This window comes from Sinohyriopsis cumingii, chromosome 6 (assembly GCF_028554795.1).
Source record: "Sinohyriopsis cumingii isolate HCF-2022 chromosome 6, ASM2855479v2, whole genome shotgun sequence".
NCBI lineage: Eukaryota > Metazoa > Mollusca > Bivalvia > Unionida > Unionidae > Sinohyriopsis > Sinohyriopsis cumingii.
In genome coordinates, this window is record NC_142966.1 from 67,768,384 (window position 1) to 67,872,409 (window position 104,026).

General features: G+C 37.5%; 2 protein-coding genes across 2 annotated transcripts; one reads left to right on the top strand and one right to left on the bottom strand.

Moving 5' to 3' along the window:
* Positions 1–5,740: 5,740 nt before the first annotated feature.
* On the top strand, positions 5,741–16,557 carry LOC149797123 (uncharacterized). The gene is made up of 5 exons (XM_089960716.1): positions 5,741–5,960; positions 10,315–10,889; positions 11,470–11,839; positions 14,704–15,122; positions 15,628–16,557. Exons 1-5 carry the CDS (start codon positions 5,747–5,749, stop codon positions 16,555–16,557), a joined length of 2,508 nt encoding a protein of 835 aa, XP_089816842.1. The 5' UTR covers positions 5,741–5,746.
* Positions 16,558–33,000: 16,443 nt separating this feature from the next.
* Positions 33,001–71,757, bottom strand: LOC149797124 (vitelline membrane outer layer protein 1-like). Its single transcript, XM_089961797.1, has 3 exons — positions 71,519–71,757; positions 44,453–44,662; positions 33,001–33,310 (listed from the first exon to the last, which is right to left on the bottom strand). Exons 1-3 carry the CDS (start codon positions 71,696–71,698, stop codon positions 33,062–33,064), a joined length of 639 nt encoding a protein of 212 aa, XP_089817923.1. The 5' UTR covers positions 71,699–71,757; the 3' UTR covers positions 33,001–33,061.
* Positions 71,758–104,026: the final 32,269 nt, after the last annotated feature.

Genomic DNA, 104,026 nt, shown 5'->3' on the forward strand with positions numbered 1-104,026 from the left:
TATTTAAAAGAAGCAAAGAAACAGGAGAAGAAAAGAAGAAGGGAAGAAAATGAGGAAAAAACGGTGAAGAAATTAAAAAAACAGAGAGACTAAACAAGGAGAAAGAAGAAGTCAATGAACTTTTAATTAAAGTGTTCTGTGGTGAATTGTGAATTGGATTGTAAAAAATGGAGAAAAGAATACATGAATGATATAAGGTAAGTGTCTTTGAGTTTTGATTTTAAAATAAGAAGCTACACTCACGCACTCATACACAGACACGTACTATAAGGGTAAAATGGGTGGGGTTCATTTTTGAGTTATTGGCAAATTGAAATTGTATTTCTTTTCGGGAAATGTGGGTGGCCCTGAAAAGGGCCTTTTTATTTTGGTGTAGGGGTGAGTTTAACCAATCAACTTTAACTGCCTTAAGCCTTTGCCACGGCCAAGGCCTACTTCTGATGATTGGGTTGAAATCACTAAGGGTGGTACGACAGGCTTAGTCACAGGGTTGGCGTGTTTAGCTCGGGAAGGTCGTATTCTCTTCGGTCGTGATAAAGAAGTTTGATACATTTGTTTCAGACTTCTTAACTCCGCTAAAATATCCAACAGTACCGTAGCCGTTTGATTTTCACCCTCTTGTTTCTTTGCTGCTACTTCTTCTTGCTGTTGTTGCTGTTGAATTTTTCTTACCTCTTCGTGTTGCTGTTGCTGTTGCTGTTGCTGTAGGAGAAAAGCTTGTTCCGCTTCCTTTTGTCGTTGCATAAATTTCTCCAATTCTTCTTTCTGTCTCTGTCTAAAATTCTCCACTTGCGGTAATGAAGAAGGTAACGAAGGTTCCGGAACAAATTCTTGCGAGGTAAGAAAATCCACAAAATCCCAATGTACCTCTTCTGAAAGTAAGTCCGGGTTCCCTTGGGCGGTCTCCCCTGCTGGTGCACCCCAATGGATCGTTTTCTGAGTTTCCGTCATGTTGAATCACTGTCGCATAGATTGACTGCACACAAGCGCTAACGAATCTATATAGACCACGTGACGTCACAGAGTGCTCTCTTCGGATTGGATGCGAGCTGACTGAATTTTGTAACGCGTGTTCGGATTGGTGAATGAATTCAATCCGTTTCAATCCTTCCTGTACCTATAAATAAGCGCAGTTCACTGCATTGATTCACCTATTCTCGTCGCTTCAAGATGTGGACCACAGTTGAGTCATCCACCCTTGTGTCTTCCATGATGTTTAGGACGGACATGCTCATGTATGTCAGGTCCAAGTGGACTGTTGTTGATAGGACAGATACTAGTCAATGGATGAGGAGAGTTTACATAGAAAGACAAGGATGTCTCAAGAGGGTACTTGTGTATGGACCGACAGTTAGAAGGAGTTTAAGAAGAAGAAGAAGAAGATGTGACAGATGCCATCTATGTTAATATTAATATTAACATAAACCCAAAGGCCCTTTTCAGGGCCAGCCATATTTCTCGAAAAGACATAGCCTTTCCATTGCCTACCCCTTTTTAAAAAAAAATTTAAAAAAAAAAAATCCCATATTCAATTCCCCTTGTCCCTAAACAAGCCCAAACTCTATTCCCCATGTTAAATTCCCCTTGTACGTAGAGTGACCCACGATTTTTCGCCATGTTAAATTTCCCTTGTACGTAAAGTAACCCACGATTTATTCCCATGTTAATTCCCATTGTACGTAATCTGACCCACGATTTTTCGCCATGTTAAATTCCCATTGTACGTAGAGTGTCCCAGGGTGGTTTATAATGCTAATTCCCATTGTACGTAGGGTATCCCAATTTACTACTCTAAGTGTGTTTGTGTGCGTGCTTGTGTGCGTGCATGCTTGTGTGTGTAAATTAGCAGCAGTTTTTTATTGTTATATTGAAGCAAACGCTTCACCTCAGTGATGGTCAACTGATGTAATAGCATGGATCGAGACAGTATTCACATAATATTGAACATCTAAACAGGTGTAAATCTAATTCGTGATACTCACCCAAGCTGGTACAGTGACATTGATCCCATACGGCATTTTCATCATTAGTTATATGCCGATTGATTTTTAATCGAATAAAATGGTTTTGCTGAGGTATTTCTGATTTTGAAAATGCAAAACCTAGTCTATTTAATCATAAAGATACATACATACATACATACATACATACAAGCATGCATGCATGCATGCAGGCATACATACATACATACATACATACATACATACATACATACATACATGCATGCATGCATACATACGTACATTCGTACATACATAAATACATGCATGCATACGTACATACATACATACATACATACATACATACATACATGCATGCATGCATGCATACATACATGCATGCATGGATACATACATACATACATACAAACATACATACATATATTACATACATACATACATACGTACATGCATGCATACATATATACGCATATTCGTACATATATACATACATGCATACGTACATACATACATACATACGTACGTACGTACACACATACATACATACATAAATACATACATACATACATACGCACATACATACATACGTACATTCGTACGTACGTACATACACACACACGCATACGTACATACATACATACATACATACATACATACATACATATCTGCAATCTGCTTAGCAAATTGGAAATGCAAGCTGTCTGCCATTTGGAAATCGTCAGCTTTGAAATTTGCATCATATCTAATGATATATAAGTGAAGTGAAGTCTGTCGGTACGCTTCAATTTCCCAGCTGAGAATGATGTACATTACTCCACATTTTTCGAAATCTGTGATGTTTTTGTGTTTCTGTGTAATATGCATCATCTGATAATATGTGAAACTATCTGTACTTTTGATTTATTATGAATTAATTTTAATGGCTTTTTAAGTTTTTCTTTCAGAGCCTCAAAGCCTTTTACTCCAATTGCATCGTCACAAAGTAACGTGGTGTTGTTGCTATGATATCAAACAAGTAACAAAACCAAATACAACTCGTGCTTTAATCTAAAATCTAACTTTATGAAAATAAAGCTAGGATGATGTAACGCTCCTTTTAGTCTTATTTTTCATATATTTCTTGTGGATCTTCTCTGTCATTGCCAAATGCAAAATCTTTTTTGTGTGATTTTCATAATGGTAAGATTCCAAGACGTTGAACAAAAAGGACCGTAATTCAGATTCACTAAACTATTTAGGCACCAAACTGAAGCTTTAAGCCTTTAACTGAGAGTATCACAGAGAATTCCTAATTTTCTTCACCTGAGTTCCTCTCCAAGTATCATGCTTAGCCCCAGCGCCAGCCCAAGGCCTTTTGGCGCTATAGACTACATATGACTCTGGTGCTACCCCATTCCCTTCCGAAAAAAATACACCACCATCAAATTCGGTTCCCCTTATAACCTGGCTTTCTAGGCGACCGCCTAGTTCACTAATATTCTCGGGCCGGCCATGTTTGGATCCGTGTTTTCGAATCTTTATAAGCAAAAATATTAAAAACTAACTAAATAAATAACAAACAAAATCGGAGCTAAGTTCCAAACCAATAATCGAATGTGTTCTTAACGGTGCACGCGTGTCATATAAATTTGGCAGTCTATTAAAGGAACCCAAAATAAGAAAATCATGAATGTTCTGTGATTATAACTTTATTCTACTTAATATTTGTGAGTTTGAGTTTGTGGCTGATTTGTATGCATAAAATGTTTCAAGAACATGGGGCTGACTTTGGGTGTTTTGAGCCCTTGTCCAATTTTAATGCTTAATACGTTTAGAGAGTACGGAACCTGATTTAACGTTTTGAACCTGATCTTGTTTTTCATACCCATCAAGTTACAAAATACGAGGCGTGAATCCTGATTTCAGGGGGTGAGGGGGAACTCGAGAGTTTTACTCAATAAGTTTGGAGAACACTGGACCAGTACATTGAATCCTTCTCATAATTAACGGCAAATGTCACGAAATGTACTCAGAATATATGCTGAAGAAAGGGGTTACAGTGTCTATCCGTTCCAAGCATATATAGAAACAAATATACATGTATGTAGACTTTATTATGGCCGCCGTGTGGTGTTCCTTGAAAGCATTTAATACTATTTTTGACATGAAATTAAAACAAGTCGTGTTACTGATTTCTAATTTTTTATGACAGAGATCCCATTTTGAAAGGAGGTGTGGGCATGTTTCCACATCGGCTCACAGTGATTCTGCTACACTCGATGAAAACCGCTATTTATCGGTATCTGACTGGTTGTTTGGACTTGGAAGCTCTCAACTGCAACCCAACTGTTGATTAAGTACCGTTTTGTGCCTGTCTGGCTATATAGATGTGAGCTCTCTTCAAAGCAAAGCTTTGCTCACTTTTGGTGTTTTGGTCAATTAAACGAGTAGATATCCTTTATCATTTAAACTTAAACAATCGCATCTCATAAATAATTAATGCTTTCTTTCCTGTTTAGCTCAACCGGCCTTTAGGCTTGGTGTCAAATTTTGTCGGAGAGAGTTTTGAAGGGGTTCGTTTTCTGTTTATCTTATATGACTATTTACATTTGACTAATTATATATAACTAATTTTATTTACAGATTTGAAGAAATCTATAGTAGGTCACTTATTTAGTATTTGTGTGCAAACTAGATGCATAGCATTTATTTCGATATTATGCAAATTTATCCATGTTAATGAGAGATATACAGTTGTGTTCCACGAGGGCATAGTGTGGCTTTCTTTAAATAACTAAATCTTCATATCTTCCAAAAACAATTGCGATATATTGTATATTGTACTGAACATAGCAAGACAGCGACGGAGACAAGATCGATTGAGGCGCAATCGAGTGAGTGAGGCACGGTGTTTGTTCTCTGACAAATGGCGTTATCTGCGTCATGTGACACTTTTACCATTATGCGATATTATACAATAGACTATTTGATTATTCGTTTAAGTATTACCTCCTCGAAACATTTAATTTTCTTTCTATTTTCACAAATGCATGTTAAAAGCAAACTATAAAATTAAAACTTAGAACGAACTGTCAAATTAAAAATGAGAACAAACTCTGTATTAATCATAACTTCTTGTAATATCTGCCCGTAGTTTTCGTAGCATCATCAGCAGCAGTAGCAATGTAGTTTAGTCAATGTCGGCGCGAGGGTTCGATGCATTCTGTGGCAATGTTCTTCAATGGCGCCCCTACTTTGCCACAAAGAACAGTTGATATGTCAGTTACCAAATTTCCTACCCGCTTCCTAAATATAATTATTGTCAAGAACTGCACCCGTTACAGCAAGGTGAGGTGAAATACTATGAAATTTCAGCATAAATAAGTTCGTTCAGCACCCCCTCCGCTTCGTCTGGCACCCAGGGGCAACTGACCCATCGACCCCCCTCGCGTCGTTATTTTTCTTGCTGTTGTTTAGTTTGTTGTATTCTCAGTAGCAGTAGTAATAGTAGCATTTGCCTTCGTTATTATTGCTGAAGTTAAGGTTGGTTGTGGTACTGGTGTTTGTTAAAGAAGAGGACAATGATAAAGATGACAATAACGGAGAGAAGATAAATAAACTAAAGTTTCTTCTTCTTTTCCAGTATAGAATTGGAAAACCCTCTACTATAAAAATGTTATCCTGCACATGTTATCCACAACGTTTTATATTCTCCGGTCTAATTTAGGTAATAAAATAAATGACGTCATTTTGTTACGTAATCAAATACAACTTCCTTTAGCCGGGCCATGTTTGGTTGATGTAAAATGGCGGCTTCGGAAAACGCTTTCCTCGATCTTGCAGAGGAAAAATATGAAATAGAAAATTCTAATGTGTGGATCCAAAAGGATAGTAGATACGCCTGGCTGGTCTGCTTTTTTTGTTTCACGTCCCAAGTTTTCATTCTCGGAGTTTTGCATGCATTCGGTGTTTTCTTCGTGGAAGTTTTACAAAGCTTTGGATCTTCAAAGGCTGAGGCAGGTAAGCGAGTTGATGGTGAAAGTATTTCGATATTTAAAGGAGTATACTGGATACGGTGCAAGTGGGAATTCTAGTACACAGGTAGGGCTACTTTTTCAATAGAAATAACGGTAAGTTGTGGACTAATCTTTGAAAATATGTATCGAATTATGGCTAATCAAATATGGAGAACATGTTAAAATATTTTAAACTTTCACAGGATGAGGATTGTTATATTTATGACCAGCAGATTGCAAGATATTCTGCTTCCAGTATTCAATTTTGAATCGGTAAATTAAGATGGTAAGTTAGGACAAAAATATGAGATCGCGAAATGCCCTTGGCGTGTTGCCTTGATGTGAATAGTCTTTCCAATCTAGTTACTCAGTAGTATCTGGCTTGCAGATTAAGAACTTTTCGACTTGACTTTGTACTTGAGGCTGATAATGAACCAATCAAACATTATAAATGTAACGTTTCTTGAAACTGGATGAAGCGCAACCCTCAAACCTCGGCGCAAACTTATAAATTGTATGTTCTAAAGGTCTGCTTTCATATTATCATGGTTCGATATCGAGTTGTTAAATTGGACTCTAATGTATGTCAATTACACTACGATGTTTTCATTCCTTAGCATTTATTACCGCAGTGAAGGGTTGTATGGATGTGGACATCGATTCAGACATCAATAAGATGCTATAGTGTTTGCACACCCTTCCGTTTGTATCCCTTACCGATTTTAGAAATGAAAAGCAACATGGATATAAAAAGGCAGACAACTTAGTCATTTCATTAATTGATATTTTATTTTTTAACATGAAGGTCGCCAAGGTTTCTTAACACTGTCGACCTATTTGCGTTTCAAAACAAACGGAAGCTTTCGATATAAACAAGCAGACTGACCGTTCACTGATCTTTTCTGGTTTCTAGTAAAAACTGGATTGTCTGCGTCTAATATTTGCAAGATCTAGTTTTAATATTTCTATATAAAAAAAAAATCAACAAAACAAGAAAGATTTATTGTCTGCGTGTGGCAAAGGAGACGTTGCTGCAACATTTACGGAATTATCGAGATTACCAAAGACGGTGAACTACATCACAACTGTTGCAAGAAAATATAGACTCGCACATGCAAACATGGCGGCCTGTTACTAAACAAATACACCCATAAGATTCGAAAGGATAACAAGTTGACAGTGTTTGGAACCTACTGTAGACATTCATGTTAGAACTTATAAATCAGTGAATGAAATTACTAAGTGTTGTGCATATTTTATATCCCTGATGCCTTTCACTTATTTGTATAGGTAGGCAGGTACATACAAAAGGGAGGGTGTGCTAATTGATAATTTCGAACAGACGTGATCACGGACATTCAACCAATCAAACATTACCACCTGGTGCATTCGAGTAGGTGACTGACTCTTTTTACCCTTTACAAATCTTTGTATTTGGTAGCAAAGAAAATCCTTCTATCCTGATATTTTTGTCTTAAAACTAAATATTTATTACCAATAACATGTTGAAATGTATTCCTCAAGATTTTCCCAAACTGATTTTAAGAAATTATATCATGACGAAATTAGAGTCTTGTAAGCCATGATGAAAAATAAGACCTGGGTAAAACAAATGTTCATCTACTGGATACGGGCGTCAAGTCTGTTGTAGACTGTATGTAAAAATTATAAATGCTATAAAATTATCACAGCAGGTTATATAGCCATTCATCTGTATCCACTATTTCAGTTTTACTAAGTAGTGTGCGGATTTTAATTTACTTTGCGTATTCCTTCGAAGATCATGATTTAAACGCCCCGAGAAATTCATACCACAAAATCAATGATAAAAGTACGTCAACATTTTTAGACTAGGTCAACCACACTATGTGATCCAGTCTAAGCCGTATTGAATGTATCCTACTATTTATATCAGAGTAAAAGTCATGCTCACTGAAATACATTTTTTAAATTATTAAACCCAGCATCCCTTTTTCTTGATCCAAAATAGTATCAGACTGCTATTGTACAAATCCATAAGTTTCGTCTGAAATTTTTGTGATGACAACTAAGATACGTATTACTCAGCAATCAAGAATAAACAGAGCTTGGTCAAGCTGCTTTAGTATGAAATTTTGGAACAACAATTAATACTTTATTTCAGACCAGTAAAGTCGCTGATATAACCACATTGATGCATACGTTAGTACAGTCGAGTTCAGAATTGTGTCGTATAGACAGCACTCTTATATTTTCTTTATTATATCATGCAGCAATTTATTTTGTTTATATTTAAGCAAGATGATCATTATCTATTGAAAACTGATACAAATATAATGCTTAAATATGTCTAAATGAAGGCATCCAAGAACATTTATCCGCTCCTTGTCTTTAATTTAAATTCCAGTTAAAGCACCTTCTTGATAATTATCGCTTTATTATAATAGTAATAATCATAAAAATAATAATAATAATATTTTTTAATTATTATTATTATTATTATTATTATTATTATTATTATTATTGTATCAGTAGTAGTAGAAGTAGTAGTAGTAGTATTACATTGTTTAGGTTGTTCTGGTTTATGTGTGTGACACGTTTGTCTAAATAATGGAAATGAGTGGGAAGCACAAAATTAATTATACCTGCAAGGTCACCCCTTTAATTCGAGATGAGGACAGAATTCAGTGTGTTTGTTCTAGAGGGAACCTGGTGATTGAATCAATGGTTTTATAAGAACAGGGATATCTCACCCTGGTCAAACCTCATATAAAAAACGCCATCAAATCACAGTTTGGAATAAATTTAACAAAAAATAAAACGTAAACAATCTAGAAAATGACAGTTGTAAGGGCTGCAATATGTGACACCAACAGCTATCTTAAATATTCCATTCTTTAGCGACTAGTGTAAAAATCATTACAATCGATTCAATCTGAGCGCAGCATTTTTGTCGTGCTAATGCAAAATGTTTGTTTTTCAGTGTAGCAACAGTGTACTTGTACTGTAGTCTATAATATGTACTTGTATTGTACGCCGTACCTTATTCCTCTGTGAATGACAAATGCTAAACAAAATATCAGTCATCTACCATATTGCTTAAACAGTCTTTTTTTTTTGGGGGGGGGGGTTGTGGATATTTTAGTGGGTTTTTTTTAGTCAAACCCGTACAGTCAAGCAGACAATTTGTTTATTTTCATTCAATGTGTTAACGTGTCACTTGTCGCACATGTGTTAGTCGCGTGCTTAAGAATGGTTATTTTTGTGAAATATAGTATGCTTAGATGTTCGACGACTGTAGTTGGAATTAGTCAATAGTTCAAGATAGGCAGCTGAATGCCACGCCTTTCATACATTCCACGACCGACCGCTAGATGGCAGCTACTAGTGATTTAGAAAGACCCATTCAATGCATGCGTAGACTTAGAAATTTCCAAACTACATAAAAATAAAGTGTTAAAAACTCTAAAATTGATCATTTATTTAAATCCGTGTCACCTTTGCACTAGAAAAGTTTTCAGTATGTTGAATGAGGATAGAAAGTGGCAAGCAGCATATCAGAAGACATCTCTTTTTTTTTTCCCTAGAGACATGTATAGAAGCTAAACTTTAAGTTTGGTTACATTATCATGTAGAAGTGTGTATGTCGCATGCTCGTATTGGATCACCGTGACACACTTTAAAGAATCTATTCATTAATGCTTAAAACTGTATGTCGCATGCTCGAATTGGATCACTGTGACACATTTTAAAGAATCTATTTATCAATGCTTAAAACTGTATGTCGTATGCTCGAATTGGATCACTGTGACACACTTTAAAGAATCTATTCATCAATGCCTAAAACTGTATGTCGCATGCTCGAATTGGATCACTGTGACACACTTTAAAGAATCTATTCATCAATGCTTAAAACTGTATGTCGCATGCTCGAATTGGATCACTGTGACACACTTTAAAGAATCTATTCATCAATGCCTAAAACTGTATGTCGCATGCTCGTATTGGATCACCGTGACACACTTTAAAAAATCTATTCATCAATGCTTAAAACTGTATGTCCATGATCGTATTCAAATACCTCTCTTCTTTATGCAACTACATCTGCAGTGTAGGTGCATTCTAATGTCGATGGGTGGCAATCAATCACTTTAACAGGTTAATGCACAGTTTGCATGATTTATTTATCAATTAGTCATGCAGACTTTTGTCACGTGGTTAGGATTATATTATGAACTCCTGCTTGATAATAACTCCATTTGTTGTCATTACTGTTGTTGTTGCTTTTCTTCTTCTTCTTCTTCTTCTTCTTATTATTATTATTATTATTATTATTATTATACATACGGAACCATATTTTTTATCTCTTCTACTTTCAGCATGGATTGGGTCACTTGCATACGGGCTTTCCATGACCTTCTGCCCAATCACCAGTTTTCTGCTAAACCGGTTCGGTTACCGGTTGGTGATGGCGACTGGCGGATTCATTTGTGCGATTTCAATGCTGATTTCTTCCTTCGTACAAGATCTCCCTACGATGTTCTTTACATTCTCAGTGCTTTACGGGGTTGGTACATCCATGGCCACACAACCAACCATGACCATCGCTCCAGATTACTTCGACAAGTACATGATTGTTGCTGTGTGTGTAACAGTAACGGGAGGCAGCTTTGGGACCCTAATCATATCCCCAGTCTCGCAGGCACTTGTCAATTCTATCGGCTGGCGCAACACCTTTCGATTCTTTGCTGGCACGTGTACATTGACAGCCCTTTTAGATTTTTGGATCAAACCCGTACGTAAACGGGCAAAGCGCCCCGTTGAGAAAATTTTGACATCACCAACACGAAAAATGTTCGAAGATCCAAGTTTATGGAAGAACCGAGTTTTCGTCATTTGGGTGATAGCCATTACATGTGCGATGTTTGGTTTCTACATACCCTACGTGCATTTAGTAAGTGTTCTCTTCAAGCGCAACACTGTATTCCCCTGTAAATAATGCTCAAAATACATTCAATATTTAATTTAGTTTCTATTATCTTTAGGCAGAACCCATATATATGGGCAGTACCGGTTTAAGGTGCTAGAAATATCTACAGTATGTTCAAAAGTCCCCCCCCCCTTCCGTCAATACATACCAGTTACCATTTCACTGCGTTGCGGACTCCCTGGATCGGAGGCGTGTGAATGTGCGGAGGAGGTGGGGTGGTGGTGGAGCAAGTGTATAATTTTCTCCGCCTTTAATCCGGCTTTGTTTATGGAGTAGTGCTCATAGTGTGTCAACGATGCTCGGTACGATCTCTGCCTTTCGTTTAGTCTTTGTGAAGTTCGTTAGTACTAGTACTAGTAAAAGTAGTAGTAGTAGTTAGGGTTACCATATTTGAACTTTCAAAAAAGAAAACAATAGTTTGTCGGTGTACCTGGACGTATCACAGCCCTATTATTATTATTATTATTATTATTATTATTATTATTATTGTTGTTGTTGTTGTTGTTGTTGTTGCTATTAACTTCTTTATTTGATTACTGCACAGGTGTCCTTTGCATTGGATATTGGTATCCCACCAGAGAAGGGTTCCTTTATAATGGTACTGTTTGGAGGATGCACCGCGTGTGGCAGACTTATGTTCGGGAAGATCTTGGAATTGAAGTTTCTAAATCGGCTGCACATGCACCAGTTGTCCATGGTCGTGACTGGAACTGCCATTATGCTGCTGCCACTAGCCAAGTCGTTAACCGGCGTTATCATCTACGTCGTGGTAGTGGGTTTGGTCGACGGCTGCTTCGTGGTCCTACTCTCGATCCTGACAATGACCGTAGTTGGACTTGAAAATGCGGTCCTCGCCTGGGGTTTTTTGACCGGAGTCAGCTCCATTACGTTTACACTAGGACCACCTATAGCAGGTAGTTTACGTTCTTTCTCACTGCAGATTAAAATACGTATGCACTGACCGTTTTACTACCGAGGCTGTATCACTATATACATGGCTACCCAAAGTTATGTTTTATTATTCACCTGCATGGTATATTTTTTAGTGAAAACACGATAGAACGTCTCTCAGAAGACTTTAGTCCATGAGGAATTTCAGGACATACATAATGTTTAGCGTTGAACAATGTTTTCGGAATCACTTGAACGTAATATTCATAGCAACATAAAATTCTACATGTACAAACTTTCTAAAGAAATAGATTTTTGTTCCCTAATAAATTATGTTCTAGAGGAAGAAGAAGAACAACAACAACAAGAATATTGTCCTTTGGATATACGTTTGGTTTGGCCGATTTAAAACTCCAGATAATTTGGTTATGAAAAATCCATATATTGCTGCATGGGTTCAGACACGTGCGACAACTCACTGGATGAACAATAATAGATGGGGAAGACGAAATGGTTCTGAAAAAGATTCAAGAGGAAACGAGTCCACTTTAAAAATAAGATATAAACCTAAATATGTTGAATAAGCGTAGCAGACTCATATCTATAATAAGCATAGCAGGCTGATATCTATAGATAGCAGACTCATATCTATAATAAGCATAGTAGGCTCAGATCTTTAATAAACATAGTAGGCTCATATCTATAATAAGCGTAGCAGACTCATATCTATAATTAGCATAGCAGATTCATATCTATAATAAGCATAGAAGGCTCAGATCAATAATAAGCATAGTAGGCTCATATCTATAATAAGCGTAGCAGACTCATCTATATAATAAGCATAGCAGACTCATATATATAATAAGCATAGCAGACATATATATATATATATATATATATATATATATATATATATATATATATATATATATATAATAAGCATAGCAGACTCATATCTATAATAAGCATAGTAGGTTCATATCTATAATAAGCATAGTAGGCTCATATCTATAATAAGCGTAGCAGACTCATATATATAATAAGTATAGCAGACTCATATCTATTATAAGCATAGTAGGCTCATATCTATAATAAGCATAGCAGACTCATATCTATAATAAGCGTAGCAGACTCATATCTGTAATAAGCATAGTAGGCTCATATCTATAATAAGCATAGTAGGTTCATATCTATAATAAGCAGAGCAGATTCATATCTATAATAAGCATAGCAGACTCATATCTATAATAAGAGTAGCAGACTCATATCTATAATAAGCATAGTAGGCTCATATCTATAATAAGCATAGTAGGCTCATATCTATAATAAGCGTAGCAGACTCATATCTGTAATAAGCATAGCAGACTCATATATATAATAAGCATAGCAGACTCATATATAATTAGCATAGTAGACTCATATATAATTAGCATAGTAGACTCATATATAATAAGCATAGTAGACTCATATCTATACTAAGCATAGTAGACTCATATCTATAATAAGCATAGTAGGTTCATATCTATAATAAGAGTAGCAGACTCATATCTATAATAAGCATAGTAGGCTCATATCTATAATAAGCAGAGCAGATTCATATCTATAATAAGCATAGCAGACTCGTATCTATAATAAGAGTAGCAGACTCATATCTATAACAAGCATAGTAGGCTCATATCTATAATAAGCATAGTAGGCTCATATCTATAATAAGCAGAGCAGATTCATATATATAATAAGCATAGCAGACTCATATATATAATAAGCATAGCAGACTCATATATAATTAGCATAGTAGACTCATATATAATTAGCATAGTAGACTCATATAATAAGCATAGTAGACTCTTATCTATACTAAGCATAGTAGACTCATATCTATAATAAGCATAGCAGACTCATATCTATAATAAACATAGTAGACTAATATACTTGAATGTATACGCATAATAGATTTGCATATTTAATAATCATTGTAGACTGGTATATATGATAAGCATGGTGGACTCGTATATATGTACTTGTAACTTTGATAAGCATGATACACTCTTATACATGATAATCGTAATAGACTTGTATGCATGATAAGCATAGTAGATTCATATCTACAATGAGCATTGCAGACTCGCATGTCTTGTAAACATTGTAGACTCATCTGTAATAAGCAAATTAGTCTCACATGTATGATAAGTATAGTCGAATCGCATCTATAATAAGTATTGTAGACTCGTATGCATATTAAGTATATTAGACTCTTAACTATATTGAGCATAATAGACTTGTACGTATGATAAGCATCGTAGACATATCTGTAATAAAATAGTAGTAGACTGGTATGTATGATAAACATAGTAGACTGGTATCTATCATAAGCATAGTAGATTCATATCTATAATCAAATAGTAGTTGACTGGTAGGTATGATAAACATAGTAGACTGGTATCTATCATGAGCATAATAGATTCATATCTATGATAAGCCTTATTGAACTGTATCTTTAGTAGACATTAATTTCTAAATCAGCTTACTTTATCTTCTAAACTTTAAATATTGATTGAAGATTAATTGTACACTAAGTTTTCACAGCTCATTCTAAATTTCCCTGTATTCTTGACTGTTCAGGTGTTGGCAGAGAACATCAAAAGATAAAATTTAAAGTTGAAGAAAGCCCAAAACCAATAGGAACCATCATCCTTATAGATTCGGCTATATGGTTCTGAGAGTGCCGAAACCGCAGAAGTGCAAAGTTCGTCTCGTTCACGGGAATAAAATTTTCCAGATAAAACTTATCACTCAGTTCTTGAATATCAACACGAATCGTTCAATGCTTTCAAACATATTTCAACACATTACACCCATTACAGAAAAGAAAATTTGTATATTTCAGGGAATATATATGACCTAACCGGAAGCTATGACATTGCCTTCCACTGTGCCGGAATTCCCATTATAATCGGTGCCGTCGTACTGTTTCTGATTCCGTGGGCACAGAGGACTTCAGCTTCTACAAATGCGTTAATTCAAGTTAAGAAAAAAGAAAGAGAAGAGACTAACGAAATTTCAAACCCATTTTCTTCGTATAGAACTGGAGGCACAGATGAAGAAGTGATAGATCACCATGGTGTGCACGTGCGAACTGTGTGTACCTCAACCAACAATGTGGAAAGAGAGGACAGGAGCACGTGCACTTCCCCAATTTCCTTACTCGCAGAGTATCCTTTCGATATTAAAGTCAAATCGACCCAGCCAGATTTCAAAGACGAAGTCCTGTCCAACATGCCCAATGACACTCATGCAACCCAAAAGGTCTCTCTCTCTCTCTCTCTCTCTCTCTCATATATACGAATTGCGTACGGAGTCCAGTTTGATGTAAAATAATCTGCCGGCACTGTAATGAAAATCAGTCTTGTTTCCTTATTAAAGTATCCAATGCAATACAAACTTTGAAGGCAAAATAAAACACATGGGTTCTGTAAATGTTAGTCATTTAAATTGGGTAACGCACGAAGGCAGATCGAAACGTGGTCTTTCTACCTCGCCCTGGCTTGACTAACAATGTAAGGATAAGTTTAAAACTGTAAAGTGTCTACGTTGTCATTCATTGTAATACAACAATATTATTTTTTTGACAATATGGCTGCCTGAGAAATTTGAGGGGAAATATTATTTATCTTGAGTTAAAATGTAGAAGTGGTAAATCTCTGGAGGCTATTTTGGTATGCTTATGACCTCTCAAATTCTCTAAAACGTCTAAATTTCCTATCAGTTTTGACTTGCAAAAAATTATGAGTTGGTATTCTTTACTTTCCAGACCCCTTTCATCAGCCCTCCAAACCAGAATAGTGGGATTTGTACTCGCAAGGGTCTATCGGTGAGTCATACAGAAAGAGTCAGTTTAAAAAATATTCTTCCGACTGCAGAGAACGTCCCAATGCGCATGAATTTCAAGGGATCCAGTCCTTCCTCTTGTAAAAGTTGTCCTCCAGATTATCTCCCACAAACTCAGCTACACCATGAAACTTCTCTCGACTCAAGAGCTGGCTCCCCAAAAGCACTACATAAAACATCAACTCAAGTATTTGATATTTTTGGCACGGAATCTAACTCGGAGTCGAACACTGACTTAAGAGGCGCTCTCCAGCCGAGAATCGATCATTTTGTTGTGAGCCCAGCATCTAAAGAACCTGCCTTAAGAAAAACGGTTCTGAACCAGGCTGAAGTAGTCAAAGAAAGTAATGTAAGTCCGTCTTTAAGCGAAGAAATAGAAATAATTTACGTAGACGGAACTAGGTCAAAGAACCCGGATGAAGTTTTACGTGGTGGAAAATCCTCTAGACAGTACTCACCTGCACGAAGAATATCGCCTTCTCCGCCTAGACTATATTCGCCTGCAGGCAGATTCACGCCGTCTCCGCCCAGACCATACTCACCACCACGAAGGATGTCGCCGTCTCCGACTAATGCAACAGCGAAATGCATGTTTCCTAAACAAACAAATCCAAAAGACAGAACTTTGGGAGAACCAAGCGTAGAAGAAGATGCATTAGGACGGGAATTACAAAAAACAGATATTGCTTATCAACTTGTTGCAAAGGTCACAAAAGGTGACACAAGGACCGGACAAAATACGAAGTCGAAAGAATGCACAAGTCGTAAAGTATCATATTACTCTTCAGATGAGGAGGAATATGAAGCGGATGTGTTTACTCATCTCTTTGACGATGATGTTGATGATGACTGATCAGTTTCTGCATGATGAAATTTGTTTGTTGATTTAATAATTGTGCTCCACACATGTATGTCTAGCAAAATCAAAACCATATATAAACATATGACTGAAATTCCACAAAGATTCGTCTGACCAGCTACGTACATGTTAATTTAATCACATGACATTCTCGTTTTTAACTTAAAAATGTCACGTGATGCAAAATCGATGTCACTGTGACATACTAGAGCACTTAGCAAAACTACATAGCAACGTTACTGACTTGCACAGGATATTTGCAATTATGTGTTCAAGAAAAATTATATTTTCGTGATATTTGATATGAAGTCTATGAAATTTGTTGAATAGTTTATTTGTGTTTTATTTTGTGGCCTCGTTTTAATCGTATTCCTTTAATTGCCAAAAGATGTCTTTGCTATATGATACTCAGATTGCCATCACGCGAAAGTGACATATCATTCCAAAAGCTGGCATGGTGTCTAAAGTCTATTATCCAGTATTCAGAGAATGATCGAGTTGCTATCAACCATTATTAATCAGTGACTGTTTTATTCCGTCTGTACATCTCTTCATTCGCCTCTGTATCCTCCCGTCTGCTTGTATTTTCATATTTCCCCGTTTTCGCTTTAGATAAAAGTTTGAGGGGTCTAACATTGTTAGGGAAACGAGCTACAACTGTTTCTGTGCCATTTCTGTTTATAATTTGGTTTAATTGGTATATGGCATAGTGCACGAAAAAGTCAACTTTTGGGTTAACGTTTTCTGTGAATATTGTATAAAAATGACGCAAAGTATTGTCACACTGCTATCAGGAAATTAAACGTTGCTGTTGCGGGGTTCAAAGCCACTTTTCAACATATGATAGGTTATTTTTGGCGATCAGTACAACTGGTGGATACAGAACCCTGGAAACCCCGGGAAGAGCCACCGACCCACGGGAAGCTACTAGCACGCTTTCTCACATACCCACATTTGCCGAGTCCGAGACTTAAACCCACGTAGACAGTGATCCGTAACGGTGAGCGCTTTGGACCACTCGACCACCCGGGGACCCTAACTGAAATTCATATGAAAAACAATTGCTGACCTTTCATTGATAATTTTCCAGCCCCAGATTTAAACAAAAACATCAAACTTCTGTATCAGCCTCATCAAAAGTCTATAATCGTATAATGGATCACGGTTATTTTACTCAATTAGTTTGATAAATTTCATATGAATAGAATGGATCACGGTTATTTTACTCAGTTAGTTTGATAAATTTCATATGAATAAAATGGATCACGGTTATTTTGCTAAATTAGTTTGATAAATTTCATATGAATAGAATGGATCACGGTTATTTTACTCAGTTAGTTTGAAAAATTTCATATGAATAGAATGGATCACAGATATTTTACTCAATTAGTTTGATAAATTGTATACGAATAGAAAACTCTTTCTAATGAAATTTTCAAAACATTCAATTAAATACCAATGATTGTGCAGCTTATATGACATATACTTGATAGAAATCTGTATATGGCCACCAGCTCTTATGCATCAAAAAATGATTTAAATTGTGAACCTTGACAAGAACCTATCAGTTATGCATGAGTGGAATTAAAAATGCGGACAAGGCATTTCATTATTCAGTTGGTAAGTGCATCTGTTTTTCGAACGTATTAGGTTCTTTAAGCCTAAGAAGATGATTAGAATTCTGTTATATTCGAGAAATTGGCTAAATTTGATGACCTTGTGCTGAGATTTCCCTCGAATGAAGAACATATCTGTTACGTATGCATGTGTGGCGAATTACTATATTGTTATATAATTTACCTCACATTCGCAATCTGTTAGAGGGGCCCCGAGTGGCCGAGTGGTCTAACGCGCTCTCCGTTACGGATCATTGCCATCTCACCTCTGTCTGCGTGGGTTCGAGTCTCGGAGGTTCGAGTCACGGCGTACAGGAAATTCAAGGTACTTCTACAACCATTTAATTACATTTTCAGGTTTAGAGATTATATTGGGCGGTTATTTAAACTTCATATATTTAGGGTTTGTTTTATCATTATTTGTATGAGCCGATCTGGCAAATAAAGATCCGAAGGAAACAAGGATCAAAGTAGCATTTTCTTGACTCGGATTTATAAACTGATGACAACGGCTTCAAATTAAGTTAGAGATCCGATACACAAGTGGGCTATGGTACAAGTCTGTAAGAGATATAGGTTTGTATGGCTCAAGTTTCTTAGTTGATGGGATTGCTCTCGCTCCATCCCTGTAGAAACACTACCGGTCTTGTCGGGGGTGAGGGTGGAACACGTACTGGTTTATGTTTGTGTTCGGATCCCAACGTATGCATTTTACAGTTTGCCGCCGTGGAATCAAGTCCTTACTAATTTGATGTAAAGGAGAAGAACGAATTAATCAATATTATCTTAAAATTAAGAAATACGGTCACGTAAATCTTTAAAGCAGCTTTTACAAGTTCAAAATATTTGTATTAAGTCCGTGGATGGGAGTTCTTCTCTAAAAAATCCACCATTTAGCTCGCAGTGGGCACTGCATGCATGGAAAACGCGGGGAGGAAGTCATGCATTTCATTATGTTAGCCACGCATGGTTCACTCGTACCATGTGGCCAGTCTCACCTTTCCCAATCCCGCCTCTCCAGCATACTTCAGCCCCTCAAAATATTTGTGCGATTGTCTTACAACTACATGTATGTAATACATGCGGACTTGGCTAATATATTATATATTCCTAGACATTGTGTGAACTCGAAACTTAAAACGTTAGACAATGACAGAGGATTAAGGATTTGAAAATCTATCTTTAAACAGTCTTAAGGGTCTCCAGATAGGTATGGGTAGCACACAAGAAATGGGAAGTATTATCTGGGTGAGAACAGCGTGGACACGTGTAATTTAGAACAAAATACCCATAATGTTATTTTTCTGTTTGTAACATGTATAATCAAGGAGCCGCGGTATAGTCGGAAGACTCGATGTGTCTTTGAGAAAGGCACTTAGCTCCTGTTTTCTCGGCATGATATAGCCAATAATATCCTAAAAGTGCCGTTATGTTCCTCCAAGACACACACACACACACACACACACACACACACACAAGACCAAACGTATAATTTATACCTCATAACAAATTGAAAGATCAAAGTTTCTTTTCAATGCGAGTCGAATGATAAGTGTTGGAAATTAAATTTGACGACGCATTGTTATGTTATTTTTGCAACATATTTAGGAAACATTTGAAGGAATCCTTTGGTTTCGGTATCCTTAAGGTATTATCCACGCTGATGTTCTTTATCCCATGAACTCGGATAGTACGCATTGCATTCATCCTCGATATTTCGTACCCGTGTGGTCTCTTTCAACCAGACCTCTAGCGTGGTTCTGTGAGTTCTTCGCCAAACGAGGTTCTGGTCAAAAACTGAGTTTTAAATGTAACGCCAGAACGATGCTTCAGATTTTGTAAACGTAATTTGATTGGCTGATGAGATGAGGTGATCTAATGCATCGTTATGATGATGAGATTGTATCATTTATCGCGTAAATATGGGAAATTAAATGTAGGGATCAAACATGTTTGTTATTTTGTTGTTTTGTTTATTTTACCAACGTACTCCGAATCTCTAGCTGGTCGTCGAAGCCCTAAACCAAGGGGTTAGGGTCTCAACACACACGGGAAATTTGGCGAAGGTTGATACCAGAAAGAAGAAAGAAAACAAACATCGATACATATATTCATTATTCGGACATAAAAATAAATTGTAAAAAAGCTTAGGAATTTGCAAGTACAGTTTAATGTTTCCTTAGTGAAAACATCTGTCCAATACGTTGGCGCTTAATCCTTTACCTAGGCGGCGCGCGCTTCAGGCGAGCTAATGTTAAACGATCACTGTACATTGCGTCTTGCAACTGAGTCAACTTCGAACATCTATTGAGAAATAAACACTTGAGCGAATCATTCGGCATAATATGTCATTTTTTAGGAATAAATAAACTACCATGTTAGGCAGGTATGTACGTGAAGTTACATAGATTCTGAAACGCATTTTGATTGATACGCTAATGAGAACACATACCTTGTACCGTGGCGTAGATGAGGTCAAGATCCATTCTGCGTACATGGTAGCTCCGAGTATATTAGGGCAAGATAGATCTATTTTATTTCTTTACCCATAAAATTAATATCTTATGTGCGACTGGAGAAACTGACAGGATTGCATGTGCGTCTGTACAATATAAATGTTTTACAAGCATACAGCAGAATAAAACAATACAATAGTTTTTCTAGACTTTCCGTTTTATTTGTAAACTGATATATCTGCGCTTCCACACATTTGCGCGTAGTCTGCAAAGGCCACTTTCGTTTTCTGTACCGTTCTGCTGTTATAATATACTCGTGATAAAGTGACCGGTATAAGGTGAAGTTGTTTGTATTAGCAACATACACTGTGGGGAGAATGTTGGTATATCTCTATGCTGCTATCATGTTCACTGACTTAATATTTTTTTACATGTGTTAAGTGTGGAAAATATGCACTATATAAAGCATATAGCTGATAAAATGGCTGATCCTATGAAAGATGGGCTTGAACTAATCCAAAGTAACTTAGCCGTTATTAACATACGAAAATAATTTTTTTCCAGATTAAATACAAGTTTCTGAATGTGCAATTAATGAATTATAAAATATATAAAAAGTAGAAAAGTTATCCTCTCATTTCAAAATTTGTATTTTAAATCCAAGAAGTAAAAATGACCATGCGGAACTAGCAGTCTTTTGAGAGGTGCACATTTGAAGTAAGGCCCAATGAATACTCTAACCCAAATTAACCCCGTAAAGCATACACCATACTATAGGGATTTAAACGTTGTCGAAGATATACAAGATTTGTTTTAAATAGCCAGGACAACCTTTGAGGAAAATCTGGAAAATTATTTGTCTTTAAAAACAAACCCTATGCAATGTGCGAATCTGTAAAACGGAACCTTAGCAATTTAGGTGTTGACTTCATTATCGATCTGAATGACACGTGGCGGTGTGCTGTCAAAATAAGTGAACTTGTCCACTGCCAGGAGAATTTGGCCATTCACTGTGATTGTAGGCTCTAGGTAAGACTTTTCTGGTGCAGGTTCGTGCATCACTTTTGTCTTCTATCTATTGATTGTGAGACAGAAAGTGTTTAAAGTCCATACCCTGGTACATGTCTTAATCAGATCTGGCATTCAAGGAGCAGTCGTCAGCAAAAAGGAGATCGGGAACAGTCACTTTCTGTAAATTCGTCTTTGCCTGTAAGTTGCTCAAAATTAAGATCTTGCCGTCCGTCTGGTATTTTGTGTAGATCACAGTGTCATACTCACGGAAGGCATCATTAAATATAATAGAAAATATTATATTGAAGATGGTAAGGGCCAAATACACAGTCTTGTTTGACTCCACTGTTATATGGGAATGGTTCCTATGATTCGCCGTAGTCTACGGCACAAGCGAGCATGTCATAATGGAATTGCCAAATGATCATGATGAATTTCTCTGTGCAAACAATTTTCGCATGACCTTCCAATGGCCCCACCGCTGATTATGTGAAAGGATTTTTGTCAGATCGATGGATATTATTTATAGGTTGGAGTTATATTCCCGGCATTTCTCCTGGAGTTGATGAGCTGCAATGTCAGTGGCCACTTGTCCTTTCCTGAAACCACATTGACTGTCAAGGAGGAACCCTTCGATGCGCAAGGCAATTCAGCGTAAGTCGTGCGGATATTTTGCCGGCTATGGACAGCAAGGAGATTCTCTGATAGTTGTCACATGATTTGTATTATGCCTTTCCTCTTGAACAAATGGACACTGGATGCATTCTTGTACTCTGTGATTTAGTTCCTTGAATCCACGTTGACTGGAAGAGTTCAGTACGTTTCTGTGCCATCTGCTAGCATCCAGCTTTGTTGGCTTCACTTGGAATAGCGTTTGCTACAGGTGACTTGCCATTTGACAGCAGGTCACTGGATTTCTCAGAGAAATATAATCTAGATCTAAATAAAAGTTTGTCCTTGATTTCATCTGGGATGGTCATGGTGAATGCAAAGGGGTTAATGTTAGTTGCTTGTCTTTTCCCAGACAGAGGAAATCATTTGCATTAGTCTGTCAGTCACGCACTTTGTGAGATCTGTAAGCTAGCTGGTTAGCCGTGACTTGATGGCAAACCTAACAGCACCTTCAGCTTGCTCTTCTTTACTTCGGTCACTGCAGAAGAATGTGCAATCCACTCCAACTTTGGTGAGTTATCCTTCCTCAACTAGGCGAGGTTCACTTAGGGTTACTGTCTGGATGTTGAATCTGGTCAGTTCTCTACTAGTTATACCTGCTCTTCTCTTTAGTCTATCTGTCGATGTTTAATCTTTCATTGTCATTCGTACATACTCATAAAACATACAAAAGATGATCATCCTCCCAAGGCCTGGTCCATATTACCAATGAAAATTTTACCTTTGATTCCTAGCTTCTCCTGTCCAGGTAGCTAAACCCTCCCACAGTCAGTGTATATGAAACTGAAGGAATAAGGTAGGGTCCATGCTACCTATACAAAAATGACCTTTCGCTCACAGTCCCTCATCCCGAAGGGACTGCATTTAAGATCCGAAAAGTTTGCAATATACTCATCTTCTCGTAACACCATTTAAGTACTCTCTCTCTCTCTCTCTCTCTCTCTCTCTCTCTCTCAAAAGGTATAGATGGAACTGGATTTTTAGAACTTTTAGAGTTTTCCTGATTTTTCCATGGCTGATTGAATAACAATAATGAAAATTCCCATTTTAGTGTATATATCCTATGCTTTGGTACTGCATTCATTGTGGTAAACTGTGTGCTCTTGCCTTGAAGTAGCTCTGTCATACATATTTCATATTATAGATACTGAATTCGAACACCACGCTTTCCCGTAAAGAGGAACACAGATTCCATCACACATTTGTTCATGGATGTCAAAGCAAATATACCAGAACAAATGCATTTGGGAGATATAATACTGCAAGCGTTGAATAACTGTGATCTGACTGGTCAAGAGTATTCACTATTTTAAATACAGTCTTTCATTCTTCTGTTAGAATCTACGTGATAAATATGTTATTGTCGTCGTATGAATGCTATCTTGATTTTTTGATCAATTCCATTTGTCAGCATTAGAAAGTCAGCATCATAACGAACCTTAAGTGCCGAGTCAGGATCCGGATTGTCTAATGCATTTTTCAAACTTTTGCCTTTACCCTAATAATGAAGAATAACAGCGTGTTTAGAGCACATAGGTTGTTTCTTGTATGCTCGTACTATGCTTACATATGAACGATATCTGGACAATCCATATTACTCAACAACAACAAATTAACGTTCCAGGCGAACACATTAACGGATATGTCGGGAATGAGTCTTGCAAACTTACCAATGTTTGAAACCTGTACGGGGAACACTATGTAATCAAACTCAAGTTGACCTGTTAAATGTTTGTAGTTTCGAGGCTGACCTGGTCTATATTGTAGCGCGTGGGATGCAGCGCGGATAAGATTGCCCATCTGAAACATCGGCTGTCCCTGAATTGACCTTTGGCAAAAAGCATGTACGGGACTAAATCAAAACTGTTTTTCGCCCACCTGGAATCAGTCCACCCTGAACATGCTCTGGTGTAGTTATCAAACTTTCAAAAGGACGGTAGCACAACTTTTGTCGATTTCATCTTTGATAATTTTAGTGTCCTTTTTCAAGATTACAAGGGCACCGCTGGTAAAGTATCCGCGTGAGACTGTAAATCCTTTGCCGCCCTCCAAGGTGAATATCAGTATGATAAAGTCCGCAATGAGAATAACGCGAATAGCATTTTGGCCGCGTGATGCAAATAGTTATGATTCCGACAACATACTTGAAAGAAGCTTGACAGCGCCACAGCCTTACTTGTATGCGTTTGGAATGACTGATCTGCAATCTTGGAAATAATGAAAGCGCCTGTGCAACGTGAAATCTGGGTCTTAGATCCGTAGACGACCTTTTTTTTTTTCTTTTTCAACAACATGAGCGGAAATAGCATGAACGATTCTGCGGTTGTTTTCCTCATCAACGACCAAGCGTGCGATTTCAACCCTGGTTACCCGAGAAGGAATCTTGATATGCACCTCGGCTGCCGTTACAAGAAGCTAGCTAATGGTCAACCCCATATCATCCGGAGAAGTCCCAATAATGCAAGCAAGACTGCCTTTTGTATACCTTTTGGTAGCCATAATATAATCGCCTTAAGTGTAAGCTGATTCACGATAGGATGTCATTATAGTATTTAATATCGTCTCCTTGTTTATTCGACAACAATATTTTGTAGTATCTGTTTTACATTCCCTGGATTGGAAGCAGCAACTGCTTCGATCCAGTTGTTGTCTTTGATACATTTACCATTCCGTCTATTAAGTCTAGAGTTTATGTGTCTTTGCACTCGAATATCTTGTGTTACGTATATCTGATTTAATTTATATTTATTTTAATTTAATTGTTTGTCAGTTTTAAAATTTTTAATTATATTATAAGCTATTATAATGTAAATGTATTCACTAGAGATGATACTTTCTCAGAAACTTGTTTGACCTTGACTGTTAGTTTATAAACACTATGTGTTGATCTAAATCCTGACCTTGTTTCAGAACTTGTAGCTACCATTGTAAGCAAGTTCTATTTTATTTTAAAATGATTGGTTGTTTCCAAGGTCATGATGGGACTACATGGTAAAGAATTTTTTTTTCTTGGAGTAGAATGATTGGTTGTCGTAAGGGTTATTTTTGGTGTACGTGAAATAAACACGATCACGTGACCTCCTCCCCCCCCCCTTGATTTCGCAATTCCGGTTTTTCCATTACGCGCAGTTGTTAGTTTTAATAGAGGTGCTTTGAGAGAGATTTCTCAGTTTTTTGCGTTTTACACTGATGTCAAATTATTTTGTTATAGCCAGATTTTAAGTTATAATTTTCTTCCGATCAGTTGGACTTCAAAAGGATTAATTCTTTTTATTCTGGAAATATTTTGATGAGTGCTCATAATGAAATTTTGGAAAGACATTGATTACGAATTTAATTTGGATTTCCAACACCGGAGTGCCATTATTTGTATTTCTACAAGGAACTGTAGATAAACACAATACTGATTACAGCATACGCCATCGTCATCCATCTTGGATTTTCCATCAGGATTCTAACTTGAAATTATTAGAACATTTATCACTAGGACTTTGTCAATTTAATTAGTGCATAATTCTTAGATTAGTTTTGAATTTGATTCTTGAAACCGTAAGTTCTTCTCCTTTTTTTATTTTTACAGATTTTTTCCAGCAAAATAAATTATTTGTTGAATTTTTAAAAGCTTGTTGTTTTCACGCTTTCTGTGTTACTGTTTATTCGAGACTAAACATGCAACACTTGTCACAGAAATTCTCCATTTATTCGGCTGCGTATCAATTACTCATATTCTTTGTTACTTCAAATGAATGCATTGTCATGTATATGTGTCATTTGTGTTTCCATATATTGTATATCAGAGGCATTTATCTGATTGATTCGCCCTTCGTGGCATTCATGAGGATCTTCACTGTCCAAATCTGCAACAATTTCATTTCAAGTTTTTAAATCCTCACCTACATTCGATTAACCGATAATCTTAATTTGTAAAGAGGACCCGTGTTCATTGGATACATGAGTTTGGAGTGGTTCCAAATGTACTGACCGGTTGTTTGGAATAAAGTCCGGTTCCATTTGCGTTTCAACATGAAAACAAAATACGACTTTATGATAAAATATAAAATTCGTATAAATGTAATTCCAGCTAAATGCTTTTTATGATGCCGTACCGAAGATGGGTTGACGGATGTCGTTATTTCACTTATCGTTATTTTGCTTTGCTATCAATAGTGGATGTTAAAAGAGCAATAATTTTAATAATTCACTGGAGTGAATTCGGATAAAAACCTTCTTCATTGCATTCCATACACATTTAAAACATTATGTCCATGCAATCTGTCCATTAAATCTGTCCATGAAATTTGTATATGAAATCTATCCATGAAATCTATCCATGAAATTTGTCCATGACATCAGTTCATCAAATATGTCCATGAAATGTGTCCATGAAATATGTCCGTGAAATCTGTATATGAAATTTTGTCCATAAAATATGTCCATTAAGTCTGTCCATGAAATCAGTCCAGGAAATCTGGTCCGCCGTTTTATCGGTTGGTTTAGCGGTAAGAGAGCTCACGTGCCACATAAGACTACTGCATTTAAATGGAAAAGTTGTTACCTTGAGTTAGGTAAATAATTATGTTACTACTGATTATGTACCGCAAATATACACGATAACTGGTAGCAAATAAACAGCTCACATCAACGCGACAGACACCGTAAGAAATCTGCAACTTCATTCTCTTTATTCATATGCTAGTCAATACGTTAGAATATATGCTTTAACGATTTATCCTTTCAAGGACTAAAAACTATACATCACTGTATTAAAGCCGCCATTTTGAGGCAAATACCAAGGTCAAACAAAGAGCTTAAACTAGTCGAAATTTTAGCCTGCTGTCTGGTCACTCCGTACAGTATGATACTTCATAATTGCCAACATTGCAATATTTTATATTTATAGGTTACTGTATTTGTATGGGAAAATATGAACAAGTATTTTTATGAAATACTGCACTACCTTTGGATTGCAGTATTTTCAGAGAAAAAAAAGAGCTCATATTTTCCCATTCAAATGCAGTATCCTTTTTATTATATTCTCATTTTTGTTTAAATTCCTAAGGCTTAATAATAAAATACATTACAAGAAATACTGTATTTGAATTTATGTTTTATTCCAAAATAAATTCACAACCGTAGATTCTTCAATACACAATAACAATATTCACCCGCACATAGCTCCGCCCAGCGACCTTTAACCATCATAGCGTAATGTGCGCTCAGTCACTCATTTAAAACAGAAATCCCATTTTGCTCTATCTAATATTGAAATTTAAAGTCATATTATAAATTACTGCGCCATTGAACAAAATTCTCAGCTGGGCAGGAATGGAGGAACTTAGTTTTTCTGTCAATCATGCTAAATTCTGAGTATCTCCTTCTGGGCGGTTTCGGCACGATGTACATGTGGCTTAACCGGCGTTGGCAACAAGCTGCATAACTGTTTCTGTTCTGCCATTCATAGTTTGGAATCGTAAACTGGAAAAATATAAAAGTCTTTTAATTTAAATTCTCAAGAAGATGCTGGATTAAACAGAGTTTCTTTGTGAACAACAAATGTTTTTCGTTTTGGAGTGCAGTAAATTCACCTTTGGAATGTGATTTCGGTTTCAAAAATGTAGTCTGGATTATAGGCCTACATCGTACAGAAATCAAACCGCAATGTGGATCAGTATTTGGAAACCACGTAATTCTTATTAGCAGAAAAAGCCTGCAAAGTACATTTTGAGGAGATTCAAGATGCAGATAGGCATGTAGAATTATTCTCATTTTTATTACCAGTTAAAGAGAACATGTTTGTATGCCCAGTCACTGGCATGATCTTTCTAGGAAGAACCCCAGCTTTCGACAGGTTGTCTCAGTAGTCTTCCTTACTGAATGATTGGCAATTCTCACCTGGATTTCTCACCTTTCTGCGGCTCTTTTCATCAGAGTTCCCAGTTCATTAACCCCCATTGGTCTGGGATAATACCTGCAATTTTTAATATTGTGTCCGATAAAATATATTTATATTTAAAACAATTCTCCAATGCACACTTTGATTTAAAAAAATCTGTTTTCTTATATTTCTCAACGTTGATTGATGCATTTTATTGTGAAAATTGTTTGGTATGTACAGAGTACACATTTTATTACAGATTTTTCCAATACATTTTGTTTACTTTGATATCATTTTATTGTCATTCATTCTTTATATTATCTGAACAATTTGTACGACTATTTTTTCATTATTTCTATTATTATTTTAAATAAGGACATTAATTGAATCTTTAGAAATGTAATTACCATATTTGGGAAGCTTCTGTTAGTTTCTGCATTGGAACTGGAGTCAAATAAAAGGGGCTGTCGTCCTCCATTATTTCCAAGGGCCTTCGTTTCAAATACTGCATTTAAAGCTGAACAGGGTCTCGCTCCAGTGCTGTTCCGGTGGGAAAAAAAATCCAGGTATTGTGAATTTGTAGTCATCCCTCCCAGTACCGTCAAAAGTTTTGTTATCCCTCTAAGCATACTGAAGATATTGGGTACCGGCGGAATCTTTGAAAACTGATACATCTCCAAACTTTAAATTTCTTTGCTCGTCTCGGCCTCTAAATCCAAACATTTTCATCAAAAAGGTAGAACAAGGAAAATTGTAAAGCAGCGTGCGTGTGAGAGCCCATTTCACCTGCTTGAAAAATAAAATGCTTCTTCGTCATCGTGGCTTATCGGCTCTGATGCTCTTGCTTTTCGTCCAAAACCAGCCTTCATCAATTGCATTTTTTTTGAGAATTTAGTGCTGCGATTGATTTCTGAAATGAGCTGTCTCTAAGAGATACGTGATATCCCTTAGTCTTAAGATGCCTTTCTATGCTGTTGCTTTTAGAATCTAAAGAGCATGGCTCATAGCCAGAACGATTCGCTTTAAAATCGTTATAAACTTCTCGGCTAAATACGTGTTTAAATGGTCCGGAATTATATTTTCAATGCAGCGTGTCTCACGTTTGTTAGCATACAGCCATCGCTTGACATTTCTGAGCTCATGTTGAATCGCCAGCTTCGTTAATAGTTTCTTTTGTGATTATGAATTTATCCACAGTCAACTTTAGCATATCTACATTCAAATAGCTCAAAGAGTTGGTTTACTTCATCCACAGACAAATAAAATAAATCGTAAGTGCTGACGTCCGTGTCCATTGTTTGTTTACAATAGAAAGTAGTTCCTCTCATTTTAGGCACAGGTGTCGTGCACGTGCGTGCAATATGGTATTTAATATCGTAAAATATTGCACGATTCTGACAATGTAAAGTTAACGAAGACAAAAATAAGTATAAAATGAAATGATTTTATTGCTCATATACTTATCTCGTGTTCAAAAGCACAAGTAATGCGTGATCTATATTGGGCGCATATTATCAATACATTTGATATTGTACTTCGTGCATATTTTTATAATATACCTGAATTTGTTCAGTAATTACTAGTGAGGGAATTCCCATACACCTGCGGAATGAATGACCCCGAAATTTACGCACATTTTATGGCGTTAGCTTACATCAATTTTGCAACTAAATGGAATGTCTGTTTGCTTCTTTGCTTTAATGCGCATTTTATAGATAACTAACGAAAAAACGATAAATGAATGACTATCTCAAAAATATACCGCTGGGTTATCTCACAGATGGCTTGACTGCACAGCTTTGATTATATAACTGTTAATATACTTGATGTGAAATCTGTCCTAATTCTCAAATTTGATTATTGTGTACATCATATATTATTCTGAGTTAGAGAATATAGGAATGACCCATTTATCTAAGGAAACGCTATCAAAATTTTACGTACAGAATGCATTCCTATTTATATAAAAAGTGCGCATTTGTAATTTATGTGTAATTCTATGATTGTATGTACGAGTTTGTGATTTATATATGTAATTGTACATCTTGTCCTTGCCATTCTCGTGTCTGTACCACTTCTCTTTGTTAATAATCTTCTAAAAGGAGGAAATAAAGATGAAAGATTGATTGAGTCAAACACCAAAGATCGTATATAATATTAGTGAGCCTGGCACCCTGTGGCTTATGCTATCTAATATCAGTGACTCTAACACAAAATAATGTATCGTATGTTACAGTTGTATGTCTACGACCTAATAACATAGATTTATGGCTCAAATATTATTTTATATTTGTTTTTAAAATATAAAGAATTAAATAGTTACATATATAATATGGACGTTAATGTAAATTTTTACGGGTTAATGCCATAAGATAACACGGAGTTTTAAATAATTTCCAAACATTTAGGAGATCGCGGTTATTCGTATCACTCTCTCTCTCTCTCTCTCTCTCTCTCTCTCTGATGTTTTGTGATGGAATATGAAAGAATTAAATTTTGCATATAGAACATGTGCACATATATACGTTTTCACGTTCTATAACACCGACCAGACAATCCATTTACTACGATATATATATATATATATATATATATATATATATATATATATATATATATATATATATATATATATCCGAAAAAGCTTTCTGCAAGGAGGGTCCGGTATTGGTTAATTGGTTAACGTTTCACAATAACTGCCTCTGATTGAAATCGGCAAGCAGCTCCTCGGCAAATATGAACTGACAGGCCTTGTGACGTTTTGAATGAGATCAATTTTTCCCTCCGACTTAATAGAACAAAAACAAATTGTACAATGAACAGAGACAACAAATAGCTAGTTATAATATTCTCACCCATGCGACGTCGAAATCTAGCTATTTTGCTAACCTTATTTTTCTTATCTCATCTCGGACCATTCGTCTCAGTCAAGGTGTCCACGCGATACGGACTACTTTATCGAGGGACGCAAAAATTGTTGTCTTATGCCTGGCTTGATGGAGTTATTTTCCGATCAAACAAACGCTAACTATTTGGGACATTTAACATAATAATTTTTAGATGGAGAGAAAAAATAACTTACAAAAGGAGATTTAGAAACAAAACGATAAAGATAAGACAAAAAGAAGATTGACTACAAGCTAGGAAACATCTTACCTCTTAAAGGTAGGAGAGCAAAAATCGTCAGTATTTACCACCCACTGGGTACCCATTCCATGTATACAGTACGCTTTTTGGACGTTGGAAGATACACAAATTATGCTAAACATGAACTAGTTATTTCAGAAAATTCACCATAGAATGAGTCAGAGTATCTTTCCGTTCTTTTTGATGACTGGGAAATAAATGAAATAAATGTGTCTCTGAAACCGAACCAAGTTTCGTCGGAGAAAATAACAAAGTCAGGAGTGGAAATAAAAAACACTGAAACAGTCAAAGAGAGCAGATTTATAGAGGTGGAGGATCAATTTGTCACAAATTTCTTTTAGAGCATGAAAATGTGAATACCAAACGCAAGACATTTTGACACATAAAACTACTAGAAGAATATCTTGAGAAAAACAATGAGACGCGCCCTATACATGAAGTGCCGGCGCCTGCCCTAAACAGCATTCTCTCAAGATTTTCCCTTCCAGTTCGTCAGAATGATGGAAGTGAATATGAGCCGACAACATTGAGAGGTAAAAAAGGGCCTACATATCGACTGATAACACACAATTGAATTTAAAGAATAATGTACGAGCAAATAAAATGATGCATAGCGCAATTGATATACTTTCAATTTGTTAAAAATAAATGAATTTTTGAATGAGTGCAAGAATGTATAGCTAATTTCCCCAAAAATATTATGTAATGAAGACCAATTTTATTTATAGTTTTAAAAGGTAAATTTCCTTATAAATTAAATAACTTGACTGATAAAACAATTTAGGCCCTCCCCAACATGGATGACAAATTATATAAAAAAAACAGAGTGAGAGATGTTAACCTAGGTACAAGGCTTTTTATAATTTATTGTAGGTATGATGGGAAGTTTTGAACGATATCTGCGACGAAACAGATACAGTTGCAGCTTGGTTTATGGCCCTGAATTTTATCAAGCCAGAGAGGTCCTAAAAAGTAAACAGAAAGATCTGAAGGAGAAAGGAAAAGAAAACAAACCCAAAACTGTTGATGCAGTAACTGATGATGACATAATTTTTTTTATGAATGCTCGCTTTTAGGCCCAAGCACATAGTCAGATTTACTGAACACTTTATTGTTTAATAATAATTTGCACTTTGGGGTACGTGGATGGGGAGAAGAACACAGAAACATAAAGTGGGGAGACATATCATTAGAGCCAGATTGCCAACTTAAATTAAAATATTTAGAGTTTAACGTGAACTATATTGCACAAGCGAGTTCTTTTTTACTTTAAAGGAAATTACTGGGTGAGAAAAAGAATCGGTGTCGGGGTGTGCACCAAGACAAGAAAACCCCAGTCGCGGAGTTACATTATATCCCCCCTCCCCGGCAAGCCTCGATGGGAGACAAATAACGTAACCCCTTGACTGGGATTTCCTTGTTTCGGTGCAAACCTAAACATATAGTCTATTATTACCTTGTATCTGTGCCCATCAAATCAGTTTATTTTAAGTACATTGCTATTTTTATGAGACTGGAGAGTTTTAATAAATAATTTCATTTTACATTTTTAAATTATTCCGGGGATTAGACTTACTTTGCAATTTCAGATTTATATTTTTCAGGTATATTTTTAGTTTGGGTATTTTGTTATCGTATTTTGGATTTTCATAAATGATGCTTTTACTTTTCTGGCGTTTTATTGGCTTTGTATTCCAATTTTATTTCATGAATTGAAGTCGTTATTCACAACAATAAAACTTAACATCATTGAGTGCCGTGTCGTCTGAGCCATGTTGGTCACCTTCGATCCTCACTTTTATTCCGCATATTGCGGTTTTCGATGGACAACTTTGACTCCACTGTCCGTAGGAGCCGAACATGCCTTCACCTTTCCCCAAAGCCAGTTCACTCTCAGTGGAACCTGTATCGTCTGTAAAGTTTCTGCACTTGAACTTTACATAATTAGCAGCTGTGTCATCACCGCCTCCCTATAATAACAATAATAATAATAATAATAATAATAATAATAATAATAATATATGTGTGTGCGTGTGTGCTGAGCGCCTAGTGAGGCAGCTGTTAGCACGATTTTTATGTCTTTGGTATGACTCGACTGGGCTTCGAACCCGCGACCTCCCGCATCTAAGGCGGACACTCTAACCACTAGTTCACTGAACTGGTCATAATAATAATAATAATAATAATAAGAAGAAGAAGAAGAAGAAGAAGACGACAAACAACAACTACAATATGCATTTACGTTAATGGCTTTATTAGATTGTAGCGATAATTCTTTTTATTATCTCCAGTCGATGTTGGGAATAGAGTTTTCAAATCAAGATATTAGCCAATAGCTAGGAGCTTACGTTATAATGTATGGAATTCACGAAATATTATGGTAGCATGGATTACTGTCGTAATATAGACCTACCTAGCTCCTTAACAAAAGGAATTCTTTGAATATTCTTGCGTATAGTTGCTTGGTCATTCTATATAGGAGTAATTCTGTTTACTGGGCTCTAGAGTCATGTTTTGTTATGTGGCATGAAATGCCGATATACGGCTTAGAAAGGTGACGGACTAGTCATACGAATGCGAAACAAGAAAATTACAGTTTCTTTACTATGTAGGACTTAATTGATTAATGGAAAATGTGTTGTGGTAATAACGCATTTAAGAACTCTTCAGTTAATGTTACTCTCCGTTATGCTGATTTGTCATAAAACTTAGTTTCTGGAGCAGTGAATATAGAAGTAGTGACTTCTTTGCCTATTTACTGAGTTCATTTTTTTCTAGGTAATGACCTAGCTAGAGATAAGGTAGTGGTTAATCAAATATGACTAACAAGCCATTTTTGGATCAAAGAGTTGATCCTACTGATGTTGAAATCGCCGGATTATATACAGCCTGATGCAGTTACCAGAGCAAGGGCAACGTGTGCTTTTGAGAATGATGCTGATCAAGATGTTTTTGCTTTAGCTGACTTTTTTAAGCTTCTGTCTTTGAACGATGTCAAATTTGCGCCTAGTTTGGATCATTCAAGCAATTTAGATTATATTATGCTCTTTCGGCTAAACATTTTCTTCATTCTAATAAGGTGATAAAAGAAAATCACTAGTTATCTCACACGAGTAAGGTCCGGTGATCTATGTTTATTTCAGAGTGTTATTAGCAAGCATGTTTTGAAAACTGGGATCATTACTAGGAAATGCATGCCATCTGAGGTACCCATTGCTGATGAGTGGTCAGTAATCTATCAAACTGTTGTTCGATTCGACAGGAAATTCATAGTCTATCCGATGAAATGTACTTGCTTGGTTATTTTGGAGTCAGAAAGACTTATTTTAAGACCTTAAATCGTTTTAATTGTCCGAGAATTAAAAGTTATGTTTCAATATATTGTGGATCTTGTCATGCTTGCCAAATGGTAGTAAAACCGAATCAGAAGATACCAAAGGCTCATTTATGTATTTAACGAACTATTTAGTGTTAAATGATATACTGTGTCGGTCACTTACCTGACATCATGTTTGACAACTAACACTTGTTGACGATTATGAGCGCATCCACAAGATATCCAGAAGCTATTCCTTTGACTAATATAAAACCTACGACTTTAGTAGAAGCTTTGGTAAAGTTTTTTTTACGCATTTTGTCCTTCAGAGAAATACATGAAAGGTTTCGGACAAAGGTGAACATTTGTTGATGAATACTGTTAGAGAATCTGTTCGAGATCCTTTTGTTTTGGTCCTAATAAGTTAGGAAGAAAATAAGTGACTTAAAATAAATTAATACTCATGCGTGGTGAAATAGGAATGATGTTGTAATGCTCATAAGTTAATATGATAGGAGTAGGTAGCCATGTAAATTACACTGGTCAACAGTGAAATCATTACTGACTTGAAAAGGCCCTAATCTGTAGTATTTTGGTGTGCCGAACACGAATATAACCGTGAAAAATTTGTATTGGCTCTCGTTTTGAAGATATTCATATACCTCATTTTCTATGTTTCACTGTGTAAATTTCTCCAGTAGGACTGCAGCAACATCCGGAATAATGATGTAACATTGCATAATACCATCATGCTCACATCATCCACAGTTGATTGCATCATTTTCTGATGCAATGCAATACTAATGCCATGCGGCTGCTGAAGTAAGTTGACGTCAGCAGTGTACTATACATGTGTAGGCCTATTATACTAATGCCAGGCGGCTGCTGAAGCTGACGTAAGCAGTGTACTATATAAAGCCCAATCAGATAGGTTCAGCATTTAAAATATTTTAGACGTTGTGCGAGACAGTTCAAGCTACTGTTACATAAAACTTATTATTTTATCCATTTACGTACAATAAAGAACAGTAATGCCTCGAAAGTCTGTTAATACCGCGGACAATTTTTGCTATATTTGTGGGGAAGTGACATTTGCCAACCAGAAGAAAAGTATCAATTCTCAAGTGAAGAAGGCATATCATCTTTACTTCGGATGCAAGGTTGGTGACCAAGACAAGCCTTGGGCTCCGCATATATGCTGTGCTACATGTACAACACAGCTTTCACAGTGGTTGAATTGCAAAAGGTCATCAATGCCGTTTGCAGTCCCAATGGTGTGGAGAGAGCCAAGCAACCACCTAAATGACTGTTACTTCTGCTTGGTTCCTCCTCTTTCCGGCGGAATAACGAAGCGAAAGAAGTCGAGAATAGTCTACCCAAACATTCCGTCTGCATTGAGACCAGTTCCACATGGTGAGGGACTTCCTATTCCAGAACCTCCAGCAGAATATTCTCTTGATTCATCTGACGAAGACAAAGGTGAGTCGACCTGTTCTTCTCCTGGTCCATCAGCATGCAGTGATCCAGATTTTCACTGTGGTGCATCATCAACCCCACACAGAATAACACAGGAAGAACTAAATGACCTGATTCGTGATTTGGACTTATCAAAGAACAAGGCAGAATTGCTAGGATCAAGACTCCAACAATGGAATCTTCTAGAAGAAGATGTCACAATTACTGCATATCGAAAGCGCCACCAGCAATTGGAGCCTTTCTTCAGAAAGGAAAGTAATCTGATATTCTGTTCCGATATTGAGGGCCTCATGAATGCTTTAAAAATCACTCATGACCCACAAGAATGGAGACTATTTGTGGACTCTTCGAAACTGAGTCTCAAGGCTGTGCTTTTGCACAATGGAAACATTCTTCCATCTATTCCAGTAGCGTATGCTGTCCACATGAAAGAGACATACGATAACTTAAGGCAGCTACTGAATTCCATTGAGTATAACAAGTACAGCTGGCACCTCTGTGGTGATTTGAAGGTAGTTGCCCTTTTAATGGGACTGCAGCAAGGATATACAAAATACATGTGTTTCTTATGCGAGTGGGATAGCCGAGCAAGGGAAATGCACTACATGAGGAAGGAATGGACTCACAGGCAGAATGTAGCCATTGGAGAGAAGAATATCCAACACCCAGCTCTGGTTGAGGCTCAGAAAATCTTGCTACCACCCCTTCACATGAAACTAGGTTTGATGAAGAACTTCGTGAAAGCCATTGACCGGACTTTGCCAGCATTCCGATACCTGCATGAAAAATTCCCTCGACTCAGCGAAGCAAAGATTAAAGAGGGAGTTTTTGTGGGTCCTCAGATTCGAGAGCTTTTCAAAGATGACCGGTTCAACAACTTGCTGGAAGGTGACGCGAAACAAGCATGGAATGCTTTTCGCCTAGTTTCTACAAACTTCCTCGGAAATGTTAGGGCAGAAAACTATAAGGAACTAGTAGAAGACATGTTGATGAAGTATAAGAAACTTGGCTGCAATATGTCTCTAAAGATTCACTTCCTTCATTTCCATTTGGATTTCTTTCCTAGCAACTGTGGTATTGTTAGTGATGAACACGGCGAACGTTTTCATCAAGATATCGCAACAATGGAACAAAGATACCAGGGAAAATGGTCCACTACAATGCTGGCTGACTACTGCTGGACACTCCTCAAAGATGCTCCCGAACAGCTGTACAAGAGACAGGCGAAGAAATCTAAGATGTAGTCAATGACTTGATTTTTTATAGGTAGGCTATTACAGTTGACCTTTTACTATTGGAATGCATTTCGTTATGTAAACATTAATTTCTTGCAGATTACAAAAAAACTAGAGCCAATTTTGAAATTTGACTGTCATATTCGTGTTCAGCACATAAAAATTGATAAGAATTGACTAATTTTATTTCAGTAACATGACTTTTGTAAAAATTTGTTGTCCAGTGTTATTCAATTAATTTAGTAGAAACTGATCCACACGCTTAGGATTTATATGAAGATTTGAACTTGAGTTGTAGAGACTTTAATGACCACTCTTCGCAATTCAGAAATATTAGATACTCTAGAACAGAAACGTTTGCATATGCTACATAAAAAGATGAACGAATTAAAACAGCTATTAGGAGAATAGAAGCACTTGTTTAAAAATATTCCTATACGAAGAAATTAAAACTGCAACGGCGTTGAAACTGTAGATTTGACACATGTGAAACAACATCCCTAATGGATGAAGCCTCTAAAATAAGACAATTTGTAGAAAGAAGTTCGGTAGTTTCTGGAGTACGACTTCGTCGAACCATGTAAAAGTATCTGAAGTTCACCATGTATTCTACTGCCGAAACAAGATACAACTTTCCTTGTATGTATTTATTACAGAACAATAAAGTTATCACCAAATTTGACCTCTTAACGGGATTCTGGCAAATTCCGATGACGGAAAGACGAAATGAAATTTCAGCATTGGTGACTTCCGATGGACTTCACCAGTATTAAGTCATGACACTGTTGATGAAATGTTCCCCCAGTACTTTCCAATGTGTGATGATTATGATAAAATTGGGTATCGGGAGTTGTGACGCTTACATCGGCGACATCATCATCTACAACAACAAATGAAAAGACCACTTGGAAACCAACCGGAATTTTATTGAACATTCCGACAAGCGAATTTGACAATCAACTTAAATAAATGTGACTATTGCTGTGCTTGTGTTACTTTTTTAGAACATATTTTGAGACATGGTAAATAAAACCTATAGAAGTTAAGGTCAATGATATCTCTGAATCCCCCGTTCCTATCAGTAAGAAGCAAGTGACGTGATTTTGTGGTATGTCCTGATATTATCGGAAATTTCGCTCTAATCTTTCCACAATAGCTGAACTATTGACCAGTCTTTTCGGTAAGAAGAACAGGTTTCGTTGGTCGGATAAATGTCTTGTGGCTTTCGACAAATTAAAGGCACATACTCAAGAGTGCATCAGTTAATTCCGTCCAGATTTGAAAAATCATGTAAAATGTCTGTAGATGTAAGTGATGTAGGTATTAGTGGAGTTTTGATACAGAAAGACATCCAATTGGCTAATTTTGTAAAGAATTTTAATAAGTACCAATGAAATTATCTGACGATCGAAAAGGAATGTTTGGGTTTGATGTTCGCCTTGCAGCTTTGAAGAGTATGTTAGTGCAGGTACTTCTCTAGATGTTCTCTTCGGCGATCACAACCCCCATTATTTCGTTAATAAAATGAAAAGCAAGAGCCAAAGATTCATAACTTGAAGTCTGATGTTATAGTCGTGTAATATCGATGTTAGGCACATCAAAGGAAAGTAAAATTTGATTGCCTCGACACTTTTACGTGTACAGGAGTACCATATTGCAATAATTTCTACGTTTTGTATCATTCATATTATATGCAATATTAATTACATGTATATATGGCTAAAATTCCCGAATAACGTTTTATTACATAAATCTTTCTATTTTATGGAGGAAGGTGTCATGTATGTTACTTTATAATAATAGTTTATAAGAATCATTTAGTTAATGACAATTTTAATTCTTAGATAATACGAATAAGTTTTACACTTTTAAAATTAGTGATATATAATTCGCACGTTGGTTTCATTCATAATTTCCAAAGTCAATGTACTAAGCTTAAATAAATAACATCACATGGTCCAAATAGGCAATGCTTGACGAGAATGGCGGTCAAAATAACATCATGTAATCCAACGAGGACATTTGCACTGATAAAAAGACCAGACTGTCCTAGTTTCTGGTTGGTTAAATGTGAACAGCTGATTTTGTTTACTACGTGTTAGTGTTTCGAAATAATAATGATTCACCGAAACCCTGGAATCAAAATCAAAATGGCGCATTAATCTATTGCGTTGTTAACTTAATACATATTTCTGTATAAGTGAAATATAACGCGGAATCACTAATTCTTACAGTTGATATCGGTCTTGAGAGAGTGTTGAGAAATGTATTAATTGGAATTATTCAGTTGGAAACATGTATTCATAGTAGGATATTAATAGTTGAACTGGATTATTGAACGGACAGTTGAATATTACCATCGTATTCAAGGAAGAATACCTTTCTGGATTTTACAATGAAGTAACATAAAAAATTTGAATTATTTTGGATTTTACTGTTAATTCACTTAAAGACATTTGGACTTAAAACAGTGACTCCATCTGTTCTGTCGACACATAAGTACAGTATTGTTATCAGCCGGTGAATCTACCATGTCACAACCCCATGATACCGAGGTGCATGTCCTATGTCACGACCCCATCATATCGCGAATAAGGTGGCAGGATCCAGTTTCGTAATTTGGCCCCTGGCAAATTTCTTAACTTAAGGCTATGGTGTGACTTTTTCAGCTATTATTGTTTACTATTTATAGATATGGATATATTTGTGAACTAGGTGTTTTGGGCTTGTGTTGTTCTTGAAATTGATGTCAGTCATGTACACCTTCCATAGTTGCTCTGCAGTATGTTGATAGTGAAATACCAATAGTTGGCTAGGAAGAAGAGCTAGCCTCCCATAGCAGTAGACACGTGGGTTCAAGGCAAGCCGAGTATCTCAAAAACGGCTTGGATGACAACTATTCTGAATTGCATCAAACTATTTAGTAGACAATGTTTTTCAAAAGTTTCATCCAGGGAAAGGGCTTGCGTTTGCACTATGAGTACTACATGCTGTCAAAAATGGCATTTGGATGTGAAAAATGCAGGTATAAAATAGGGGTTGGGGTGCATAAACCTCTTCTGCTATGAACTGCCATTGACTTCTCTGGTCAAGTGAATACTATTCTTATGTTCTGTTTTAATATAGGTATCTAAAAATATGGACCTTTTTGACCTCACTTGTGTATTTGATTTTTTATGATTTTTTATACTAGGTCACTGATTGCGGCATTAAATTTGTACATAAAAACTGGACCCTGCCCCCTTAAGGAAAATTGATCATTTTTTGATGGTGCAGTCAGCCACATCTATTACACTTTTCTGTTTCTTTGTGCATATTTAAATAATTTTTATGCATTAGCTTTATTATATCTCCTTCCTTTTTCCATATATTACATAGTGTTGTATGTGATGCTTTTTGGAGAGGGAGGTAACTGTGTTTTGTACCTCCATGTGAGAACTGTTTACATCATGACAAAGTAGCATATTTTGGATATAACTTACTAAATATGGGAACAAAATGGTAACCATAATGTATTGTCTTGCACTTTCTGTAGCTGTCAAGCTTTTGTACCTCTATTTTTATGAATACTATTCACATTTCAATACAGACACACCTAAACAATTGCATAACATGTCAACATGTATTCTTTAAAGTAATTTAACTCCACAGGAGCAGATAGAATTCAGAGGAATCATATATAAACACACTGTTGTGAATATTGAATGTCACCAGTGGAACAGTCTTAGAAATAATGATGCATATGGCATATTACTTGGTATAGTTTGGTGAGAAGAATGAAAGTTTTAGCACACCGACATAGTTTCTACCTTCATGACCCCACTCTGAAGTTGACATAAGAGATTCATATCTCACACTTGGGTGATAGTAGAAAATGTTTCAGTGTTATGTATATATCTTGAAATTTCTAGGTTCAGTTAACAAAGGGGGAAAAGCTTAAAATTAAGTGGCAGCTTCATGCATTTGACAATGCACATACAGTTTCTCCTCTGAAAGTCTTATGTTTTCACTGAATGTTAAAAGTACATCAGTATCACTTGTTTCTTTTCTTTTTGCAGGTGTCAGTTTGCATAGTAAGAGATTAGGATTAATCGGTTAGTCATGCTGAAAGAAACAATAGCTTCAATCTCATCCAGATAGTCATTCTGATCTAAGTGCACAAGAGAGTGACTTTGACGGACAGACTTAGCTTCTGCAGGAGTTGTTTTATGGTACGTGCTTATCAAAAGCCAAGCCGGTGATATGCTTTTTACCTTGAACTGGATTTTCCACTATAAATATTTGTTCTATAACTTATCTTATTATTTACTATGATTTTGTAAACTCCAGAAAACATTAAAGTCAGTTGTAAGTAAATTGGTGTCTGAGAAGAAATTTCTCTGTTAAACTGTATTGAGTAATTTGTATATGTATGGTCAATTTCATTGGCTATGTATCAATGAATTTATTTGATATGTCACTCCTTGTAAGTTTTAGGGTCCTACACATCAGTATATCAATATTCCAGCATTGTCTAATGTTAATTGATTAAACTTTGAATTTTCCAGACTAGCTAGACTTGTGTTGCGATTACCCCCCCCCCCAATATACACTGACACAACACTGATGTTGCTATTAGCATCTCCAGAATGATAATGAAAAGTTAGGAACCACTTCTTTTATATCAGTCTAAGAGTACTTCTAAAGCACATGATTTACTTAAATGTGTGATTTCTTTAAGTTTGCTAGAAGAGTGTAGAGAAACTTTTCACTTCTGTCACTGACACCTAACATAGCATTTCTCTTATTCCCTCCTAAAATATATAACTTCCAGATCTCTTCTTGACATTCATGAAACATTGTAAAGGAATTTTGATTTTGTACTGATGCTATGGTGGTAAATAAAGACCAAGAGCATTGTAGGTTGCAAACAGTTTGAAATCTTTCAAGAAATGCAGTCAGTCATAATTCACAATGTAAATAATGCAGTGCTTTTTGCCGCAAAGAGGTAACTTTTTAAAAAGCATAATACCATTTTTAGTTTTGTGCACAAAAAGTTTTCCTTTATACCAATGTACTAGATAATGTCTAAATATGTGATATGTACACAACTTTTGACATAAACCATTTTGAGCCAAATCCTTAAGGTGGCAGGGTCCAGTTTCGTAATTTGGCCCCTGGCAAATTTCTTAACTTAAGGCTATGGTGTGACGTTTTCAGCTATTATTGTTTACTATTTATATATATGGATATATTTGTGAACTAGGTGTTTTGGGCTTGTGTTGTTCTTGAAATTGATGTCAGTCATGTACACCTTCCATAGTTGCTCTGCAGTATGTTGATAGTGAAATACCAATAGTTGGCTAGGAAGAAGAGCTAGCCTCCCATAGCAGTAGACACGTGGGTTCAAGGCAAGCCGAGTATCTCAAAAACGGCTTGGATGACAACTATTCTGAATTGCATCAAACTATTTAGTAGACAATGTTTTTCAAACGTTTCATCCAGGGAAAGGGCTTGCGTTTGCACTGTGAGTACTACATGCTGTCAAAAATGGCATTTGGATGTGAAAAATGCAGGTATAAAATAGGGGTTGGGGTGCATAAACCTCTTCTGCTATGAACTGCCATTGACTTCTCTGGTCAAGTGAATACTATTCTTATGTTCTGTTTTAATATAGGTATCTAAAAATATGGACCTTTTTGACCTCACTTGTGTATTTGATTTTTTATGATTTTTTTATACTAGATCACTGATTGCGGCATTAAATTTGTACATAAAAACTGGACCCTGCCCCCTAAGACTCAAGTTAACCGAGCAACACGGAAATCTACTAATTTGCGTGTAAAAGTGATAACGGTAAGTTTAAAATGATCAGGCATCTGCGACTTTTGCTGATGTTTTTGCTGTATCTTTATATCTGCCTGCAACATCAACGACGGTTAACGCGTACAGTATAAGTCCCTCTTGTTTTAGGCCTTGCCGTCCCCGTATTGTGTCGTGAGGCAAAACCAGGATATCAGCCTGATGAACTTCGTTGGTAGTTTTAGCATCAAACTATCTTCTGAACCCTTTTGGAGCCGTTATATAAATTTGCTTCATTGCCAATCACTCCTTTGCAACTCGCTTGTAAATGTATGCTTAGTTTGCTAATTTGTTAATCACTGTTGCACCTTTCCGATACCTACATCGGTGATAATATGTTGATTCCATAATAACGTATCAACCACCGTGCGAGCTTTTCTGTTAAACTTGCACTTTTGATAGACTTTAACGCATGAATCATCTTTACATTTGCTATGTGACGTTGTTGTAGGTCAGCATTTTTATAGGCGACATCGTGAACATAGCAAGCTTGATCGGTTTGATTAACTGTAATTTCACTAGCATGTGGTCTGTTTTGCGAATCAAGACGGATATATAAACATGCACTTGGACCCCATTAATTTTGTCCTGGAAGATAGTATTCACCATGATATTTTGCTCATGGAATCCCTGGCAATTTACCAAGAGATGCAGCGATATCACCACCACGGATTCATCGTCGCGCTTTGAAAAGGTCACACTAATTGTTTAAATTGTATAAAGTCGGCATATTCTTATGTTCTAGAAAGTGAACTTTCAATAAACATTGGCAGGTAACCGCAAATGCGCGCTTGACGTTGAACTATAATGTAGGTATGTGCAAGTTTTCAGACATTCCCTAACATCAGTAGCTAAGGGAATATCTTTGCAACTAACATCCAATTAGATCAAGGTAAAGAGTTGTTGTTTAAATAGAAGAAAAAAGATTTCTTCAAGAAAGCCACTTTCACGCTGGAGGAAAGGTCATCTCCCCTCACCTTTTACGTCTGCTTTAAGTGAATTCCACTTAATATTTATATTACTTGGCTACTGAGCATACATATACATATATATATATATATATATATATATATATATATATATATATATATATATATATATATATATATATATATATATATATATATATATATATATATATATGCGTGTGCGTGTGTGTGTGTGTGTGTAATCCACATTCTGTTAGGCCAACTGTTCCTTAGCTGTTGAAAACTTAACAAACGTGAAACTACTGAAATACTCACCTGTCCTGGTTCAACCTGCAGATCGAAGGAAGTCAAAAAAGAAAAGGTCTGATTTATTCCATGGTCACACTCAGTCCATGGAAGCCAAGTGCCGAAAGGACCTTCCCCTGATTCTATTACTCCTCCATTGCCACCCTTGTGAAGAAATCTACACCTCAAGAGAATGGCATTGAGAGACGTATCGTCATGACCGTGTTGATTATCCTCGATCTAAAAATAAAAATATGAGAAATACGTCATATGCAATGATATTCCAGTCCACCCTATTCTCATCTATTTAATTCATTCCATATTTTCCATTCTTGTTTTTGTTGCGTTCTATCAAATATCCTATTACAATTTGGTTGATCTTAGATTCAATTTATATTTGTTTATGGGTTCGTTTCTTTTCTAGTTAAACATCTTTGTTAAAACAAAAACATTTATTTTAAAAAAGACAAGTTGTGAGCCGCGTACATTTGTAATGACTTATGGTGTTAGGAAATACAATGGTAAAGCAAATTATAACTTGAGATAATAACGAGTGTGTGAATCATAAATTATATATTGGATAAGAATGTATGGATAAAATGGAATAAAAAAGAGTTAAACCAAAGGTATAAAATAAATGAATGCAATACAACTTAGTTACTAAATGGACTTCACAATGACATAATACCTCGCTCGATGGCTAACAATTGACATAAGGGTCAAATGTGTCAGGTCAAAAGCTTCACAAAATTCTGAATTAGCTTTTGAAAAAATGTTAAAACCGCACAAAGAGTTTGCAAACTACTCTTCCAAAGAAGAAAGGATTTTAATAAATACATAATGACTGGCATAAATTACGTAGCGAAACTGGGGGAAAATTTGTGTATTTGTCTGAAATTGTCAGATGGTACACGTATGTGATGATTGCAATTATCATTAAGCCCCAGTAGCCTCATATTTCGTAAAGATTTAGACTCTTCCTATCTAACTAAACTTTGGAAGAAAAGAAACGCTTTCCGAAGGCATTAGTGGTGAGATAAAAATAATAAAACTGCTAGGTTTAAATATCGCTCAAATATTCAATTTAGAATTAAGAAGTGCCACTTTTTAATTCAATCCACAAGTCGTTCGTTATGCCGTTACTTTATTGTTGTTGTTGTTGAGTTTAATTAGAGTGGCGTGCGCACAATTGTGCATGTGCCACTTTTTTTCTGGCTGCACCGCAGCCAGCTAGTTGTTCCTGGGGAAGGGAATGGAGCCACCTCCACCAGGCTTTTATGGGTTCAAGGAACCCTGATAGTTTGGCCTCAATCTGTGGGTCCATAATGGTCCCTTACAGTTGAAAGTAGTAAATGGGGATACCCTAGCGACAATGGGAATTAGCATTACAAACACCCCTGGGAAAATCTGGCGACAAGGGAAAATTAACAAGGAGAAAAATCGTGGGACAATCTGGCGACAAGGGAAATTAACATGGGAATAAATCGTGGGTCACTCTAGCGACAAGGGGAATTTAACATGGAACTATAGTGTGGGTCAGTCTAGCGACAAGGGGAAATTAACATGGGAATAGAGTTTGGGTTTGTCTAGGGACAAGGGGAATTGAATATGGGATTTTTTTTTTCAAATTTAAATTTAAATTTAAATTTTAAAGAAGGGGTAGGCAATGGAAAGGATATCTCTTTTCGAGAAATATGTCTGGCCCTGAAAAGGGCCTTTGGGTTTATGTTAATATTAATATTAACATAGATGGCATCTGTCACATCTTCTTCTTCTTCTTCTTAAACTCCTTCTAACTGCCGGTCCATACACAAGTACCCTCTTGAGACATCCTTGTCTTTCTATGTAAACTCTCCTCATCCATTGTCTAGTATCTGTCCTATCAACAACAGTCCACTTGGACCTGACATACATGAGCATGTCCGTCCTAAACATCATGGAAGACACAAGGGTGGATGACTCAACTGTGGTCCACATCTTGAAGCGACGAGAATAGGTGAATCAATGCAGTGAACTGCGCTTATTTATAGGTACAGGAAGGATTGAAACGGATTGAATTCATTCACCAATCCGAACACGCGTTACAAAATTCAGTCAGCTCGCATCCAATCCGAAGAGAGCAGTCTGTGACGTCACGTGGTCTATATAGATTCGTTAGCGCTTGTGTGCAGTCAATCTATGCGACAGTGATTCAACATGACGGAAACTCAGAAAACGATCCATTGGGGTGCACCAGCAGGGGAGACTGCCCAAGGGAACCCGGATTTACTTTCAGAAGAGGTACATTGGGATTTTGTGGATTTTCTTACCTCGCAAGAATTTGTTCCGGAACCTTCGTTACCTTCTTCATTACCGCAAGTGGAGAATTTTAGACAGAGACAGAAAGAAGAATTGGAGAAATTTATGCAACGACAAAAGGAAGCGGAACAAGCTTTTCTCCTACAGCAACAGCAACAGCAACAAGAAGAGGTAAGAAAAAAACAACAGCAACAACAGCAAGAAGAAGTAGCAGCAAAGAAACGAGAGGGTGAAAATCAAACGGCTACGGTACTGTTGGACATTTTAGCGGAGTTAAGAAGTCTGAAACAAATGTATCAGACTTCTTTATCACGACCGAAGAGAATACGACCTTCCCGATCTAAACACGCCAACCCTGTGACTAAGCCTGTCGTACCACCCTTAGTGATTTCAACCCAATCATCAGAAGTAGGCCTTGGCCGTGGCAAAGGCTTAAGGCAGTTAAAGTTGATTGGTTAAACTCACCCCTACACCAAAATAAAAAGGCCCTTTTCAGGGCCACCCACATTTCTCGAAAAGAAATACAATTTCAATTTGCCAATAACTCAAAAATGAACCCCACCCATTTTACCCTTATAGTACGTGTCTGTGTATGAGTGCGTGAGTGTAGCTTCTTATTTTAAAATCAAAACTCAAAGACACTTACCTTATATCATTCATGTATTCTTTTATCCATTTTTTACAATCCAATTCACAGCACAACACTTTAATTAAAAGTTCATTGACTTCTTCTTTCTCCTTGTTTAGTCTCTCTGTTTTTTGAATTTCTTCACCGTTTTTTCCTCATTTTCTTCCCTTCTTCTTTTCTTCTCCTTTTTCTTTGCTTCTTTTAAATAGAATTGTCTTCTCTCTTCCTCTGAAGAATCCCTCTCTTCTTTCGAAGAATCCCTCTCTTCTTTCGAAGAATCCCTCTCTTCTTCTGAAGAATCCTTCTTTTCTTCTGACTCCTCTTGTTTCTTTTTTGGGCAATCTGGAGACCAATGTCCTTTTTCTTTACAATAATAACAGGTATCTTGACTTTTGTCTTTTTTAGCCCCTGTTTTTTTTCTTCTTTTTTGACGGTCTGGACACTCTGAAGACCAATGCCCTTTCTTCTGACAGATATAGCAAGTATCCTGACTCTTATCTCGAAAGGAAGAAGAGTAGTCTGTCGGCTGGTCTGAAGAGAATTTTCTAATGACCCCTCGCAAAGCTCTGACGAAACGTTCGATTTGGCTAGTCTCTTCCATCGTTCTCCTCGGTTTGAGAGTGAAATGAATAGTGAAAGGACAAGACACACCCTTTTTATATACGCTGGTTTGCCATGACTATAAATTAGTCTATGGTGTTTGAACTTGAGTCATTTGACGTTTTGCACTCAAGATGAAACGATCCTATTCATTCGAGAAGAAAGAAGAAGAAGAAAGTAAGAGGCAGAAACGTGATCTATCGCCTCGTACCAGGGCTGAAATCTTGGCACAAATTCATGCCAGTGATTTTGAAGAGGACATGAGTGAACCAGAATCCGAACCCTCTAAACCAAGTTCACCACCCTTAGTCAACCCTGAAAAGTACTATTCCATTCGAGAGACGGAAAAGCGCTCCTCTAGAAAATTTAGAACCACGGCTTACACCTACACGGTGAAGTTTAAAGATTTCAAGGCCGACGTACCCTTGGAGAAAGCAGAAGGGTTTATCACCGAGATGTGGGATTCTTTGCTCACCGCACTCAAGCGACAATGTCAACCCAAAGAAGACGATCGCTTGACACTATCCATAGATCACGACGGTTTGAAATCCCCTGTTTGGATCGAGTTTAGCAGACCCGCAGAACTAACCCCTTCCAAAATCATGGACAAGATTCAACACGTACAACAATCTAATGACCAGTTTGACATCACCGATGGTAAAGCCACACTGAAAATGGCCCACGTCTCTCTTCCTCAAGGGACAGGACGCAAAAAGATGTTATTGGTGGACAACCTTCGCAACACCAAAACAAGTCTCGTCCGAATTCACAACCCTCAAGACCAGATGTGTTTAGCCCGTGCCATCGTGGTGTGACGAACCTATGCCAACAAGAAAACGACACGGTAGAATGGAAAAGAACCTGGAAAACTATTCAACGATCCGATCGAGCCAAACAACGAAATGAAGCAGAACTCCTGTTACAACAAGCCGGACTGTCCAAAGACACACCCTGTGGCATTCCTGAGATGCAAAAATTGCAAGATGCCCTAGCTCCACGCTACACCTTGAAAGTGCACCCTCAAGAAATGCGTGGAACTCTGTTGTTTCGAGGCCAAGATTTTAAGGACGGAAAATACATTCATGTCTATTATCACGATGAACATTTCGATACCATTCCCAGTATCACTGGATTCCTGGGATACGGTTATTATTGTGAGAAATGTGATTATGGTTATAACAATCGAGAGCAACACAAGTCTTGTGGATGGAAATGCCCAGGATGTTTGGCCTCTCCACCCTGTCTGAGCGAAGAACCAGTGCCTTGTTCAACTTGTCTGCGCACGTTTGTCAGCCCTACCTGTTACCAGCAACATTTGAAAACACAAGGTTCACAGAAGAAATGTGCCTGTCAACTCCTGAGATTGTGCCCTACGTGTGGACAAGGCATACGTACCAATAGTACCAAGGCACACGTATGTCGAGGAAAGAAAAAATGTCACATTTGTCACCACATCGTGGACTTGGAACACGAATGTTACGTGCAAAAATACCAACCCCCACCAGAGGAAGAGGACGGTCACAATAAGAAAGGCAATTTCATCTTTTTCGATTTCGAATGCATGCAAGAGACCGGCATTCACATTCCTAATTTCTGCGTGGCTCATCGAGCGTGCGAGAAGTGCATTCAAGAACCTATCTTCAGTCATTGCTCTCACTGCAGCAAGATTCCTGGAGGACGTGAACAAATCTTTCGAGGACCAAACACGTTAGCCGATTTTGCCCAATGGGTCTTAGACCCCGTCGACAAGACGTGGAGCCAAGAGGACATCGAACGTTACGGAGATTGTCATCGTCATGCCACGGTGATGGCTCACAATTTCTCCGGATACGATGGACAGTTTCTTCTCAGATACTATACGGAACAAGGCACCGAACGTCCTAAAGTCACTTTGAACGGAGCCAAAATCATTTTCATGCAAGTGGGACAAGTACAGTTTAAAGATTCGATGAGTTACTTGGCCATGCCTTTGAGTCGAATGCCTAAAACGTTTGGAATGACAGAAATGGCTAAAGGGTACTTTCCACACTTTTTCAATACGGAAGCCAATCAACATGCCGTTCTACCCCATTTACCTGAGGCTCACTATTGCGACCCCGACAACATGCGTACCGAACAACGAGAAGCTTTCTACGCTTGGTACCAGGCTCATGCCTCTGACCCCTTCGACTTTCAGGAAGAAATGTTAAAGTATTATCGTTCCGACGTGGACATTTTACGACGTTGCTGTGGAAAATTTCGAGAACTGTTCATGGAACACGGAGGGGTCGATCCTTTGAAAGAAGCTTGCACCATTGCCAAAGCGTGTTCCTTAGTGTACCGCCAACGATTCATGCCTGAAAACACCGTGGCTGTCATCAGTCCTCAAACGACCCACTATGTCAAGCGTCAATACTCGGTCAAAGCCCTACGTTGGTTACATTACTTGTGCGACAAGGAAGACAAATGGATTCAGCATGCCCGCAACGGAGGAGGCGAAAAGACCATCGGAACGTATTCGGTAGATGGGTGGGACTTAGAAAACCCCAAGATCGTGTACGAGTTTAACGGTTGCTTATTTCACGGATGTCCCATCTGTTACCCTGACCGTGACACTAAAAATCAGTTTTTGCAACGAACCATGGAAGACTTGTACCAGGACACTTGTCAGCGACGCCTAAAGTTAGAACAGCAAGGATACCAAGTGGTGGAAATGTGGGAACACGAGTACGATCACCGTTTGAAAACCGATCCCGAGTTTAAACGCCTCGTGGAAAGTTACCAGTTCATGGACCCGCTGAACCCGAGGGATAGTTTGTACGGAGGAAGGACCAATGCCACCTGTTTGCTGTACCAAGCCGACGAAGAGAAAGGAGAAGAAATCAAATACTTGGACGTGTGTTCGCTGTATCCCTACGTGTGCAAATATTGTCGCTTTCCTGCAGGGCACCCGCAATTGTTCACGGAACACATCGACCTGAAAAACATTCGACAATACGAAGGCTTGATCAAGTGTAAAGTTTTGCCTCCCACGAACCTATACCATCCCGTCTTATCTCACCATTGTCAAGGCAAACTGATGTTTCCCTTGTGCCGTACTTGTGCCGAAACGTGCAACCAGGACCAACCTTGCCATCACAGCCAGGAAGAACGTGCCTTGACGGGAACCTGGGTCAGCGTGGAATTGTTCAAAGCTCTGGACATGGGATACCAACTGTTAGAAGTGTACGAAATTTGCCACTTTCCCAAGACACAACAGTACCACAAGGGTGACCCTACTCAGAAAGGCATTTTCGCCGACTACGTGGATGCCTTTTTGAAACTGAAACAAGAAGCCAGCGGCTATCCTTCCTGGTGTCACACTCCCGAAGACCAAATACAATTCAAAGAGAAATACTACGCACAAGAAGGCAGGCGATCGTTTGCCAAAGTGATGTTAAATTGCTTGTGGGGTAAAATGGCACAACGACCGTGTTTACCCAAGACGGAATGTTTGACAGAACCTTCCCGCTACTTCCAGATGATTCACGACAAAACCAAATACATGAAACACGTGGACGTCGTTCGAGAGGATTTGATCTCGGTCAATTACGAAGAAGATCTGGACTTTGTACAAGACGACCCTTTTGGAAATGTCATTATTGCGGCTTACGTGACAGCTCATGCTCGTTTAAAATTGTACGAAGCTTTAGAACTGTTAGAAGAACGCGTCCTGTACTTTGACACGGACAGTTGCATTTACATCCATCACCCGATTCAACAGCACCCTGACATCGAAGGAGACCGTTTAGGAGCCTGGACAGACGAGCATCCCGACGACAAGATTCTAAGTTTCGTCAGTGGTGGTCCCAAAAATTACGGCTACGAATACCGGGACAAACAAGGAGAAGTGCACACGACGTGCAAAGTGAAAGGACTGACTCTGAATCATCGTACCAGTCGAGTGGTCAACTTTGGGGTATTGAAAGAAGCCTTGCAATCGGGAGAGGATGGAAACTTTAAAGTGACCACCTATCAACCGAACAAGATTGTACGTTTACCCACTCACCACATCGTCAGTCGACCCTTGGAAAAAGTCTATCAAATTGTATACCAGAAGCGAGTGCGACTTCCCAATCACTTCACCTTACCGTACGGTCACGTCGGTATTGGTCTGTGTATAAAAAGGAACCCTAGGCAAGATCGATAGTTCATTATTCATTGAAGTAACTTACCATGTCGTTGACGAAGAAGAAACCAGATTGGTTAGGAGTCAAATGTTGGACATCACCGAGACCAGGGTTTTGAGGCTTGGACACAAGAGGTGGCCCAGTATGCACGAGAGTTATTCAAGGAAAAAAGTTACTTTTCAACCTGTGTTAGTGACGGCGCCAGAAGAACCCGTCACCCAGGACAGGACTGTCGTGGACAGGCCTGAAAGACCCTTTCGGGAGGACACTTGTGTGACCTTACCCCTACTATAGAACTGGTTAGAACTTTACCCAAAACATGTTGTACAGACACTTGTGTTTATTCCACGTTCATGGTTATCATGTGCCTTTTATTCTTGTACTTAAGCCTTTGGCTTTTATGTATTTTTGTCTTTCGTATTCATGTTTGAAAAAAGCATTCAATAAACGTGTTCTGAAAAAGTATATAAACTTTTGTCTTGTTTGTTTTTCGTGTCACAAGTGACATTTCTCACACCATGGCTACCTCTGCTGTCTCTGCTCCCTCTTCGTCCACTGTCAAAGTCATCGACGAACACTTAGATCGTACCAGTTGGGAGGCTTTGTATCTTCGCCATCCCTTTAACATGCTCATTGCTGGACCTAGCGGTTCAGGCAAAACCGAATTCGTCAAACGTTTGATCGAACATAAACATCATTTGATCGATCGACCCCCTCAACGAATCGTGTGGTGTTACAAAGAGTGGCAATCGGCGTACAGCCTCTTGCGAGAAAGTCAAGGCGATTCCATCGTGTTTGTGGAAGGCATTCCTAAAGAAGACGATGGCATCGTCTCTGACTCCCGTCTAACCCATTTGGTCATTTTCGACGACATGTTAGGAGAAGACGAAGAAGAAATTAAACTGTGGTTCACGCGCAAAGGGCATCACCGTAATGCCAGTGTCGTTTACATCACCCAAAATTTGTTTCAACAAAGTAAAGCCCATCGCACCATCAGTCTCAATGCGCATTACGTGGTCTTGTTTAAAAGCCCTCGAGATAAATCGCAAGTGCAAGTCTTAGCCAAACAGTTAGGAACGCCTTGGTTGACTCAGGCGTACGACGATGCCACTCAAACTCCACACGCCTATTTACTCGTCGATTTGAAACCTACGACTCCCGAGGATTTGCGATTTCGTACGCACTTGTTTCACCACTGGTGCCAAGACGGAGGGCCTGTCCTGTACACGTCTCCGACCTCGACTTCATTTCACTCCCCATAAAAAAATCTATAAAAACCTCAGACCCTTTTTCGTCTTTCTCACTCTCAGTGCGAACATGACGTCCCTTCAGTCACATCTTCCCGTCAAATTGATTCGTGCCTTGTATGGCATCAGTCGAGAAAAGATCCACAAACACGAGCTCGTGTCTTAGAAGCTAGTCTCAAAGAAGTCTTACGATGGTTCACGGTGACGGCACGTCAATTACTCCAAGGAATCATTCAGATTCCTCATCAAACCAAACTTTTTTTCGATCGAAACAAAGTCGCTTTGGTCCAACTGGCCGATCCCCGCATCGACACTCAAACCAAAAACCAAATCATTTTGAAACCTGGAGGGAGCGGTACTCTAGGAGGGGTCATCATTCGCTCACTCTTAAGATGGGATCCTAATGCCCCCAAAGTAATCCCCAAGACAAAAGTCCAACGAAGCCCCAAGAAGAAAAAGACCAGGTCCCCAAGGAGAACTTCTCCAGTGGCAGGACCCTCCTCTGACCAGACACCACCACCACCCCGGAAAAAGAAAAGAAGCCCCCAGAAAAAGAAAAGTCCACAGGAAACTAGTCGCAAGAGAGGCACTTCGGCCAGGACGCAACCTTACACTCGCAAACCACGACCTGCCACGGCGGTGACTGCGTCTCCGGCAGCTTCACGTTTGTCCACTTCTCCGTTAATGACACCCAGAACTGAAGAGTACTTGGAGACGTTGATCACACCAAGAACTTCTCCGTTGATGACCCCCAAAAGAACTTCCCCAGTGGCAGGACCTTCCAATTTAGTGGCAGTGGCTGCTGCGCACAAAGTACCTTCTCCCAACATCAAAGTTCAAGAAAGATCGGGCATGTTACAAAGTTTGCTGGATTTGTCCAAGCAAGAACTGGCTCGATTTAGTCCGTTACGTACCCCTGCACGACGTGTCATGCCTGTCCTCAAACTAATACGACGTCAAGACAATCAGTGGCGACGCGTTCCAGTATAAAAAAGGCCTGTGACCAAGTCGGGTATCAGTGTTTTTTGGTGCTCCTGAAGACTCAAAGATGTCACCCTCCAGAAAACCCCAAGGAAAGAAAAGGAAAGGACTGCCACCACGTTTAGCCAAACATGGGGACATGTTATCTGTCCTGTCCAAAGCTTCTCCACCACTACGAAAAAAACTCATTCAAACAGCCTCCAAAGAGGTCATCGATACCGTGTGCGAATGTTGTTTGAACGTTTTGAAAGGCACGATCCCTTTGTCCAAACACCAGAAACAATGCTTAGGCAAACATCGTCACGTTCTTCGCCAAATGGTTCAAAAGAAAATTCCCATTCGTCAAAAAAGAAGATGTTAGTGCAACGTGGAGGTATTTTGCCTCTCTTGTTAGGCCCCATACTGAAAGGAGTCTTGGGAACCATGTTGGGAGGACTGGTGGGAGCAAGATAAAAAGGCCCTCGGAAGTCCCAGGATCTCAGAATCGACCCCTGACAACCCCATGGAAGGACGAAAACTAGCTTTAGTGCCTTACAAACGATGGATGGAATACCATCGGTGGCAAGAACAACGCACCCCGCATTTACCTCCCAATCCCCATTTGAGCGAGATGTCCCAGTTACAACACGAATTGCAGTCTTTGATGGATCGCCAAGATTTGTCCGAAACAGAAAAATCGCAAAAGTACGGTCAACTCTTGCAACGACTGCAACTCTTTCACCAGAAAGCTTTAGACGAAACAGCTCTACCCACTCTGAAAGATTTTAAGACCTTGATGAAAAGTCCAGCACCATCACCAGTACCAGTACCAGTACCAGTACCACCAGTACCAGTGACCAAGACAGAAAAAGGAGAAGAAGAAGAGGAAGGGTTTCAAACTCCACCAGAAAAAGTACGCAAGTTAACAACACCACTTACCTCCAGAATTGGATGGATTAAAAAGATGATGGCCACCCCTTCTTCATCACAAGAGAAAAAGAAAGTGAAGACAGAAGTGAAACAAGAACCGATATCCCCCGCTTAGACATCCTCCTCCTCTTCAACACCTATTGCCGGCCGCACACGCAAAGCATTGCAATCCAAGAAAGTACCCCAAGAGAAAAAGAGTAGCATCCTCCAAGAGTGGGTGTCTTATTAACACACCAACCAACACAAAAAAAATGGAAAAAGTCTTAGCCAGCATTTACTACGATCCTCCCATCCTGCAGGTTACGCAGGAGTTCAAAAATTGTATCGTGCTGCCAAAACGCGACTGAAAAGTCTCCGTTTACCTCAAGTGCAACGATGGTTACAAGAACAAGCTACCTACACTTTACACAAACCCATTCGACGCAAGTTTGCCAGAAGTCGCACCCGAGTGGAAGGCATCGATCATCAATGGCAAGCCGATTTAGCCGATGTCTCTCATTTGGCCAGCTACAATCGTGGCTACAAATATTTGTTTTGTGTCATCGACGTCTTTTCCAAATTTGCTTGGGTCGTACCCTTGACTTCCAAATCGAGCAGCGAGTTAGTGCGAGCCCTGCAACGGGTGTTGAAACAAAGCGGTCGTCACCCTCTTCGATGGCAAACGGACAAAGGCACCGAATTTCTGAACCAAGCTTTCCAAAAAGAATTAAAGAAACGTGACATTCATTTTTTTTACCACCGAGAATCCCGAAAACAAAGCCAGCATCGTGGAACGTTTTCAACGCACTTTGAAAGAACGCATGTGGAAATATTTTACGCATCACCACACTCTGAAGTACATCGACATCTTACCGCACCTGGTGCAAGCGTACAACCAATCTTACCATCGAAGCATCGGACGTGCCCCGCAAGACGTGACTCCCGACAACGAAGTGTTGGTGTTTGAGCGCCTGTTTGGTACGTCCCCGACGAGGGCTGTCCCCGAGAAAAGTGGAGAGTTGGCCGTAGGAGATTGGGTGCGCATTGGCAAAACCAAACGCACTTTCGACAAAGGTTACTTATCTAACTGGACGACCGAATTGTTTCGCGTCACTGGACGAGTGCATGGCCGTCATCCTGCCGTCTATAAATTGGAAGACATGAACGGAGAAGTGCTCAAAGGAACGTTTTATTTGCCCGAGTTACAACGTGTCACCAAAAAAGAAGACGACTTGTACGACATCGAAAGCATTCTCGAACGCAGAACCCGTAAAGTGGGCAAACGACGTGTCAAAGAAGTCAAAGTACGTTGGAAAGGATATCCACCCAGTTTTGATTCTTGGATCGACGCTTCGCAAGTCATCGACTATAAAAAGAAGTGACCATCATGCCCTTTCACACAGCAGACGCAGCTACGTCGACCACTCCTCCTTCACCTAGTTCTTCTGTGCAAGATTTACAAAAACAACCCTTGTGGGTGTGGTGTGGAGAACGTGTGCCTAAAACGCAAATCGTCTTTTTCTGCCAAATCTTCGTGGAGTATTGTGTCATCGGGGCAGCCATCGCCAATTTGAGTTTGCAACAAGGAGACAAACAATTGTGGACCATTTTATTGAGCAGTTGCATCGGTTACCTGCTTCCTAATCCCTCCCTGAAATTCACCTCGAACGGGAACCCCGGGAACCTTGTGTCCAGTGCCAGTGCCAGTCACCACTCCAACCACAACCAGAACCCCATTTTGGGCGGAGAGACGCCTCTGACGTCCACTAACCCCTCCGACAGCCACAGAACTCTGGAATTATGAGTCACCAAAACCAATTTTACTTAACCTTAGCCAGTGACAGTTCCATGGAGGTGTTTCCCAAGAACACGTTGTGCTGTTACACGGCCAAATTACCTCAAGCCATCCCCTTAGATCACGAAGCCCATTGGGAAGTGGCTTTAGTAGAAATGATTCACCCGACCCAAGTCCTCAATGTCCTTCCCAATCAAAATTTTTTTGATGTGGAAGTTCATGACGAACAATTGCAACAGTGGATGGATAGCAATGTCAAATATGACAAGAAAACCCGTACACAAAAGTACACCACCTATCACTTGTTCATTTCCCCAGGCTATTATTTTAGTGGTCAACATTTGGTCAGCACCATAGCCTCCAGGTTTAATGTCGTGTTTCTGAAAGCTTTGGAGCATGTTAACAAAAGTGTCACCATGGAGTACCACAAAACAGCTCGTCGCTTCTTGATGAAATTTGAACGGAGTAAAATCCTGTCCATTTTATTTTGTCCTGAATTGTATGACATGTTGGGCGGAGACATGAACCTGAGAATGAGCATGATGAAGAAAAGCGAATTACCCATCGTTTACGACAACGAGTCTTTTAGCAAGTTATTTCGTGCCCCGGTAGAACTGAACCAAGGACTGAATTTGATGTTTGTGTACTCCGATGTGGTGGAGTATAACGTGGTGGGACACACCTCCGTACCGTTACTGCGTGTCATTCCTTTCAAAGTGGATTCTGCCACGAACACTGACGAGGAAGGTGGAAACACTTACCACGTCCACCGCGAATTTGTACATCCTCACTATTTGCCTGTCAGTAAGTCGTATTTGGACACGGTCAACATTACTATAAAAGGAGATTTGGGACAAAATATTCCATTCACCAAAGGAAAAGTCACGGTGAAACTCCATTTTCGAAAACGGTTTTCTCACGATTCGTAAGTCATGTATCCAGTGTACCGAGGGGTTGCTCGAAAGTGAGGACACGGTTTAGGAGATATGTTAAAATCGGCCTTTCGTTCGGCGGCCCCGATGTTGAAACCGATGGTGACACGCGGATTGCACGCATTGAAAGATGCGGCACTGACGCAAGGCAAAGAATTTCTCCAAAATGTCATCATCGACAAACAAAACCCTAAAGAAGCCTTCATGACGGCAGGCAAAAATGTCTTGCTGCAAACGGGCAAAGACATTTTGGGTCACCGAGAAACACCTATAAATGCCCTGCACGCTACCGAGTCAGGCATTCAGCAAGGACAAGGCAGAAAGAGACGACGAAGAAAACACCCTTTCACCAGACCTCAAGCGAGAAAGGCCAAGAAAAGAAGAACCGTTCGAGACTTAGACGTTTTCGATTATTGAGAAAAGAGACAAAAAAATGATGCACCGAGAATCTTGCGCTTGTTCCAAGACGGAACTGGATCTGTTTGCCATGCCCCCGACGATGATGACGATGCAAGAATCCCAGTGGGTGGAATTTCACCCCGTCTCCTCACTGACCGATTCCGCTCCCATCGAGTTTGAAATCAAAGGACAGCCCGAAGATTACATCGATCTGAATAGCAGTTACTTGTACCTGAAAGTCAAAATTCTAGATAAGACTGGAGGTGCTATAGACGATGAAGCAGTAGCTCCCGTCAACAATTTCATGCATTCCTTGTTCAGTGGAGTGGACTTGTACTTGAATAACAAACTGGTCAGTAGCAGCATGGATACTTACCCTTATCGTGCCTACCTGGAAAATCTCTTGACGTACGGAATAGATGCCAAGAACACTCATCTCAATGCCTGTGTGGTATGGGAAGCTGACGAACCTACCAAGTTTGAAATATTGGAAACTGATGAAAAGAAAGACAACAATGATGGATTTGTAGAACGAAGAAAGAGAATCACGGGAGCCGACACAAGTTTAGAACTGATGGATCGTTTGCATTTGGACATGTGGTTGCAAGAAAAGTATTTGCTGAACGGGGTGGATGTCCGCCTGAGACTGAATCGTAGCAGTGCCGCTTTCCATTTGATGGCTGATAGTGACGGTTACAAAACCAAAATCCTAGAAGCCAGACTCTACGTACGCCGTGTGGAAGTGTTACCTAAAGTGGGAAACGACATCTGTCAGACGTTGAGCAGAACGACCGCCAAGCATCCCATACGACGCGTGGAAGTGAAAACCTTCACCATTCCCAAGGGACAGCGATCCATGATCGAAGATCATCTGTTCCAAGGACAGTTACCCAAACGTTTGATCGTTGGTATCGTCGAGAATACAGCCTTCAACGGAGCTGCCGAAAAAAATTCTTTCTACTTTCAACACTTTGGCGTGTCCAAAATCGGAGTCAGTCGCGATGGCAAGACCTTGTGTACCCGACCTTTCGAACCTGACTTTAAAAAGAAGAATTACTTGAGATCGTGCTTGTCCTTGTACGAAGCCACCGGACAGTTAGGAACCAATACCAGTCACGGTATTACGTACGAGGATTATGCAGGAGGCTACGCTTTGTGGGCTTTCGATTTCACTCCAGACCAAGGCAGCGACGAGGGACATTTCCACCCTATAAAATCCGGCCAGATTCGTGTGGAAATTCAGTTTAAAGACCGAGACCCTGATGAAACGGTGAACGTCATCCTGTATGCAGAATTCGATAATACCATAGAAATCAACAGTTTGAGAGAAGTCATCCTAGATTACTAGAAACCATGGAAGACTGTTATCCCTCTTTACCTAGTGGAGAAACTTTTAGTGTTGCATTGTTGTTAAAAAAATGTTAGAGTTGTTGTTTAGTGTTAAGTGATTTTTGAATAAAAAATGTTGTGTTTTGAAAAAATTGTTTGATGTTATATTGTTGGATTATTGTTAAAAATGTTAGAGTTGTTGTTTTGTGTTAAGTGATTTTTGAATAAAAAATGTTGTGTTTTGAAAAAAATGCCTTTGTCTTTTGTTTAGCTATAAGAATGTTGGATTGATGCTCTTTCATTTCTTACTATCCCTCTCATGACACTCACTAAACGTTGCGACTCAAAAACCGTGTGGGGGATGTTTTCCTTCACGTCCGCGCTTTGACTTTAAGAACCGGGTTGTTTCCAGTCTAACCATCCATTGTCGACTCATCCTCCTAAGAAGATGTGCTCCAAACTAGCTAAACTCAACGAAGCCTACGTGAATTTGCATAGGGTCAGACACAGTCTGATACCGAAGCCAGAAGAAATAGAGAATATGAGAATGTTAAAAATCACTGAAGACCTGATAGAAGAGCTCTTCAGAGAAGAAATGAACAGGGAAAAAGAAGAATGGACAGAGAAGTACAGACTTCAGAGACAGCAGCAACAACAACAACAAGAGCAGCAGCAGCAACCTGAAGCTGACAGAGGCTTTGTCGATTGTCGTATCGACACCAAAGAGTTCTTCTTCTCTTTCCGAAGAAGCAGGCCTATCGCCAGAAAGTCTATCCTCAGAGGACATCGCATTCTTAGAAGCTAAAAAGAATGCCATAGCAAACAAAAAAAACAGCCCTTTTCAGGGCTACCCAATGCTCTAGAAAAGAAATAACAATCGATTTGCCAATGTGTGTAGGTAGAGTAGTGTGAAAATAAACACTAACTCTTTATTGATAGTGAGAGTGTATGTGTTTGTGTGTTTGTGTTTGTAAGTGGTTAAGTAAGTTGGTATGGATAGTAGATTAAAATGATGTCTTTTTTTGGTGTTTGAGGTGTAAATTTGGGGTTAGATTGGATTGCTTTGCGTATGTGGATAGTCTATTGAAGTGATTTATAAAAAATTTTAAAATAGTGATGGGTAGCATAAAAAGTGAGTGAGTGTTTCTTTTAGGTCCGCGCGTTGTTGTTTTTTGGTCATGATGTAGGTAAGATCAATTTTATGTTTTTAGGGGATGTTTTCCTTCACGTCCGCGCTTTCACTATAAATTGAAACTCGTTCGGCAGTCCAGCTACCCTTGTTGATTGATCAACACCAAAAATGAACACGAGACTGGAGAAACTGTTGGAACTTCATGTGCATCTGGAATATGCCAGGCGCATATTAAATGAACTGGCCGCGGAAGCCATTGTGGAGGAGGGTAGGATAAGAGAGGAGGAGGAAAGAAGAAACAAAGAAGAGGAGGAGAGAAGATATAAAGAAGAAGAGGAAAGAAGATACAAAGAGGAGGAGAGAAGATACAAAGAAGAGGAGGAGGAGGAAAAGGAGAGAAGAAGAAGAAATTTCAGAATCCCAGAGAGCGAAAATTGGGATTCTGAAGCGACATATCCTGCCTCTGCTCTCTCCCCCAAAAAGGTAAAAAGTAACTGGGGGACAAGATGTGTATGTGGAGCCAGGCCTGGAAGGTGCCACCATTAACCAGGTGTCCATGAAGTTCCAAAACAAACAGCCCTTTTCAGGGCTACCCAATACTCTAGAAAAGAAATAACGATCGATTTGCCAATGTGTGTAGGTAGAGTAGTGTGATTATAAACACTAACTCTTTTTTAAGATAGTGTGAGGGTATGTGGTTGTGTGTTGGTGCTTGTAAGAGCTAAGGTATGTTTGTGGGAATAGTAGATTATGGGTTTCTTTATTGTTTCTTAGCGTAGGTGAAGAGTATAGTTAGGGTTCTGTAAGCGCTCTCGTACGATTGTGTGGATAGTAGATTATGGATTAGTTTATTGTTCTTAGCGTATGTGGAGAGTATAGTTTGGGTTTTGTAACCGCTCACGTACGATTGTGTGGATAGTAGATTATGGATTTGTTTATTGTTTCTTAGCGTATGTGTTTGTGTGTTTGTGTTTGTGTGTTTGTGTTTGTGTGTTTGTGTTTGTGTGTTTGTGTTTGTACCCGCTCACGCACGATTGTGTGAATAGTAGATTATGGATTTGTTTATTGTTCTTAGCGTATGTGGAGAGTATAGTTTGGGTTTTGTAACCGCTCACGTACGATTGTGGAGATAGTAGATTATGGATTTGTTTATTGTTTCTTAGCGTATGTGTTTGTGTGTTTGTGTTTGTGTGTTTGTGTTTGTACCCGCTCACGTACGATTGTGTGAATAGTAGATTATGGATTAGTTTATTGTTCTTAGCGTATGTGGAGAGTATAGTTTGGGTTTTGTAACCGCTCACGTACGATTGTGTGGATAGTAGATTATGGATTTGTTTATTGTTTCTTAGCGTATGTGTTTGTGTGTTTGTGTTTGTGTGTTTGTGTTTGTACCCGCTCACGTACGATTGTGTGAATAGTAGATTATGGATTTGTTTATTGTTCTTAGCGTATGTGAAGAGGATAGTTTGGGTTTTGTAAGCGCTCACGTAAGATTGTGTGGATAGTAGATTATGGATTTTGTTTATTGTTTCTTAGCGTATATGGAGAGTATAGTTTGGGTTTTTATTATATGAAATGAGAAAGTATAGTTTGGGTTTTATTATATGAAATGAAAAAGTAGGGGGATGTTTTCCTTCACGTTCGCGCGTTGTTTGGTCATGATCTAGGTAAGATCAATTTTACGTTTTAGGGGGATGTTTTCCTTCACGTACGCGCTTTAAGTATAAGAACCCACAGTATTCGTCGTTCAAACTATTCTGCAAAGAATAAAAAAAGAAGATGGCTTCTAACCAAATGGACAAAATACAAACATTACAAGACGTTTTAGACAACTTAGGAATGATGGAGCAGATGTTAATAAGACTGGTTGAAGACCATTATTCCTATAGTCCCCATCGTGTAAAGATGGAAATTAATAACTTAAAAAAGGTAAAGGACAAGATTAGTGGTGTCATGAAAGAGATAAAGGAGGAGAAGGAGGATGAAGAGGAAAGAATAAGAATAAGCAAATGGAACGAAAAGATTGAAAAAGAAGAAGAAAATGAGAAGAGGAAGAAAGAAGAGGAGAAAGAGAAGAAGAAGAAAGAAGAGCAGGAGATAAAGAAAGATAAGAAGAGAAAGAGTGTTGGAGATAAAATAAGAACTTGGTGGAGAAAAAGAAGAAATTAGAAGCAGAAGAAGAAGAAAACCCAAAGGCCCTTTTCAGGGCCAGCCATATTTCTCGAAAAGAGATAGCCTTTCCATTGCCTACCCCTTTTTTTAAATTTAAATTTAAATTTAAATTTTAAAAAAAATCCCATATTCAATTCCCCTTGTCCCTAGACAAACCCAAACTCTATTCCAATGTTAATTTCCCCTTGTCGCTAGACAGACCCACACTATAGTTCCATGTTAAATTCCCCTTGTCGCTAGAGTGACCCACGAGTTATTTCCATGTTAATTTCCCTTGTCGCCAGATTGTCCCAGGGGTGTTTGTAATGCTAATTCCCATTGTCGCTAGGGTATCCCCATTTACTACTGTTGAATGGTTGGCTGTCATTAGTGGGAAGGAGAGCTCGGGAACGGTCCTGGTTGCTTTACATCGCTGGTTTCTTGTTGCATTTGCCTGGTGTGTCTTGCGATTTTTTCTTCTTCTTCAAAATGTTCTAAAAAGGGGGGTGGGATCGATGCTGTTTATAGAAGTTGTTAGTAGAAATCATGTATGAAGAGAGATTTTTAAGGTTATTATGGTATTACTAGTCGAGGTGTTTAGGGTGTGCTTGCTACGTTATGTTATTTATAGGTTTTTAGATATTCCCTCTTGAAGTTATTTATTTATTAATGTTTTTAGAGATTGAATGTTATTTATACTTTATTTAGCAAGAGACCGGAGCCCTAGCCGATTACACGGTTCGTTAAGGACATCTAAGACCGGAGTCCAAGCTGATTACTCGGTTCGTTAAGGACATCTAGAACATCCGATTTTGCGGTTTCCTTAGTTTTTGATAGGTGCTTCGTAAGTGAATTATTTATTAATATTTTTATAAAATTGAATGATAGGTTATGGGTTTTTATGTGGTGGCTTCTAAATTTATTTAGCTAGTTACTGGGTCTTTTGGTTTTGTGGGGATAGTAATTATATTTTGTTCCTAAGGCCTGCTGAGTCTATGAATTTATTTATATTTTTATATGTTGATTGTTTATTTTTATTAGAGTCCATAAGTAACTCTGGGTTTGTGTGTGGTGATCCAATCTCTTTTTGGGCATATATTGAATACGTGGTGTAGATCTTCGGTGGTGTGGCAGTTAAAGCAGTTAATGGTTGCTGGTTTGGGTCCTATAAACCTTCCAAAACTGCTTGTTAGTTTAGTTTTTCCAGTTATTATCCTGTTTATGGTTTTCTGTTCTAAATAGGTATCCTTAGGTAACTGTATGTTCCAATCTACGGTTTTGGGGGTTTCATGGTGCTTTTAACCTTTTGTGGAGGAGTTCCAAAAATCTTGCCATGTTTGGTCTATATATGTTTGTGCGAAGCTTAGTGCTTCTGTAGAGCTATAGTAAAGCTTGATAGAGTTTTGATCTCCTAGTTTGGTTTTTGCAACTTTGTCTGCTGTTTCGTTGCCAGAGATTCCAATGTGCGACGGTATCCACATGAGCTCGACTAATTGATGTGATGTGGTGATATCGTCGATTAATTGGCATGCTCTGTCGAGAAATTGTTCCCTAGAGTGTGTATTGCGATTTTGGATCGATTTGATAACGCTTAGGGAATCGCTTATAATGACTGCTTTAGGTATTTGGTTGTCTTTGATCCATTGTAGTGATTCAAGTATAGCCCAGAATTCAGTGGTGTAAATGGAGCAATAGTCAGGTAATCTGGATCCCGTTGTATATTGAATTCAGGGATGACTATTGCTCCTGCTGTTCTTGGTGGGTTGTTTGTTTTTGATCCATCAGGATATATTTTAACATAGTCCGACTATTTTTGGTTGATTTCATTTACCAGTACAGGTTTTAGTAAGTTTTCTTGTCCTTCTTTATTGCCTAATTTGGTAGCTTCAATGTTAATCCTTGGTTGTTTTTGTAACCATGGTGATGTGTTCTCGTCTGTATTGTTTGTTACCTGTTTTTTTTTTAGTAGAGGTATCTTTTCTCTTAGTTCAAGGATTATTTTGCCACTTGGTGTGGTGGGTATGATTTTGGGTTTGAAGACAACTTTACACTTGTTTATAGCTATTTTGGTGGGATAGTTGTCTGGGTGGGTATCTAATCGAATGGAGTATCGGAGGAGCAGTTCTTGCCTACGCAATTTTAAGGGTAGTTCTCCTGTTAGTGTTTGTAGTTCTAATGATGTTGAGGGGAGTGTTTCTGTGCATAATAGTAAGGCTTTTCTCTGGATAGTGTCAAGTTGTTGTAGTACAGGTTGCTTAGCCGAGTTATATCCTTGGCAACCGTAATCCAGTTTTGATCTACTTAGGGTTTTATATATCGTGAGGAGGGTTTTCTGGTGATGTTCCTGAGTAAATTGAGATCTTTGTTACAATTCTGGGTGAGTTGTTCAAAGTGCTGTTTCCATGTGAGGTGGCTGTCAAAGAATCTTCCCAGGAATTTTACTACTGTTGCGTATTTGATTAATTGAGTTTGTATATAGAAGTTTGGATAGACTAGGTTGTTATTTGGTTTGGGTGTGAATATGACTGCCACAGTTTTTTCATGAGATATTTTGAAACCCCATTTGTCCGCCCATCTTCCTATGTTGTCTAGGCTCTGCTGGAGTTCTTTAACTACTGTGTTATTGGCAGGATTTCTATTTCTCCATATGCCACTATCATCTGCAAATTGTGACAAGTTTATTTTTGTGGAGGCTGCATTGAGGTCAAGGTCGTTTACCATTAGGTTAAATAGTAAGGGACTTATTACACTGCCTTGCGATGTTCCATTTTCAAGTGAAAATTCTTCCGAATGAGTGTTGCCTATTCTTGTGGTAATTTTCCGGCCTGTGAGGAAATAGCCAATCCAGTTGAACAAGCGTCCAGTTATTCCAAATTGGTTTAATTTGGCCATTAGTCCATTGGTTCATACTAGGTCGAACACTTTTTCTAGGTCTAGAAAAACCGCTATGAGGTTGCGATCGGTTTTCTTATGTGAGTTAAAAGCGAGTTTGATGCCTGTTTCCAATCTGATAAGTTGGTCATTGTGGACCGTTTGTTCCGAAGCCACATTGATTTATGGAGAGTAGATTATTGGTTTCTAGGTGGTGTTTTAACCTATTTGCGATTATTGTCTCCATTATTTTTGCAAATATTGTTTGTAAAGGAGATGGGTCGGTACGAATTTATGTTGTTAGGATCTTTACCTAGCTTGGGGATTGGTATTACTATGCCCTGTTTCCATTTGGTGGGTAGTTGGCCTTTATCCCATATCCTATTACAGAGTTTTATTATGGCTCTTGTTATTTTGATAGGTAGTATTTGTAGATAATGTAACCTAACTGATCCTTACCAGGGGATGTTTCGTTTTTGGATCGTAGGGCTATCTCCCATTCATGTACTGTGATGTCGCTATTTAGGTGAGATTCTTTTGTTCCTTGTTCTTGAAACATTTAAGGCTGGGTTTCCTGAATTAGTTTTGTGTGTTCTCGGAAGTTTCTGGTGTGATTATTGTTGCTACTCATGTTCGAAAAATGCTTCTTTATTTGTTATGGCATTTTTAATTTTTTGGGCTGAGGTAGTTGCTTTACCTTTTATGGCTTATTTCGTTACTTTGTCAGGAATTCTCGCATGCAGTGATGTCATACGTTCCACAAATTCCGCCAATGACTAACAACAACAGCAACACGACAACAACATCTTAGTGACAAGGAAATCAGGAGAAAATGAAAGCTCGTCTTAAGCGTGTTTGAGCAGAAAACACGCACAACATACGTGCATTAGATCAAAATACGACACATCTGAATATTGACAATCATCTGGTGCGTTGGAGTACTCTAAAGGGCGAACTTCAGCTGAAGACGAACCAGCAATTGCGAAGTTTCTTACTATTTTTCAAATAAAAGGATACGAATAAATACTAGGTATTGTAATGCACACTTTTAAATGTAGAATGGGAATAGAAAATGATCCTTTTAGAATACAAGATTCTAAATTTTGACAAGTTTGTCCTATTTTCAAGGATGTCTAGCAACAGTCATCAGTCAGCTTCCAGAGTACAAACCACAAAACTGCTAGCGTTGCAGCTTTTGAGTTCCTTAAAATATCACATGAGTCTGAAATGTGAAAATCATTAGGTATGTCAGGAACTCTTTGGAGCACTGCTTCGAAGACTTTTTTCACACATGGTTTAAAATGAGGCGAAAAATTTATTATTACTCTCATATTTCATATCCAATATGTAACTTGGAAAATAAATAATTATCCATTTCTTCTTTAACATCTAACTGAAAAGAGAAAGTATGAGACCCTCATTCTGATTCTATGTTTTGTGTCTTAGCTTTTAATGTTGTTTAGTTGAGATATTTATAGGTTACTGCATTTGTATGGGAAAATATGAACGACTTTTGGGATAGAATACAGCACGACCTTGGGAGTGAAGTATATCCTTCCGACAAAACGAGTTCATATTTTCCCATAAAAATACAGTAACCTTTTTATTATATGCTCATTCTTTTTATTTTACCTAAGGTTTAATTATATGAACAAAATACACTACAAGAAACAACGTAAATGAATGAATGCCGTATTCCAAAATAAATACACAAGCTCAAATTTGTCATTACACAATGACATCACTATTAATGCGCACATAACTCCGCCCAGATAAATTTGAACTTAGTCGATCGCTCGACATAACTTTCAAAAGAAAATGGCGTGTCTGGTTAAAATTGAAATTTGCAGTCATATTGTGAATGAATGCGCATTGCAACAAATTTTCCATTTAATCTGGAATGAATATATTTTGGTATTTTGTTTCGATTCGACAAAAGTTTGTGATTTTGGACTGGATTCATCTGTGCAAATTATACATGAAATACATCTGATTGAAGTGGCGCGGGAGAAGCGTATTTACGTCTGCAAATGTGTTTATGTTTGTCATTGAATGTTTTAAATCATAATGTGGGTAAAATATGAAGTCTTTCAATTGCAATTATCAAAAAGACGCATTGGAAATTAATGCCTATTTCAATTTGAGTGCGGTAAGGAGGATGCAATTGCACTTATCATCGAAATTACAGCATAATTTCAAAATTTGTTATCCAGTTTGAGAACCTATGACATGGCTCATGTAATTTGGATTTGCAGAATTAAGAAAATACATTTTGAGGAAATTCAGGATGTAAAACTGTAAGTATATTTTATTTTGTCATTCTTATCACCAACTAAAGAAGACAGTATACGCCTTGTCACTTGTATATTATTTGTAAGGACCTTATCTTCCGTCTTTTATATAATGTAGCTAGCCTAACTCCGTAATATTGTATCAACGTTGAATGTGCCAAAACATTTTTTTTTGGAGTCCACGAGACGTGTTTTAGTTCATTCAGAAACAAATTTAAACAACCACAACGTAAAGAGCCACTTACGCGAGTGTACATGATTTGTGTACAAATCAAAAGTGCTGGCGACTGCGTCCATTCTTTTTTTACAATTGAAAATAGTTCCTTTATGCACGTGAATGCTATATGTATATTGTCGCGCGCGTTCAGTATCGTGGAATACTGAACGATTCTGACAATGTAAAGTTAACGGGGAAAAAAATGAGCATATAATAATATTCATTTTCGTCTTAACATCTTGAAGATGAAGCAGTCTTACTGATGTGTTCAGCTTTTCATTTGGATGGAATTAATTATTCAAATTATTATTCACCATAATATAAAGTGTTCATCAATAATATGATTGGACAGAAACATTAATTTGGAATTCACAGTACTGTAAGTTCTTTAAAATTTTCACTTCACATTCAAGGAAGCTAAATTATACGGAGAGAAATAGAGTTCTGAGAATATGTGCTTTCATGTATTTTCTTTCTTTCTACATGCATTTTCTTTAGCGATAGTTGCCTTCTATTTCCAAATCTATTTCAAATGCACACACGTGCAAAAACATATCAACTTTTATGGGAACGATACATCGACAGACTATATCATAGGTCAAAGCTAAGCGTGGTATATGTGTTCATTGCGCGTGCGTGAGTGTGTTTGTGTCTGTCTGTCTGTGTGCTTGTGTGTGTGTGTGTGTGTGTGTTATTTCTAACTAAACATAAAAACCTTCACGTTTCGCCCGTCAGAATAATTTTCAAGTCACACTTTTATTCTGATTTATCAGTAAAACATGGACAAAGTATAAACCATTATTGTTTAAGTTATATGACTGAAAATAATTAAAACATGTATATGATAAATAAAAGAATATATATATATATATATATATATATATATATATATATATATATATATATATATATATATATATATATATAAGGAGAGAGAGAAGGACAGACAGATAGACAGACAGATTAAATGCAAGGGTAGATAGACAATGATCAACTAGTATCACGGTTAATCAGATATATGAAGTATCGCATATATCTGTTCTTTAATACTTGATCAGTCTCCTTCTGTCGGGGTGCTCTTCACGGCAAGTTTATAATTGAAGGTGAAAAAAGGGTTATCTTAACACTGATGATTTATTTTAACTGGTTTGAAAACAGGATCATTATGAAAACCTTTTATCAAAATAAATATTTCAGATTTATTGGGGAAAGGGCATAGCCCATCTTTCCTCCTCCAAACCGCTGCCACGCTGGAGGATGACTAACTTGTTGCTATAACAACAGCATAATAAAAACACCTACTAAAACTGTACACATTATGTTTAGATTTTGTCATAAAAATGTTTTAGATACTTAATTTCAACAGCTACCACTTGAATGATAACTATCAATCGCCATGTTCTGTTTCAGGACAGTAGTACCACAAAGTGTAGAGGAGGTTCCAAAATTTGGACAAATTTTCTTCTGACGAAATCCTTTCTTTCGATGTTCCAATGGGGTTAGGTTTGTCTGTTATATAAATGAAGGAAGAAAAGATACCGAAAATTTAAATGTCAACATGTACATTCAAAGATATTGCTATGACGCACGCAGATTGAGTCAATATAGCAACACTTTAAATACATATAGCTACTTCCCAGAATTCCGGTGATATGATAAATGTACAGATGATAGATCCATAATCTATTTATATCGTTTCGCAAATGACTTCAATCGAGCAGCATAGATGCCTTTGGTGATGGCATTGCTGGGACTTCGCTGTTGGAGCTGGTTGTGACTTGTATGTCAACATATACGGTAATCGACTCTTGAAAACGTCTAGGTCATAACACTAACACTTGACACGACGCTGAACGAACATATTACAAGAGATTAGACACGATAAATGGTAAATGGCAATAGGTGTGTTGGTATTTACATATGGATACAATCACTTATTCGGAAAATCGCCTTTTTTTCATCAAATGACATATCAGAGTTAAAAATAAAACATTAACAATTCTTTTAAAAGAATAAAACAAAAGGCATAGAACTACATTTTGTAGCGGACACACTCGGGGATGTGACGAGTTTATTCACTCGGTCAGTTCACAGCTGCCTGAGGTAAATCTGAACTCCGTTCAAAGGTTAAATATAAGTATTTGTATGTGATATAAATAAAATATATCTACAGTATGTACGCTGTATCAATGATATACCACTCGTTTCCTTTTAATGAAAAATTTATACATATCGTGGTATATCCTTGATACAGCATATATATATATATATATATATATATATATATATATATATATATATATATATATATATATATATATATATATATATATGCATGTATAGCTGCTGCAAATGACACTAAACTTGGTTGCAAATAAGATGTTTTGTGTAATTGTGATGTGAGACAACAAACGCAGAAAAAAGATCATACTTGAAAGAAAGAAAGATAATGCGAAAGTGCTTGCAACTACCTTTTCTTAGAATACTGCTAGTCTCAACGTACGTGTGGTAGACACTATAAGATTCAGAATAGCTGTATATCTCACCAGTCGCGACTTTGTCCGTCATAATTTTTCACGGCAGAAAATATATTTGGCCGGTTAGTCAAATATTGCACGGATATATCAAAACAAAATGTCACTGCTGTTGACTTGGTCGATTGGACATTCTTCGTCGGGACACAAACCCCAATCTCAGCAGCAAACATTATCAGGTTGTTTTTTTTGTTTTTTTAAATTGCTGATATCTGTATTTTTCGACCTGGGACCATTGTTGGTCATATAACTTGTGCGGCCGCCATTATCTTGACAAACTTGAGCGGATTTTTAAACATTCGCGGCACATCAAGCAATGCCGATGACGTCTTCTGATTTTCATACGCTGATTGTTGTTTCGAAAGCATCAACCGATGTTGGAAACAAATATCATTCAATAGATCCTTCTGAATTGGCTTATACTGTTTCTAAATATAACTGATCTAGTGATGCTTTATTCACAGGGGGATTTCAAAAGATGACTGAATATTGATCGATTTTATATAAAAAACTGAAGCAATCGTTTAGTATCACAGAGAACAGTAGTATTTTATATCTTACAATTCAAAAACAAAAGGCGTGCTTCTGCAAATAAGAAAACACCGGCTAAGGTAGCAAATAATCAGTCGGGTAATCTTTTTTTAAATATTCTTACCTTCATTGTATATCCGGTCGCATAGGCCCCTTCGGCACAATATTGTGGTGGATACCAATCTCCCCAGCCGCCGCCATTATCAACGGTTAATTCTTTTACGATTACTCGGTCTTCTTCTCTAAATATGAACGCCTCGACGAGGAGTCCTACGCAGAACAGGAATTCACATCTCAACTTCATTGCAGGTGCTGTTGTAGTCTTGTACTGTTGGCCATGCAAGATTCCACATACAGTTTATCAAATCAAGGTCACATTACAGGAACACAAGGAGTGTTTGATGTAGATTAGTTCCTTAGCCTTTAGGTATCGGACCACTAATTTTATTTCACAGCCAGAGAAACAGTCGACGGAGTGCTAACTATTTTCAGGTGTGCTAGTGGGTAATAAATGTAATTTCAATATTCAATTTTTTGCATTACAGTTAATAACAAAATATTTGATTTCATTTTGATATCCTGTATTCGTTTTCCTACTGACAAAACAGACCATGAACTTTTAGTGCCAATCTGTATTGTCATGGACCCTGTTTAACTTTGCGAGGCTCAATTTTTGTACATTTTGACATTTTTGCAGTCCGTTAACTACTCCTATCATCTATGTCTTTTGGAATAAAGTAATTTAATGTGCACTTTTCTGTTAAATTATATCACTTTTACCGAAATTAGATGTACATGAGTACATCGTCATATCCACGAAAGCAGGAAACTTGAATAGCACGAGCTTTTTTGTTTTGTCGACGATTTATAGTTGGAAAGGCCTCATCTGCGAAACAAAGATTTATTGAAAGCACATTACCATGCAGAAATAGTACATATTTTGTCTAAATAGCCATACATAAATATTGCGAATTGTGTATTAAATGACTATTGTGAAAAAAGGTATCAAGTCGTATACCGTTGAGCAAAACGAGTTACTGTGCTAAAACGAACCTTATAAATCATTTTGATTACCACCTGCATGAGATTAATAACAACATAGAAAAGAAATAATAATTTTAAAAAGACACCATATCAGAATGACGAGGCAATGATGCACAATTTATTTATAAAAGTCACCAATGTATGCATACATAAGCGAAGATAAAAAAAAATATACCTGACTTTTATGATCCTGGGGGTGGTGTGCTGTTCAGTTATTACCCGACGAGTAGAACTTCGGATACAGGATACCCTCGTATAGAGAAAGAAAGGACATACCCTATCGGTAAGTGGTACATCCCGATTTATCGAATTGTGCAATGAATTTAGAAGGCTTCAAGACTTAGATTTTAGATCAAAATTAACCACCTAAAACAAATGGTCATTCCGATACAATGTTAAAAATATTAGTTTCAATATTTAAGTAAAGTTACTGTTTAAAATATTGCAACTAACACCATGTACACTTGTGGGTTATTTAATCCATTTCCGTAAGGCAATTTCTTACTTTGTATTCCGTCACGTGTATGCGAAAACATTGTTTATTACATTACTGCTTTATACTGTTGCTTATTAGTCTGGTTCCCTTAACCATATATCCCCCGCTGTACTCTCTGCAATAGTGGAATGCAATGCAATACTAATCAGCGAACTAGACTAGTTTACGTATTCAAATTCACAATCAAACAAGATTCTCTTTATTTTAAAAAAATAATTTATAAAAAAAACCATTCAGTTCGTGAAACAGCCATCTTCGACAATCAATTCTTTTCTTGTTCTATTAGTAAAATATTCATGCCATGATTTCATTGCAAGTAATAGTGAAACTTCTTCTCATCCATGAGGAAATCAATTCAATAATTGCAAATTAATTACAAACTCTGAAACTAGCTTCTCATTAATAAAACGTATCTGTGAAACAAAATTTGATGCCATCAAGTATTCACTCGGTTGTCTTGCTATATTTGGTCACATTTGTGAATGAGTATGCTAATTTAAGGTAGTTTAATTAGAGTACGTTCACCCCGAACATTTTTTTACAGTGTTCAATTGATCACTTGAAATGAGTTTATCTGACACTCAACCGGGACCGCTAGCTTTTAACAGGTTGGATTTGCATAACTTTTAATTTTGTTATTTATTCCACCACCTTTTTTTGATACAAATATCTTATTACCGTGGTAATACAAGGATGTCAGCTTAAATTTCAGTGTAACAATACGGCAAATACTTATGCAAATTAGATATAAAAACTTCATCAACATTTAATTACGTTCTCACAGAAACGCTCGCGGAAATAACTGTTACGGTAGATTGACGTAATTCACGTTTGAATACAACAGGGCACATGCTATTTATGATCATTGCATCTGAAACGAACTAAAACGTTTGACTGAAACATGCCTTCCGCTTGATAACAAACTTATTTAATTGGTATATATTTATTAAAGTGCTGCCTCAAGTAAGCGTTAGTGAAATTTTCATTATCAAATTTCGTTGCATACGGTTATCTACTGTCTACCAATAATCTTGTTTGGGAAGAAATTTTAACAAAATCCATCTCATCGTGTTAAACGTTGACAATTTGATATGGTTGATTCAAATTTCCAGGTCATATTAACCGTTTGCGACGATAAAGCGAGCGATATATCACGGTTTCAAGTAACGAATTTCTTCATCTTCAATACTGAAATAGCAATAATTTGACAGTGTTTGGGACCCCCAAGCGACAATAAGGCTAGAAATTATAAATCAATGAATGAGATGACAAGGTTTAGTGCATTTTTACATCTTTTATGCCTTCTGTTTTTAAAATTAAAAGAGGTGGGGTACAAATAAATGGGATGGTGCGAGAATAATATAACACGATTTAAAGAGTGTATGTTATTGTAACCAAATTTTACATTTCCTTTGCCTTCATAACAATACCTGTCTTGGGTTTCCTCAAATAAAAAAGATAAAGAAAACGAAAACAACCAGAAGCCCTGACTTAAACAACCAACACTCGCTCCAGAACAACAAACTTGTTGCAAATATAGCATATGTTAAACTGGATATTTCCATTTTGTTTGCTATTATTTTAATCGTGGTACATATTTGTATTTTATTTCATCAAATGTTTCTTAATCAGCACTTACTATCGCTATCAACAAAAGGTACTGACCCAGTTGATGACATAATGATTTTGGCAAGGGCATGCGAGGTTGAGAGAAACACGGAGCACGAACCAAGGACTGGCGCAAAGTTAAGACAGTCGATGATACTGTGCAGATCTACACAAAAACACTACAGAAACTAAGAAGTAAACAGGTGATATTACGTACGAATCCACTTTCAAATTTCTAATACAGTTTTATTAGCCAACTAATGTAAGCATAATGTAAAAAGATTTTTTTAAAGTTAATAACACAAAAAGATAATCGATTGGATTTGTCACCCATTATATTTACTCAATATATATTTTAAATGTCTATTTCTGGAAGAGATAATGGACTATAACAAAGTGAAAGTTTTAACAACAGTGACTTGCAAATATTAAATTAAAGGTTTACAGTTGCAGCAGTTAGTATATTTCGCAGATTTGGTAGGTGGCAGCCATGCAGATAGCGTTACGTACATTACATACTTGGTGGCCAATTCAACAGACTTTCTAAATGAGGTGTGAATTGTGTTTTCCAATTAATGAAACAGGACTTTGTGGATATCCTTGGTGAATAAATATAAATATATAATAACATTATATGTTCTACATTCCTTTGTCAACGTATCCAGATATCAGTCATGGCATCACTATTGTGGCCATACATTGATTTAACTGTAAGATGGACAATGTATGTATCTCTTTTCTCCATTAATGATGAAAATATTCATGTATTGCGATTTGTTTTTATTTAGCTGAACAATGGCAGTTTGTTTCGGGAGAATATCTACTGGGCTAACAGTAATGATAAAGTTATAAGAAATGTGAAAAATTATCTATCCAGATTTTAAAAATATTATTTAGAAAAATCATTATTTAAACAAATGATATTATTATAGAAATGGAGCAAAAACAATTTGTAAAACATCATACCATCAAGGCTAACGAGGCATCCCGTGATAGTATCATCAGGAACCGTTGACTAAAAAGACCAGTCGGTTTTGTCATTAATTCTGGTTATGTTCGATTTACTGTTGGGAAGAAAAGTTATCTTTGTCATAAATATATTTACGAGTCTTTTTACTTGGTACTCGAAGACTGTCTTTTCATCGATAATATTGACTCAAATCCCAAAAATAATAATTTATTTAATTTGCGAGCTGTTACGCAAGTCAGAATTGCATATTTGGAAATACTGGTATGCATAAAACAATTGCAAAAAGGGCGGTTAAATCTACAAATGCAGAGACAGGTTATTAAATAATATTTCAATCAATGAATATAGCTGCTAAATATTTTTATATTTGCATCCCTTAGGTTCAGCGCATGGCAGAAAATATAACCAAATCTGTTTTACGTAAACATGTAGACAAAATATAATTTTTCATTATGTTGAAGTGAGATCACTCCGTCAAGCTATGATAACTCCTGTAGTGTTGCTACTAATATACATTAATATTTATTTATTTAATTTTTTATGTCACATTCTACATCGCTAAATACAACTGTTATTTGATCATTCTGAGACGGATATCGTCGTCGGCACCACACGCATAATCACTATTGTATATATATATATATATATATATATATATATATATATATATATGTGTGTGTGTGTGTGTGTGTTTTTGTGTGTGTGTATATATATATATGTGTGTGTGTGTGTATATATATATATATGTGTGTGTATATATATATATATATATATATATATATATATATATATATATATATATATATATATATATATATATATATATATATATATATATATATATATATTATGCGACTTTCGCCAGTCACAAAATATTACGATAGAACAGTTTTTTTAATTAATCAGAAGCTTTTATCGTTGGTGTGACAAGCATATAACAATAACATTTCAGTATTGTTAAAGGGAAATAACTCTGTCAAGCTAAAGTCTCTCAGGCAGAGTAATTCAGTAGCTATTTTGTTTGATACTGCGTAATCTCACGATTTGTTTTTTACTTTGTGTTATATTAAACAAATTATACAAATATTCAATAAATTAGCTATCTGCGTGATAATTAACACACGTAGGTTACGAACATATTTCTGTTATCTTTGCTCACTCCAGAATTCACTACCAGACTGACTGAGAGGTGGCTATTCTATGCCTTTTATTGTCCACGCAGAGAAATTCTGGAAATCCCCCGTCATTTTTGCATAGGCGAATGTTCCAGAAAAATCACGTGAATGAGTTATTCTGGAAATCCCCGACTGGAAATCCCTAAAATTTGCACCGGCGAATGGTTCAGAATGTTCCAGAAAAATTATAGTGGTTGAATTATTTTGGAAATACCTGTCATTTGCCTGTGCGAACGTTTCAGAATGATAAAGAAAATTCAAGTGAATGAGTTATTCTAGAAACCCCGTTATTTTGCGTGGGTGTTTATCGTGACTATAAAAGGCGTAGAATCGCCACCTCAATCAGTCTGATAGTGAATTCTGGAGTGAGCAAAGGTAAGTGAAATATTTATTTATTTATTAATCTAGATATTGTGTTTGCGCTATATTATATAACTGTATTATATCGACTTGGTTGAGGAAGACAGTATATATATATATATATATATATATATATATATATATATATATATATATATACACACATGCTCCCCGTGTTTAGCGGTGCCAAATTTAGTATATTTACTACGTATCCTTGGCGTCATTCAACTGATAATTTTTCTGGAACCGTTTCTATTGTCTTAAATAAAGGAGACGAAGAAACGTTTAAGCTGGAATCATGTGATAAAAAATTTTTTAAACGTAGCGTCTAACTAGTGATGTCTGGAATTTGTCGCTGAAACACCTCAATTGATTACTAAAAAAAAAAGTATAATGAGCCTTCCAATCAACATTCAGAATTTTAAGTACAATCAAGCATGTGAATGGCAAACAAAATTAAAAAATATTGTTGACGAATATGCAGTGAAAGTAAAAAAATTCATAGACGCGTAGTCGTCGTTGACATAATTGTCTACTCAATGTTAGCTGTTTTTGCTTGAACCGGTGTATTATTGTCAACAATAACAATGATGGCGCCAACAGTTATAAGTTATAACAGTTTGCGTTTCAGCCGCAACAACAATTGCAGGTCTTCTTAATATCATTTTTAAAAGAATATGAACGTGCACAAATGCAAAATTGCATGATTAAATAATAAAATTACACGCATCAACGCTAGCGTATTCCATATTATCCTCTTTATTATCAACAGTGATGGGAACATATCAGATTTTGAGTTCACGGAGATGATTAAAATTTACACGGAAGTAAGGACTTTGATAGAATCCAAGCCTGATTTAAAAAGTAAGGATTTAAATAAGAATGTCAACTCCACTGACATCATCAAACGAGTTACTGCAACAAATTGTAAATAGTACAACTCCTTCAAAAACTACAATGATATTAGTAAGCTCAACTAAACCAGAATTTAATATCAACTTTCCAACTGGCAATTCCAGCAAAAGAAACAGCATCAGCACAATTACGAGTATATCATAGTATGCAAAGTATTAGATCAAAATCATCCGGTGGATTACCAGCCACATATTGGCGCATCGGTTATTGTTCGTGTTGGTAATGTTGAATACCAGACTAGAGATTTTATTGTTTTTACATAATTTATAAATTTTTTCGGTGGAGCCAACCAATACGAATCAAAATAAATAATTCCACCTAGATCAATCGCGTATGCAACCCAGGTGTGTGCCAGGACCAGAACTGTTGTCAAGATCAATAATGCCTGTTTCAACACTGTTTGGTCGTCCTGGTAATTGATCAGGCATAAAAATACCTCTGAAATGTTTGATACTTAATGGCGCAGCAGCATCAAGTAAATCAAAGTTAGACATTGAAAATATTAACGAACTGTTCCTGGAAGCCTCAGGCCGTGTCCATATCGATGGGTTCCTGATAATCTTAGACCGCTCCCTCTGATTTTATTCCTTTTCCTATTACTTTTTCTGCTAACTTATGACCAGCAAATCCAACAGCAACAAGTGCAGCTGCTTTTTCAATAGCTGGGGCTGCAGCGGCTATTAACGCTGGTATAGCTGCAAGAAGTGGAAATATACCACCTGTTTTCATTGAGTCTTTAATCGCACCCGCATAAAGATTGAGTTTAACACCGGTTTGGGATTGTTTGGCGCTATACATTTTTTAAGTTGACATTCAGTCAGCGATAATTTATTTTGACCACCTGTGATCTGATCTCGCTTTAGTGATATTTTTATTCCACAGTTCTTTGCTGAATTTGATTGAAACTTTTTAATCTGACTAGGAGTCAGAGTAACGCTAACATAATGATATGACTTATAAATATCGTGAGTGATTTAATTACATGTTTTCTACGGTGGCATTAACGACTCTCATTCATCTTCCAACACGTTCAATCAACATTGCTTTATTGCTGAGTGTAACCGCGATTGCTCTGTAACTAACAGCACCCAGATTTACGCGATCACGTTCCATAAACGTCTTAATCGATGATATGCACGTGATATATAGTTATTTTCAAAATTTAAAGTTATATATTCAGATGGTTCCCGATGTCCTGTATCCGTAAAGAAACCTCACTAATTGCAAGGTTGTCAAATATCATATGACTACGTTCTTGATTATCTAATAGCTCTGCATTCTGAAAAGCGACAAATATATGCCTCGGTGCAGAAACTCCCAGCTGTGATGCAATATGCCAAGTAAATAACCAGCAATATTACTCTGAATAATGTCCATGGTTATTGTTAACCACGATAACTACGATTTTCCGCCTGAATTCATAAAACTAATTAATCTTTCTTCTTCAACATTTGATGGAGTCATAAGTGACATCCACAGTGAAAGTTTAAATAATATTACTTTACCATCAGCAACAGCGGTTGGTCCACAAATAGCATCATTATCATTCAGCACCTTGTCTGTCTATCGCTCCAGCTGGTTGTGGATCAGTAGCAGTATTTCGTGGTATTTGTACTCGTAAATGTGGTCTGTGATCAGGACTATCAGTGTTATCTTTGGCGAACAGCATTGACGGAACAGCTGATCTTGTATAATTATTAGAATATCTTGCTAAAGTTATTATCATTGCAGCAACATCAACGTCTTTTTTAATTGTTTCAAGATTCCTTCCATCAATCATGTATGTGGCGCTATCAAATAACGACATAATACCGTTGTTAACAAAACCAACTATGCCTCAGCTCCATATGCTGTATTAAGAGGGACATCCGTTACATGCTCTCCTTCTACCTCAAAAAATGCCTCAGCAGGTAAGAAATATCTGCTTGTATCCTGAATTTGTAGTTCAATTCTTCCTCGTGCGTTAGGTACAAGTGCGTCATAAGAGTAATACTGATAATCGCGTACAGATTCATCCTTGAGAACTGTCGCATCCATGTCAAACGCGGAATCGGATATACGCTTCAACATTTTATTATAATTATCTTTTTCTAACACGAAGACCTCTTCCTGTAATAAAACTTGTATTTGTCGGCATAATTTCGTTAGTCAACTTTGCGGGGACAACTTCTTCACTGACCAATTCTCCTAATTTCTCATGAACAGCCAATTATTTGTTTTTCATTTGCAGCTCGATTAATTGCTTTCCTGATGTGCAGGCATAACGTCAGTGCTGGGTAATTTCACTGGTGGTGAGTTTTTTCGTAGTAATCGAGCTAATCTTTCTTTGACCGATCAAATGCTTTTACAGGCAACATTACCAGCAGCACCAGTAGTTTTATCGCGAACAGCTTCAATAACTTTCACACCTAATTCTTTTGCAATCGGTATTGCCTTCGGAGCTATCCTCGTAAATAAACCCGGAACAATATTGCCTAGTCCATCTCCGTAAATCGCTCCGTAAGTTGGCAATCGTGAATTTATAACTCTGATCATGATCAGTCCACGTTGAGCATTATGTATACTCATCTTATTTGCTATTCATTTATCTAATCACTGTAATAATCATCAGCAATTTCACTGACAAGAGAATGATAAATAGTACGATCCATAACACCACCGGTAAATAATCTTCGGCAAATGTCTAAGATTTCATTGATGATTTCTGGAGAACTATTTCCTGCACATTTTCCTCCGATCAGAACTTCTAGTCGGTCAACGTCGGAAAGAATAGTATTGGAGCAAGTAATGAAACCACTTCCTTGAGTAGTCAGTGAAGAAAACCCACTTCCGCTTGCGCCAAAAGAATTATCGCCAGAATCTTTTTTCTCAATATATACATCAGATTCTCTTTGTCTTTTTACATCACGGACGAATTTACGATAATCACGGTCACCTGTGAAAGGTTGTTTATTTTTGAGTACAGAATATACATCTTTACCCCTGTCCTCTTCATTTTGCCAGGATTAAACAAATTTAGGTTTTACGTATTTTGATATTTCATTATATCCCCGTGCGGCAATCAATACAGCATTATCATAATATTATTTTTTAAAGATTCAATACCTTTAGCCGTAAATTTATTCTTAATATTAATTAATTCTACAGAAGATTGTGGCCGAGAACTTTGTGAAGAAGATCTTCGTTTTTACTGTTGTTGTTCTATTTGTTGCTGCGGTGGACAATGTTTATATGAGAGCTCCTGCAGGGGGTTGCGGTGTGATTCTGACTCCCTCTGCAATCTTGATCGTTTTATTCCTTGTTTCTCTAACATTTCGAAATATTGTTCTATTTTAGCGTGATAGATCTGATACACCGGATCATTCGTATCTACTTGATAAACAGTTATCTTGGTTTATACAAAAAGGAAATTTGTACCACGTTTTACAACCTACACCCTCAACATATTCATTTTTTAAAAACGTATTTCTTCGAGGAAACCTTTCAGCAGCAAACGCACCTAAATCATTCACATTGTATTTTTTTATTACTTGTATACCATCCTCAGTAATTTTTTCCTTAAAACCAACTCACCTTCTCCTTTTTTATTTTATTTCTCTTTTTCTTCTTCTTCGTCAGTATCTTCATCACCTGGTTTTGGTTGATTGGCGGGTTGTGGTTGAGAGGCAGCTATCTCCGCGGAAAGATCTCGTAAAATCTTTTTCGTTTCTTTTGTTCTACTCGCAATCTTTTCAGTTTGTTTAGCGCTTTACCTTACCGTCTGAAGAAGACCTTTAGTAGCTATTGCAACTCTTTCAGTTACTTTCGTGACGGGCTTAAATAAGTGTTCTGTACCATCTGCGTATTCAACTTGTGCTTGTTGACGTTCTTGCAGTTTGTGCATCAAGAACAGGAAGAAATTTCTCTATTGCTTCTAATCTATCCCTGGCCAATCTAGCTGTGTATGATTCTTTAGCTGGTGCCATCATTTTATCAGTGATGATTTAATCACCCGTTCTGATTTATAACAATAAATTTACATGATCCCCGAGCACGATATCGTACGGGACTTGATAAAATATTTTCTTCAAAGACTGATAATTATAGCAGCACAAGAGGTGAACGAGCTCAATGAAACGTTCCGCGGTAAACAAAACCCTCAACAAATTTCGAAAAACACGAACGACAGAGATGAAGTAACAAAATAAACTCACCCAATTAGAGAAACTCTCGGTAAGTTAGAGGCTTCGGTTTGGCGTTATTGACCTTATATTTTCATTTTCGTTGGAAGCTTTGTTTTCTCTTAAAATTGATGTTCCAGCAAAATTCTCTGTTCACGTCTTCTGCTGCTTGGACTGATGTCCAGTTTTCCTGCATCACATGATACAAAAGATGCTACCACGTCAAAACCAATCTTTAACCGTTTAGCTCCAGATTTCTGCCTGCACTTCACCCGCCTTCTGGAAAATGACCTTTTCGAACTCTACATCACATGTCTTGCCATTGCTGTCCCAATGAGATCCATAATGATTGTGATGCAGGATCAATCCTGATAGGTTGCGTGACAAAGGCTCCATGCGTCGTTCGACGGTGTTGTAGGCAGAGTGCCTGGTGCATGACACACAACGAAAATCCCATCCAGACTGTTGTAATGGAAGGTTCGAAAGGCTGCGGCTAGTGTTTCTGGAAATCGATGGTTCTCATCCAGACCGCCATCTGCTCTTATTACAACAATCGGCTTCACTGATCCATTAATACACATAACAGGTTGAAAAGCAGGAAGTTGTTTCAGTTCTTCAAAATCTACAGTGTCGGTCATTGCTGTGCTTCTGTCATGCTTCCAACTGCGAATGAAGATAGCAGTCGGCCCTAAATACGATACAGTCCCTGGTTTTATAACACATGCAACATAGACTGATGAGATCAGTTTGTGGGTTCAGCAATAACCCAGTAGTGATCTGGGAGATGCACACAATTTCACATGTGCATCAGAATGGGTGCCGACATATTTGCTGCCGGTAATCCTAGTGGGACACGTGCCTTGTCGTCTTGGCTTAAGAAAATAACACAGTGTTCTCCCATAGCGACAGCCAGATCTTTCAAGTAGCAGAATGCAGCTGCTGAATATGAGCATCCACGTCATTGCGCCTTTCACTGTTTGCTGCCTTAAGCAGCTTGACATGCACTGTGGTCACGTGACGCTTTCCTTCAGTCATCGCCGAATTACGTGGAAGTAGACATAGATATGTTCCTGCTCGACTGATGCTGAAGCCATCTTGGACGAGGGTTTCATGCAAGTCATCCAATGTTTTGCAGCTACTAAGCTTCTTAGATCGTCGCCGCGGATCGGCAGCTGCTCCACATGTTACAATCTCTACGGTTGTCATTAGCAATTGTGGTTGGTCATCATCTAAGCGGGGCCTTCCTACTTTCTGTCGACAGAACGTTTTGAGTCGCTGGCCAAGGACTGGATGTTCTTTCGTAACTTCAGTCAGCTTTCTCTTGAAGTCAAGCCTGTAGTTCTGTATGCGTGCTCGTTCAGCTGCCAGACGTTTTAACCTTTTCTCCAGCTGCACCTTTTTTGCTGCCGAGTTCATCAGACTTTGTTTTCATATCAGCTGTCCACAGTCAAGTGTTCTTTTACCAGTAGAAGTCTAGCCATTTGTGCGCTGACAGATTATAATTCATTGCTTGCTGAGTCTTGTGCTGGTGTAGAGCGTTGGTTTTTTTTTCTTTCTTCACTAGACATGCTACTGCTGTCGTTTGCGTCTCGGCATCCGTCTCTCTTGCTGTTATGTCAGCAGAATATGCCTCTTCCACCTCTGACTGATGGTCACTATTTCTTATCACCACAGGTGACGGAATTTCCTGAGATGATATGGTTAGCGTCGAAGTAGTTGAATATGATACTTGGCTTAGACTGGACTTAGGCGTGGCAGCGCGAGCCCACATGCTCATCAGACGACTTTGTCTTTCTGCTGCTCTTGTATAGCAAACTCGAAACTATATTTTGACATATTCTTCAGTTTGTTTACAGTTGTTCCACTGCTCCAGTGCACGTTTATGTGCCAGATCTGCCTTCAGATCAGGGTATGCAACAGTGAAAGCATCTTTAAAATCTCTATACAGTTTATAACGCGCATCCGTTATCAGCATCGGTAGTATACAAACTATTCTTAAATAATATGCAATATTAGCTGGAAAAATATAGATTTTAAAAACTCTTTTAAACAGTACGTTGTCTGTGTCATTGATTAGCACACACGTGTGCGGAAGGCAACTGGAGTCGATGCTTTCAATTGTACTGTGCGTAGCAGCAGTGTAGTGGTGGCTACTGTGGCCAGCCGCCTGCTTCAAGGCCAACCATTCATATATATTCTGTGGCACGAATCGTACAAACTGAAATTAGCAAATAATTTATACTTAGGGATCACCCATAAAGGACGTCCGCAAAACATACTGGAATACACACAGTGGGCTTAAAGCAGCTGTTCAACACGGAATATCATAATAAAAAATACCAGCTTGCGGACGTCCACAAGGTCCTTTACACCTCCTCCCCCTTGTCCGCAGTTGTCCGCATTTGAACAAACCCACCGCCTCCATCTTTATGGACGTCTTTTATGGACGATCCCCCTTATAAACACAAACCACACTAAGACCATAGTTAAGCATTTTCTGTTTTCACTACCTGTCCAACTGAGATGAACAGCCACTGACTCAAAATGATATTTTTCAGATTTTTTATCACACTTTTTCTTTTTGAAAGTAACAACTGGGTTTTTCCATATCTGATGCGCTTTACCACACACAAACAAAATTATAAAAATATCCTACCAACTTTCCAAAATCTGAAAGCTTGGTATGAGAGAGGGGAATGAATATCTTTAAGCATGACCTAACACTATTATATCATTTTAGTCTTACAATGTGAGTTTCCAAGAGTTACTTTGAAGCTGATGACCATATGTCAGATGAAGATTATGAACTAAATTTAAATCTTTCATTCAGGTAATGAAAATCTGAGTATATTTTCAGTAAAGAATGTTTATGTGATTAAAATGTTTAGCATATATGTAACTATGTAAAAGACAGTGAAACGATAATGAAGCTACTATCATACTGCCTGATAACATCATTGGATGTGGGCTTTTTTCATCCGTATCTCTGAATATGTATGTGAAAACAACAAGTATTAGATTTGTTTAATAAAACTTCACAAGATATAACTTTGTATTTTTACAGCATTTTATGAAATGTCATAAATATTTCATTTTTATCTTTAAGACCAGACAGTAACATTTGTTTGGAAGATGCTAAAGAAGATGACACAGATGAGTAGGAGGATAGTAGTGATCAACCAAAAATAGAAGAAGGACCTGATATTTGGCGTATCCGTACTGTTAAAGATACCTTTAACTTTGTAGGTAACAGTCCTTTTTAGTTTATTACAGTGCACTTCTAAGTCTTGCAAAGACAAATGTGCCGCTTACTTGCGGAACCAAGGGATGTGGGAAAGACATACAAGTAAGCAGGCAAGTTGTTGGATCAGCATTATATTTAAAATGGGTAAGATTGCAGCTAAGTTACATTCCAGTGTAATATGCATTCTTAAGCATTATTTTTATTGCAATTATCATTAGATTTATCAATATTTCTTTTACTTTTACAAAGATACATTTACTCCATTACCAGCAAAACTGTTAGATGTGCTCTGAAAGGTATCAGAGGTTTGCAAACTGGAGGATGTTATTCACATTATATTACTATACATGTTGTCATCCTATCAGTCTAGGTGTAAACTAATGTTACTGAATTGTTAGACTTGTTTATACATACTATACTGGTGGTCATACATATATGTTAGCTGTTAATGTTAGTGGGTTCACATTTAGTTCATAGCAGACTAAACATAAACATATAGGCAGAAGTCCCTATTTATTACACAAAACTGTCACACCAAATATAAAAGAAGAACTCTTTATGGTATCTAAAATAAATCAGTTTTTATATTTATCTACAGGTTTGTGTAAATGGACATTGTGCCAAGAAATTGTGTTCACAGCCTCTGCTGAATAAGTAACTACATGGTGGTGATTTACTTGTGTCATCCGCCACACTATTGTCTAAAGCTACCTATTTTAAGTTCTATGACATTTCATATAATTCAATAGACGTATTTTATTCCATCCATTGACCAATATTGGACTGACTATCAGGAACACATATTACAATCATTACAGGGAAAGGAAGTTGTAATTCTTGGTAAGTCAAATTTCAGTTAATATAGCTAAACTTCAAAGTTATCTGAAATCTAAAAGTATATCCAAATATCATTAAAACACGTCTAAAGCAAGTAAAAAGACATAGCATTTGATTTTGTTGTTTTGTCATGCTCAGCACTTTCATATACATTGTAACCAGTATTATCGTTGAAAGATCAACGAAGGCAAATCCAGGTGATGAATGTGCTTACCTTGTTATTTTGTATCTTACCTGATCTTAACACGTTGACTTGAAATTTGATCATTCAGTTTGTACATGTATTTTGAAATTGAGGTGGGATAATAAAGTTTAGGTGGGGAAAGCTGGATTTCAGCATTTAGCCGTTATTGAAAAATAATCTGGCAGTTGTTATTATAAGATAGCTATTATTATTATTTATTACAAATGCTTATATGAAACTTAGAGCCAATATTAACTGCATCCTGCTTTTTAGGGGATGGTAGAATGGGCAGCCCTGGACATTCAGCCCAGTATTTTACATACATATTCATGGGAAATTCCAGCAAGAAAATTGTGTGCATCATAACAATGGACAAAAGAGTGACAGACAAGAGAAACACAAACTTAAAAAAGGCATACTTTGTAAAAGGGTTGAATTTCTTAAAGGAAAAGAAAATTATTTTTTAGAAGTTGTCACGGATTCACATTTACAGATTACTGCACTGATGAGTAAGTTGGCTTTTGCTTAATTACACTGATATACTGATCCACAGTCCCTCGTTATTAAAACAGTGCCTACATATGGTGCCATGAAGTTCATAAAAGAATTTCAATCATATTTATTGCAGTAGAATCGTTCAATTTACATTTGGAGGGCCATGTCCTAGTTAATACTAAAGAATCCTGGCACAGTATGAACACAGCATTTGACAGATTATTATAATTCAATAGACAATTATAAAAATAAAAAAAAGTTTTGCCTAAGTAGCCGCATTTCTGCAATTCTGACTTTTATCTTCAACCTAATAACGAATAACTTCCTTATTTTTGACATGGCAAATACCGAAATTGTCTGACTGTAAAATACAATGAAAATGTAACAAACATAGTATATGAAGAAACATTTTGGACGGCTGACAGGGTGCAGTGTGTATCAATTTTGCTCCCATTAATTTAAATCAACTTGAGAATAAAGTCATTTGTCTCCATGAATGCTAAATTCAACTTACTTTTAATACTGTTTGGTCAACATTCAACAGAAATAGAAACCTCAGTGGGAATACAATTTGAACCATATTTTGAAACATGGGACCAGTCAAGTAACCTAAGTAATAGATGTTGTCCGATATGACATGTCACCCTCCGTGATATACGCATGAATTTTCTCAGCAATACCTAACAGACGTATGTTTCACTCAGAATGGATTTTTTTGTTGTTGACGAAAGAGGAGTTCTGTCTTTCGTTCTTGGTGATGGTGTTTTAGATAAGAACTTCCTTGAACTGACATGAGTTTGATGAGAAATGTTTGTTAGAATACGTAGAACTCGCCCCATGGAGAACTCGCCCTGGGAGAACTCGCTCCATCGAGAACTCGCCCTGGGAGAACTCATCCCAGGTGTCAGGAGAAGTCGCTCCATGGTGTTCGGAGAAGTCGCCCCACTTCGCCTGGAGAAGTCGCCCCAAGGATCATATGCAGTAATTCTGAGATGTCGCCACATGGTTGTTAAGGCTTTATTTATTGTTGTTTTTCTTCAACTTGATAACTTATTAGATCTATACAATTTGCAATATTTCAACTTTTCCATTTGATCAACTCCGCTTCTGTACTTAACGAAAAATAAGTGTTATCTGTCTCTTTTTCTCTGCTCTTCAAATCATTAGATGCATTTTATTTGGAAAAATAGAGAGGGTGTAAGCATGATGTGATGTCTGCAGTTTTATATATGAAAGGGTTCCAGCCTAATAACCTAAGTCATCCTGAGGTGACTTTATGGCATGGACCTCTATAACCCGACATCAAATGAATTGGCGAAGACCGTCAATAAGCCAAAGGGTTATACTATCAACTGAACAATTTAATCTGATTATTCATTGAGATTTGCTAACCAGTGATGAATGATACTTGAAGTCGATAAAATGCATCATTGAAATGAAATGCGGTCGCTACCGAGTTCATCATCATGGCTAATGCGCAGAATTCGGACGGTTTCTGAAAGATCACTTGTACTATGCCCATCATTTAGTTTATTTCTTCTTTTTTGTCAGTGTTCGCAATTTTATTATTTCTCAATAATAACAAACTATTTCATGTTGAACGAGAAGTTTAAAAATATTTCACTACTAAATTACCGATGCAAAATAAACAAGATTACGTTATTTTATTAGATATATAAAAACACAATGATCACGCGTACATATTGGTAAATATTAGTTTCCTTGATATGAATATTTGTAGAGATAGTGCTATAAATATTTTTTTTAATTACATTTACATCTAAAAATGAAACATGCGTACTAGATGCAGTATAATAAATTTAATCGTCGGGTGAAAATGATTTAGGCGATCGATACATTTTTTTCAGTTCTTCAGTTGAATGCTTCCAGATCATGAATATGTCATCTAAAAATCTGAACCAAAGAGATGGATTAAACTTTTCGTTTTGAAGAAAGTCCTTTCCTAATTTACCCATGAAAGGGAAGAGTATGAAGGAGCCATATTAATACCCATTGCCGTACCCATTATTTGTATGTAATTCGTATTATTAAATTGAAAATAATTATTTTCGAAGATAAGTTTTATTATTTTACAAAAATCTTCACTAGATAGTGTGCTATTATTAGGATTGTTATCAAGACAATATTTACACGCTTCAATACCATCTGCATGCGGAATGTTGGTATATAGTGATGTTACATCTAATGATACCAGGATTGAAATTATCAGATAGCTGTGGAACAGACTTCAACTTTTTAATGAAAGTAGTTGTATCTTTAATGTATGAAGGCAGTGATTTCATTAAAGGCTGTAGAAAACTATCAATAAATTTTGATAGGTTTTCAGTATATGAATTACAACCTAATATAATGGGTCGTCCTGGAAAATTTAAAGGTAAATTATGGTCAGGATTTGTATGAGTTTTGGGTAATATTGAGGTGTACCTATGTTAAGAGGGAAAGTATCAAATTCCTCACATACGGAATTATTATTTTAGCGATCTCATTAATACATGTTGAAATTTTTTATTTAAGTTCTAATTGACGTTCAGCTTCTTTAACATAATCATCTTGATTCATAATAATAATAGTGTTTTGACTTACCATCCTTTTTAATCACTATACTGTCGTCATTCATTAGATTATACAAAGACTTAATTTCGTCCTTAGAAATATTACTATAATATTGCTTTTTATGATTACCAGTTAATATCTCTTTTTTGATCGCATATATATATATATATATATATATATATATATATATATATATATATATATATATATATATATATATGAATGATGTTATAAAAAGGTTAATTTGATGACTTTCCAACCATTTGGGGCGACTTTTCCCACTACTCTGGGGCGACTTCTCCAGATACGTAGAGGCGAGTTCTCCCAGGGCGAGTTCTTCATGGGGCGAGTTCTCCGCTCCCCCCTCCCCTGACCCTTGCAACAAGAGGTTATACCGCTATACGGCATGTTTGGGCGTCTTACTTAAAATATCATTCCAATTAAATTACAGCAGCTGATGTCTAAGAGTATTAACATTCGGAACAAAGGTGGCCTGCAGGTAGCACAAAACAAATTACATGTATTAAATTGTATACAATTAGATGTATTTACACAACGCTATATTTCCGCTAACCCTTCCTGTTAGGCCCATTCCCACTCACGAAAGCCCTTCATTCAGGTCGTTTAGTCTGTTTAATTTACTGCTGCCGCACGGTGGCAGAATAGGGTAGCCACTTGCAAGCAAGATTTATTTATATATTCTCATTCACAATGTTATCAGTTTAGAGCATATTTATTATTTTAGAGTGCAGTTTAAATTCTGCTTTTTGTAGCAGGAAAGACCACATAAGATTTGAGCAAAGTGCAGATAATTGCACCTCGAGGCCATTCTTTCATTTCTTCTTTATTCACAAGAGAGAGAGAGAGAGAGAGAGTGTACATTGCAAAGATGAGGATTCTGTTTATTTTCTATACCCTATGTAATTAAATTGTAATGTTAATATGCAGTTTACAGTAGCAGCAAATATATATATATATATATATATATATATATATATATATATATATATATATATATATATATATATATATATATATGTTACAAGAAGTAAGGTAAATAGTCAAATTATACAGAATTCTTATATATGTATGGCATGGATGATTATGCAATAGCTAGGAAGTATTGTCACTAGTTGTCTGTGACAAGTATGTCATATCTCCAATTTCATTTTAAATCTCCACTTCCAGTACAACAGTAAGAGGCAAATGACTTGAAACAAGGACATCACATACAAAAAAATATATGCTACAAAATTATGAACTTATTTCATTATATAAGAAAAGAAATTCTAAGAGTATGAAATATATTTTCCATATGCAAACATAAAGAACACTTCCATACAATTATGAGATGCTTTATTTCGACAGGTATCAAACTGGAAACTACATATTTTTATTATTTAAAACCATATTCATCCATATATGAAGCGATAGTTATAGTACAGACAAGATCACTGATTGTATGGTACCTCACTGATAAAACATGAGTCTCCTTTGGTAGCAATTATAAAAATATAATATATTGAATATAAATAACATTGCTACCGCTACCAGTAACGAGCTCAGTTTGTTTGTATTATTGCTGCTACACACACGTACAGTACTAAAAGTGCTTGATACATTTGGATATGAAATTAATGTAGTAGTTAAAAAGATTAATACAAGAATTTTTACATGTATCTTCTACAGATGGGATTGTTTTCTGTTCGAACAATAAGACACCCCCCCCCACATAATTTTCTCAAAAACTGGTAAAGTTTTAAATTCTAGTCACAGCTCAGGCTGTTGTAGCATCCACCACCCCCACCACCCCACATAAACAGCTTCATTTGTCTGTGGTTTTATCATTATTTTATCCTGTTTAAAATATAAGTTAATATTGTCATGACAAAAAAATATCAGCATAATACAACTATGCACTAAAGCAAAATAAATAAATTAAAACAATATACAGTCCTATGTTTAACTTTTCATATGAAATATAAGAGAAAAAAGTTTGATTTAAACCGGCATTCATAAAAACAATATTGTTAGATGAATTAGTCTGAAACAAACATTATCATACAGGTAGGCAATTATAAGGAACAATTACCTGGACTGTCTTGTAACATTGTTCTTATAGATTTATTTGCCAATCCCTTTTGTTTTTCACTTTCACATGAATAAACCATGAATGAAGACAACATTTTCACACAATCTTGCTTTTGGATTGGATATTCACTCATCATTGCAAATTTAACTGTAAATTCTGGACTGGCCAAGACACATTATCTTTTGTGTACCACATACATTTGTAAATTATGACTCAAGAACAGTCAGGTTATATTTGCTAGTGTCTTTTCAAGAATTAATCCCCAAAGAATTAATCCCCAAAAACATTGCATCACTGGATCTGTATATATATATATATATATATATATATATATATATATATATATATATATATATATATCGTTATTACATTGTACATGACATGAAAGAACTTTTTGATACTATAAACATCACTCGTATTATAGAGTTTCTGAAAGCCGTAAATATTTACTCTAAACTCTGACTTTTATGCTATTAACTTGTGCAGTTTTATGCAATATATATACCGTCCCTTTTTAATACCTTTTCATCATTTTTCACCAACATACAACATTTACATCCCCGGTTGATCGGGAAGCTTTATTTTTCACCGTTACCATCTTACCGTTTTTAATTTCAACCAATTCTTCTTTTATATCGCTGGTCGATATAGGACCTTTATAATTTTTAAAATAATATACAAATTACATTTTGTTTGGCGCTAAATAGCCTAACAGTGCTGAAGCGCAGTTAAAAAAATCAATCAATCAATCATATATATATATATATATATATATATATATATATATATATATATATATATATATATATATATATATATATACTGTATAAAAATGCTCACTTTTTGATGAATTTATTTTGTGGGCAATAAAAACAAGTTGTTTATGAGCAAAAGCCATGAAAAGGATTATATTTTATTTGCTATTTTGTTATTTTTTATACTTTGACCTTCACAAAACTATTATATTTATGAACCTGAGATGAACGTTTTAATTTGGCCTCTTATCCCTAATGTATGTGCCTTGGAACAATGGATAAGCTAAATTCCATAATTTAAATGTCTTAATCACTCAGCAGAGAGAGAGAGAGAGAGATTCATAAGTTAGTTTCTTCACAGAATAATAGAAACCACTAGCCAATTTCTGACTGCAGTTGTAAGATATTTGAGCAGAAAATAACAGCTACTTTATAAGCATCCAAGTCATTTTAATGTGAGTTATAGGCCCCCAGGGCCTCAGAGAAGACACAAGACTGTTTGTTACTTTTTGAAAAATGGGGTAATTACGAGAAAATGGAGACATCTGATGTACCTGCTGGTGATGAGTGGTCAGTGAGCAATCAAATTGTTGATCCTAAGTCATATAGACAGGAAATGCATAGTCTAACCCATACAATATAAGCTGATCATTTTGGTGTCAGTAGTACTTATCACCAGATCCTGAATCATTTTTTTTGCCGAAAATTAAAGTGATGTTTATAAGTACCATAGATCTTGTCACACTTGTCAAATGTTAGGAAATCCCAATTAGAAGATATATATGGGACATATGCAACCTATTCCTGCATTTGACCATTTGACAAGCCAATTAACAAAAAATGGGAGACTGTCGGTTCTTTACCTAATACCAAGTCAAGCAACTAATACTTGTTGGCCATAATATGTGCGTCCTCAAGATTTCCATAGTATATTCTTTTGAATATTAAAGCAAAAACTGTTCTAAAAGTTTAGGCAATGTTTTTAACATTTGTTTGCCTCCCCAAATCTGTCCAGCAAATGTTATGTTTGATTATTTCCAACAACTTATGCATGAATTAGACATCCAACAGTTTAATTTTTATATCTTTCACCCTGAACGTAATGGGGTTAGATCAAGACTGTCCGAAAACACTCTCACCTACCCAGGATACATGTATACCATTATAATGAATCAAACCTTAAAAAGGACAGTGATCAGTAAAATCCTGCACTGTATAATTATCGAGTAAGATCAGGATAGTGTTTCCCCCATATTGGCATTTATCACCAAATGAAATACTCCATTACTACCCTAAAACAACAAAAGACTGTCCCAAAACACCCTCAACTACCCAGGATACATGTAGGCAATTAAACAGAATAAAACGACAGTGATCTGTAAAGTTCTAGCCTGTATAATTATCGAGTAAGATCAGCAGAGTTTATTCTTTTCTTGATACCTGCTGAAGACAGTCCCAAAACAGACTCATCAACCGAAGATACATATATACAATTACAATGACTTAATGAAATATGCAGATTTGGTGCATTTTCTCTCTCTTTCTTTCTCTCTCTTTATTTGATCATAGATAATTCACTAAACTACTTTCATATTGCAAAGAGCAGCACAATTAAAAAGTCAGAATCATGCGTCACTACATTCATATTTCCAAACTTCTTTGAAGCATTTTTTAAATCTTTAATGTGACAAAGAGCAGCTGAATAATTAGAACCTAACGGGGATATATTTATATTTTTAAAATTCTTGAACCAAATTATCAATTTTAATTGGTTTGATAATGGTAAAAATGTCAATAAATAAAAGTAGAGTCTCCTGTAACATCGTTTGTCTCTGATTAATTCCACTTTTAGAGACAAAAGTTTAAAAGTATGCAAACCAGTTTTAAAGCTGGGGTTTTTCTTGGTGTTTTTTTATTATATAAATACATTCAAAGGTTGAAGTTCTGTACATTAACAATGCAAATTAAGTATTGGAAAACAATTTTACACTAAATCTAATCTTTCCAATCTCAAGTAAACATTTTGATGATGATACGATCATGATGTTACACAGTTTGATTATTTCGTTTTTGGCGGCAAAATGTTACAAAATGAAGATCGTGATAAGAATAAGAACACATTTAAGGAATGCTTAATTTTTTTAATGTCATTTTACCTAGAATTTTTTTAATGTCATTTTATCTATAAACTTTTTTTATGTGCTATTGATGTTGCTTTGAAATATTTTATTTTCGCGGGAGCTTATGTACAAGAGTATCACAGGAAAAGATAGACGTATTTGCGGTGCGTCAAAATGGGTGACGTACAATACAATCCTTACAACCAGGGTTCGTCTGATGAAAGCTCGTTAAGAAGTGTACGAGGGAATATATCGTTGTCATTTCTGATCCTTACTAAAATAACTAATGTTTCCAAAGTAATGAGAGATATCACTAAGAAGTAGATTTCTTAAACGGTGAAGGTAAATACTTAAGTGCGTCAAAACTAGGGTTGAAAAAGATGGACCAACCTGATGTACTGTATGCGTGTTTGTTTTTTTTTTTTTTTTCGTAAGGTGCTATAAATCACTTAAATCTTCGAGAAAGCATATGATTTTAGAGACGATTACAGTTTTGTTGCTAACGTACACCTTATAAAAGGGACTGAAAGAGTTATCGACACAAAACGAATGTCGTAAAGCTCCGTGGGGAGCGTTCATTATTCATGGTAAAGGAAAAACGTTAGAAATTTAGAGCTTCGTCTATTGTCATAATGCCATGCTAATCTCTAGTAAGCCATTATGACAGCAGATGGCGTCATTAGTTGGACAACGAAGATGATACTGATAAAACTTAGTATTGACATTGTTGCAAGACCAAATCTGTATGAAAACAGCAGTTGGAATGATGTAATTGTAAAGTTTATTAAAAGAATATACGAAACTTAAAACAGAATTAATTCAGTAGTTGGCAAATCGCAAGATACAATGACGCAAAAGGAAAGTAGATCGAAAAACTTGCAAACAACCATCAACAGCTTGGGTCAATGAAAACTAGAACATTCATGTCTAGAATTATTAATGTAGCACTTGCAGGCAGTCATTTACAATAATGCAGAAGGAAAGTAGCACTTGCAAACTGCCACGTCCAATTTGCATCAGTGAAAATACAATATACATAGATATAATTATAACAGTAGCACTTGCAAGCAGCCATTTACAATAATGCAGAAGGAAAGTAGCACTTGCAAGCAGCCACTTACAATAATGTATTTAGGAAGATTAGGAAATACACGCATATAATTATCGCTGTAATCCCCCTCCATACAGATGCACGCATAGAATCTTATTTGGAAGTAGAATTGTCCTTCAGATATTCCTTTATATTTAGCATTTTTGTGACATTTTCATTAATCACACACACACACACACACACACACACACACACACACACACACAATGTCTGTATTATTAGGACATATTAAACAACAACACACATCTACAAGCAAATTTAACATTTTTAATTTTCAAATAAAAATCTAAGAAAATAATTAATTTCAGCTGTATATTTTAAGTTAACACAGAACTATTATCTAGAATATCGAGTCTGGTGAAATAAAAGGATAGTACACTTGTTTCTGCATTTTAACGTACTGATAAAAACCCTGTGCTATGATTTCTCATAATTACACCACTTTTCCTTTATAATTTCTTTTCATAATGTTATTTTTACTAAACAAAATATACGTGGGGATAAAAAGCATAAACACATAATTAAAGAAAAAAATGATTTGCAGAGTAAAGTTAATGACATCCAAAGCTGGCAAGGCAGCGCCATGACCCTGATCAGATTCAATGTCTGCTATGCTTTTAAAATCATGTCCTAATAGTCAACTATTTACGGTTGGACATTTTTTTAAACCTTTTTTTATTTCTTCTTTCACGTCAATCTATTTTTATATGAAAATGAATATTTTGAAATGAAAATAAAAACAAAATGGGTCAATATTTTGGTGCAACAAATAGGGTCAATATTTGGGTTCAACGATTCCTGACTCTTATGCGTAAATTGTATCGAAATCAATTTACTGTTCTCCTTGTATCCCCAAGTTTTGGGGCAGGTTATTTGTTTTTACCTTCCGGGTGTCTCCATGTCCGTCTATGAGTAATCACTACTTCTCCTAAACTACCGAATTCAAATTCACCAAACTTGGTAAAATAGATAGCCCATTTCGTGACCATATCATGATGACACCCAAATATACAAATCTAGCCACCCAACTGACGTTGATGCTGCCATCCAAGGTGTAGAGAGGTGCATTTCTAATGTGAAATCATGAATGACATGTAACAAGCTGCAGGTGAATGATGATAAAATTGAGGCCATTCTGATCACAACACAAAGACTTTCTCATTCACATCCTTTACCTCAAACAATAATTATCAGCAACACCAACATTAAATTCACACAATCAGAACGAAACGTAGGTGTTACTCTGGACAGTACTCTCACATTGCACCAACATGTCATGAACATATGCAAGGCTGCATATCTTGAGCTGAGACGCATCAGCTCCATTCGCAAATATCTTTCAGTTGATGCCACTAAAACACTTGTGTGTTCATTAGTACTTTCAAGACTGGACTATTGTAACTCAGTTATGTCTAGTTCATCTCAATATCTGCTACAGAGACTTCAAAAAGTTCAAAACACAGTTGCTCGGATCATACTTATAGTACCACGATCAGAGCACACCTCGCCGCTGATCTGTACCCTACACTGGCTATCTATTCGATCCAGAATCAAACACAAAATTTGTTTTCTGTGCTACGTTTCACTGTAGGACTCTAGTCCAACATACCTATCCGACCTCATCCATGTGTACACACCAGCAAGATACTTACGCTCCTCTTCTGACAGTCGTATACTCATTATTCCCACTATGAAAACCAGGGCCCAGCAACGTGGAATGAATTGCCCACTGAACTTAGCCACAAAGACAAGACACAGTGATCATATTCAAGAGGGCTCTACAAAACCACTTATTACGACTGCAATAACAAACTTAAAGACCTAATAATGTTTCCTACCTGAAATATTCTCAGCATGTTTTTTATTTTCTAATGTTTTTCTAATTTCATGGTGTTTGTTTTTGTAATAATATTATTATATTTTTCTTTTTCTTATAAGTGTTGTCTAATGTTGTGAAGCTCTTAGAGCTTCTAAAGATTAGGTGCTATACAAAGTCCTCATTATGATGATTATTATTATTATTATTATTATTATTATTATTATTATTTGTGTGTGTGTGTGTGTGTGTGTGTGTGTGTGTGTGTGTGTGAGTAGTGAAAGGGGTGAGATTAGCGACAATGGGAATTAGCATTAAAAACACCCCCTGGGTAAGATTAGCGACAATGGAAATTTAACATTAACCACCCTGGGTAAGATTAGCGACAATGGAAATTTAACATGGGCAATAACCCTGGGTAAGATTAGCGACAATGGAATTTAACATTGGAGAAAGAAAAAAAAAAGGAAATATTGAGATTAGCGACAAAGGCATTCGAACAATGGAAAAAAAATATCGATTCTAGGGAATGTCTGTCTGTCTAGGGACAAGGGGAATTGAACATGGGAATAGAGTTTGGGTTTGTCTAGGGACAAAGGGGAATTGAACATGTTAGAAAAAAAAAAACTACTTTAGGGACAAGGGGAATTGAACATGGGATTTTTTTTTTTTTTAAAAAATTTATAAAGGGGTAGGCAATCGAAAGGCTATCTCTTTTCGAGAAATGTGGGTGGCCCTGAAAAGGGCCTTTGGGTTTATGTTAATATTAATATTAACATAGACGGCATCTGTCACATCTTCTTCTTCTTAAACTCCTTCTAACTGCAGGTCCATACACAAGTACCCTCTTGAGGCATCCTTGTCTTTCTATGTAAACTCTTCTCATCCATAGACTAGTATCTGTCCTATCAACAACAGTCCACTTGGACCGGACATACATGAGCATGTCCGTCCTAAACATCATGGAAGACACAAGGGTGGATGATTCAACTGTGGTCCACATCGTGAGGCGACGAGAACAGGTCAATCAATGCAGTGAACTGCGCTTATTTATAGGGAGAGGAAGGATTGAAACGGATTGAGTTCATTCACCAATCCGAACACGCGTTACAAAATTCAGTCAGTCCGCATCCAATCCGAAGAGAGCAGTCTGTGACGTCATGTGGTCTATATAGGTTCGCTAGCGCCTGTGTGCTGTCAATCTATGCGACAGTGATTCAACATGACGGAAACTCAGAAAACGATCCATTTGGGGTGCACCAGCAGGGGAGACCGCCCAAGGGAACCCGGACTTACTTTCAGAAGAGGTACATTGGGATTTTGTGGATTTTCTTACCTCGCAAGAATTTGTTCCGGAACCTTCGTTACCTTCTTCATTACCGCAAGTGGAGAATTTTAGACAGAGACAGAAAGAAGAATTGGAGAAATTTATGCAACGACAAAAGGAAGCGGAACAAGCTTTTCTGCTACAGCAACAGCAACAGCAACAAGAAGAGGTAAGAAAAAAACAACAACAAGAAGAAGTAGCAACAAAGAAACAAGAGGGTGAAAATCAAACGGCTACGGTACTGTTGGACATTTTAGCGGAGTTAAGAAGTCTGAAACAAATGTATCAGACTTCTTTATCACGACCGAAGAGAATACGACCTTCCCGAGCTAAACACGCCAACCCTGTGACTAAGCCTATCGTACCACCCTTAGTGATTTCAACCCAATCATCATCATCAGAAGTAGGCCTCGGCCGTGGCAAAGGCTTAAGGCAGTTAAAGTTGATTGCTTAAACTCACCCCTACACCAAAAAAGGCCCTTTTCAGGGCCACCCACTTCTCTCGAAAAGAGATAGCCTTTCAATTTGCCAATAACTCAAAAATCAACAAAAAAAACCATTTTACCCTTATAGTACATGTCTGTGTATGAGTGCGTGAGTGTAGCTTCTTATTTTAAAATCAAAACTCAAAGACACTTACCTTATATAATTAATGTATTCTTTTCTACATAGTTACAATCAAATACACAATTCACAACAGAACACTTTATAAATTACATTCACTTCTTCTGTTTCATTTTTACTCTCTCTTTTTTTTAATTTCTTCACCGTCACAGTCTTTTCCTCCTCTTCCTCCTCACTTTCTTCCCTTCTTCTTTTCTTCTCCTGTTTCTTTTTCTTCACCTGGCTGCTTTCTTCCTCTGAAGAATCTCTCTCTTCTTCTGAAGAATCCCTCTTTTCTTCCGACTCCTCTTGTTTCTTTTTTGGGCAATCTGGATACCAATGTCCTTTTTCTTGACAATAATAACAGGTATCTTGACTTTTGTCCTTTCTAGCCCCTGTTTTTGTTCTTTTTTAACGGTCTGGACACTCTGAAGACCAATGCCCTTTCTTCTGACAGATATAGCAAGTATCCTGACTCTTATCTCGAAAGGAAGGAGAGTAGTCTGTCGGCTGGTCTGAAGAGAATTTTCTAATGACCCCTCGCAAAGCTCTGATGAAACGTTCCATCTGGGTAGTCTCTTCCATCGTTGTGCTCGGTTTGAGAGTGAAATGAATAGAGAAAGGACAAGAAAGGACAAGAAACACACCCTTTTTATATACGCTGGTTTGCCATGACTATAAATTAGTCTATGGTGTTTAAACTTGAGTCATTTGACGTTTTGCACTCAAGATGAAACGATCCTATGCATTCGAGAAGAAAGAAGAAGAAAGTAAGAGGCAGAAACGTGATCTATCGCCTCGTACCAGAGCTGAAGTCTTGGCACAAATTCATGCCAGTGATTTTGAAGAGGACATGAGTGAACCAGAATCCGAACCCTCTAAACAAAGTTCACCACCCTTAGTCAACCCTGAAAAGTACTATTCCATTCGAGAGACGGAAAAGCGCTCCTCTAGGAAATTTAGAACCACGGCTTACACCTACACAGTGAAATTTAAAGATTTCAAGTCCGACGTACCATTGGAGAAAGCAGAAGGGTTTATCACCGAGATGTGGGATTCTTTGCTCACCGCACTCAAGCGACAATGTCAACCCAAAGAAGACGATCGCTTGACACTATCCATAGGTCACGACAGCTTGAAATCCCCTGTTTGGATCGAGTTTAGCAGACCCGCAGAACTAACCCCTTCCAAAGTCATGGACAAGATTCAACACGTACAACAATCTAATGACCAGTTTGACATCACCGATGGTAAAGCCACACTGAAAATGGCCCACGTCTCTCCTCCTCAAGGGACCGGACAACGCAATAAGGTGTTATTGGTGAACGACCTTCGCAACACCAAAAAGAGTCTCGTCCAAATTCACAATTCTCAAGACCAGATGGGTTTAGCCCGAGCCATCGTTGTGGGACGAACCTATGCCAACAAGAACGACACGGTAGAATGGAAAAGAGCCTGGAAAACTATTCAACGATCCGACCAAGCCAAACAACGAAACGAAGCAGAACTCCTGTTACAACAAGCCGGACTGTCCAAAGACACACCCTGTGGCATTCCTGAGATGCAGAAATTGCAAGATGTCCTAGCTCCACTCTACACCTTGAAAGTGCACCCTCAAGAAATGCGCGGACCTCTGTTGTTTCGTGGGAAAAACTTTAAGGAAAATACGTTCATGACTATTATCACGATGACCATTTCGATACCATTACCACTATCACTGGATTCCTGGGATACAGTTATTACTGTGAGAAATGTGACTATGGCTATAACAATCGAGAGCAACACAAACATTGCGGATGGAAATGCCCAGGATGTTTGGCCTCTCCACCCTGTCTGAGCGAAGGACAAGAAAGAGTACATTGTCCTGCTTGTCTGCGTACGTTTGTCAGCCCTGCCTGTTACCAACAACATCTGAAGACGCAAGGTTCACAGCAGAAATGTGCTTGTCAACTGCTGAGATTGTGCCCTACGTGTCGACAAGGCCTACGTACCAATAATGCCAAGGCACACGTATGTTCAGGAAAGAAAAAATGTCACATTTGTCACCACATCGTGGACTTGAAACACGAATGCTACGTGCAAAAATACCAACCCCCACCAGAGAAAGAGGACGGTCACAAGAAGAAAGGCAATTTCATCTTTTTCGATTTCGAATGCATGCAAGAGACTGGCATTCACATTCCTAATTTCTGCGTGGCTCATCGAGCGTGCGAGAAGTGCATTCAAGAACCTATCTTCAGTCATTGCCCTCACTGCAGCAAGATTCCCGGAGGGCGTGAAAAAATCTTTCGAGGACCGAACACGTTAGCCGATTTTGCCCAATGGATCTTAGATCCCATCGACAAGACGTGGAGCCAAGAGGACATCGAACGTTACGGAGATTGTCATCGTCATGCCACAGTGATGGCTCACAATTTCTCCGGATACGATGGACAGTTTCTTCTCAGATACTATACGGAACAAGGCACCGAGCGTCCTAAAGTGACTTTGAACGGAGCCAAAATCATTTTCATGCAAGTGGGACAAGTCCAGTTTAAAGATTCGATGAGCTATTTGGCCATGCCTTTTGTCGAATGCCTAAAACGTTTGGAATGACAGAAATGGCTAAAGGGTACTTTCCACACTTTTTCAATACGGAAGAAAATCAACACGCCGTTCTACCCCATTTGCCTGAGGCTCACTATTACGACCCTAACAACATGCGTACCGAACAACGAGAAGCTTTCTACGCTTGGTACCAGACTCTCGCCTCCGACCCTTTCCACTTTCAGGAAGAAATGCTAAAGTATTGTCATTCTGACGTGGACATGTTACGGCGTTGCTGTGGAAAATTTCGAGAACTGTTCATGGAACACGGAGGGGTCGATCCTTTGAAAGAAGCTTGCACCATTGCCAAAGCGTGTTCCTTAGTGTATCGACAACGATTCATGCCTGAAAACACCGTGGCTGTCATCAGTCCTCAAACGACCCACTATGTCAAACGTCAATACTCGGTCAAAGCCCTACGTTGGTTACGTTACTTGTGCGACAAGGAAGACAAATGGATTCAGCATGCCCGCAACGGAGGAGGCGAAAAGACCATCGGAACTTATTCGGTCGATGGCTGGGACTTGGAAAACCCCAAGATCGTGTACGAGTTTAACGGTTGCTTATTTCACGGATGTCCCGTCTGTTACCCTGATCGTAGCACTAAAAATCAGTTTTTACAACGAACCATGGAAGACTTGTACCAGGACACTTGTCAGCGACGCCTAAAGTTAGAACAGGAAGGATACCAAGTGGTGGAAATGTGGGAACACGAGTACGATCACCGTATGAAAACCGATCCCGAGTTTAAACGTGCCGTGGAAAGTTACAAGCTGATGGACCCCCTGAACCCGAGGGATAGTTTGTACGGAGGAAGGACCAATGCCACATGTTTGCTGTACCAAGCCGACGAAGAGAAAGGAGAAGAAATCAAATACTTGGACGTGTGCTCGTTGTATCCTTACGTGTGCAAATATTGTCCCTTTCCTGCAGGGCACCCACAATTGTTCACGGAACACATCGACCTGAAAAACATTCGACAATACGAAGGCTTGATCAAGTGTAAAGTTTTGCCTCCCACGAACCTATACCATCCCGTCTTACCTCACCATTGTCAAGGCACACTGATGTTTCCATTGTGCCGTACTTGTGCCGAAACGTGCAACCAAGACCAACCTTGTCAGCACACCCAGGAAGAACGGGCCTTGACGGGAACCTGGGTCAGCGTAGAATTGTTCAAAGCTCTGGACATGGGATACCAACTGTTAGAAGTGTACGAAATTTGCCACTTTCCCAAGACACAACAATACCATAAGGGTGACCCCAGTCAGAAACGCATTTTCGCCGACTACGTGGATGCCTTTTTGAAACTGAAGCAAGAAGCCAGCGGCTATCCTTCCTGGTGTCATACTTCAGAAGACGAAAAGACATTCAAAGAGAAATACTATGAACAAGAAGGCATCTCTTTAGACCACATCGAGAAAAACGAAGGCAGGCGGTCGTTTGCCAAAGTGATGTTAAATTGCTTGTGGGGTAAAATGGCACAACGACCGTGTTTACCCAAGACGGAATATTTGAGAGAACCTTCCCGCTACTTTCAGATGATTCACGACAAAACCAAATACATGAAACACGTGGACGTCGTTCGCGAGGATTTGATCTTGGTCAATTACGAAGAAGATCTGGACTTTGTACAAGACGACCCCTTTGGAAATGTCATCATTGCGGCTTACGTGACAGCTCATGCTCGCTTAAAATTGTACGAAGCTTTAGAACTGTTAGGGGAACGTGTCCTGTACTTTGACACGGACAGTTGCATTTACATCCATCACCCGAGTCAACAGCACCCTGACATCGAAGGAGACCGTTTAGGAGCCTGGACAGACGAACATCCCGACGACAAGATTCTAAGTTTCGTCAGTGGTGGTCCCAAAAATTACGGTTACGAATACCGGGACCCACAAGGAGAATTGCACACGACGTGTTAAGTGAAAGGATTGATTCTGAATTATCGTACCAGTCGTGTGGTGAACTTTGGGGTACTTTCAGAGAAACACAAAACAAGTTTAGACAGGCACAATTCAAGTGTGGGGCTTCTGAAGTGGAATGCGATTGTGAGCCTTGCGACTTTTCAAGCTGTGTTAGTGACGGTGCCAGAAGAACCCGTCACCCAGGACGGGACTGTCGTCGACAGGCCTGAAAGACCCTTTCGGGAGGACA

Excerpts from the sequence above, each read along its gene's own strand:
- LOC149797123 (XM_089960716.1), top strand. The coding sequence starts at position 5,747 with ATGGCGGCTTCGGAAAACGCTTTCCTCGATCTTGCAGAGGAAAAATAT. Across the intron at positions 11,840-14,703 it reads ACTAGGACCACCTATAGCAG|GGAATATATATGACCTAACC; the intron begins GTAGTTTACGTT and ends TGTATATTTCAG. Across the intron at positions 15,123-15,627 it reads ACACTCATGCAACCCAAAAG|ACCCCTTTCATCAGCCCTCC; the intron begins GTCTCTCTCTCT and ends TTTACTTTCCAG.
- LOC149797124 (XM_089961797.1), bottom strand. The coding sequence starts at position 71,698 with ATGAAGTTGAGATGTGAATTCCTGTTCTGCGTAGGACTCCTCGTCGAG. Across the intron at positions 44,663-71,518 it reads CGACCGGATATACAATGAAG|ATCGAGGATAATCAACACGG; the intron begins GTAAGAATATTT and ends TTTTATTTTTAG. Across the intron at positions 33,311-44,452 it reads TGCAGGTTGAACCAGGACAG|GGAGGCGGTGATGACACAGC; the intron begins GTGAGTATTTCA and ends TTGTTATTATAG.